The 121,896-nt window shown below is 41.7% G+C and overlaps 1 protein-coding gene across 2 annotated transcripts; it reads right to left on the bottom strand.

The window, feature by feature from the left end:
• Positions 1–1,125: 1,125 nt before the first annotated feature.
• Positions 1,126–75,933, bottom strand: TOP1 (DNA topoisomerase I). Of its 2 annotated transcripts, XM_053394063.1 has the most exons (21): positions 75,750–75,933; positions 74,743–74,767; positions 40,944–41,046; positions 31,957–32,092; positions 31,118–31,173; positions 29,025–29,111; positions 27,912–27,987; positions 27,242–27,342; positions 23,177–23,292; positions 19,376–19,497; positions 17,258–17,380; positions 16,663–16,850; positions 15,285–15,429; positions 14,677–14,820; positions 13,768–13,953; positions 12,976–13,044; positions 11,104–11,218; positions 8,764–8,891; positions 4,611–4,705; positions 3,865–4,014; positions 1,126–3,689 (listed from the first exon to the last, which is right to left on the bottom strand). In XM_053394063.1, the coding sequence occupies exons 1-21, from the start codon at positions 75,780–75,782 to the stop codon at positions 3,587–3,589; spliced, it is 2,301 nt and encodes a 766-aa protein (XP_053250038.1). In that variant the 5' UTR covers positions 75,783–75,933; the 3' UTR covers positions 1,126–3,586. The 2 variants fall into 2 exon arrangements, with proteins under 2 accessions (XP_053250038.1, XP_053250039.1); XM_053394064.1 differs by lacking the exons at positions 23,177–23,292; positions 27,242–27,342; positions 27,912–27,987; ... (4 more) ...; positions 74,743–74,767; positions 75,750–75,933 and adding an exon at positions 19,590–19,611.
• Positions 75,934–121,896: the final 45,963 nt, after the last annotated feature.

Raw genomic sequence — 121,896 nt, 5'->3', positions numbered from 1 at the left:
GTCAATAACTTCAGGCACAGAATAATCTAACACATCTGATTAAGATGGGATGCGGTTGGAGTCAGTGGGGGAGAACATGTAAAAATAGAAAACGTGTTTATAATAGGCAACATTGTTACAACTTCAGAGACATAAGGCTGTTTTCAGAGAACTTACATATTTGCTGCTCTCACCAATTTTACCACTAAAGTTAAAAAGAGGTGGGAAGGGGGATCTCCCAAAGGAGATTTTTGAAGTTATTACTGTGGGAAAGACACAGCCAGGTAGAAACCTTCGCTAAATGCTTCTAATGCAGTGGTTAGATGCAAGCTAACTGGGAAGAAATTCCCCATTAGAAACAGAGGGATGAGCACAGCACCTTGGCTAAAGCTGTTGGAGTGATGGGGAGCTGATGCACTCCAACTCCATCCATCCCTGGACATTCACTATCACTATTGAATTACCCAAATATAAACCATGTCAACTGCTCCGTTCAGTCCAAAGGTCCATGCCAGCAACTTGAGGTTGCTACTTGCATTGTATAAAGGTGCAATTCCACTTGCTAGCCCATTGGGCAATGTGATGAGTAACCACAGTGATAGAATATACTCATCATGCTGTACCAAGTGAAATCTGGCACAGCAGTGGATAAGTGTGTGAGCTGTGAAGTCACTGGCTGAGTGGCTTGAGGCAAAGTGCTATAGCCCTGTCCGGATGCCTCACAATTACAAAATGATTGAAAGAGACTTGCCCACACTTGCTGAGCTCGCCACCTCTGCTGTGCCCCTTCTATGTGTTGGGAGGAGGAAGGTTTGAGCTATATGCATGTAAATTTCCTATGTGATTTGGAACCTTTGTTGTTTGTAGGAGAACACCCCAATAAGGATTAAAATAACTTCTCATCTACAACATGGAAGTATTGACCTACCTTATCCGAATATTGTAAAGATTACTGCTAAGGAGAATATACTGAACCCTTTTATTAAAAGGCATCAAAGCAAACCAGTTCCAGTGGTCAAGAGGTGGACAGATCTCCTGTCTATAGTTTCTCCTTATACCGCCTTCATTTGTCCTAGAGAAGGCTACTCTAGGCCATTTATGAAATTCTGACTAACAAGCAAAATGATCAAACCGAGCATGCATGCATAAAAACACTTGTATAAAAAATTTATTCTGTTCACAGGGCCAGTATTTTCTTGCTATGTAAATGGAATTTGTAGGAAGGTGAGGCAGGTATACAGAATACATACGAGTCTCCTTACCTTTACCTGTTTACATTACCTGTGATTCTGAAACATTCATTTCAGTATCTGGTTTGAATGTGCAAATTTAAGATAAACCAACCTCAAAAGGGGATTTAAAAAGGCCCTAGGGGCTGCTGTCATGCCTGATTCATTTGGAGTGGCAGTGCCAAACAGCAGAAAGGTCAATGGTCCTAGAATGCAGATTAGCACCTGTAATACAGCAAATTGAGTGCTACCCAAGATCTGACAGCTATATGTGGTTAGATGTGTATGGCTAGTGTTTCCAATTATCCATACCTTTGAATATTGGTGGTTTTGAGGCTCCAATTTCTTGTGGTTTCAAGCATACCCGATTCTTGATGCAGGCCATAAGTGCCAATTTAAGAAAAGTGAACATGTGTCCTGTCTTTTGTACAAAGGCACAAGATGACATACCAGTCAACTCTGTCAAAGCAGGTTGACTAGCGTTGAGTTTATGTTGGAGAATGCCTTAGCTCTCCAAACTTTTGAAAGCAAGACACATGGAAGATGCAGTATTCTGAGGCTCTCCAAGTCAAGAAAGCAAATGGTCTGATCTCTATAAAAAGTATAGCTATAGTCATCTTGAAGAATACAGCGCTTCCTTCCTAAACAATAGTCCTTGTTTGCTTCTAGAGAAGAGTGCCAAGAACCAGCCATGAAAAAATTGTTCTGGCTGTGGATTGGAGCTAGAGGGAAATCTTCAGAACCAGGCTGCCCCTAGATAACTTGATATATATGTAGGATCCAACATGCAAGGCACTGTACAAAAATACCCAGAGAACTGGCAATCTACTATTTGGCTGCCAAAGTCTATGGTGTAGAAGGCCACATGGAATCTTGACTGTGCCTCTGGTCCACAGTTCCTCGGGCATTTCATCCTAGAGCGCCTCCACACCCCACATCCTTCCCCAAAGCATCTCCTGACAGCTATTGGCCTGCAGCCAGCCATTCAGCTCTCTGGGTACAAGAACACACAGATGCTGGCATTGCGTTAAGTTGTAGGAATTTATTTTAAATAACCTACAGTTGATTAAAAGGGGATTCATGATAAAAATAGAAGATACTTGTTGAGGAAAGACTGCGGGAAACTTGTTTTTGCACCACACTAAGCTAACAATGCCTCTAAAACTAATGGATTATAGCAAAAAAGGTTTCACATTAAAATTCTGCTTTAATTTTTTTTAAAGTTTTTGTACACAATTACAAAAGAAAAAAAATAAAAAGACCTAAGATCTTGATTATTTTTCCTTTTTTTTTTTTTTTTGGACCAAAGCTCGCTTCCCTCAAAATTTTATTGACCTGTGAAAGTTCTTTTTACACAATAAAATCTTTCAAGTAAAAGAGAGGAGGATGGAGTTTTCTTTTTTTTAAAAAAGGAGGGAGAAAAGAAAAACAACCCTGCCAAAAAAAGCAAAACAAAACCCACAAATGTGGATATTCCTGATATATATATATCTATATATATATATATTATGTACTCAGAACAAAGTATGATGGGAAAACATTTTGTTACCAATTTATTTGTACTCATAATGCATCAACCCTCCCCAGCCCATTCCTTCCTACCCCTGCAAATCTACATGATCTTTAAGATCAAGAAGAAAAAAAAGCTTAAATATTTTAAAATAATTAAAAGTAGTAAAAATTCACATTAACAAAAAAAGAAAGAAAAAGAAAATAACACTCAAGTCAGGAAGGATCTTCCCATCATGCTTTGCTTTGAAGAGATGTTGTATTTTTATTATAGGTTTTCAATACCATGATGGTGGCAAGTAAAAATGAAAACAACTGGGTGTTTCCATGATGACTGTTGTGGCCAGAGCCAGTGTGCTGAGAAGGCTTCAGTTGTGTTAAATTAATTGAAGGAGACGGGGCGGGAAATTAAGGGAATCCATTTTCTATTAAAATATAGAAGTTATTGCAAAACCCTAACTGTAAAAACACACCAATATCTCATTGGATTCTGTATACAGTAGCTAATGATTTCCAAGCTCCTCAGTGTAAGGGTGAATTTGCCTGGCAGAAGGTTAACAAATTCCCCCATCCACTTGTCCTCCCCCCTCCAGAGACAAAAACACAAACCATACAGCTAGAATTTGGGTTTCTGAAACAGGTTTAAATAAGTTGTCCATAGGACAACTGGCTCAGCAACTCTATAATATTTCCAGGCCTATCTTTTCTCAAAGATGTTGGGTATTTCATCAGACACTCGCTTTCCCCTCCCAACACCCCCCTCCCCTCCCCCAAATATAAAGGACAAGTAAGGCTCACAGTTTTATCAATCTCCCTAAAACCAGGCTATTCCCCTTCTCATTCATAAGATTCAGCCCATTAAAATCAGGTTAGAACTCAAAGTCTTCATCTGCCATGTCAATTGCCCAGGCAAATTTCTCCCGTTGGGTTTTGTTATAGATCTTCTCTATAGGTATTCCAAATTTCTTGCACCTGGAGAGAGGGGAGAGAGAGAGAGGGAGAGGAATAAAAAGGATGAACAGCAAGAGGTGTGTACAGCCAAACAACTACAAAACCCAGCAGAACCAATGCCTCTTTTCCTTTCAAAGACTGAAGCAAGACAATAGGATGGAGGCTACTCTTTCTTCCCCAACAGGCAAGAGCTTACCAGGCAACAGAAATCCTAGGATCCAGATAATTTAGTTTGGAGGTCCCCAAGGCAATCTGCTTGTTTTCCTCCCGGTCTGTAGCTTGGACCTCCAATTTCATCAGCTGTTCTGCAACCCTTTGTACTGCTTTCTTCTTACTTTCTACGGTCCTGTGAGGGGCAAGGAGATAAGACTTTTTTTCCAGGTGGGAACTATAAATGGCTTTTCTTTCTATGGGAAAGAAGAACACCCGAACAGATCTGCTAGTTGAGACCAAAGGCTAATCTAGTCCAATATTCTGTTTCCCACAGTGCTCAGCCAGATGCCTCTGGGAAGCCCATAAGCAGGCCATGAACACAACAGCCCTCTCCCTCAGTTGCTCCACAGTTATTGGTATTCAGAGGCATGTGGTCTCTGATCCTGAAGAAAGGCTGCAGCTATCATGACTAGTAGCCATTGATAGCTTTTTTCACAACAGGAATGAATTTATTGATTCTCTTTTTAAAGCAGTCTAAAAACTACATACTGTGGTAGCCACTACGTACTGTGTGATAAAGGTTTTTTTCTGACAAGTAAGGGGAGACATGGCAGAGATATATAAAATTAGGCAGGAAGTAAAGAGGTTTTTTCCTTCCCTTCATATAGTACCATCCCAGTGACAAGGTGAGCCACTTGAACAGAAATCTCATTCTGTGCAAAGCTGGTTTCCCTGAACACCATGGAGAAGTGTTTGGATACACGTGAGTGTCACAGCAATGTGACTTACTTTTTAGATTTCTCATCCCTCCGGACCTTGGCATCGGCTTTGGCGCTTTTCAGTTCTCTTTTGGCATCAGCCAGCTGTTCCTTCTTGGCATCAATCTAGGGAAGGCAAAACACAAACAGAAAGCAGGAGATGGAAGGTGTGGAGCTGACAAGCTGCAAACAGCTAATAGACTTTTGTCTCCACTGGAGTTCTAGATACCAAGGCAGCGTCTCTGTCTAACACACTTCACTGGGTGTCCAACAAGCCTTTTTTTTACCTCGACTAAAGTTTCATAGAAGAGCTGGCTGGGATTTACATTTTCAGATAGGCATGCAAGGATCAAACTTGCAGAAGTGATTACCAGGACTTTAGATACCAAACTTATGGCACCGCACTTAGAAAGGAACATTGATTCACTTACTGTGAGTGGCATAAGAAGATATCCATTTAGAGGGCTGTCTCTATTGATTTGCCCAAAGCAGAGAAAAGTGACTTGAATAATCTCCTCACCCAAGCTCCTCTGTGCAGTTTGATCCATGACTAAGCTTGAAGCAAACAGTACATCAGGCAGCCATCATGGCAGACAATGGTGTGGCAGTAGCTGTCGTCCCGTACCAGCCTAGAAAGCCCATTCATGGTATGTGAGCTATTATTTGTTTCTTAGGTTGCCACGGGAGATAGAGCAACATGGGGAGGCTAGGTGAGATCTAAGTGCAGGTTCTGAAGAAATATAAATGATCCTCTAAGGTGGAGGCTGAATGTTCTAGAGAATACTTCTTCTGAAGGAGGCCTTTACAAATGCATACAGCTCTAAATTGTAAAGCCAGGCGAGAATAAATGCAGACAACTACAGTGGTACCTCGCAAGACGAAATTAATTCGTTCCGCGAGTTTTTTCTTCTTGCGAGTTTTTTGTCTTGCGAAGCACGGTTTCCCATAGGAATGCATTGAAAATCAATCAATGCGTTCCTATGGAAACCGCCTTCAGACCAGGTCTGGGGACAGTCTGTCCCCCGGCCTCTTCTGAAGGCTGGGTGGGGGGGACAAGGGCTTTTCTTCCCACCGCCAGCCTTCAGAAGGCTGTTCTGAAGGCTGGCGGTGGGAAGAAAAGCCCTTCTCCCCACCTCCTGCCCCGCAAGCTCCGGGGACAGGAGGGCTTTGCTGCCGCCCGCCAGCATTTTAAGATCGCCCCGGGACAGCGGAGAAGTCTTTGCTCCCCCCCGCCTGCCTTCAAAAGCTGTCGGGATAGCGGAGAAACGCGCTGCGCTTCTCCGCTATCCCGGGAAGGCAGGCGGTCGGGAGCAAAGACTTTTGCCCCCCGCCGGCCTTCAGAAGAGGTCCAGGACCTCTTCTGAAGGCCGGCGGTGGGCGAAAGTCTTTGCTCCCGACCACCAGCATTTTAAAAGAGGTCCCTGGAGATTTCCCTATGGGCTTTCTTCTTGCGAAGCAAGCCCATAGGGAAATTCGTCTGGCGAAGCACCTCGAAAAACGGAAAACTCTTTCTTCTTGAGAGTTTTCCGTCTTGCGAGGCATTTGTCTTGCGAGGTACCACTGTATGTTGGTACAGCAGCATCAATAATGTCAATGTTAGTGGATTCCTGGATGCCACAGTGGCATTTGCTGTGATCTGCAGAGGAATGGGCAAATGCTGAGTTTCAAAGGCAAAGGGAGAAAAGTGTATGAAAGAAATAGAGTAAACCTGAGCCCAAAGCCAGAGAAGAGAAGGAAATGAGGAAAAAAGGTCATATTTGGGCAATGGCAGGGACTAAACTGAAGGAGGCACTAGGGTGAGGATAGCCTATACAAATATTCAAGTCACATGTTACGCCTGGGAAAATCAGGAGACACAACTCATTGGTGGGGAACCTGTGCTCCTTTAGATGCTGATGGACTCCCAGCTCCCATCAACCCCAGCCACCATGGCCAAAGTTCAGGCGTGATGGGATGGGGGAGCCTAAGTCCAGCAACATCTGGAGGCCCACATATCTCCCCCCAGGCCTAGATGGATGCTTCTCAGGCCAACCAGAGAAGACTCAAGGTTTTATCCAAGAAATATCTGATGTGTCACAAGTTCAACAGTATGCACTGTCAGACTAGAAGCCCTGGCTGGGGTGCCAAGTTTGCTTCTGTTGGCAGGAGAATCCTCTGAGCAGAGTGCCCCTCAAAAGACCCTGAGTTGCAAGTTTATTAGATTTGGGGGGGAGGGGGCTAGGGCTCAGGAAAATTTTAAGGCAAAGATTTACATGTACAATTACACAAAATAGAGCTTGCAACCCTTCAAATGAATAATGGAATTCAGGAAACAAAGTGTGCAATACAAATAGTCAATGGGTGACTGGGGAAGAAGTGCATGAAGCCATATAGATGGAACCCTCCAAATAAAATTCCCATCATCCCCACTGCCTATTTAAAGATTCAGATGCACTGTGCTAGGTCACGTCAGGAAACTTTCTCAGCCCAAGCAATAATGGGTTTGTTCTAAAGCCATGGGAACCTATGGCTTTGCAGATGCTCTTGGATGCTAACTCCCATCAGTTCCAGCCCAGCAACATCTGTAGGACCACAGGTCCCCCATCTCTGCTCTAAAGGAATGAAAAGCAGAAGCTGTATGATCTGCGGCAAACTAAGTAAGATGATCTGAAGCTGAAGGTTTGCAGCTCCACTCGCCTAAGCTGTGACTGACAGATTGTTCAGCTCAGCTAAGAATAATGGGACAGGTGAGTTGGGGGGTGGGGAGTTGAAGGCAAACAAGTCGTTATCATTCTGTCAAAGCTGTCAGTCCTAACAACTGAAGCAGCCAGGTTAGATATTATGAAAGCCAAAAAGAACACCCCACTGATTAATAAAACAGATTCAGGCTGTAAACCAACCTAACCAAAATGACCTCAGGGTTTTTGTCAGAAATAACCTGAAAAGTAAAAGGGTGGTTTAGTCAAGCAAAATATAATCATATACTCGATATAGGTAGGCTTGCAATTTTTTGGAGGAGGAAGGTGGATAATTTTGTGTTAAACCACACCATTATCCTCAAGCCATGGACATGGAATAGTTATCTGTTTGGAACTTGCTTTAAGTTCACAAGATAATGAGAAAGTCATAGCCTTTATAGAAATCTGCACAGAATACTTTAGAAAAATAAGGCCTGAGCCACACAAATAGTTCATCACACGGTAAAATAATTTTTGGATCTGACCACTTCAGACTACAGGTGGGAGAAGAGTTGCACGTTCAAGCTTTTCTCCAGGAATGTGGATACAGAAAATGAGCACATCAGAGAAACTACTACGATCGAAACTTTCTGCCTGCCTATTTAATTTTCTAAATGCAAGGAACCTGGAAAAAACATTCACTCAAATGATTTCTCCACTTGTGGGTCTCAAGTGGTACAGTCCAAATACAGCTTTGCCATGTGATTGGCAGTTTGTGCAGACAAGCTGGAAGTCTTCCCTGAGGTCAACTGGTCAAGAAGCTTTCAAATTCAACTATAAAACTTTTCTTCAGCATTGATCTTTATGATGTCTCAGAGAATCCTCAGGAAAGCTCCCAAGCATATGTATCATTAGCTTAGTCTCTTGTTCTTTAAATCAAGTTATTCCTTTCCCCAAGAGTGTCTAAATACAGGTAGGATCCAGAAAACCAGGAGCAGAATTTTGCTTGCACAAAGGGGCTTTCACACCTTCACCCTTCCTGAACAATCCGAAAAATTGTTCCTGGGAGTTGGTGGTCCCTTCTCAAGCAGAATGGGAAATGGGCCAGGAGGTTAAGGAGACTGTCCTTATTTGAAAGACATGCTTTCTGGTCATGTAAGGGACACTCTGGATTTTGTCAGTGTCCTGTGAGTAAATCAGGATGGGAAAATGCATCATAACATCAGAGAGCTGTTAGGAGCAAAAAAATAATTATGGTACGTTTTGTGACCCCGCTAGAGATGTTTTATAGATATTTCTCCTCCAGGACTAAAAGGCAACTTGCCTGGTGTGCAATTCAGTCAGAAACAGGAAGGACTTGAAGAATGATTTTCTGTAATAAAATCAAGCAGGTTTGTCTTTCTAAAAATCAGAGAAACAAGCTTCACTAGTGAAGTTAGAGGAGAGCTTGACACAGGTCAGCTAAGTAACAGAGGTAGCCAAACTAAGTCTTGGTTTGGGTTTTAACGAAAGGAAGCAGTCAGTTACCTTGCTCTGTAAATTCATCATGGATTTCTCAAAGGTCTTTGGAGGCGCCCTCTGGTGGTTGCAGAGAATAGCAACAGCTCTATTGGCACGGTTGTAAGACAGGATCTTTGCTGGGACATTATCATCCGCTAGAAAAGTTTAAAATGAACAAGTGAAATTTGCATTTCTGTATGGAAAAGTCTAGCTCTTTCTTGGATAATTTCACTTTTTCATAGAATCATAGAGTTGGAAGAGACCACAAGGGCCATCGAGTCCAACCCCCTGCCAAGCAGGAAACACCATCAGAGCACTCCTGACATATGGTTGTCAAGCCTCTGCTTAAAGACCTCCAAAGAAGGAGACTCCACCACACTCCTTGGCAGCAAATTCCACTGTCGTGGGGAAGAGAAATTAGCAGCTTGGCTCTCGGCCATCTGTAGCATGCTTATAATGGGATTGGGGGCTGTAGCTTAATAGCAAATAACATATTTTGCACGCAGAAGGTCTGAGGTTCAGCCCCCAGCATCTCTAGTTAAGGATCTCAGGCAACAGAGGGGAGAAATGGAGTTCAGAGGGATGACTGCATACAGAAAGACTTGCTCTTTTGAGGTGAGTCCACAGCTTAGTGGCAGAACATATACTTTGCATGTAAAGGACCTCAAGTTCAATCCCTGGCACCTCTGCTTAACAGAATCAGACAGCATGTGATTGGAAAGGTTTCTGCCCGAGACCATGGAGTGAGTAATACTGGGGGTAGATGCAAAGCAGATTTCTACATTCCTTATGCAGGCTTGAACACCTTAAAGTGCTATGAAAATGCTAATGATTACAACTTGTATTCTAGTGTATCAGCTCCAGTATTCAGTTTAAACCCCTTGTATTTCAATAGTTATCTATGGTCTCTGATCTAACCGTTATTTGCCTCTTGCATTCCTTCTCTGCAAGCCTGGGCATGCTGGATTTTAAAAAGGCACACCATCCATTTATATGGACAACACAAACAGAACATCTTTATCAGGCAAAGCCTTGAAGCCCAGGGTCAAGCCTGCCTTCATTGTGGACAGAACATTATCTGACTGAGGTGCATATTATAGACATCCACTGTGGTGGGAGATGGGTTATAATGGTTTTCTTGGGAACTAGGTAAAGTAAAGAGACCCCTGACCATTAGGTCCAGTCGTGGCCGACTCTGGGGTTGCGGCGCTCATCTCGCTTTATTGGCTGAGGGAGCCGGCGTACAGCTTCCAGGTCATGTGGCCAGCATGACTAAGCTGCTTCTGGCGAACCAGAGTGGTGCATGGAAACGCTGTTTACCTTCCTGCCAGAGCAGTGCCTAGTTATCTACTTGCACTTTGACATGCTTTTGAACTGCTAGGTTGGCAGGAGCAGGGACCGAGCAACGGGAGCTCACCCCGTTGCGGGGATTCGAACCGCTGACCTTCTGATCAGCAAGTCCTAGGCTCTGTGGCTTAACCCACAGCACCACCCACGTCCCTTGTCTAAGGGAACCAAATAAATCCTTGAAGGCTGTTAGAAATTTACCAAGTGTCCTGGCTAGCTGTCTTCTCTCTGGTCTGGCTAATTTAAGGCAGCCTTTGTCAACCTGATGCCATCCAGATGTTCTGTACAGCTTCCTAGAAGTTGTAGTCCAAAACATTTGGAGGGCACCAGGTTAGCAAAGGCAAGTCACAGACACCGTTCCTATTTGAAATGTTTCAATACACCTTTGAAGATCTCTTGGAAACCACAGTTGTTTTAAGAATTCTGTGGTCTCCTTTGACATTCTTCGCCACTTGGCACTGGCTGACAAGCTGCCTCTGACCTAATTCAAGGTACTGCTGGGCACATTTCAAATCCGAAATGGACTTGGAAAGGCACAGATTTCAGTTCCTTCCTCTTCAGAAGGTCAGCTAGCCACAACAGCAACTTTGGAACTTTGTTCAATGTGGTTCAAAAATAATTGCCTCTGAACAGAACATGGAACTGTGGAGAAGCCCAAGTACCGTATTTTTCGCTCTATAAGACGCACCAGACCACAAGACGCACCTAGTTTTTGGAGGAGGAAAACAAGAAAAAAAATATTCTGAATTTCAGAAGCCAGAACAGCAAGAGAGATCGCTGCGCAGCGAAAGCAGCAATCCCTCTTGCTGTTCTGGCTTCTGGGACAGCTGCGCAGCCTGCATTTGCTCCATAAGACGCACACACATTTCCCCTTACTTTTTAGGAGGGAAAAAGTGAGTCTTAGAGAGCAAAAAATACGGTAATTTCCAGCCATTGGCTCTTAAGCCTGCATTTGGATCGATGTTACAATCAACACAGAAACAGAAAAGTATGAGGTGTGCTAATCCAAAAAGTTATTACCAGTTGTGAGCTCCTTTAGCTGCTGCTGTAGCGTAATGGAGGCATTATACGTTCGAAATACCTTGGCTGTAAGTCCTTCCATAAGGTCTTGAAGATGCTTATTTAAGATGCTAGTCTAAGGGGAAGAAATAAAGGAGGCTTAAATTAATTCCAGCATTCATCAGTAGAACACCTCAACCTGTGCACCCTCCTTACTCTCGTAATTTGAGGAGATGGGAAGTAGGAGGATGAGCCTATCAGTGGCTGGTAGCCACCATGGATATGTTCTACCTCTGCTGTCCAAGGAAGTATCCCTCTGAGTACCAGTTGCTGCGAATCACAAGTGAGAAGGGCTCTGCTGCACTCAGATCCTGCATCTGGGCTTTCCATAGGCATCTGGCAGGTCACTTATGAGCTATATGACAATTCAGCAGAAGGGGCAGATACGCTAAAGATGCAACTGGGGAAAATGGTTGTGGGCATGGCATGGAAGCAGATATTACTACTACTACTACTGCAACGAAAAGGTAGAGTCTGCAGTTAGGGAGGCTGGGGTATTTTGTACAAGAAAGACACATTTCCTTTTCATGTGACACAGATACTCCAACTGAATTCCAAGAGGGACAAACTCATCTATTCAACCTAGTCTTAAACCCTTTCCATAATTTTTTTTTTTTTGGGGGGGGGTGAAAGACCACCTCCAGCCTGTGTGTCAAATTAAGCCCACCAGGTGAGCCAATTTGGTCCACATGGCCATCTTTGGCAGGTCACACCTCCTTGCCACTCCCCTGATGACACATGCGTATCAGAAGAGGCAGCTGCCAAGGAACAACTGGGAGTGCACGTTTTTTGGCAGCTTACCTTCAGCACTGTTTAAATTTGGCACTGCTGATATTGTTGCACTCAGGAGCTCTGGAATAAAACCAGATCCCTGCTGCTTTCCGAAAGGCATGGATCCACCCAATGCCATATGATGTCAGTGTGGTGAACCTTTTGGATTCCACCTCTTAGAGCAATGCATTTCTCCAACTCTTACTTAGGGACTTATGAATGCTTGGTGGGTGGGGAGATCGTGGGAAAGTGTTTCTGCCTCCATCTATATGCATTCACTGGAGCAGGAATCCCCAAACTTGGCCCTCCAGCTGTTTTGGGACTACAACTCCCTGACCACTGGTCCTATTAGCTAGGGATGATGGGAGTTGTAGTCCCAAAACAGTTGGAGGGTCGAGTTCGGGGATGCCTGGATTAGAGTGTAGATCAGAGGTGGAGCCTGTTTCCGCCCACCTGCCAGCCCCACTAGTATACTCAGTGTTCCCAGAATGAATGCCTGAAAGCGGATTTAGTGAACTGGTAAGCTGGGAATAACAATCCTCTGGCCCTCTTTGGACTACAGCCAGCTCCCATCATCTTTGGCCATGAGCCATGCTAGCTGGGGCTGATAGGAGTGGAAGCCCAAAATCCCGATGGTAAACAATGGAGCTTGTGTTACACATTTTTTATGTGTTTTCAATCTTTACAGGGCACCCTATAACAAAAAGTTCTCAGGGCAGCTTATAGGATAAACGAAAGAGGAATGCAATCAATTGTGATGCAGCACTAAAACCAAACCCCAAATTAAAATAGAGAAACAGAAACAAGCCCGCAGTACTGTATCACACATCCTTCTCTCAAACTGCTGCTACATGACAGTTTCTACGAGGGCAGATTTCAGTTCCATGAACTCTTCTGTTAAATACAAAACTGCCTGCACCATAAGCAGCCTGTTAAAAATTGCACCCTTTCCCAAGCCAGTGTAAAGGGAACCATAATCGCAGCAAGAATTCCAATTAAAAAATCCAGCCAAGGTTATCACTTATGATTAACTCTCAAGTACCAGGTATGGAAGGCACTCACATTAAGTCTATCAAAGAGGTCATCTTCAGGCTGTTTGTTTTCCATGAACAACTGAAGATTCTTAAAAACCTACAAGGCAAATGGATGGGAGAGAAGAAGACCATTACAGCATGAAAAAAAGAAACTGGATGGACATAATTCCAACTTGATGGCGGTATAACGTGCTCCTCACTAATTCACATGTCCATGCTTCCATGTACACAATGCTGAAGGAACACTGTTCTCTACTGGCCTACAGGAAGTGTGTTGGTGGATCCTGCAAACAAGGGATAGGAGTACATAGACCACTATTCATCAGTGGTGTGTGGAGGGGGGGGGGGGGAAGAAGCAACAAATATTTTCCTGACTGAATAGGCTAATAAGAATAGGCTGAAAGCACTAAGGTAGAGATGATTTTGGGGGGCGGGGAGAGCTACAGAACTTTATAAAAACAATTACCACTATGGAGACATGAAGAAAAAGAAAATTAAAGAAGGATCCATTAACCATGAAGGTTAAATAGAACCTCCTTGTTTAGATGCAGTTGGAAAGAGCATGAGACTCTTAATCTCAGGGTTGTGGGTCTTTGGGCAAAACAATTCCTGCATTGCAGGGGGTTGGACTAGATGACCCTTGTGGTCCCATCCAAATCTACATTACTATGACTCCAAGATGTGAAATATTTATGTCCAGATGGACACTGTACTTGCTCAAGGTGAGATCTAAAGACTCACCAGAAGAAAGACAATTCAGTAAGAAGACTTTTCAGACTCCCTTTCATTAAATGTTAAGTGCACAAGAAAAAATCCTTACCCTTTTCTCAACAGGGACTTTGTTGTAGTATCGTATGGAATCCTTTCCAAGGAAGTCAAATTCTACCACGTATTCCTGGCCATCCAACTCTGGATGCAAATTAATATGTTCTACACGGAGGGAGCAGCAGCCCACTGTGTCAGCCGTCTCCCCTTCCTCTTTCTCATTACCAGCTCTCAGAGCAAGCTGCAAATATGAAACAATGAAAGAGAGCAGAGAGATGTCACAAATAACACTCAAAACAGAAGGCATTTTTAACCCCATTGGTTACCCAGTGAGAAGCTGCTTCAGGATTCCTCGTGCTAAGAAGCTATCAGTTGAAACTCCAGAGCTGAGATTATACCATTTGTAAATGCAACTGAAAGAATACACTAGGCTTGGTCCCATGTTATCTATTTGCTTAGGTGACTGAGGGCCTGTCTGTGTGCTGTCCACATGCCTTAATGAGCTAACACGGGGCAATGCTTATAGATAAGTTAGTGCCAATTTTACCACTGATGTTGCAGCAAAATTCCATTTATCATTACTTGATTCCAGAATAGATCTGCCCCCTTTAGCTGCCACCTCTTAACAACATTGCAAAAAGTAGATTGTGTGTGCATGTATGTACATATGCAGAGGCGTCCCGAGGAAAGTGGGCAGAATTTTACCCGTACTCATTCAGCTCATTGTAAGCAATCACAAAAAGCAGTGCATTTGCCAAGGAAAGCTTCCCATCTCTGCTTTAGAAATATTTCTGGATTATTCAATTCCATTGGCACCTACTTCAAACATCTCTCCAGCACATTTAGTACCGTTGTGCTTAGAAGCTTATCAGTTTCAAACCAATGCTTCAACAAGTCTAGGCCGAGGAGCCCTGCCTAGGCAATAAAAAAAAAGGAAGGAACTGGAAAAGTGACAGATTCTCACTTTGTCAATGAAGTACAGCGCAACCGCCCTCTGCCGCACTTTCATCTCTTTGGACTTCCAGTCTTCTCGATAATTATTTCGAATCTTATCTACACATTTCTTCAGTCTCCGAGCAGTCTCATATTTCTGCCAGTCCTTCTCACCCTGCAGAGGCAATCACAAGGAACAACATGATGACCTGCTCCAAAGGATAAAGGCTCCAGTTTGGAGATGGAGCATATTTTAAGAACACTTTTCCAAGATTCCCTCATTGCCACCGTACAGACATTATTCGACTTGAACGTTACTGCCTATTTCAGAAGTGCCTAAGAAGTTTTAAAGACCCACTAAGCTGGTAGCAGAGTCGCAAAAAAGTTATGAAGTACTCTTTGGATCTTCCATTTAATGACACATCGATTCCTTAGGAAAGGTCAGTAGTTCAGTAGCCCTGGTTCAATTCCAGCATCTCCAAGAAGGGCTGGGAAAGACTCCCGTCTGAAATCCTGGAGAGCTGCTTGCAGTCAGTGTAGATGCTGCCGAACTAGATGGAGCAGTACAGGGCAGATTCCTATGATACAGAGCATTGGGCATGTCAGAAGTAGCTTGCAAGTTTTCAGACAAACTATCACCTTGATTCTAGAACTGGGATTCAACATGATGTACTTAATAGATCCTTGGATGTTCTCTGTCCATGACACCAACCAGGTCACCTTGTTATCATGCCGGACCTCTTTCCATTTATGTCCAGGGGGAGGGGGAGGAACTTTTGAATCTCTGTATAAGGGGGGGGGGGGGGGACAAGAACACAACAATGATTTCAAAACTGAAAAGACTACAAGCTGTGAATAACAGAAAAATACAACCAGGAAATAATTTATTCAGTTTAATTCAGATAATCAAAGCTGGAACCATTAATTGAAATGAAAGTCACAATACGAACTGTCTAGATTCGCCAGATATTTATAGGCCTCAAGCCCGGCAATCAGAAAAACCAAGTGTGTAAATGTTTGCATCAATTCTTGTATATATCTGCTTTAAGATTCTTAAAGGTTTTAAAGCAAACAAGGCTTATGCTATTCTTACAAATAAAAACTACAATCTTAAGCTTATTGGCATGTTAAAAACTACTAAGCAATTTAGACACTGTAATATTTTGAAACAGCCCTGTTGAGGTATGTTAAGAAGTCTTTCCCTCTGCAACCTTTACCCTGCACTCATGTTTCTACAAATCACTTTTGCAGAAATACCAAACTGCCTAAGCAGCTGAAATCTTACCTCACTCCATCAGCTCTCACCAACCAGTCCCACCTTCCCCAAACCTTGCTTACTGAATATAATATTTTGCTCCTTAGGCAGACCAGGCTATCAATATTCTAAGGTCTTCTGAAACTGGGCAAATTGCTCTTTCGGCTTGAAATATAAGCTACCATGTCCTGAACTACAGATCTTTTTCAACAGGTCTGACATGGTAAACATTGGGTAAGAGAGATCCCATGTTATCACAGTATACCAGGGACCAAGTTGTGATGGGGCTATACCCTCCACAATCTATTAAAGTTAAAGAGATACGACGGCGTCTGTGAGCTAGGAAACTGGTCTGAAGTGACATAAGGCAAATGATTTGTTAAAGTTAACAAAGTCTTAAGCTGAACAGCAGAATGCCTGTTTGTCTCAAAGTAAGCTACTTTGAGCTTCCCAAAGGAAAAAGGAGGGTGGAAATGCAACCACCACCATCTACTAATATTTAAAAATAAATAGATTCAAACATTTGAGTTTTGCCTGTTCACAATACTCTTTTTTTAAAGAAACAAACTAATGATTTGACAGTTGTTTGTGAACTACGGTGAAAAGTTCACAAGTGAAACTTAACGTGGTATGTACTGGACTTCAACTCTTGGGCTGCACTTATGTTAGAGAGGTTATCCGGAGTGAAAAGCCTGAACACAGCTGCTACGCATTATAACCAAAAGTCACTCCTAGCTAGTGTGTGAAATCTTCCATGCTCACTTGCTACAATTGATGATGATGTCTTCTGGCATTATCCGCCTCTTCAGCATGCCCATTTTAGGATGGTTTCCACGCCCTCTGAAGAGACCCGGAGGCTCAATCTTAAAGTTGGCAATTCTTTCCTTATGGTTATCCATGATACAATAGCCATATTCTTTTAATAACCGCTCGTTCTCCTCTTTAATTTTCTAGGGGAAAACAAAACACCCACAAAAAAGGAAAAAATTACAACACACTCCAAACCGCACTATAAATTATTCAGAACCAGAGTTACAAGAAATTCATTAGCTCCATCCAGGTTGTGCTGCAAGAGGCATTTTACAAGTACAGCAAAGCAGTGAAAGAAAGAGGTTGTGATCTTGAGAGTGTTAATAGTCACAGGCCTACTCAACACAGTTTAGAAACAACTTGAAATATCCCCAGCATTTCAACATCCCATCCTTCCACCATGACTAGCCCATCTCAACCACACTTCTCATTTATCTGAAGTCTTATCTCTGGGCCAGCCTTTAACCCCTTCCTTAATTCACCATTTATCACCCATCATATGCTTTGTTTGCACCTTGAAACAACAACAAATTCTAAATCAAGTTACCTGTTTTTCCTCCTTGGTCATCTGTTTTCTGGCTTCTGACTGGGCTTTGAAATACTGACTCATATGGTTAAAGTCACACTTGCTGAGGCTGGTGATGGTACTCTTTTCTTCATGGGTCATTTCCTGCAAAAAAGAAATCTGAATCTGTAAAAGGCTTAAAAAGGAAACTGCACTCCACCTTGTTTTCAGTAAAGTCAGTTTGGATGCTGCTATCATATATAAGATCAGTGAAGTTACAACAAGAGCTGTAAACCTATAAAAGGCCAAATGCAGAATGGAAGAACATTATGGTTTCATCTTTGAGAGTTATTAACATCTAATTAAGAAAGATAGCATCCTTCAGCAAACCATACTCAAGTGCTGAGAGATGAAACCTTATCAACATTCTACACCAAAGAAGTCTCTGAAGTTAGGGACTGTATGTCAAGTATATTCCTATAATTTCATGTTATTTCCAAGGGAGCTTGAAATCCTGATTTTAAACCCCTTTCAGAATGGGGAGCGCAGAACAGAATGGAGGGAGGGAGACAAGGAAGAATTCCAGATTGCTGTGCAGAGTCACATGCCTGGACTCGGGAAGCTCTTCTTAGCTTTCCTCTAATTATTAAATTTTTCACCAGGCATTGCCCAGGATGGATTTGATATTCGAGCTTTTTTAAAGAATGCTAAGACTCTCAGGGTGCCAAATATTGCACTTGAACAATGCTCCTGCAGGCATTGTTTATTACAGAAGTATCCCTGTCTCCTAGGAGTCCAGAGTGAAATATAGGAAGCTCTCTCAGTTTATGTGAACAATGCTGTGAGGTATCTAGGCTGAGAAATGATTTCCTCCAAGCAGCTAAAGGCAGAATATGGTACTTCTCTCCAACCATTTCATCTTCACAACAACAGTGAAAGATGGTTGAAAAACTGGTCTGATGTCATCCAATGATACTACACTAGCTAGTATACATTAGTTTGATCATACTTGTTTCATGTTACATGAACAGAAGAGAATGCAGCCAGCCTGCCAATCCTGGGTCACCTGTGACAGCCTATTTAATATGCTTCATCACTTGGCAGACTGATTTTAGGCAGGAAAGCTTTTAATAAAAGGTTCCTGGTCCACAGAGTTTAAGTAGAGTGTGCCTGTGATAAACACAGACACATTTCACTGTTTCAGATAGTTTGTGGCCATTCTAGGATAGTACTTCACACAAAGTAAAAAAATAGTAATAATCAAGCCATTTCAACTTAACCAAAGCATTAAGCAGCACTGCTATTACCAGGCAAAAGGAGCTGTCTCTTCTTCGCATGGCTGACAGCTCTTGTAGTTCCCAACTTTAGGATACAGGTACAACAATGGATACCAGACAAGATGCCTCTAGTCTAAGGCATTATTTAAGCTCCAACTGCTTAAATCTCAGCAACCATGAGCATACACAAGCATAATATAATTTTACTTGCAAAATATAGATTTATTTAAAAACCTAATTGCCTACTAGACAACACTGACTACAAACTGGGGGGCACAAAATTTCTTTGAAAAAGCAACTTATCTGTGCATTCTAAATACCCCAAAATACAAAAGCAGACTGCAAACCTCACTCATGAACCAATCAACCCTCCTGCTTAAACACTACAAGGAAATTCTCTATTTGCCAAATGGAGGAGGGTTGACTTCACATCTCTGGCTTAGATTTCTTCTCGACTCTCCTCTTGCCCACTTATAGCACAAGTAGGAATCTGCTTTCTTCGTTTCTTTCTCTTCTTCTCCATCCTGTTGTAGGAATTTCTCTCTTTTCTCAGCCAAACAAAATGTAGCAAGTCTGTTCTATTCCTCCCCAGAACATTTCATATTCTCTCTTACTCACTCACTCACTCACTCACTCAAAGTTGCACATGCAGTAATAGTGACTGGCTGTTGGGAAACGACGAAGGCAAACAGAAACAAATTTCCTGCCCTTCCTCAAGCACAGAACCCCAAGTGTTCAATGAGGAAGCAAGGAAGCAATGAGCCATCTGCTACTACCATAAAAGCAACAATTTAGCAGGTGTCCAGGCAAGTGGCAAACTACATGCCTACTTTAGCTACATAAGGAACCAAACACTCCCACCCTTCCATAACCTTGACCATACCTTTCTCCAGTCTTTGAAGAAGTTTTTCCTGAAGATGTCCTTTGTAGTGTATTCGTGATCAAGCATTTTTGCAAAGAACGTTGCTACTTCTTCTGCTTTGGGACTGAGCTTCATAACTTTACCTACAACAGAGAAGGCAATCCATGAGGAAACAGGAAAAAACGAGGTGGCATCCTACAGACGCTCAACCCCTCGACCAGCCTACTCCTCTTACCTCAGAGAGAAGGGATCCAGGAACATCCCTCCCCAGCGTTGGCCCTCTGTGAATATACAATGCACAGCCAAAATAATGACCCTACGAACAAGTTATTGAACATCCTTGTGTTTCAGGGGAAGCCAGGGGTCAGGAGGAGGAGGGCTGTAACCAAAGTCACACACTGGGCTCCAAATTTTACTACGGGCAGTGCAATTTTACTTTACATTCACTAACCTAACCCAGCATCTTTACATCAGTTAGCATGAAAATAGTGTTGGGTCTGATTCTAAGTTTTTTTCAGAAGCAAATGAAGTCAGGTACTCCAATTTTGGGTTTCTGTTTCACTTTCAAAGAGGAAGAGCACAAGAATTTTTGCTCTTTTAAAGAGGTAGACTCTGGAACTGCAAAATGACAACATACTATGCGAAATGACAACATAATAACAAGGAGAGGAGGAATTAGCTACCAAAACCAACAAGGAAATAGGCCAACAGTAGAAATAGAACATTGAAGAGGAAAAGGCTAAGTTAAGAAACACAGCCATCGCAGACCACAGGCAGAGCCAGACTGGAAGGAGGAAAAATTTCCGCTGGAGAGGAGATGAAAGGCCTTGAAGACACTGCCTGTCTAATCCAGTAGGGGGAGCTATCCCACTCAGGAATGTGCTCCAGCTCTGTCCTTAGAAAGAAGTGCAATCTCCAGCAAAGTATGGCATTAATGTTTTGAATTTATTCACTGAGTTCGATTAGCTCTCACCTCCTTCTCTGGGGATACTTAAAAAAAACACCTTTCTTATTATATCTCTGAGTCTTTTCCACCATCCCTTTTACCCAGTCACACCATCCCATTCCCACTCCCCTCAACTGTCAGTCTACAGGCATTGAGCACATTCAGGGTTTGTTTGGGGGGAGAGGGGCAGAGTTATTCCTTCTTAGTTCCTCTGCCCAAGTCTTCTTGCACTTCTGCAAACCTCAAGGGTACCCTGAGTTTGCTAACAACACCCTCCTGTGTGTGGCTTTCACTATTTCCAGATAATTTGCAACAGCATTCAGATAACTGATTTGGAATTAGAATACAGGATGATGGAATCTCTTAACTCTTCCCTGTGGATGTACAGTGAGACTCTTCTCTGACTACAGCGAATTCAATCCTATTTGTCTACAAGAGGTGAAGCAATCAAAGGATTCCCATGCATCAAAGTAGTTCAACTGTATGCTCCCACATAACAATATTGGCTTGCCTTTAGTCCTAGTGGGGCCGACCCCATTATATGCATGAAGCAAGGGATAAAGGCATCAGGCTCTCTTGGGAGAAAAAGTAATAGCTGACATGCCCATCATCAGACTGTCTTCCTCTTTATCCTGTTCTTGAGGATCATATAACTGGCACAAGAGTCCTCCATATTGGGCTGATTTTGTGCTGTGTGAGAGGACACTGGTATTTCTAACTCCACTGGCTTAAAAAGTTGTTGTTAAAAGGCTGTCTGCTTGATATACAGTGATTCGTGACTGTCCTCTTTCCCCTTGACTGAAGAATTGTAATAGAGGCTCAGCATGAAATAACTAGCTGCGCAGAAAGGCAGATTTTTCCCACAGCTCAAGGAGGAAGCAATTGCTGCATCAATGCGCTGCAGACCCAACATCTCCCCCTTTCTAACCAATGTGACTAATGTAGGCCCAGACAGTGTTAACATCACACCAGTCTTCAGTGCACCCAGAGAAGGTACTTGCCAGCATTCCACAGCAATACCAAACAGGAACAAATATTTCACTTGCCAGCAGCCTAAAGAGTTGGCATCGTTTCAGAATAATGGATTCCTGTGAAATCCAATCCAGCCACTACTTGTACTGGTATAGTTAAGGCAGACAGAGAAGGCAATATGGAGTCTTCATGATGCATAGGGTGTGCCCAGGGTGGGGGGGAAAGAGGAATTTTCCACCTAGCTTGAAGGAAGTAAACTATAGAAAAGTGCTACAGAAAACTGCTAAGAAGAGTGCTTCTGAATGTTGTAAAAGATTTATGGCCATCTGATCTATTTTGTAACATCTATTTTGGAAGATTAGGAACATAGGAATGATGTTCACTTGACATTTTGTGCTCTGATAGGGATATCAAACTCACAAAGGCACAGAGGTACAATCTGAGGTTTGTCCTTTCAAATACTCAGAAGCACAATCAATAAAGGGACTGGGTCCCTGCTTCTATCTATCTTTGAGCACGAAGGAGGTAGAAAGTGGAGAATGAAGTGTACAGTCCAAGGCCTGTGGTCTCATAATGCTAAAACAAGGTTTCACGTAATTTCTGAATGAGACCAGTAACTACATCAAGTGTTCATGTGCTATTAAGATAGTTTCTAGGATGATTTGGTAGGGAGACTGAATATAAACCATTTGGGGATTTTATACATTAGTGGCAGCTTGGTCAAACTGCATTCAACTGATTTCACTGTGATAGGGCCAGAGGTGTTTATTCCCCTGAAAATATAAATATCAAGTTAATTTAAATTGCTCACAAACTTGCTTGGGGAGATTACTTGGGCATAGATGCCATAAGCTTTCAACTAACTCATATGGGCCAATTAATCCTTCTCACATTTCATATTTTAAAGGAACTTGAAAACGTAGTTTATAATGATAGCAGCAATCTCCGGAGCCAGCATAAATAGTCATGTCAACCTCCTTTTCAGTAAATTTAATCTCTCAGACATTGGAAAGGTTCCAACAGTCATTACAGATGAGTCAGAACCAGGAAATTCAACAGGGATAGGGTGGGAAGAAGATATGGATAATCTCTGAATTGACCTTTGGTCATTGGGCAGGGACAGTATGTTAAGTGGCAATACCTTGCTCTGGAAGCAAAGGACCCTCAACCAGCTTTAGCAAGACAGAACTAGAAGTGGTCCTCAATGAGAACATGCCTTGCATTCTAACTGGAAAGATGCATGTAGGCAATGAATGCACATCAGCTGCACATGAGGAATTCTGCTGCCAAAAACAACGGTACTGGGTCAGACTTGAGAAATAAAACCACTTTAAAGGAAAATATTATTACCAGACAGCACTCACTGTCATTAAAAAAATGAAAGGGAAAAAAGCATTATCTCTGAACAACTTTCGCTATGAGAACCCACCACTGAAATACATTCCACTTTCTCAAAACAAACCTCATTTAATATAACTGGATACTTCACAAGTGTCTTCCTATGCAATTATGTATCTTTCATTCCTGCATTCACAGCTCTGGGAATGATCCAGCACTTCTGTGCAGACATCAGGGAGCACAAGGGAACACTGTATTCTGTCTCTGCACCAGTCACAGTTCACTGTCCACACAGGGATTGTCACATCACAAGCCTTGAATGGAGGAGGAGGAAAGGGAGATGGACAGACCTGTACTCAGCAGCCTCCAGAATCCAGCACTGGTTGCATGGTTGTGCAGATGTAATTCCAACCATCTCCAGAGAATATATAAACCACCAGCCGCATTTTACCAGCATGGGATGACCCTCTCTACAAGGTCTCCCAGTATGGGCTTTTTCTGCCTTATGAATGCTCATTATAAAGACACCTATTTCTCCACCAAACACTAGCCTTTTAGTAGCTTACCATCATAGTAGAATTTGACATTTTCAGGCACAGGTTCATATGGTGGTGCAAACACAGGGCCTTTGTGTTCCAAGAATTTCCACTTAATACCTTCAGGATAGCGCTCTTCCTCCCACCTTTAAAAAAAAGGGGGTGGGGGTAGGAGAGAGAAACATGTGCTCATTCAAATGCCATATGGATTCAGAATCTACAAATGGGGCATCATGAATGATAAAATTAGTCAATTCAGCAAATTCAACAATCCATCCTTTCATTTACTCCATTTACTTCTTTCATTTTTATAATGCCTTTCTGCCAAGACACTCAATATAATTTAGCATATTAGAACAGTAAATAGTACAAAATTCAGCTTCCTTGCCTCTGACTTCCCTGAGAGGATATAGGTCTTTCTTAAGAAGGCCCAGGGAAGGCTGGGGTGGGGCTGCCCCAACAGTTCTCTTAGGACTTGGTGGTTATATTCTTCCTCGCCTGGGCTTCCTCGTTTCCACCTCAGGGCACACAGGTTTTGTTTTATTTATTTACACAAACCTTCTACTATATTTTAATCTAGAAAGCCAACCCCTTGTGCTACACACATTACCCATGTCTGCATTTATCAGCCAGCACTTTCTGACCGCCTCACAAGCAAGACAATATATTCCAGGCTTTTTCACAAAGAAGCTAGCATTGTTTTTATGTCAGTTTAGATGCATGTCTTACTTGTATACACCACTTGGGGTGTTAGTAAAAGCAACAAGGAGAAGAAATCCCCAGAGTAACCTGCACTAGGGTCAGTGACCTCTCCTGTGGTCAGCAGAGGGAAATGATGATTAATGTTGCTTGAGGTACAGAAATGGCACAGGCCAAACTCATCCCCACTTAGAAGTCTGTTGGGTTGTACTGGCAGCAGGGGATGACACTTTTCTGCAATAACACTAAATCCAAACCTGAAAGGCTCAAATTCTCAGGTACTTGTCATGTCTCTACAGAAAAACCTGAAATAGGCATTTCCGGTACAGGGATTCACAACGTATCACCAGTGAGCCATATCTTTCTTCCTAGATTCACTCAGCAACTGACTTATGTGTTTAGTCTAGCTGTATTTCAAGCGGCAGAACTGAAGGTCACATAATATCTTACAGCAGAAGCAGGCACTGGATAAAGGGCGGGTAGATGCTATTTTAAAAAAGTTTTGTTTTCATTGTGTGTAGAAACATAGAGAGCGCAGAGATGCTCCTCAACTTTTTTTTACAGTGTATACTGGGCAGGAAGGGAGCGCGGAGGGGAGAGGATCTTTTAGCTTCCACTTTATTACTGTGTGGAAAGAGCTCTTAGCAACAGTTTTTAAGGTGTCTTGCAGCTATCACACACTGTGTGAAGTAGCTCCAAAAGAAATAGTGGTTGGATGGGGATACAGAAAGATCCTAAAAGATAAAAAGAAACATTGGAAGCAGCCCAAAGTATCATAAATTACCTCCATGCTAGTTTCACCAGCTCTACCACTTGGAAAGAGTTGCTATGACTTAGACCTTAGCCATTTTCACCCCTGGCTATGTGGGAATACAGAGAGACTTTATCTACCACTAGAACTAGTGCTGAGAATAATAGCTTGATTCCTCATATTACTTATCTGATAGAAGGTTGGCATTACTCCTCCAAAACCCTAAACTTTAAAACCCAACCAAACAGGTTTCTTTTAAAACAACTGGCATCTCTCCACCCCCTCAATACCCCCTGGTCTTTCACTCTGTCAGATCCGCTTGAGGTGGGGGGGGCATCACCAGCTGAATAATTACAATTTTCTGGGAGTTAATTGGACAACGTGGGCTAACAGTTTTCATTTGAAAGCAGGATCACTTCAAAAGTGTAGCTGCTGTGCTCTACAGGGTGCAAGGGTGGGAGTGGGCAATGGTAAGAACCAGCAAGAAAGCATGGATGAACAACTCTACATTAAGCTTGAGATATCTGCTTGGCCATGTGTTTGTTTCCCCCCTACAACTCTGACATTTATCAGCTGGTGTTAGGCTGCAAAACAGTGGTGGGAAGACATAGCAGCAATGGCCAATCGTGGCTCCCTAACATGTGCACATATTACAATACATTTTAAAAATATCTATTCCTTACATTTGTATTTTAAATTTTTAAGTACAGAAAAGTAAAGACAGAGTGTCCTGCATTGTAATGGGCATTGTGTTTCATGATGAAACACAGAAACAAGAAGCATAAAGCAAAGGAAAATTAAGGTGAATACCACAAGCTCTTCATCAGAACTATTTTCTATTGAAACTGCCAACAAATTCTCAATGAAAACGATCCTCGGGTTTTGAAGCCATAAAGTATGTTTAAATATCCGCTGGAATGTTTTCACTTAATCAGTTTGTTGACACAGCCTCTCTCCAAGGAGTGTATCTCGAAACACTGGGAGTTGGTTAGCCAAAAGTACAGAACTAAAGATCAAACACCAAAAAGTTATTCAAAACACACTGCTGTACGAAGTGGATTGCAATGCAATACACCATTACGAGACTGTTAGCATTGTGTCCATTTTAAGCAAAATTCAGGATCAAATCAGCCTTGATCCAGAAAAGCATGGAGGGATGCCATGCATGGAGTAAGGCCTTGAATTTTCAATCCTAGACAGTTGCTTTCACAGGCTTCTTTTAAAATTCCCTGTGGTATGAGGTAGGCTAATGCTCAGAAATGTTAGAAAAGAAAAGAAAAAGACTAGCTTTACATCCCTGCATATGCCTAAAAAAGGTTGGTTTAGTTTGTGGACTGCAGCCTGTAAGGGTTAATGTTTTGAAGGAAGGCTAAGCAGTATGTTCTTAACACAAAAGCAAGAGTCATGAAGTTTAAGGCTGATTCTCTTGCAAAAGGCATACTAGTTTAGAAGGTAAGAAAATAAGGAGAACTACAAAAAGTATTATTATGGTTCAAAGGAGGTAAGCTTTCAACTGTTAGATTTGTCAACTAAAGCTTCAGTGGATTAATTAGTAGAGTCCAACTTTAAAATTAGGTGCCAAGCTATTTTTTGCGGGGCTGAGAAATAGGAATGTTTCAAAAACCTTCCTTGGAAGTTTTCAAGCAGAAGTTGGAAGGCCATCTGTCATGGATGCTTTAGTTGAGATTCCTGCATTGCAAGGAATTCAACAAAATGACACTCAAGGTCCCTTTCCAGTTCTAAGATTCTATGATTTCACCTGTTCTAAAATGATGAGGCAGTGTTTTCTATCCCTTGATAAAAAGGTGCAGACTGAGGGGGTCCACTTGCTAGTATAATTCAAGGGACCATTGGTCTGGCTGCCTCAGCAACAGGGACACATTCCCTTAGTCTAAGCAACTGCTAACTGGAAGAACAAATGAGGATAAGAGCCCTGATACATCAGATTAAAAGCACCAGCCTGTTCCAGTCTATGGGAAACCCACAAGCAGAACCAGATTGCAGCAACACTGTTCACACTTGTGATTCCCAGCAACTGGTATAAATGAGACAGGGCTAATAGTCCTTGTTAGACTGAAGCTCTGTGAACAATAGCATCATGAATAATGAACAGTGGCTGTGAGCAAGTGTTTAAAAAATATACTTAAGTGAAGTGTAGAGGGCTTTTTGAATGAACATTTTCACTGCTCCTAACTGGCAATTTTTGCTGAGCAAATATAACTTTATGAAATCAGCAAAGTGCTAGTTGTAAACTTCACTTAATTTTTGTGATACATTTGCTGCTAGTGAAATTGATATTAACAGAAAACAAAAAACTACCGTTAAACGTTCCATCTAATACCAGATAGACATGCCACCTAATAATAAGATAAACAAAGGTTATGACTTCAGTACCTCAGGACTTCTAATAAAATGGATATTAAATGTTTGTTCCAATGATAAATCAGTTCGTTGAAAGCCAATTATTAACCTAAATAATCCTTAACTAGTTGAGAGCTCGAACTGGGGTTTTCCTTTTCCCTCTAAAATGGAAGATAATCCTGTTTGCAGCTTTGAAGTCCAACCACAAAGAGTTTTCAGTCAGCATTATTTCAGATGTAAGAGGAAGCAGCCAGCCACAGGCTGAAATATCAGAGGTGTGTTACCATTTCCATTTCTGCTCCTCTTCTTTTTTTGTTTTCTTCTTCTTCATGTCTCCTTCAGGAGGCTTCTTATCTTTGCTCTTTATTTTCTTGGGTTTGATATCCTGAAAAGAGATTTTTTTAAAGAGAGAGACGCTATACAGGGAGTAGTTTTACAAGATACTCTTACATTTTAAAACAAATAAATTTTGTAAGAAACCATTTGAAATTTGCTTCTCACAAAAATGGCCCTTGGTCTGAATCAAACTACTTATTCAGTTTCCTACCGATGGCAAGTAATTATCATCAATTAACATGCAGAGTGTATCATGGTATGACATAAATAAATTGGCAAAGTCATATACAGGAGGCAGAGAGAAGTGAAAGGGCATTATGTAGAGAAAAAAGGAGATGAGGACCACTTAGCCTAAGGATGGAGGAGGAGTTGCAACTTTGTGGCGAGCAGAGCCCAGCCACCAGTATGCTCTCTGCATGAATCTAGCCAAAAATCAGGATCTCTACATACTGATCTTAACATGTACTCTAGATCGAGACATCGTGTATTTTTTTGGTTAATGTTTTCAGATGAATGCTAAATTGGATATTCTAAGCAAAATAAAGTGTTCTTTCTCCACAGTTGTCTCCACAACCTGTTATTACCCCAGAGATTCAGAAAATATAAATTCAACCAAACCTCCTCTTCTTCCTGTTTCCGCTTCTTTGATTTTTTTATATCTTCAGTTTTGATCTTCTTGGGTTTGTAGTCGACACTGAAACAGATCCAACAATTGTAAACAAATCATTTATTTCCAGTTCCGGATTTTATTACTCTCACCCTCCACACACAAATGTTGCCGCTGTGCTGCTTATAGCCTGCATTCCAAAAGCACCAACACCCCAATTCTTGTAGCTCAGATAAAACCTGCTGCTTGACTTTAAGTTATACGTTTCCTGAAGCCCCTTCCGTAAGAACAGATACAGCTACTTTCCAGTGTCTGTAGACAAATGCCAGTTCTCTACCTGTGCTGCACACACACTGACACCATATTATACATGGCTGCTGCAGAATACTATCAAGAAATAAAATCTGCTATTTTTGTATTTGACGCAAACTGTTGCCCCTCATTTGCACTGATCGCTTTTCTTCTCTTTGCTGTTGCAGGACTGGGGGAGGGGGGAGTTTAAATTCCCTTTGCAGCAGAAGTGGGTTACACTAGTAGGACGACTGATGCTGGCCCTGACCCAGTGTGAATCCCAGGCACCTAGTGGTCCCAGATGGAATAGCGGGATCCAGATGAGCACTGTGATACACACATCAGGTCCACAGTTGCTTCCGTATTAACATCTTCCTTGCAGGATCAAGGCAATTCACTATAGAAGACAGCTGGGGTTCACAAAGCATTATTAACACTCACTATTCATTCGGTCCTTAACATTTTGTCTTACTCATTATTCTTTTGTTTTATAAAAGCATTTGTCAGCTACCTTTCAAAAGATCAAGGCCGCTTACATAAAATGAAAACAAACAAAAAACTACGCTATTAGAAAAAAAGGTAAACCCCCCAGAATGTGGTCCTCCCTCAAGGGTAATTAAAAGCATTCACTTTTCACTGAGTGGCATGATGATGTCTGAATGACAACTGATATCTGGAATGGGCAAAAGAACTTAAGCCCTTAAATCCATTGATTTCAATGGGTCTACTCTGAGTTATGACTTAGCAAGTTACTATAGTTGCTTCCTATAGACAGATCCAAATGTTCCATTATTCCCACTTTTCACTGTAGGTAATGTTCACAAGCTACTCACTCATCATCCTCTCGGGGTCTCTTTAGCGGCTTATAGTCTTCTTTGTAGTAGCCATCGTCATCCATTTCTTCCTTAATACGAGGTGGGCTAGAGAGAAAAGGAAATGAGTTATTTAGTCAAGAACATGACTACTAAGCTTCGGCTTGTAGCCCGACTTCACCTACCACTTCAACCCACGCGAGGAGAACTCTCTCATTATCCCTGCCATATTTAGAGTTGAACAGGATGTGTGACTTTCATATAGTTTCAGCTAAACTGAAAATGTAACACCATATTGCAGGGCTGGTGGGGTTCTGCCCCACCAAACCCCTCCAGATATTGGTGTCAGCAAAAAAGAAAATTAAAATAAACATGCTGGAAAGTAGATCCCAACACCCTGGTGGGGATACAAATAACTCCCCGCTTCTTAGCTGATCTGTGTATGGTTTCCTCCAAACTCTCCCCCATGACACCCTACTAGGTTTCTATATTCCTCCAGCTGTAGCATTTTGGGAAGCTCTGATTTAAATTAAGGCTGCATAGAAAAATGAGAAAAAAAATCCTACAACAATGGGACAATGTTACAAACCCTGAACACAAACTTGTAGATGTTAGCAAGTATTAAGTGTTAAAGATGTGTCAGATTCAAACTACTTGATTGTTTTTTAGTTACAACAATTCAAGTTTTAAAATTGTTTTAATAAATCTACTCTCCCCGAAATATCCACACACTGGATATTGGGATATTCCGTAATATAAATTACTAGTTCTATTTTGTTTTACCTACAGGTATGCATGGCATTTTTGTACGGTGTGGGGGGGTATTCATATTTAAAGAGAATCTGTGGCTTGCCCTTCCAGTGAAAACCATGGTGGGTCAAAGCATATAAAACGATGTAACAAAAAGTGGCTGTGTTCAAACATCACAATGACCCAGACTTCCTACCTTATCATGGTTTATCAGGGATGAGCAGCATGCTAATGCACGCTGCCTGATCTCACAGCTGGAAAAACTCAGCAGCGCTGGCAAATACACCTCTACAGTTACTGGGAACAAATGCATGCTGCTAAAGGAGCCATTTTGATGGAAGTCACTTTACAAAGATACTCAGGAGACCACATTTCAGCCACTGAAAGCTAATTTATTGAGCTGACTCTAAAAATACATTTTTTCCAAAGGCAAAAATTCTGCAGCTATTTCGCAATGAAGACTGCGTTCTGTGGAATACAAAAGATCTTAGAGCTGCAGTCTGCTTGGATGTTTCAGTGCAGTGCAAACTCCACAAAACCCAAAACACTGCAAGCAATGAGGTCACCTTCTGCGGTGCCATCTCTCTTCTAAAAAGATGTAGCCTGATCTGCTTTCCACTTCAAATATCTAACACAAATAAGATCAGCTGGTAATACAAGACAGCAGAGTAAAATACTTGTGCAAGGAATGCTAGTATTTTAAAGTACAAAGGCACTGCAGATTTTAAAGGCTGTGTTTTAAATCAATTCAGCATCGTGCATCAAAATGCAGGAGATTGCTGGAAACAGGCTGCACGATAGTGGAAAAGTCTGGTGTCAGTTCCACGAGGTATTTATGCTGAGCATAACTGCTGCTGGCTTTTTGACAAGCGGATTTTACATTCTTAAGAATGCAGTTCCTAGAAATACCAAGAGGGGTCCTTACTTTCTTCTACTGTGAATCAAGCAGTTTATATATGCTTGAATACTGTTTTAGAAACAGTGCACAGGAGGAGCAACTTTAGTTTGACCCTAAATTCCCAGTTCTTCTACCGAGCGTTTGATATTGATAGGGAACAACTTTAAAAGTCTATGTTATTTTAGAGTCTTTATCAGGGACAAGAAGGTTCTATGTCTACATTGAATTAAAAAAGAGAAGTGCATAAGAGAATCCTTTACAATCTTATTCCTGTCCATATAGCTGGACTGGTTTTTAACACAAAAAAGATTCCCCATCTTTGGTTTTAGGTTTTCTTTATGCCAACAGAAAAGAGGATCCCAGAACTCTCAGGGATCCCACTGAGAGAAATTCCACTCATCTTCTGGGTACAAGTCAAAACTAAAAATCTAACAGTCTTCTTCACACAAGGCTCCCAGCTGCATACCTGGAGAAGCCATTTTCTTTTTCCTTCTTTATTTTCACTTCACCAGATGATTTACTCTGAAAACAGAAGTGAGAGCTGGTTAGTAAGCTAAAAAAAGCACTGTCATATCTTCCCTGTGCATTCAAATGTAACTGACAAAAGACCCTTGTACCAGGAGCAAGTGCACCTCCAGCTATTCCTCAGAAACACTCTCAGCATTATTGGATCCGGCCAATCCCAAATACGTGCTCTGTCCTGCTATTTTCCTATCTATCTATCTATCTATCTATCTATCTATCTATCTAGATGTTCTCCCGAAGTTTTTCCTTTTGTCTGGCCACAACTGCAGAATTTGCTATCAACTCCTTAGCTTATTTAGACAAGGCTTCTGCTTGTACTGTTACACTGCATAATTATGCACTTTGCCCAGACATGAACAGATGGGATAGGAAAATTATGAAGGTACTGTCTGTCCCTCTTCTGTCTGTCAAGGCTGGGCTAAGGTGTGCACCTGCATCGGTGCAATGTTTGTAATATCCTGCATCAAGTAACCTACAGAATCCCTCCTCATTTGGAACACAATGTGTGCTGAAATTCAGCCTGTAGCTGCTATGAAGTTTAACATGACTTTTATTATGACAAGTTTACAACAGCCATTTAAACAGACGCGTAGTGATGTCATCTAACACCTAATGCCACAGCTCTTATACTCATAGCCTTGAGTTTCTGTTGAAACTGTATGTGGGATTTGACTTGCAAAACAGCTTAAAAATGTCAAAAATGTGAAGCTGCTCGCGTCTTTATCCACAACAAAAGCCCAGTCCAAAGCAGTGCCATTCAGCCCCACCACCATCCTGTACCTTTTCTTCCTTTCGTTTCTCCTTGTCTCTATCTTTGTGTTTGTCTTTGTGTTTGTCGTGTTTCTCTGAACTGCCATCTTTGTGTTTGGTTTTCTCCTTCTCTTTGTGTTTCTTCTCCGAGGAATCTTTGTGCTCACTGGAAGATACAAGAGTCAGTTGGGACAGGATCGGTAGCAACGACCAAGCGGATTGACACGCCAAGCCCTAGAAAATTTTCTATTAATATGAAGAATCACACAACTGTAGCAATAAGGAACATAGTAAAGTCAAGATGCCTCGGGGACACCACAGACTAATGCATTTTCGCCTGAAGGAGTTTCAACAATATATGTGCACTGTTCAGTACACCTTAAGCCCTGGACTAACATCTTGGCATTTATGCTTTTAACAGCAGACATTAACTGGAACCTTCAGTGGATTTTTCCCCCTACTGAGACGGGGTAAAAAGAAGACAAATCCTGTAGTTATAACACAAAACATCATATTTATGGCTCATATTGGTATTGATAAATTTATTAGACGAGAGAAACAGAGGCACAAAGCATTTAAGCAATGGGCTTTGGTTCACTCAATTCAGTCACTAGAAGAGCCAGAAACTGAGTTCAGGAGTGCTTTCATGTCTAGTTACATGCTCCTCCTGTTAGTGCATTTTATAAACCAATGATACTTGCGCCATATGACCTTTGCCAAGCCTCACTTCTTCCCTCTCCTCACCAGTGGCCTGTTTCACTTATGAGGGAGAGAACAAATGGAACGTATATTAAGGCTAAAAAAAAAAATGATAGGTTTTCATTACATCAGAAAGAAAATGGTATGTCTCTACAGTCATACCTCGGGATAAATATGCTTCAGGTTGAGCACTTTCGGGTTGCACTCTGCGGCGACCAGGAAGTAATGGAGTGCATTACTTCCGGGTTTCACCCCTCGCGCAGACGGTCAAAATGACTTCACGCGCATGCGCGGAAGCGGCGAAATGTTCTGTTCGGGATGCGAACAGGGCTCCGGAATGGATCCCGTTCGCATCCTGAGGTACCACTGTAATTCTATTCTAATGCCAAAATCAAAACAAAACCCAGTCTCTTTAGAAAGTGGTCCATTTCCCAATTAACTATTCAGTGGCTGCTTAGACCACAATAATCAGAATTAAACTTGTAGATTACAGAGATAAATTGTTGAAAAACCCTTGAAGATGTGGTATATCCTGCTAGGGAAAGATTTAAGGCTCATGTGTGATTACATTATATCCAGGCACATGATAAAGAAAGCAGCTCTTAGAGAACTCCAACATTGCATTTTGAGAAGTCAACTGCAGCCTTCTCCTATTACACTCATTAGGTTTCCTTACTTCATTATCCTGACCCTCTTGCCCCTCAATGACTCTGCAAGCTAAGTACTCTGGATTCCCCTTTCATTCCTCCCACTTGCTAGTGCCACTCTATTTCTTATGGTTTGATTCTTAGCTCCCACAAGCCCTTCCAATGTGACTTACTGCTTCTTGAATCTGGAAAATTCTCTGTCCCTAATGTAGAGACACATACCACAATAAAGTCAAATAAGCAACTATATTTATTACATTTTTATTCTGCCCATATCCTAATATTTTTAATGTACTTTTTCTTGGTTTTAATGAATGTATGGTATAGTTTGTTTTTTGTAAAGTTGATTTAAGTTGCCTGCGACAAGAAAAAGTATCTAATAAACTTAAATAACAACAACAATATAGAACAAGTGCATGTGCTGCCTCCCCATATTTCAGCTCACTACCACCCTGAAAAGGTTAGACTAAGCAATAGTGATCACCTCTGCTCATCAAATTAACTTGATGACCAAGTGGGGATTTGAACCTGGGTCTCCTCAGGTCTGGTTAAACACTATATAATACCAGCCTTCAGCGTCATATACCTTCTCCAAATGCCCATAAAACATTTAGTCCTTTTAAAAATGGGATGCAATTTCTTTGGATTTTTGAGTCACTTCATCATTTAAGTATTTATGACAAGAACCACTACATATAAAGAAATCATATTTACCAAATACAAAAAGTTGGAATTTCTAATACAATCTTCTGTTCCCCACAGTGGCCAACCTTTTTCGGTCCACATAATTTATTTCAACAACCCAACTTTCATAAAATGGAAAGCCCACTTGTTACAACATCTAATAAACTTAAACTGGCTAACAGTATTTTTATTTCACTTTCGTTTTATGCAATTGTGACACCCCCCGCCCGTTTCATGAAAATGATGCTGTAAAGGTTAAGTTACATAACTTCATATCTAATAATCAGGTCTGATTTTTGCTGTCTGTTTGCCTGTTGCAAAGCAAGCAGATGCTGAATTAGGAATGCCTAAATGTCATCTGCTCCTTGCTTGGAGGACAGAGAATATACTTCTTTCAATATACCCATTCATGGTTTATTGTCTAGAGAAACTTGCACATTTCATGGGTTCCCAACCTCTATCGCTTCAACAGAAAGAGAAAATAGGAAAGAGAAAAAGAAAAAGAAAAATAAAGGGGGGAAATGTACAGATGCTGTAAAGAATTAAGAGAGGATCAATACTAGCCTGGCTAAGTATGCTAGTTTATTAACCAATGTTAAGCCAGAGTTGTATGATGTAGTTTGTGTACAACAGGGAATAGGTTTAATGAAGTCAGGATTGTTGCACCGAACAGAGTGTTGATAGTGAAAAGGGAAGAGACCTCTTAAAACCATGGTTTATAAAACAATGGATAATCATCAAAACCTGGCCACTATAATGGAGGTTAATTGCTACTATGCTGTGCTCCAACAGACATGGACACCAGCAAAACGTAACAGTTTTTAATTGCAGGAACACAACAAATTTTTAGCCAGCTTTTAGTCATGGCACATTAAAGATTCTTCACATTTTTCTACTGCTAAAACATCCTCTGATCTTTTTTTCATTACTTCTACCTGGGTGTGTTAAATACAACTGACACGAATTCTTGTCACCTGCAGCACTACAATCAGTTTCCCTACTTCAGTCACAAACACATGCACCCCACAGCTATACAAATTGACAAGTAAAAAAGACAGACACAGTAAGAACTTTCCTGGTAACAAATACCTATTTAGAGAACATACACATATGAAATGTCACCACAAGCAAACTTCTCAACAGGGAAAAAAAAGAGAGATTTAATTTGCATGACAGCAAAAAATAGGAAAAAACCACCAACAAATGGTATGTGTCTCTGAAGAAAAAACTCACAGACCAGTGCAGCTTCTAATAAATGAAGGTAAGCAAATGTGTCATTTAACTTAATATCGTTTTGTAATCAGACAAGAACTATTTGGAGCACCTCACATCAAGACATAAGCCCTCATTTTAAATGCCTGTTTGTTATGAATAAGATTGGTAAACTAGCTTATGTGCCAAAATAAAAAATAAAAAATAAATAAAAAGATTGCCATCCTGTGAAAGAGAGAACATAATTCCCCCCATTTGACAGGTGGGAAATGGATGATATGGGGATGGCAACCTGGATCATACGTCAGCCTGAGATCAGGCAATACAATTGACTCAAATCTACACTGCAGTCCAGTCCTTACTTTAAAAAGCATGTTCAGCATGTGCAAACAATCTCCTGCTGGCACAGACAAAAACTGTGCACCTAACAACTAATAAGGTGGTGTTTTGCTGCCTGAGGCAAAAAGCCCCCGTTCTACATACAGAAGCCAAGGAGATTGGCAGCTGGATCTATCAGTGGTAATAGGCCAGTGTCTTCCATGGCTCTTGAGGGCAACGTGCTAATTGAGAGGATTCTGGACAGGCTGTTGGCACAAACAGCTCTATCCTCCAATACAGGGGAATGTTGTCCCTCAGCATCTACACCCGAAACAGCAACCCCACTCTGCCTAATGGTAGGGCAAGCCCTGGCTCTCCTGCGCAAGTTCTGGAATTCCTTCTTCTACCAAGGTTCAGAACAAGTAGGGAAGCTTGCAGGGCAAGTTACCGTACAAAATGTTACTTTGGCTTTTTCCAAGAAGAGAACACTGCAGCTGCATTCATTGCTTAATTCTCAACCTGGCCAACAGGCACAGACCACCATTTCGGAAAGCTTACCTTCTCTAGTAGGCAAAGCAACTGGTCCTAGTGCAGGCTTCCTCAAACTCAGCCCTCCAGATGTTTTTGGCCTACAACTCCCATGATCCCTAGCTAGCAGGACCAGTAGTCAGGGATGATGGGAATTGTAGTCTCAAAACATCTGGAGGGCAGAGGTTGGGGAAGCCTGCCCTAGTGTAACACAGTTATCTTCCCAGATGTAGGACAGCAGTGTGTTGCAGCTACTTTTACTCCTCAGCCTGGGGCAAGATGATAATGAATGGTTAGTTCCTTACCGACAGCCTCTCCTTCAACTAGATCATAGTAAAGGACACTCTGCTCCCTTCAAACATCAGCTCACAGCTTGCCACCGAAAGCTGCATTACGTAGCTTCCGCTCTGAATCATGAAGGATGGATCAAGTCTATGCACAAATCAGGTTTAGAGACTGTTGCATGAATCAGTCTTCACTCATAGCTGAGCTGGGATCACAGCTTTTATTATTTTATATTTATATCCCACCTTTCCTCCAAGTTGTTCAAGGCAGCATACCTGGTCTCCCCTCCTTCGTTTTATCCTTGAAATAAATCTATAAGGGCCTTAATAGGCTGATGTCTAATGACCTGGTTTTTAAGTGTTGCCTACAGAATTCTTATTCCAACAGAGTGCATAATACAACATGCAACTGGTGTAAAGACTGAAAATTAGAGGTGGTTCATTTTGCAGGGAGGCACTACTCCATTCTGTGGTCCACCAAAGTTGAGGACTCAGATTCAGCATAGGAATCTGAAAGGTTCTTTTGGCCAATTATGTATGGAGAAGCATGGTAGAGCTAGAAAACGATATTTTTGCTACTGTGAAGTGTTTTACTCAGTGTTTGAATCTGTTTCTGCTCCATGTTCCTTGTTTTCATAAAAGCTTTTGATTTGATTCACAGGAAGCAAAGTATTTTGATGATTTATTCTGAGATGTACTTAAAAAAAAAAAAACCTCTGCAAAAAGCACTTTACTTTATTAGAAGATTGATGCACAGCTATTCCTTCAGGAAGTGTTTCCTTCAAGTAGGCATCACTGTACTCTCTGGAAATTGCTCACAACATTAATGGCATTGCTAGAGTTAAGACTTCTTGTTTGGAGATGAACTAAACAAAAAAAACCTGCACTGAATATGACATAGAAAGCCACCGTGAGCCTAATCCTTGTGGCACTTATGTATTGTACTGACTCAAATAAATACATTTATTTCTGATTTATTATCTTGAACCAGCACAGGACTTTCAGCAAGCTATATAAAGAACCATATAGACTGCAATAAACCAAAACTGATTATAATAGTTACAGGCCCTAGATAAAATACCAGCTAAAATTCTTTCTCCAAGTTAACACTCCCACCAGCACTCCAATGAGCTGAATTACATTACAGGATGTGAGTGGCGTTGTGGTCTAAACCACTGAGCCTCCTGGGCTTGCCGATCAGAAGGTCGGTGGTTTGAATCCCTGCGACGGAGTGAGCTCCTGTTGCTCTGCCCCAGCTCCTGCCAACTTAGCAGTTCGAAAGCACACCAATGCAAGTAGCTAAATAGGTACCACTAAGACAGCAAGGTAAATGGCTTTTCCATGCACTCTGGTTTCCGTCACGGTGTTCTGTTGCACCAGAAACAGTTTACTCATGCTAGCCACATGACATGGAAAGCTGTCTGTGGACAAACACCGGCTTCCTTGGCCTGAAAGCAAGATGAGCACACCCACCATTCCCTCTGCTCCCTATTTATTTATTCTTCCCTGGCCACCTGTGCACAGCTACAATTGCAGGCTTACAAGATTTTGGGGAAGCAGTGGAAGGGCTCTGGGACACTGCCAGAGCCCTTGTACCGCCTTTACAAAGCAGAGTAAAAAACCTCACAGGAGGGGGTTGTTCCCGGCTTCATACATTTCTGTGTTTATGCGTGGACTCCCAGAACTGAAATCTCGAGTAAGATGAGAGTTACCTGAATATGATGTCCTGCAACTTTATACTCTCTACTAAGAAGCCCTACATTTTTGCTACATTTACTTTGTACACCAGCCTGCTTTCCAAGTTGCCTTTGGGCTGAAAGATATTGGATGTTGGATCCAATATGCTGAATTTAAAAGCATGAAGATTAATCCAGAAACAATAATAAATTCAAGTAAACTTGAATGTAGGCTGGGCTCCTTTGGGACGAAGGTTGCAGTATAATCGTAATAAATAAATTTTGCTCCCTTAATGGAATAACTTTATAAGTATGAAAACAGCTATAGTACCAAGGCAACCCCCACCCCACCAAAACTTCAATATGGCTAGCCCAAACACTCTGGTTTGCCCCTGATCATCTCTTACACGTCACCTTATGCAGGCCTAAACCATTCTACAGGAATTAGGCCTGTCCCTTTGGCCAGTTTTTCCACTTCCTGGATCATATTAAGTGTAATTCAGCAACCTGCCTCCCTAACATGGGTGTGTGCTAAGAATTCTATGTAAGCAGAGACACTGCTTGAGCACTGGAAGATTTGCTGCCGAGCCAAGTTTGAGGTTTTACTATTAGTATATAAAGCCTTTTATTTATACAGGTTCTAGTAATTCAACTCCTGACATAGAGTTCTGGTCTCTCTCTCTCTCTCTCTCTCTCTCTCTCTCTTTCTTTCTCTCTCCCTCCCTAGTGCAGGACTGAGCACAGGTATATTTATGAGATGAAACATGGGAGGCGTGTGATTTCAAAACACAAAAGGAGTAAGAATGGAAAAAGTGACAGAATTTCTTCACTGATTTACCATATTCCTGTTATACAAAGTGGGGAATGTGCACCTCCCCTACTTGCCCTCTCAGCATGCCTGTCCCACCTCCTCAGACATCACCAGACAACTTCTAAATATGGTACATGAATCCAACCCTAAAGCACATGGGCCAAGATTGCAAGAGCAATATCCTAGAAAAAAATCTGAATTAAATGCATGATCCAAGTTATGTAGTCAGTTCACGTTGAGCCCCCATATAGGCGATCTGCGGCATAAGAGGCAGGATACACTCATATGCTTGATCCCCTCGACACACAGGGGAGCCATCTCAGTATACACTTCCTGATTTGAAGTGCTTCAAATTGCAAATATTATGTTCTCAATGAATCTATTATAATTGTATCATGCCCATTACACAGTGCAAGCTTGGATGGGACAAGGCAATTTATTGTGTCTACTCAGAAGTAAGTACTACTGAATTGAATAAGGTAAAGGGGCACAGTGTGCCTTCAAGAAAGAGCCAAAGTACTGTGTTAGTCAGTGCAGGACATCATCATGAATAGGTAGCCAGATAAGGAATATAAGGTGATTGGTATATAAATATGTTCATTTAAAAAGCCTCTAAGGTTTAGGAAAAAGTAAAATATGAATACAATTACTAAGCAATCATACTTGAAAAGCTCTACATACCATAATTAATTTGTCTGCATATAAATTCTAACTAAGAGCTCCTCACTTGGGCAGAACTGTCACACAAGATTCATTGAATGGATAATTCATTGAATGGACACAAGTAAACACCTGTATGATGAATAAGGTGCTACAGCCTGTGGCACTGTCTAACCCTTATCCACTGTGTTCTCACTAATAATAATAATAATAATAATAATAATAATAATAATAATAATTTATTATTATTTACACCCCACCCATTTGGCTGGGTTTTTTGCTCCCCTTCTAAAGTATATATATTATCTTTTGGAAGGCTGCAATGTGATTGAGATTATAGACAAGAAACACATCGGAGTAATGAGCCAAAAGCCAAGCAGGTTTTGCATTATGCTATGCAAAAAGTCCCGTTCTAAAAAGCTGTAAACACTCCAATGTGGGTGGAGGAGAGAAGAGAGTTTCACAACAATTTAGCAACATTTGGAAGCACAAGGTGAAATACCACCCCCATTCCCTGCAAAGTGTGTTAATTAGCATTGCTGGGATTTAAGCAACCAGTAAAGTGTGCAACAGCTTAGCCAAGACATTTACAGCCTCTGCCTCCAAGGTATATGAATGTTGTAAGTTTTGGAGCTATGTTGGCTAAGAAATATCTCCCATCTATCACAAATTGGAAAATGAAATGGTTTATTAAAATATATTCAAGTTTAGAAAAAAGCACAAAAGGGATCAAGGTGTTTAACTTGTTAAAAGGTTAAATTTGTGTAACTGTTTAGGTACAAAATAAGGCTATGTGAATGAAAGGGAGGGCAATCATATATACCATAGAATGGCAGCCCCATCATTTGATATCTGGAAGCTATTCACAGGTTTTAACCTCAGTAACATTAACTTACATGTAACTTGGTTAACCCCCAAACAGTAAAAAAATAGCTGTCTTGAATTTACCATTTCAAGTGTCACTTTATGACTTGAGAAGATTATTAAAACAAGAGTTCCAATGAGAATGGCCACCAATTTATGTGGAGACCTTTGAAGTAGGGAAAGGAAGCCAAGTACCAAAGGACTGCTATGCCTATCAAGAGCAAGCACTATTGGCTTTAATTTGTGGTGAACTACCTTGCATCTCCTGCAAAGTTAAAGAGTATGTGAACAAAAGTGACTAAAGCAGGCTTCTTGGCTTGCCCAATACTTAGGCCAGCCAATGAACTTATTGGCATAGTAGACACAATATTATCTGACCAACAACAACCTGACTGGCCAATCTCTGAGACTGCATCATATCCACATCTCCCCCAACTATGGCTGGAAACAGCTGAGAAGTATGCCAATAGCCCAGTCAGATGGGATCACATGAAGCAAGTGCAATGCGTGCCACCTCCCCACTAGCCAGCTGACAAGCACTCTGACTGTAATCTTGCAACCCCGTTCACATGTTTCCAGGCCTAGTTTTGCATGTCAGGACAACAAACCTGCTGACAACAACCAGCAATCTCACCTGTTACTGTGCTTAGATTTCTCTCGATCTTTGTCTTTGTCCTTCTTGTGCTCTTTGTGTCTGTGTTCCCGGTCTTTGTGTTTATCTTTATGTTTGTGAGAATCTGAAAGCAAGAGAACAGAGAAATGAATTAGGAAATCGCTGAGAAGCTATGACAATTTCTAGTAAGCAGCTTTGTATTGGCTGCCACAAATATGCAACCTAAACATCCCAGTAGCAGTGATGTACATCACTTCACTATATGTATGAAACTGGCATCAGGCAAACCCATGTGCATCCTCTACTGCAGGGGTCCTCAACTTTTGGGGGGGGGGGCAATGGGCCTTGGCAAGTGCCAAGAGAAGGGTTTTTAAAATAGTTTTTAATGCTGTAACCTGCCCTGGGACTTTTTGATGAAAGGCAGGAAATGAAATGAAATAAACAAATAGTCTGAGGACCTCACCCTACATGACTGTTTCTCTCTGCTTCTCTCTGAAAATAAGCCCAAATCTATTGTTATTATGTTCCCTGACATTTTACAGACGGGCACCTCTCCTCTCCTGGGAGAGACAAGTTAGTATTTCTGGTGCATGGAAAGTGACAAAAAAGTACAGGGGGAAAAGGTTTAAATGAAGTGTGCAGGTTCATCCATGTACCAACCTGTGGAAAAAACTAGCAAAGGAGCAACACAGTACAGTGGACGCTCAGGTTGCGAAAGTGATCCGTGCGGGAGGCACGTTCGCAACCCGCAGCGTTCACAACTCGCAGCGCCGCGTCTGCGCCAAAACCCAGAAGTAACCTGTTCCGGTACTTCCAGCTTTGGCACGGTGCACAACCCAAAAACACGCAACCTGAAGTGTCTGTAACCCGAGGTATGACTGTACTCAGGACTTCCCTACTCAAGTAGATAAACCATATTGCCCCCAAGCGTAAAACCTTGCAAATATTAAAGGTGTTTTGGTGTCCTGTTCTCTTCCACATGACATTTAAAATAATTGGTGCTCCCTCCCTCCGCTACATACAAACACGAACACACAGCACCGCACAACAGATTATGTATTTTCTGCTTACTGCACAAGAAAAGTATTGTCTTTTTCTAGCCCACACAGACATGCAGCTAAAACAATTAATTTTTAATTTGGGGGAATGACGAAACTTAGACGGGTCTTTGGGCTGCAAAAAAAATAAAAAATAAAATGAAATTCTTGGGTGTTCATATGTAACCTATGTGCTACAGGTTACCAACTTCTTATAGAAAACGCAGAAAGGACCACTAGTAAAACTGGCACGGAAGGAAAAATGTCTAGACTGGAAGCACTCCTAACTGGAAGTTAGCCCCTGAATCTAACCAATTATTTGATCAACTGCCTTTTACACATTGGATACTCAATATCAAGTTAACAAACAGTTCAATGGAGATTTTGATTGGAACATTTGATTCAAATTACCTAGAAATTCTACTTATTAAGCAACTTTCTAAATGCAAGCAGTTTTATTTCTCCTAATACATGTTTCCTCCATAGCTGTTTGGAAAGCATCTCAATTTACTGGATCAACAAGTGATGCAGTGACTATTTCCTAATGCCACTGAGGACCCGGCTAAAGGGAAGGTCCTCAAAATATTTCCATCTAGACTTGGTTCAACGTTATAGGCAAGCCAAGTTCACCTATGGTCTGTTTACTTACAAGGTATGCCCAGATAAGTATCCTTAACAATTTGGTTGGTAATTCCACCTTAAATGTCATAGTTATAATGTACAAGCAATAGGAAAACAAAACAAATTTTAGGGAAACAAGTCATGGTTTGATGGACTGTGGGGAAACCTGTACTTAACTTGTGGTTTAACAAACCATGGCTGAGCATTATGTGCATACAGGGTTTTTCTTAAAACCAGCAGCCATGATATTCAGTGGTGAAGTATGGGAATAGAGGACTTTGCATATTGTGCAGTTGTCCCTTCTGTTTTTCTAGTGTTGTTCTTTTCAGCTTCACCCTACTTTGTCCCAGGTCTAATCTCACAACAAAAAGCAGTAAACAAAAATGAAACGTTTGTGACATTTGACTAGGCTTAAGCTAAGGTCTGATAGTTACTGGACAGACTAAAATTGTTAATTTTGCATCAAGAGAAGACTAAATGCTTTCTTCACAGATGGAATATAACACAAAGTAGATAACCTTTCTTGGCCTTAGGGCCACATTTAATCTTGGCTAACACATCAAGTGCTACATACCAGAGGCGGGTGAAAGTGGGTTTGGCCACTGTGAGAGCCTTGTGACTATGCATGATTTCAAAGCTGCAATTGTAATAGAGTAGCCTTTCAAACCACCATAATTCTACAGGCAAAAACAGACAAACTACTTTGGCTTAATAGACATCAGATTATCTTGGTTCACCGTAGCACAAAGTTATACAAACAGTTTCCATCAGGAAGGAAAACTAGATTATAACAGTTACTAAAGATCTTTAAAGCAACTTGCTTCAGTGAAAGCAATTATCTGGGAGCCTAACTGTAGAGCCAGCAATAAACTGTGTTTAATGGAAGTCATGTAAACAAATTATTAGAGGAATCTCTTCAGACAGTTGCCTACATAAGCATAATGGAAAGTACAAGACCAATAAACAGCAAGGAGGAAGCGAATAGGAAAAGAATGTGAAAAAGAGAAAGGCTTGTGAAAATCTGAGATGTTTGGATTACAACTTGATGTGAAATACTTGACAGGAAATATAGTATATACAGTAAAGTTTACAACCAACGTTTGGATTATGGGGTCAGTAGGCGCACACTCTTTATCCACATCATACATAGGGCTGAAAGTGTATTCTGCCATACAAACCGAGGCCCTCACAACTGATCAGACTCCATAATAGAGTGTTGACATCATCTAGTAGTAATTTTGAGTTAGGCTAGACTGCTTGTACTACACTGCATACAAATATGTACATTTACATGTTATATACACACAGAGGTGAATCACTCACTTAAAAGTGGAATGACTCACCTTGAAATCAATTTCCACCCTTCATTTATTGTAGAAATCATTGCCATTTTTACCATACCTAGATTAAATTTGATACAACCACTTGAAGCAATAAGAGTATAGGTGGGGGTTAAATTCTTCTCCCTTTTGTAATATCAAATACAATGTAAAATGTGGAGAAAATGACCACCACCCGTCACAGGTCTCAGTGAATCCTGTTTTCCCTGAGCAAAAAGTAAAACATGTCCTTCTCTTGACCTATATTCCAAAGTGCAATAGAAACAGGTAAGACACCCTGGAAACCTTTATTTCAACATTTTAAAATAAATAAAAATGAAGCACATAGAGATACACAAATATGCAATTTATGCATTCTGTACAGACAGCACAATCAAATGATTGTATAATAAATGGGGAAATGGAAAGTAAAAGGAAGTTAAGCAAGCTGAAAATTATTGTAAAGACTCGGGTGGGCGGGAGGGGGGACATATGAAGCAAATGCTACCAGTGAACACTTTTCAGAAAACCTTTTTGCAATTCCAAGCAAAGACCCCAAGCACTTCCTTCTTCCAGCTCTTTCTTATAATTGTTTTACTGGCCCAGTGCCCTATTAGGTATTAGAAACACTCATAGCATATTTTGAGAGAATTCCGACACCTGTCATTAGAAAGTCTACGAAGGGAAACCATTTATGCTTATTTACAAAGATAAAAATCACTCTTGAGATCTAGAGATTTTGAACTCAGATTGGATTCGAAGGTATTTTGTAAAATGGGGAGAGGGATTAATGGAATTATGTGAACAAAGTTGAACTGAAGCTATAGGTTTGTAGGCAGTAGCATTGCCCTCAAAAATTTTATTTCATTTTATTGTAGTTTAGTGTAGAAAATAAACTGAGCACCTATTCCCGCAGAATTACACACTACACTGTACTTCACCACCTTGTAATTTCATAATGATCTCTCCAGAACAAAGAGTCAATTTTGCTAGTTTATTCTGGAAGCATTTGACCTTCTGTAATTTCACTTCATTGTTTCAAGGTTCCAAACTCCTGGCCGCCAGCACTATCTGGGGACACACTTCATTTCCTCTAAATGTTAGCCACACATTTGCAAGAGTTTTAATCTGAAATATAAAGGCAGGAATTGCTGCTTTTATGGTAGTTGTCATATGCATGATCTCCATGTTAAAACTACTAAAGTACCTCTCAAGGCAATCTGATTCTTTTAGTAATCTTTGACACCCCTCCCCAGACAGAAACTAGTGGCTTAGGAATCCCATCAATGGAATATCCAAGGGCTGCAGTATCCAAAGCCACAAAAGTGCCATTTCCTAATCCTTGTAAGCATTCAAATGTTAATAATTGTAATAAGTGTGAAGATTTTTTCACACAGGCACAGTTCAGATGCCAACAGGCCTGGTGCTTGAATTCCAACAGATTGACCTCACCCCCAAAGGTGCACTCCTCCATTGTCTCCCAAGACAGATGGATGCCAACAATGAAGTTTAGATGCCACACAGGTTGCAAAACCATAGCTGAATGATCACTAGTGGAGCAAAGGCTTACACCCTCCCTTGAAGCTCTGCCCATGCAAAGTTCATCATCCTTTCTTGTATTAATTATGCTTTAGAGCTACACTTGAACTGGCATAAATAAAAGTTACCATAGCCTTTAAACCAGAGACTGAAAGCACTCTCGGAAACTTTAAACAAATCTCTGGTTTAAAGGATAACTATGGTTACACCAGTTCAGAAATAACTCTAAACAAAAAGGAGAGGACTAAGGAATTAATACGGGGAGAATTAGGGAAGGAGTGAAGAGTATGGGACTGTAGGGTTCTTATTACTGTGGTTCTGACTTTACTACTGAATAGTTCCTAGATCCCACAGCCACCACTGTCACTACTCTGCCATATTACTGACTCAGAGGAGGTCATTCACTCCAAGGAATACTGGTTATGGGAGCAGTCAAAAGGAATGGGCAAAAGTAAAAGTATATTACTTTCCCCAATTATCACCTGCATGTTCTCATGCATAACATGGCAAAGGACAACAATGGTAGTGCTGAACAATTTAAAACAGACAAGGGTGGCTTTGGGAATGTGTCAAATTGTAATAACAACCTGCATGCTCCCATGATCTGTCACCCCCCACTCCGCAAAAAAAAACCCCATATACCCAGAAACATGCAATCAGAAAATTCAGGGAAGAAGATATATGCTAAATATGTTCCATCAAGCCCTTCATATGAAGATCAATGATTTTATCAATGCATTTTAAAAATAATAATAATAGAGGACTTAGATAGGAATTCTGAATTAAAATCTGCTGTAGACTAAATTACTCAGTGCAGATGATCTTTCTAAACAATTGAGAATGTGCCAGAGACTCATTTATTCCCTCTTCTATTCTTACACCTTTATTTTCTGTTCAGTGTTCAAAATAGTTTGCTGCAACAACTTGGCAACCCTAATCACTTTCTTAAACAGAATCAGAAAAAAACTAATTCTAATTCATGTTTGTTTGTTTTTTTGCAGGGGATGGGGAGAAGTACTAATCATAGTTTGCTAATTTGGACACCTAACTAGAAGTAGTGTGAGACTAACCTTATAAGTCTAAAAAGCAACTAGCCTAAGAGGCTAGTAGCAGGTGTTTCCATGATAGATTCCCCTCCTCCACAGTCAGGATGGAAAACAGGCTACAAGCTAAGCATTTGGTTTTTTACTCACCTACCATGCTCCTAATTTATTCTCTCTCAAACTTACTTGCCTGCCTATAAAGTGCAAATAACAGCAACTAGCTCAAGATGAGGCACTGCAATTAATTTGACATCATCACATCAATGTTCTCTTTAGTAAGTATTCAAAGTGCAATTTGAACGTAAAATAAAAGCAAATTCCCAGAGGTATTGTGGCTTAGGAAATGTAAGACTGCAGTGACGTTTGTAAACCCAACAGGGATAAGACTGTAACGTAGAAAAATGGGAAGAGCTATCAATGACGACACTGAAGAAGTCTTGACCTTTGTTGAAAGACTTGTACAGAGAGAACAGTAGCCAAACCCAATTGGATGTATTTTTAAACAAATTTTGCTGGATTCCAATATATATAGAGAGAGGGGGGGGGGAGAGAGAGTGTGTTATATATAAGTAAATTTAGGAAACTGCATGGAAATCAATGGGATTGCCCTCATTTACTTGTGAGGCTAAGGAAGGCGCATATGGGTTTGCCAGTTTCCCTCCCTCGTGCCTTAAGAGGATGTGGTGGAAAAGATCAGCTCTATATTGATTTTTCCCATTAACTTGTAGCACTGCCATGGATTTCTCACAATGTAGAAAAGACAACCCTTTGACAGAGGAGCACTAAAACATACAGCAAGAGATGTTCTGCACCCAGCTTATTATGCTAATATAGATGTACTTCTCATATAATACCAAAGTTCTATGTTATAGGCTAGAAATATTTTTAAGCTAGTTCCTGCAACCTGCCACTGCAATACTATACAAAAGCTCTGTAATCTATCTTCCAAGTTCTCATAGCTTACATAAACTACAACTGTGTAATGCAACTATTCACAAAAGAGTTTTCTGTTTGAATTGCAAGACTTTCTACATGGCTCTTTTATTTTAAAAAATCCAATAATTTCACTGATAAAAGTAGGCAAGATTATTTACACACATATTACAACCATCACTGAATGGTAGAAGAGTCCCTGGAGCAAGCCTTCACATATTTCACATATTTTTCCCCTGCCTTGAGTGCTGTCAGGAGAAAATATGGGGTATAAATAAATAAAATAATAATAATACTTCAGCCAAATGGAGGTATTTGACAACTGTCATACAAAACAGTGGTGCCAGTACTGAACTTGGCAAATGCTTTCAATCCCTGGTAGTGCAGCACAAATTGCTTTGTGAGGCACTGCTACTGCTGCAGATTACTGGCAAGCATCTTCTTAATGTACTCAGGAGCTGCCTGGCAACTTGTGTTTATCTACAGAGGCCTTGTTGTGGGCTTCTTCTCCCCAATCAGGAATTCCAATGAGACCAATATGATATTGCAAAACCTAGTGAATACAAAGCAACAGCCAATTTTAATGGGACCCAACGCTCAGGTGTCATTAATACTTGCTAATAATTCTCCCGGAGAGGACTGTATGTTGGAACTTTATTTAACAACACAGATTTAAGAGTGCTTTGAGCACTTAGAAAGAGTGCTATATAAATACTAAATTCTTATTGTCTTATTGTCTATAATCACCCTTCAACCTTCTTTTCTTGAAGGCCTCAGCAGGTAAGTAAATAATAAATAATAAATAATAAATAATAAATAATAAATAATAATAGTAATAGTAATAGTAATAATAATAATAATTTATTTATACCCCACCCATATATCGGAATGTTAAGGAGGAGGAAGTGCCACAGACCTTTCCCCTACAAAGAAAGACGTTTGTAGGCTGGAAGTCCACTTGGAGTCCAACTTATCACTGGCTTCTGTAGCTAGGAGTGTTTATGCCCAGTTCAAGCTCTGTCATCAGCTGTAATTGTTCCTAGATTGGAATAGCCTTACCTGAGTTGTCCATGCTCCTGTATAGACTAATGTAAAACACTATTATGTGGGGTTGCCCTTAAAGACAGTACCAAGTACCGAAAAGAACAACTTCCCCAATATCAACCATCTCAGATCTTATAATGGGCAAGTGAGGCCCTGTTGGTGCCACCATCACTGGATCAGAAGCCCATCTAGTTCAACATCCTGTTCTCACACTGGCTAACCAGATGCCTTTAAGAAGCCTACAACCAAGATGAAGTGTAACAACCCTCCTTCTGCTTATGATTCCCAACAACTATATACAGAGGCTTACTGTCTCTTATAGTGAAAGTAGCCATTTACATCCAAATCCCAAAGAAGGGAAGTGCCAAAGAATGCTCCAACTACCGCACAATTGCGCTCATTTCACACGCTAGCAAGGTTATGCTTAAAATTCTACAAGGCAGGCTTAAGCAGTATGTGGACCGAGAACTCCCAGAAGTGCAAGCTGGATTTCGAAGGGGCAGAGGAACCAGAGACCAAATTGCAAACATGCGCTGGATTATGGAGAAAGCTAGAGAGTTCCAGAAAGACATCTACTTCTGCTTCATTGACTATGCAAAAGCCTTTGATTGGGTCGACCACAGCAAACTATGGCAAGTTCTTAAAGAAATGGAGTGCCTGATCACCTCATCTGTCTCCTGAGAAATCTCTATGTAGGACAAGAAGCTACAGTTAGAACTGGATATGGAACAACTGATTGGTTCAAAATTGGGAAAGGAGTACGGCAAGGCTGTATATTGTCTCCCTGCTTATTTAACTTGTATGCAGAATTCATCATGCGAAAGGCTCGGCTGGATGAATCCCAAACCGGAATTAAGATTGCCAGAAGAAATATCAACAACCTCAGATATGCAGATGACACAACCTTGATGGCAGAAAGTGAGGAGGAATTAAAGAACCTTATAATGAGGGTGAAAGAGGAGAGCGCAAAATATGGGCTGAAGCTCAACATCAAAAAAACGAAGATCATGGCCACTGGGTCCATCACCTCCTGACAAATAGAAGGGGAAGAAATGGAGGCAGTGAGAGATTTTACTTTCTTGGGCTCCATGATCACTGCAGATGGTGACAGCAGTCACGAAATTATAAGACGCCTGCTCCTTGGGAGAAAGGCGATGGCAAACCTAGACAGCATCTTAAAAAGCAGAGACATCACCTTACCAACAAAGGTCCGTATAGTTAAAGCCATGGTTTTCCCAGTAGTGATGTATGGAAGTGAGAGCTGGACCATAAAGAAGGCTGATCACCGAAGAATTGATGCTTTTGAATTATGGTGCTGGAGGAGACTCTTGAGAGTCCCATGGACTGCAAGAAGATCAAACGTATCCATTCTTAAGGAAATCAGCCCTGACTGCTCACTGGAAGGACAGATCCTGAAGCTGAGGCTCCTGTACTTTGGCCACCTCATGAGAAGACTCCCTGGAAAAGACCCTGATGTTGGGAAAGATTGAGGGCACAAGAAGAAGGGGACGACAAAGGACGAGATGGTTGGACAGCGTTCTCGAAGCTACAAACATGAGTCTGACCAAACTGCGGGAGGCAGTGGAAGATAGGAGTGCCTGGCGTGCTGTGGTCCATGGGGTCACGAAGAGTCGGTCACGACTAAACGACTAAATAACAACAACAAGCCATTTAAGAAAGTGTCATTAAAGACCAGCTACAATTGAATTCTTTTTAATATGCACTGCTGCACCCTAGTGGAGCAGTTGGTTATCATCAACAGAGATTTATGCGTGGGGAGGGGACGGACGGACTATACACTAGTGAATGTATGAAGTGAATTTAATTTTAGTGAAAGCAACAGCCCTATTTTCTGGCTTACAGAAAGGGAGGTGGTAAATATTCTGAGGTCTAGAATACTTTTTGATTAGAAAACAGGAACCCAGATAACTTGGAGAAATAGATTCAATTTCCGAGGCTAGTAACATCTTAAGCAAGTGCTGCCCAGCATTACAGTGCAATTATTTAGCAATCTAAGAAAAGCAATTTAATCATGTCAGTTGCATCACTGCCTGAATCAGCTATATCCTGGGAAGAAAGAGGCAGAGGAAGTAAAATACTGATTTTCACTAAAGTAGACCTCACTTCACACTAGAATCTATCTTGCATCTTAAGTGTAAATAAAGGGCAAGCAGATGTTCAAACATCAAACAGAAATTTATGTCAGAAAGCATAATTCCAATATCAAAAATCTCAAGGAATATATTGCATTACAGTTATGGTTTGTACTTTTTAACTCTCAGAAAACCTGTGGGAGTTCAAAACATGCACACCAGCTTTCATCCAGATAACGGTCTTCAAGAGAGACTGAAAACAGGTGTAGAGACCAAGGTAGTATCCAAACTTCAAATGCAGAAACAAACTAGAATACTTCTGTTATGGTGAAAGTAAAATATCACTTTAGAGAAGAATCTAAATATTGCCCTTGAAGCTTAAATTTGTTTTACTCTGAATTGTTTTATTTTATGTTTTAATGTGTTGTAAATCGCTTTGATTTTTTTCTTTAACATATAAAGTGGTAATGCAATGAAATTAATAATAACATTTATATTTCCAGTCCAAATGGACTGTTGAGCAATTAAAGCCCTAAATGGCCTCGGTCCTGTATACCTGAAGGAGCGTCTCCACCCCCATTGTTCAGCCACTGATGTCCAGCGCCGAGGGCCTTCTGGCGGTTCCCTCATTGCGAGAAGTGGGGTTACAGGGAACCAGACAGAGGGGCTTCTTGGTAGTGGGGCCCACCCTGTGGAACGCCCTCCCATCAGATGTCAAGGAAATAAGCAGCTATCCTATTTTTAAAAGACATCCGAAGGCAGCCTGTTTAGGGAAGTTTTTAATATTTAATGCGGTATTGTTTTTAACACTTGATTGGGAGCCGCCTAGAGTGGCTGGGGAAACCCAACCAGATGGGCGGGGTAATAATAATAATAATAATAATAATAATAATAATAATAATAGTGACTGGTCCTCATTTCAAATAATGGCTTGTGCTGGACTAGTTCTCTACTCACCTGTGAGGCTGAAGAGAACAACCGCAGGACCACAGAGGCTGTGTAAAATGTGGTGGTGTATGTATACACATCCTAGACTTCTTCCACAAATAGTTCCTGCATTTGCAGTTGCACACTTAAGAGTACCAAACATGCCTCTCATTTGTTGCCAATAGGACTCTGAGTCAAACTAACACAAAACAAATTACAATGTATCTGCTTATTACCAAAACCTCAATATGCATGCCTTTTTATTATTGAAGAAAGTTTAGTAACAAAAGGGAATGTCAACATTTCTCTCTGCCTCAGTTTCTCTCCCTCTTGAAACCTCATAACTTGATGACTCTCAAACAAGTGAACTCCTTTGATTAGAGGTGGTGTTTTTTTAAATGATATTTATTAGAATTTCAAAAAAGATTACAGAAGTAAAAAAAAATAGAAAAACGAAACAAAAGATACAAAATACAGAAAAATAAAAACAGTTAAAAGTAAATCCATCTTTCAATATCTTGCCTTTCATTCACTTATTTCCCTGACCTCCTCACACCTCTTTTTTGTATTCCAGTTCAAATGTTTACTTCAGCAAATCCTTTCCCTCTTTGTTTTTATCTTAATTCTTTATCTTAATATATTATAACTTTACATTTTCACCTGTTAACCATCCATTTTTACATACTCTTTTTTAACATTGCTGCTAAAAACCACTTAATTTCATTCCGACATCATTTTAACATTCTTTAATTTTACAATGTTTCTGTAAATAATCTTTAAATTTCTTCCAATCTTCTTCCACCGACTCTTCTCCCTGGTCTCGGATTCTGCCAGTCATTTCCGCCAATTCCATATAGTCTATCACCTTCATCTGCCATTCTTCCAGGGTGGGTAGATCTTGTGTCTCTTTGATTAGAGGTGTTAGCAGGTGACATGCAAATACTATTTGTAGAATTTGATGCAAGATAGGCAGCCTGCACAGGTTGAGCTGTTACTTTAACTGCAGCCATCAAACAATGAATTTTCATCTGTGAATTGAACTCGTCTCTGAGACGACTGAACAGGACAAGGACACAAATCTGTGCAGGTAACTTGCAACTTACACACATTTAACTCGTACACATTCAGGTTTACACATTTGGCAAAAATTGTTAAAAAAATTAAAAAGGAGGCAGAAAGGGGGGCATCCAGGGGAAAAACTTAGGCAATCTCACCCACCAATGAATCAACTGTGTTTTGACTATACATGATTTTGGCTTTAGCACTATTCCCTGGAAACATCAGGAAGAACTTTCTGACAGTAAGAGCTTTTCAACAGAGGAACAGACTCCCATGTATATGATCTAGCTGATATTCCTGCATTGCAGGAGGTTGGACAAGATGACTCTCAGTGTCCCTTCCAACTCTGCAATTCTATGATTCTATGAAACATAAACCCAGCGTTAAGAGCCATACGCACCTGGTAAAAGCAATATTAGCAGCCAGTGGATCATCTGCATTTTCCCAACAAGCACAAGCTATTGCTTTTTCCCTTGTGCAGATTCCAATGTTCATCCTTCACAGTCAACTCCTGCTCAAGTGCTAACTCCTGTGTCAGATGCACTTGGACTTTGATTCAGGTTCAATACACACACACCAGAATGCATGCAGCCATTCTAACCAAGTTCTCTTGTGTCTACAAGCTCTTAAATGCCATGGTAAAGAAAGCTAGTAGTAGGAAGTGTTTTGCTGTCAGCAACAGTTTGTAGCAAGGTGGATTGTGATGCTGATCACACCATTTACTAGGAGCAATTTCAACAATCTACTTAAATCCTTTCACAGGCATTAGAAAGTGAAACCTTAATGGGCTTCTTAGCAGTTCTTTCCAGGGCCAAGATCAAGCACAAGACTAGCGCAGCTGAAAGAAAAATGCTCTGACATTAAACAAAGCAATAGTAATTGAGCTTTCTAAATAACACTAATGTGTTAGTCTCAGCTCAGTTCAACATGCAATCTTTACTGAATGCAAAACAATGCTTTAATGCTTTCCCCTCCACATTTTAAGAAGTGGCTTAATTTTTTTAAATCTTCCTGGGAAGAGGAATCTTTCCTAATCTTTGAAAACCTTAAAATGGCTATGTTGGCCATTAAGCAAAAAAGTAACAAATCCATACGAGGACAACACCTTTATTAGATCTAACAAAATTCCACAAAATAGTGCACATAGAAGTTTCAAGTTCCCAAACCCCTTTCATGAGGTGATAGTAAGAGCTATCTTACTATCTTACCTGACAGTAAGAGCTGTTCGACAGTGGAATTTGCTGCCAAGGAGTGTGGTGGAGTCTCCTTCTTTGGAGGTCTTTAAGCAGAGGCTTGACAACCATATGTCAGGAGTGCTCTGATGGTGTTTCCTGCTTGGCAGGGGGTTGGACTCGATGGCCCTTGTGGTCTCTTCCAACTCTATGATTCTATGATTCTATATGCTTTTACCCATCCTGGGTGGCCAGGGTGCCACCTGAAACCTGCAAAACACCTGAAGGGGCCCCTCCTCCAACATTCTGTCTTAAGGTTTTTAGGAGATACAGGCACAGATGTCTCAAACAACCTTTTTTCCTCTGCTCCAGCCCCTTGCTCTTCTTTACCCAGAGCAGAAAAGGCAGTCTCTGCAAAGGAGAAAGAGGAGGACAGCAATGCCAATGCAGGGATGCAGCAGGCAGCTTCTGCTGTGGATACTTGGGACTCAAAGGAACCTTTAATTATGGAACATATTTTCTTGATCCTATACAGTTTGTCATTAATCTGTTCTACAAATTTCATGTTGTAACTACACTGATCATGGGGGGGGGGGCAGAGAACCACATTCAATAGATTCATCAGTCAACAAATAAATCTACTGCACCCTATAGAAGCAACTTTACTATACAGAGGAATTTTAAAAGCAAACATTTCAATCTATACTGCATTGCTTCCGAGAGCAGGAAAAGACAACTGAGACCACTTCACAAGCAGTATGCCTCACACTGGTGATGATCCCGTTATCTGCTGGTTTCATGCAGACTGTCCTTACAAATGGTTGCTGAGTTTTATAAAACACACAGAGGAATACACTGGATATGCACAACTCAAAAAGCTTTTTGATTCATTGCTTTCTCCACAGGACACCAGCATTTGCTGGATACCAAGAAGGACAGCTTGCTAGAGAATGAACACAGCTTAATAATATTATCAAGTATTTATATAGCACTTCTGAGCGTTCAAAAGCACATAATGTTATCTAATTCTTAAAAAAAAAACCTATAAACTACTCAAGTATTACTGTCCCCATACTACAGATGGCAAGGGTGGGAGGATACCAAGGCTGAGAGAGAGAGGAATTTGCCTAAGCCCAATTGAGCACCTAAATGCCACAAATGAAGGTAACAAAATTCCAAACATTCTCTTCCATGGAAAAGCAGCTTCTACAGAAACAGATGAGCAAGTGGGTTGAGAAAGGGATAATAAGCAGGAAGGGAGGGCTCAATCCTTCCCTGTGCCACCCACCCAAGCATTCCAAGCATGTTTACGTGGTAAATGAATGCTTGGAACCAGTGCTTTCATTTTCCACAGAAAATGTCCCATTTTATAAGTTCACTAACCAGGTTCCACTTGTAAATATGTATTAGTCAAACTTGGCTATTTCAAAGTTGTTAGCTTTGTTTAGTAAATATAAGTAAATTAAACATGCTAATTAGTTCATTCTCCAGGACATCAGAAAACTTTCCAGTGCAAACTGATACGTTTCTAATTCAAATTACCCTGATTTACATAAGAATGTTTTTAAAGAAAATTCACATTACTGTCTCAAACTCCCTGGAAGAAGAAGCAACCTGTGAGGAAAGGCTTACATTGGGAAAGTGAGTCAGGGAAAGTGTTGAGCCACTTCTCCATTTCAGACAGCCAACCAGCTGAAGCCATTTCCCCCCACTTCAATAGAGCCAATAGGCCTCTGATACACACATTTGTTTCCACAATGTAGTTTGGGCATTGGTGAGTTTATAAGGTGGGCTTCACAGCAAAGTCTATCATTATTACTTTACACCAGCTCTTACCAATACAGATTTGGAAGCCGAGGAGCAGAGTTGTTATTAACTCTGCTCTAGTCCCATGCCACTCTACTCAACTTTTGTGGGGTTGTCTAAATTAGAAACGAAGCCTACTGGGAGAGTTGGCTCTCACATGTTCTGTAGATCACAAATAAGTATCGTAAAAACTCAAACAAATTGGCAAGGACCACTGCAATAAATGGAGCAGCAGTTTCTCTAAGTAGAGCACTGTTATACCTCCCCTTCAAGAGGGGCAGACTGTTCAGTTCTCCAGCACTGTGAGTTAAGGCACTTAATGTTTGAAAGCTACACACTTCGTTATGGCATAAAGAGATGCCTTTGTGTGTACTTGTTAAGTAAATCCTTATGTTCTAAGCTTTCTTGGAAATACATGTAACAATGGTGTGATTTATTGCATTAAAAGGTTTTTTAAAAGATAACCAATTATTTTTAAATATACAGTGCTACCACCAAAGAATTATCACTGCAATGTTTCTGTTTTGTTTGCATTTCAAGAAATTAAGTGTTGCTAAGAGGACAGCAGCAGGATGAACAAGATGATACATTGCCTCCCACTGCCCTGGGATGAAATATGTTATAGAAAAGTTTGCCAAGTTCTCAGAGTGCATTCAGCCCTAGGACTGCCAGATCCTTGAATTGAGAGATTCATCCCATAATTAGGTTGCTAAGGTAGGGTGAAAGGGTGCAGGTTTTCCACTGGTCCCTTTTTCCAGATCTCTTTCCTGCCTGCTTTACAACAGCAGGGATAACCTTGACTTTATCCTGCAACAACTGAGGAGGCTGGGTGGGATTTCCAGCAGCCCCAGCCTCTTCTGTTTCCTCCAATTATTGCAAGAGACAACTATACTCTCAAGGTACAAAACTGACAAAACAGGTATGTGACATGATTAAGAGAAATTTTTGAGTCACTACGAATAAACATTAGTCACTAGCCCTCTTCTGGCATTCAGCTCAACATGCAAGAGCAAAAAGTGTGTAGTGGGATAGCGGCTTGAATGTCAACCTTGTCTGCGATGCCTGAAGATAGTCCCATGCTACTCACCCTTTACATGTTTGGTCTGAAGTTCTGAAGGGGGCTTACAAGCATGTTTGTCTGAATGTGCTTACAAGCATCCTTGCAGTCAAAAACACTGATAAATGATCAGGACACTGGGGACGGGGCAACATATACACTCTACAGTTTTGACCCCAGGTGACCAGGCTGGAAACAAGAAGACTACAAATTTTAGTTAATGCTATTGTTCTGCAGCTAAAACATATTTCTCACTTTCTTGGTTTCTAGGAGAGATGCACGTGTCATAATATGCATAAACGTGGAAGAGCCATCCCTTGTGTAAGAGAAGTGGGGAAATTGCCTCTTAAGGTGTTTGCCGTCTGCAATTTATCTTTCAACAGGTATGTCTATATAATGATCATCACCATCTTTAACCAGTGGCATCTATTTTAGTACTGAAAATGTGGTGAACTTTTAGCCCATGAGCTAATCTTAGCCCATTAGGGAGTCCAATTTGGCCTTCAAAACCATTTCCCTCAAACCACACCCACTCATCAGCTGGCATCACCAGTGACATCAGCTGTTGAGCAGGAGGAAAAGGTTTAATGCTGCATTGGTTGTGTGCCCTGTTCCCAGTAGGGAACAGGATACGTATGGTCAAGGGAGCAGGATTTAATCCCTTATCAACCGATGAGGAGGGATTAAAGCCTTTTGCAAAAGTACTGTTTGAAGCAGCTCGTGCTTTTCTTTAAGCAAGTGGGTGAGCGAACAGTAGAACAGTCTCTCTCACACACCCCACTGCCACCTGCTAACTTAAAGAAGTGCAAACTGCTTCAAGCTGCACTTTTAGGTAGCCCCCACAACCCACAATTGCCTAAAATGGGAGCAAGCAGTTTCTCTTAAAGGCTTTGCAAGTATCACCACAATTCCCTTTTAAACATCTCAGATTGGGGGCTTAAAGGGAAAGCGAGGGGCAAGGAGACTTGCAAAGCCGCAACAGGAATTTTTGGCAGGTGGATAGCCGCTTCCACCAGTAGAGTGTTGACAATAATTTTTCACCAGTTTTAAAATCTGTTAGTTTGTTATATTGAAGCACATCTGCAGGTGTGGCAGTGGATGTGCTGGACCATTGTCTTGCAGGTGGCAGCATAAGAACAGGCCTTTTCTGCAGCAGCTCCCTGATTGTGGAATGCTCTTCCCAGGGAGGTGCGGCTGATGCCTTCATTATATACCTTTCAGTGCCAGGCAAAAACATTCCTCCTCAACTAGGCCCTTAGTTAATTAACATCCTATACCCTTTTACACGTGTTTGTGGGTGGGGGAGTTATGTTTTGTTCTTATTATGTATTTTGTGTTTTTATCTTGTATTTTTATGCTGTGAACTGCCCTGAAATCTACGGATGAAAGGTGCTTTACAAATTTAATTAATTAATTAATTAATAAAAACCCCCACCCCACCCCTAAAGCAGATGGCAACAGAGAATCTGGAGGGGAAGGAAGCACATTCAATGTATGAAAACAGATACTGTATGCATGAAGATGCACATTCATGCTGTCTCTGAAGTTTATTTGCAAAGTTTGTAGACACAAGCACTTCTTCAACATTGACATGTATTGACTGCAGAAGGTTAATTCCACAGTCTGAGCCACTACACCACACCGCTTTCAGTGTACAGATATTTACACATAAAAAGGATTATGAACTTTCTAGGTTTTGAAGTCTAGATTTGAGAGGTCAGTCAATCCTCACTAAGCCTTGTATCTGCATTCAGCATGCAGGAAAGAAGTTAGAGCCACAGGATCCCTGTGTATGATTATACAAGAACTGAAAGGCCAAGTAAGCTTCTAACTCATCCAGGAATACCTCTATAAAAACTGGATCTACTGTTTTATACTGACTAATATTTATTTTCCCATACATAACACACTAATCAGGAGTGTTCACTGATAAATCAACACTTACTGACAGTAAAGGCAAGTAAAATAAAGCAGAAAATAGTTTTGGTTCACCTATAATAGAGCAAATAAATGAAAGTGAAATTTACAATATGAATTTCATTTTAACAAGCTTAAACTACTCTTGCATATTGTTGGATATAGCTATTCTACAAATATAGCTATTCTACAAACCTGAATTTCAGATACGTGGAATATAATGAAAGGAAAAGCTCAAAAAGACCCAAAGTACAAAGTGAAGTGAAGATGGGATACTTTCCATTCTACCCCTAGGCCTCAGAACAGAGGTGAGGTGTTGAACCATTTCCACTCCTCCTCCCCACATGCACACATGATATATATGTCTAGCAGGTGATGCAGAAACAGCATGGATAGGGAACCCATGGCCTCCACAAGTTGCTGCACTCCAAGCAATCCCAGCCAGCAATGACTGCTAGAAGGCCAAAGGTTCCCTATCTTCACCCTGCAGGATACCTCATAACATGTTGGACTCTCCTTTATTAGATGTTTTTAAGCAGAGGCTGGATAGCCACCTCTCAGGGATTCAGGTCTATTGGATTTCCTGAAGTGGCAGACAGCATGGATGCTGCGGCTGCTTTGATGTTCCTTTGAACTCTGGATTCTATAACATCAGACTATGGGAGGGGGCATAGCTTAGAGCAAGTCCCAGCCATCTCCAGTCAAAAGATCAGGTTATGCAGACAGTCCCGAGTACATTTTGAAACTACTCAGAGACACCACCTCCTCCTTATTAAGTCTTCCTGCATGCTTCAAAAGTGGCCATTTGTTAATAGGCTGACCTAATGTAATACCAGATTATGAAATCCTGCATACAGTTACTTGAACAAAGTCCCATTGTGTTCAATTCGGTTGACTTCCAGGTAAGCCTGCACATGACTGCAGTCTTGAATGTGAGATTTCTCTCTCTTAGCCAACATTCCATGGCTACTGAGTCCTCACTGGGCTACCTCTCCCATTTTAGCATTATTTTCTCCCTAAAGACTTAATGTACTTCTGAAAACCTTGTCTGTATCTCCCTCACATGTGTTAAGTGCTGCTGTTTAGGCTACATAGAAGCGGGTACTCAACACTATATATAATTATTATATACAGCATAAACAACCCTATCAATATTACATTTAACAAATGAGCAGATCCCCAATCCTGCCTTTCAAGAGAAGCACAATTCTCCCCATTTTGCACAAATTGCTTGTATTATAAAGTCTAATACCACCACCACATGGAGATCTCCAGGTTGTTCATGCTTAAAACTTCTAAGAATTTATAAAATTACCACATCTTGAAATGAGCTTTTCTAGACACGTTATAACTGGTACATGCCCAATTCCAGTTTTTCCACTATACTAGTCTAATGAGTTTATTACTGAATCATCAATGTGTAGTTTTAAAAATGTTCCACATGGACACTAGTCAGGCTACTAAACTGTGAAGCATTCAAACAATTCCAAGGCTAGTAAGCATTACTCTGGCCACAATTCTTACCCTTAGTTATTCTGAACAGGCAACACTGCAAAAGCAAAAAAAACTACCACCACATAAGAAAGTGCTTTATGCAGAGTCAGAACACTGGTCCATTTTGCTCATTCTTGTCTACACTGACTGGTAGTGGTTCTCCAAGGTTTCAGACAGGGAACATTACCAGCCATACCTGGAGATGCCAAAGATTAAACCTGGGGTCTTCTGCATGCAAAAAAGATGCTCTCTCATTGAGCTGCAGCCATTCTTTCATTAACAACAAAGGGGTGAAGGAGATTCTTGGATGAATCAAAAATGTAATTGCCCCAAAGCAGAATATTTTAAGAGCATTTGCCATGCTTATTAACTAGACTTGTTATTGAAAAAATAGCAAGTAACCCACTACACAGAACAGGAAAAAAGAGAAACTACCTGTCCTGTCCTGTCCTGTCCTCCTGAGCAACTGATCCAGCATACCCTAGTTATGTACAAGACTACTTCTGACAGACATTACAAATTTATTACTTTTTTGTGCCTTGCATTTATCTCCTGCCTTTCTTCCTAGGAATTTTACAGCAGCATATCTCATTCTCTTACTCATCCACATCTTAATCTCATGACAACTCTGCAAGGTAGGTTAGCTTAAAAGACAGGGACATGCCCAAGGAAACCCAGTGAGCTTCACAGCAAAATGGGGATTTAACCCCAAGTCTCCCTAGGCCCATTTAGTTAGCCTGTTTAAATTCTATTGACATCAATCTGATTTAGACCATTGATGTGAGGTTCTGCACATGAAAGTGTGAAGCAGCACAGTTTGACTGGTATTGTATCCATTTCATTTCTCAAACAATGCATTCTTAAGGGGTGTGTTGAATTGGACAGTAGAAAAAATTACATCACAGCAAGTTTGCAATAGGATTTTCTATACTTTTGCATCATCACATCTTACTTTTACTTGTAAAACACATGTTAGAAATGCAAGTAATGAAAGCTTAGTGATATTCAGTATTTCTTTAGCTGCCATTTAAAAATTAACAAATCCCTGGAAAAATATCCCTGGAATTATACAAGCTGCATTTACTGCACAACCTATCCTAAAGCCAATGTATGTTTGTCCATCATATCTGAACAGCCTCTCTCTAGAACAAGGAACTGCAACCTCAGAGGAAACCAAACAGCTGTTTCAACAAGTTTTGGCTGTTGTTCAAATACTGAAATGTAAGCTCTGACCAGGAATGCATATCCGTCAATGAAGAGCCCAATTTAAGCCATGCCAATTTCTTGTAGGGAAAGAAGTAGTGAGCTTAAAGTGACATATCAAATTTGAGAAAGAATTGCTGTTCACTAGTATAGAAAGATATAAAATAAATGGCAAGTCCATACATTAGGTTTTCAACCAATGTGTCTCTACACGTTACTTTTATGCCTCAAATCCTGAGACTGTCGGATTTTGTCCACCTGCTCACTTCTGAGACAAATTATGATCAATATGTTTGAATGGGTTGCTGTTCATAGTCCTCTTCAGAACTAACCCTTAAAGAGGGGAATGGGGAGACACCAGCTGACCCCACCACCTGTCAGGAATACTGTGTATTTATGCCAACAGATCAATAAATCATATGAACAGTTGCATCTTGCACTGTAGATTCTGCCTTGAACAGGGGGTTGAGCTAGATGACCTCCAAGATCCCATCCAACTCGACAGCTGTACCACACATTGTCACCAAGTTCACTTAATTCAACAAAATCTGCTGAAGAGGGCGCTTGTGCCTTTTTCATAGAAAAAGAAGCACATCATATAGGCAGCTTTCCTCAGCATCAGCGAAAACCTACAAAGCTGGTTTATCAATGGTTCTTGAGTTCCTGCTCTGCATCAGTGGGACAAACGGGTTTATCATGAAAATAAATTCATGGTATACTGATGTTCTAGGCTTTAATTTTCATTGTATGTCACTTTGGGAGCAAGGTATACACAGAACATGAAAGCAATATAAATAGATAAATATCTATGCTTACCTTTCTACAGATGCTACCCCCACGCCAGGGTGCCGCAGTGTTAGGCCTTCCAATGCACAAACCTTTCCATATTACAAATTTTAGGCTCCAGAATGAGCTCTAGGAGTGCTCCCACACATTACTATTATAAAGGGAAATAGAACCTCACCTGGTAACATTTCCATCTCTTCAGTTTCTTATATGAGAACACCATCTAGACATTAACAGTACAAGGAAAACTAAAAATTATAGGACTCCTTCAAAATGACAAATCATTTTGAATGATTTTAACTGATTTTATATCTAGAGCTTTTTGTATTTTTACTGTTGCTACGATAACTGCTTTTGTTTCTGATGTTTTTGATCTGTTTTATATTTGTTTTATGGTTCTCTTTTGTAGGCTATCTTGGAAATCTAGATTAATAAAATTACATTTTTTCAAAAGACGACTAGTCATTTTCACCATGCAATGCTACAAAACCCGTGCTCTCCCAGAGAATTCTCTGTATGCTCCAATGCACATATGACACTCCACTGCAAATGACTGTGCATGAGGATCAGTTCCAAAGGAAAGCCACTGCAGGAGCTCTGTTCATACAGGAGATTCTGGTTTTTCATCAAGTAACTTGCATTAGTAAAACTTAAGAATTGTTTCTGCCATAGGTTTCTGGTGCTTTGTTAATATGGCTGCTTACAAAAGCAGGACTAGAGTTAAATTCCTACATGGATACAGTGGTATCTTGGTTTGCAACCGTTTTGGATTACAATCACGTCAAACCCGGAAGTGCTTCCCCTTTTTTGGATTACAACCAATTTTTTTTTTGGGGGGGGAGACCCCATTGGCGAAAGCACGCCTTGGGTTACAACCTGTTTTGGTTTACAACTGGACCTCCGGAACGGATTATGGTTGTAAACCAAGGTACCACTGTATAGGGAAATACAACTAGCTTTACTTTTGGTTTTGCAAACAGCAGTCAACTTAAAAGAAGCTGATTAACAACCAGAACAGATTCCAGGCAGTGTTGGCAAAACAATTTTTAAAACCATTTTATCCACATTGCAGAGTCTAAAGTCTTTTTCTCACTTGTTATTTCCAACCTCTGATTCAACAACCTTCTGCTGGTGAGATTCCCAACTATTCTATGGAAACTACTTAAGATGCTAAACTATATCAAGAACCAGTGATTGAGAGGTGGAGAAAATGACATAAAATGGGAAGAATTGGAGGATGCAGAGCTATTGTCTACTGAACCTGATAAAGTCCATTGATTTTAAATACGAACATTATTGGATTTAACTATTTTAATGAAAGGAGAAAAGTACAAGGAATATCATACAGCCAAGAGTAATTATATTTAGCATAATGGTTAGATCAGGCACCCCCAAACTCGCTCCCCAGATGTTTTGGGACTACAATTCCCATCCCTGTTAGCTAGGGATGATGGGAGTTGTAATCCCAAAACATCTGGAGGGCAGAGTTTGAGGGTGCCTGGGTTAGATCTTTCTAGTTCTTTAATAGCTAATGTCCTCTAATTCAACTGGTGGGTGTGGATTATGGCATGATCTAAGGCATAACAACAAGCCTACCACGAAACCATTATAATGGTGTCTGAAGAAGTTGAAGGCTCCTCCTCTAACTCTAAGAAGATAAGTGGGGGGGGGGGGGAAGCCAGCAACATGTCTTTAGCTAGGGCAATTCAAGTACACAGGTATCTCTTGGAAAGGGAGATCAGGTGTGATCTAGCAAGACATGTGATACACCTAAGTGAGATGCTTTGAGTGAGGCTGCAAGTACACTCTCTTTTCCTTGAGGCAGGAACTGGTCTATATTTAGTCATCTAGTAGCTCAAATCTGCGCAACACAGCAAATCTCTGGCAAATAATTTTAACAGCTTTGTAGCCTTAACAAGCATTCAATGTCATGACGACAGAAATGTTCACACACCTCAATAAGGAACCGCAGACAACTTCTTTCTTAGGAATTTGCTATTTAAAGAGAAAAGGTTGATTATATTCTCAAGGGCATGAATTAGGGAAATGAATTGCCTTGTCCTCTCATGAAAACAACGTACTATGCTGCAGAGACTGACAGACTGACAAGTTTATATTTTTTTAGTATTTGCAATACTGTTTTCTACCAGATGTACGTATCCATATAATTTTAACTAGATGAGCAAATGCTTTCCTTTGACAGGTGCTATGCAGTTCTGTAATGGTGGCCCCTCTTGCCTGTAGTCAAGCTTGTGCCCCAACATGTGCTAACTCTAGTGAACACGCAACTCCAGATTTTCATCCTGCCCAATTGTTTTCTGGTCAACAAATTACTAGGCCCTAAATGGGCAAATATCTGCAGGAGCGCCTCCTCTACTACCAGTTGAGGGGACAAAGGAAGAGCATTATCTGTTGTAGGGTCCCGACTCTGGAATTATCTCCCACTAAAGGTACCTTCCTTCCTGCAGTGCCCCACCTCACCACCATTACTGGTTTTGATGTCAAATGAAGACATTTTTATTTACCCAGTCTTTGGCAGTTTGATAATGAAATGTTTAATTCTTTGCAGCAATACATGAGTCACTGTTTTGATGATATTCTACTTTAAAAACAAGGGTTGTATTCAATGTTGCACTAAGTAGTTCTGCTTGCACATAGTTTATGTTTGCACAACAGAACCTTGTCTGCTTCCCTTCCTCTGTGCAACCTCTTAATCTGTACTAGGGGTTACCCCAATCCTCTGGAGCAGATCTGGGGAGGGTGTGGAACAAACACAGGGATAGGAGGGGGGGAGTCCTACTGTGCTAGTGGTAACCCTTGCACTGACGGGATGAGTTAGTAGAATACTACTCTGCGTCTGCTTATTTTTTCTATTTTGCTTTTACATTTGAGACTTTTTGAATGAAGGGCTATTCACAAGTGCTCTACATTAATAATAAAACCATCTTTTCAGGGAATTATTTCTGATACCACTTTTTTGCTCACCTCTCAAACTATGCAAGAGCTAATTACTTTTGGAAATAAAGCTATCAAGTCTCATGGAAATAAATGCATCAAATCCAGGCCCCAACAAGGGTCTCTAAATCATATTCCTTTGGCGAATACACAGATTATGCATGTTTGGTTCAAGTTTCTCCATAGCTACATGCAGCTGTACATAAACAGTCCAAACATCTGTGACCAAAAATAAAAAAGATTCACTACACCATGCATGCGCTCCAATATATACACCATTTCAATATATACACTGTGCTTACAAGCCTATCAAAGGGGGAGGGGGAAGAAGGGAAAAGAAATGCAGATACTCAGAGATTACAACTTAAAAGGCTTAAAAGTAGGTGGTTCCTGGAGTATACATTCTTCACAAGGGCATAGGGCAACTTGGCCTTTATCTAAGGAGTGTTTTGAGGAGACAAAATATTTTCACTGCATGTTTGTGATAAAGCTTTTAGAAGTTTCTGAAAGCCTCCTTACTGCCTCTTTGCTGTTTTGTGCTCCCTTGCATACCTTATCTTTGCTCTTTCATTTCCATCTGATGGGAAACCCTGACGCTGACATTTCACCAAACAGCACAAACTTTGCTTACTTGTTTCTCTGGGGTATCAGAACCACAAAGATTGTTCTCTTTACTCCACTACTCAATATATTCATAAAACCAAAAAGGTCTAGTTTTCAAAACAGCAAATATTGGATGTGAGCATTCTAGAGTACAAGTGGGGTTTTTTAAGTAGGTCCATTGCGATCAGGGGAGCCTCATTAGTGGAATTATGTGAATTTTCCAAGATCTTGAAAAAGGTTGCTTTATATGTTTTGTTTTTAAGTGTATTTAAGTGCATTTCTTCTAAAACTGCTTTGTATACTTGCCAATATCATATCTGAAGTGCATACGCATCTTCAAGTTCATTTGTCAAAACATGCAAGTTGGGCCAGCTGCAGCTCCCTGCATCATGTGTCACTGGTGCATCTTATTTGTCACCTTGTACAGAGGCTGAAAACATGTTTGTTTCAAAAGGCACATAAAGCAGGTCTGCAACAAGCACCCATTTAAATTGTGTTGCATTAAGTGACCCTCAAAATGACACAAAGAAAATTGAATGAGTTATAGAATTATGGGAGTGAAATGGGCTCTCATTTGTTAGGCAAAGGCCTGTTTCACACATTACACAGTAATAGACCTGGGTTTATAACCAAATGTGCCCTCAGTCAAGGGTTGTAGCCTCTCCTAGTTCTTTGATGAGTAAGCCTACAAGATGCACATATTTTCAAGCACCACTTGTCATACTTGCACTTTACATTATCTAGTGTACAATGTGTATCTAGACAAACTTCTAATTTTGTCGAGACTCAAAATCTGTGAAACATTTAGTAATAAAATCAGAAGGTATCATGTTAATATAAATACAAAACACACAGTTCATGCATTACATTTCTATGTGTAAATCTGAGAGAAACACCCAATGCCTTGCCAAAGTTCAAAAAGTTGCTGGAAGGGAACCAGAACCAGGATACTTTAAATCACTATAAGTGTAGATACATTATAGAACTCTTACGATAAGTTATTTCTAGGGCATTGTCTAGGTGGGAGTCACAGAAGTGCAACACCACCATTATAATGTAACATAAGAGGCAGCCAAAGTTACACGTTTTGAAGAAGTTTGGTAACTGCTCAGACCTTCCAGATCCTACCAAGTCCAGATGAATCCACTGGTTGAAAATTACCCATATCCAACAGACCACACATTCCCAACACAAATCATCAAGGATATGAGGAAGGAGCATTTTCTGTCATTAATTCTGACTACCCAATTGTAAACAGTTTATCAGTCCATTCTTGCCTTTGGAAAATTTACAACAACGAAAAAGAAAAACCACTATTCCCACCAAGCTGCAACCCTACACATGCTACCTTGGGAATTAAATTTCACCCAACTAACTGAAATGATGATGAACTACAGCAATAGTTCCCACAACTGGAAGTCCATGAACCCCAGGAGGGCTGCATAACCCACCCAGGGGTCCATGGCTCCATTCACATAAAAACAACTATCACAGAAATGAACCCCTATACTACAGTATTATTATTTAAATGTATTACCCACTCTTCTACATTAAAAACAGTGTAAAACAACTTCTAGGTTGTATGTATCTTAATGAGGACAAGACACATTTCAACACTTACATAGCTAAATATCCCAACTAATCATCATGCCAAAAGAAAATTATGCTAGCTATGCTGCTGTTCCTGTCAAATCAAGTAGAATTAAAGTGTCATGATCTGAATGTGCAATTTAAAGCTCTCTTTAAGATATATGTAGAACTCCATAAGAGATGGGGAGGGAGAGAAAAGATATATAACACTATAAAGATATTCATTTTTCATGACATAGGCTGTGAGAACCCTACTAAGGCAGCAGATTTAAAGTCTGTTAAGACAACAGTTTCAGCCAAATTTGTAAAATGAATGAAAAAGACCTGTGCTGACCTTCATAAGACTTTCTTTTCAAAATACAAAACAGCTCTTCTCTTAGGAGCTTATGCTCTCATTAAAAAACAACTAAGAAGAGAGTGATGCAGATGCCAAAACACTATAATTCACACGGTCTGGTTTGCACAATTATTCTGCAAAGAAATTAATAGAACAGTTAACATGAATTACATGTCAAGTACATATTGTAATTTACACACTTCATGCTGACAGTGCAACTAGGAAAATGAACAAAATCCAGTGGGCTACCCCCCAAAATGCCTGAAGATATAAACGTACTCTTTGCTCTTATGCAAATACTTGAATGTAGCTTTGTTTGAGCTAAAGATGGCTCTTGAAAGCTGTGTAAATTCTGATTTACTGTTTAGACTGCAATCTCCCTTGCGGGGTTTGGCCACTGAGATATTTATGTTCAGTTAGTTCCTCATTGACCCATTATAGTTGTGCATTTCTAAAAGTTTATCATTGAACAGTTGAAATTAACATATGTTCTGATCTCACAAATATGGATTAAAGGGGGGGAACTGTTCTTATCACTAGCTGGCTGACTGCAGCTTACATCAAATCATGAGTCACTATGAAATGGCCTTGTATCACCTAAACACACTAGTCAGTAGTGGAAAGAAAGCTTGGAAGTGAGGGAAAGGGGAGATGAAATGTTACCTGTTAACAGCCATTATTTCCTCGAGGTGCTGCTTTGGCACCACTTTTGTTTATTTACTAAGCCCATTACATCTTTCTTTGCTGTGTGATCCCAGTCAATCAGGGATCATGTAAAGAACATGACACTGCAGCATCAAATAGCCAATCAGATTTGGCTTCATGGCAACTTTATTGAGGGAAAACCAAGCCATGACCTTGCACTTTCTTTCTTTGGGGGGTGGGGAGAGAAGAGAGAGATCACACTAACATTGCCAAGGCAACCAAACTAGTGCTGATGGTTTCACTGCCTGCTAGTGCTGAATGACTTGCAATACTTACAATTCACTAGCTGGGGCAGGGTGCAGATGGCACCAAATCATCCCAATCAAGGTACTGCCCCAACTGGTTAACTATACATAGCAGTAAACATCATCCTAAAACCATTTGCTCCATCCATCAGATGATCTCAGCCCACCTCAGTGAAAAATGCTACTTCCTCTCTATAAAGCAAAACAGAAAATACAGCAGAGAACCACTCACATGACTTTAAAAATACTTTCCCTTTTGATGATGAAGAGGCAAAAGTACTTGTGGACATACACATGCATGACCCTGCATTAAATAATACAAAATGTTATTCCTTAATAAGCCCTCTCAATAAGTAGGCAGGCATAGTAGTTTTCAGTGGAGCAGTAGGTCAAACTGAACCAAACAAAAACTTGAGCATGCTTTCAGCAGCCACTGACCAGGAAGAAGCACTACCCAGTTAGCCAGAAGCACAAGAAGGACTGTGCACCAACATTTTTTATAGATGGAACAATAGCAGAAGAAGGCAGATGAGCAAGGACTTATCTCCAAAATTGTACTGCATCTGAAGCACCTTCAAAGTTCAGCAGACCTGCAAAGATGAGTGCCCGCACGCTGGGGGAGGAGAGGGAATTATACCATAGTGGAACTGATTTGTGGATTCATACATTAATAAGCAATACATGAAGGCAACAAGATTCTGGAGGAGAGTGTTTATCGTCCTTCTGTACCATTCACAATGATTCTATTAATTTTGCTTATGCATGGCTCCAATTTCTAGAAGTGACCAAGTGTCAATGACTATGGTCAATGATATCAAAAGACACTAAGAGATCAAGTAATAGGACACATCAACAACAGTTACTCAACAAATGTGAGACTCTTGGAAGCAAGCTGTACTCCCACAGCCCATCACAATTATTTACTGAGGATGAGGAGCACATTTCTGAGCCAACCTGAGTGTAATCAGTTCACTAAAGATATGTCATCATTTGCAATGCAGAGCACAGAACTTTTTATAAACCTGTTAGATAATACCACACAGTAGGAGCTACAACTACTGCAGTACAGTGGTACCTCAGGTTAAGTACTTAATTCGTTCCGGAGGTCCGTTCTTAACCTGAAACTGTTCTTAACCTGAAGACCACTTTAGCTAATGGGGCCTCTTGCTGCTGCCGCACCGCCAGAGTACGATTTCTGTTCTTATCTTGAAGCAAAATTCTTAACCTGAAGCACTATTTCTGGGTTAGCGAAGTCTGTAACCTGAAGCGTATGTAATCCAAGGTACCACTGTAATACTATTGTAAACAAGTACATAATATCAAAGCCCAGATTTTCTTCAGTGTAAGGGCATGAAAATCTGACACTCAGTTTCAAAACCAATGCTTGCAGCTGCATAAGCTGCTGTTTGACATGCAAGTTCTGTATGGTCTTGTTGAGTGCTATTAATGCTACATTTTGAAACTAATAGCACTATGGAAGAAATGGGAATGACTGAAGAACGATTGGGTTCTCTTTAAACATGGTACACAAATATTTACTTCAGAAAATGAAGGAAAATGTGTGGACAGTATCTCATTGAACTGTACAAGATAATGAGAATGTATATACAATTCATAATCAGCTCAAGTAAATCATATCAAAGTTACCCAACAACATGAAATAATGCAAACTTCTATCTCATCTTTGGAAAACTTTTTCAACAGGGAACTCAGACCAGAGAAGTTGCAACACTAGCCAGAATTAATAATAAAAAATGCTAATTCGGGCTACTGCCAAGCATTCAGCCAATGAGCTCTACAACAACTACCAAAGATCTTCAAGATCTTCAATATTTTTACTCACTTAGACTGCAGATTAAGCTTATCCACAATTTAAATGTGAAGAACTGAGGCAAAGAACTTAAGCAGCTTGCCAAAGATCACATGCTAATTCATCTGCAAAGACAGATAAAAGGAAACTAAGGAGACCACACCACACCTAGAGAGAGGGGAAGATCAGAATTGCAAACCCTATTATTCTTGAGTTTATTTGGCTTACCATACCTGGAGTTCACAGATCATATTAGAAAGGAACAGGTTTCCCAATAATTGGCTGATACAGGAAAATAAGAACAAGCTGACATTTCCCAAAGTCATTTGTTTCCTGGCAACATTAAACAGACACTTGCTACCAGAACCATAGCCCTTGGAGGTTGATTGACTAAACTAATCTATGTGATCTTTTAGAATTTAAGTTTCTCCTTTTTTATTTAGCTATTGTTTACTACAAATCCCTAGTTCAAATAGCTTAAAACTTAATAAGCTATTTCATGCATCTAGTAGATTCTGCCATTTGTAAATGCTATTAGACTTGAATATTTAAAAGTCATTCTTCTACTTATTATGCCGTTTAGCATTTTGAGCAATAGAGTTGAACCAAAATTGTCATATAGAAACATTTTGTGGTGTTACTGCAGATTCTATTAAGACTCAAAACTTATTTCTGAGGAAGCAAATGTACTTTGGTGAGAAGTTCCCATCTAAGAAGCCAGAGGTTTGTAAAGTTGTCCTGAAGCCTACATAATATATTTCATTGCTATTCCACAGATGTAGGCCTCTAATCTCTTTTACTACCAATATACATTCTCACATTGACCAAAACAAAAACTTACTCAATGATATATTTTACTGAAGATTTGTTATGCAAGCCTGCCAGGGGATGTTGAAAGCAAAATCATATTCTACATGCTACAAAAAGTTTATTGTAAGGCACCAGGGTTTTTGTTTCTTAGTAATTACCCATCATAGCTAAAAATCTTTACTTGTATAAAAAGAAAACAGCTATGTTTTGCATTGTCTAACATACACACTTTTTGGTAGTGGTGGGAGAACTAGCAAGTTGAAACAGATTTTAAGTCTTCAGTACAGACACAACATCGTTCACACAATTTTCCTCTGCCAAGCATACAAATTCGTATTGAGAGCCTCAAACCCATAGAACTGTTGGAAAATATATCACAGAAGTTCATTTCTTCATTAAACTAAGTTGCTTTCAGAAGCATGCAACGTGTTCATTTCTGTATCAGAGAAATATTACATGAGTTCAATCCTCCAAGTTATCAAGTCTTGGGATAAAATACAGCTACAAGATGACTAACAGGTCTGCATAAAGGGGGGGGGGGAGCAAAGCCTGATGTAAAAAAATAAAAGTGAATATTGTAACTGAAAACTTTTTTAAAAAAAATTAAAAGAACATTTTCTTAAAAGCAGCATGGGATTGCTAGTTCTGGTTACACTTTATGCTGCAATTTCTAGATGGTTTACCCTGGAAAATTATTTTCCATCATGGGCAGATTCAAAAATCTGCAAAAGCACATGGTTACAACCCTATCTGAGCTGTACCATGCACCAGGCAGTTGGGTGAATGACATCTGAATGCACCCTCTGAATGTCAAAGAGAAGAGTACATGTAAACTAACCTTAACTGTGGCATGTTAATTTTCTATGTGGAAAGTGGTGGTGGTTGTTCTGATGAGAGCATACCAGCATGTACTACTACTGCTGCTGCATTCCGAAATAGTAAGCCATGGGATATACTTTACCTGAATGGTTAAACTGGCTCTTTGAATTGGCCCTATTCAATTGCTGCATGTAGTTCAGGAGAATTATTTTGAAAATTATGAACAGGAGACCCTTCTACACATGGTGCTTAAGATAGTGCTTATAGATGGTGCTTAAGAAAGCACAGGAAAAATAAAAGAAAGTCACAAGTTTGTAGAAAATAAAGTACCAAAATGAAGCATAAAGCATATTTATTCTACAGAAGTACCTAAGCAGATGTTTACAAGGACAATCTGGTTAGGATAGGTATTGATACTTAACTGTCCATGGCATGCCAAACTTATGCTTGACAGCACCCAAACCATACTAATGCATGAATTTAGTTCTATTCACAGGAAACAATACTATGCATTAAACCAGTAGTGTTCACTGGGTGTCTCCCATCAACTTGAGAATTTCTACTATTTTTTCCTTAGCTTTTGAGATCTAAAACAGTTCACACATGGTGGCACAGCTGTACATTACCCCAAACTGGCTGCCTTCATCAAATACATATGGTCATGACATACTCAATAAACAGAGATATGTAGTTTTGATCAGTGCCTTTAAATAAATATGAATAGACAATAACAGTTCACTATTCTGTTTAAACACCTTTTCACCTTTTTAGAACTGTGTGCTTGAAGCTACACGAATGGAAGATCTGGGAGAAAAGAGGAACTAGCAAACTTTGTTAACTACAGTATAAAGACATCTATTGAACTAAAGAGGCTTTGTATGGGGTTAATTCTATGTCTTCTCCACTGCTTTACTTAGAATAAAAATGGATATTTAGGACTCTAACTTCAACATTCTGACTCAGAAGTCAGGAACACAATAGTGTAAGTAAAAAAAGGACATGAAGGCAAGTACAGTCTTAGTGGCAAGGTCAAAAAGGATGTGACTATTGACACTGTTATTTCTTGAAGAATAATCAAGAGCCTGTGGCTGATTGCAATGAAATAACAACTAAAGAAAGGCTGGAGTCAACAAAAGGGGAGAAAAGCCATCCTCCAAAGCCATCTTCATACTTTACTTAGTCAGTGATAAACATTACTTGTTTGTGAAATAATAAATACCCAGGCTAGGAAAATGTTTCTAATTCCCAAGTATAAGACTGAAAATATTAGATACCACCACTATGTTAAGACAGCATTTAAGTTTTAGGTGCCCAAGTTAACCAGACACTTGAGATAGACCTGCTCAGTACACACTTCAAAAAGAAGTCAGAATAGGGCAAGAAGCCAAAAGATTCAACACAATTACAGGTATATTGTGATTCAAACCCAAACCCCATCTTCAGCACAGTCTTAACACTGAACTGCTAACCCCTATAGAATACAACCACTGATATTTTTATTTTATGTATTTGTATTAGTCAGTGGATGGCCATTATAGAGTGGTAAAAATATTAGTGTTTATTTCTTAGCAGTTGGGGAGATTCTGCACATTTTGTACATTTCTGAAAAATCTAAAGGTCTTAGCAGAAATATTTCAACATACAGGGAGAAATACCTGCATTACATCAACACATATTCTTAATCATAGATGACTTCATACTCCTTATACAGGAGCAGAAATTCAGAAGATAGAGAACCTGCTGTCAATCCAGTATGCAAACATGCTACGCAGAACACTGCAATGTTTCATGAAAGCAAGACAGCCAGTATCATAAAGCCCCCAGGAGTTAAAAGCCAAGGTGAAATCACCTTTCAAAAGGTGGGAGAAGCAATCTTGGCATTATCTGACAGATATGCCATTCCAACTCTACATCCCCTTCCCCCAGAACCTATTTTCTCCTTTTAAAAGAAGAGGAAAGCTATGCAACAGTGACAAAGGCATATATAGCAGAATCATAACCCACCCACACAACAGATTTTTTTAATTAAAAAAACCTCTCAATATATCCATCATCTATAGCTTTTATAAACTGAACACAAACATACACCATCAGCTACCAAACTTTAGCAAAGTGATACCGAATACAATTCTAGAACTGCCTGTGCTGTTTTATTTTTGCTTGTTTTTAAAATCCAGAAATAAAATCCCTGTTCCTGCATCCAGGTCTTAAAATATGCTGTGTATTCAAATGGATGGAGAATCAGTTTAAGAGCAACATGTTGCAACCACCTTTCTACAGGGGAAGGTTTTGAAAGAAACAGAACTGGGGGAGGAGAAAAAGAGGACGAGATGGGAATAAAAAGGCAGCGAGGAAACTAAACCAAGCTTTGAAAGAACAAAACAAAAGCAAGCAAACAAAAATGACGGTTTTCCCTTTTCGGGGAGAATATTTGGAGCTAGGGTGGTGATTATATCGCATGTTTTCACTGCAGGAGGCTTCTCATGGGCAGCTCGAGGGAGGAGGAAAAGGAGAAAGAGACACACACAGGGAAGAGACAGAAAAAGAAAATGGCGCAGAGACTAAGTCCCGACCGTCGACAAGGCGACTTTCCAGGGGGGAATCGGAGCCCAAGAGGGCCTCCGAAAAACCAAACGAGACCGGATTTGGGGTCTCCACTGCCCTCACTACCGAGAAATGGGGTCGGATGGGCTGAGGGCCCTATGATTTCCGAGTATTAGGAAGCTCGATGGGAACAATGGGGCCGATGAGCGAGGAGACGGGACTTAGTCTCTGGGACGCCATGTCTGTCCTTTACCATCCTCAGCGATACAAGAGAAGGGGAAAGAGAGGGAGAAAGGAGAGAAAGCAGGGCAAATCCTACCCACTCCCCAGTACAGAGGGACAAGGCACTCACCATTCGCTCGGAAATCTGGATCGATCTATGGGGGGGAAAGGAAAGAGGAAAAATACATATATATTTTTTACGAAAACAGGACCTGGGTATGGTTTTATCACACACGCGTTTTTGCCCTGTTCAAGGCAAAACACGAGCCGAGCTGAGGAATCAACCCGGTGGCCCTTAAAAACTGATTCAGGGTTACCCTTAGCAAAAGCGAGGGGGCCAAATAGAGATCCCCCCTCACTTTCCCCACCCCACCAAAGTTTTCCCATCCTATTTTAATTGCCTTCTTTTTCCTCGTGCGTGGCTCAGTATTCCCAGTAGGATTTTTCCTCAACCTTCCCGCACCGCCGTCCCCCCCTCATTTAAGGGCCCTACGTGCCCTCTAAGCGCTAGGGGAGAAAACGAGAATGAGGAGGGGGCCCCCAAATTTTCCCTCCCCCAAACTCCCCCTTCTTTCTGGAAGGAGTTGGGGAAGATGCGGGTTCAGAGAAATGACGAGGGTGGGGGGGGTAGGAGATGATTGATTATAGACACAGTGTCTACAGGAAATTTGAAGGAAGCCCTGCGAGAGATTAAGGTGTGACTCTCCGCAGGCAAAAGGGGTCACCCCTCAAAGGGGTCTGATGGGATGCGACGGTTTGGGGGAGCAGAGAGAGAGAGAGAGAATAAGGTGAAAGGCCTAACTACGATTAAAAGGCCGCAGCCAAATAATTCCGGTAGGAACTGAAAGCAATGAGGCTCTCTCCCTCAGAGAAAAGAAGCCCCCCCCAAAAAACCCTCTTTATTTAGCGCCCCTCCACTATTATTAAGAAGGGAAATACCTGCTTTTGAGGAAGCTGAGGCAAAAAACACCTTCCCGATATTTATGGGAAGGGGCTAAGTTATGAGGGTGAAGGGTTCTTTCCCCTACACCTGAAGGGGGGGGTATCCTAATTTTTCCCCTCCAAAGGAACTTTAGGCCTCGGTCTCCATCCACTTCCCCTTAAGTACTGTAAGAGTAGGAGCCCCCCGCCCCTTACCTGGGAGTCGTTGTGCAGCTGATCCCCACTCATGCCTGTAAAGCAAGGGCGGGGGCGGGAAGGGGTAAGCCTCTCAAGAGAGCTTGGGGAGCAGGCAAAGTCTTGAGGCCGAAGGGAGAACGCAGCCCCCTCAAACAGCACAGTCAGTTGTGTAACAGACTAAGTCCTCGTTTCCCTTTACTGCGCAGGCGCCGCGACTTTTAAACCGAGGGGAGGGGCTTAGCGAACAGCGGGAGGAGGGAGGGCAAGTTCGGAGGAGAGAACGCCTTCGTTAACATGGCCCAACCCTTCCGCTGCCTCTCCTCCAATCAGCAGGCGCCGTGACTGAGATTTGCATGCTAGCCACGCCCACCACCTCTTGGTTGGACTCGCCTCCCCGCCCCGGCTACACTTTGTGCCTGATTTGGCCACGCCTCTTCCTTCTCCACCGTTTACGAAAAATGCCGGTTGCTCCCCCCTCCCCCTCGCGCGTCTCTTCCTTCCTCCCATCTTCAAAACGCCGGGTTCTATTTACATATCCGGTCACGCCCCTTCCTCCGGCACCAATGAGGCGGCACGAGGCGGGCTCGCCTTATTAACATATACAGAGGCGAGTTCTCCCCGCTGAGAGAAAGGTACTTTTTCCGCAGCACGTTGTGCAAGACCCATGGACGCAGTGCGCCTGCGTGCCCTTTCAGCCTCCCCTTCCAATGGGGGGGGCTTTCTATTAAAAACTCACCTCATCTAACCCTCACCCAGTTCTGGACACCTGTTAGCCGGTATGTAAGGTGGAGGAGCCCTACGTCGTAGCCAGACCGCTTCTCAGACGTCTCAATGCTGAATTATACCTGCAAAATATCTTTTGCAAAATTTCTTCTGTCCTCTGTTGTGAACCACATTTTTTTCTCCCCCTCCCCCTTTTAGGCCCTTTCTATGAGCCGATTACTATGGTTTGTTTTATTATTGTTCCTGTTTTGTTGATGTATTTTGTGTTCTTATCTTGTATTTTTATGCTGTCAACCGCTCTGATTTCTTGACATGAAGGGTGGTATTCAAATTTAATAATAATAATAATAATAATAATAATAATAATAATAATAATAGTAATATGGCCATATCCCTACGTTTCTTTTAAAGCACACTTAGAACAATTTAAAGCACTCTTATAACCACTTGGCTTCCCCAAGAGAATTCTGGGACCTGTGCTGAGAGTTGCCAGAAGTCCCCTATTCCCCTCACAAAGTGTTACAATTCCCAGAGAGGCTTAACAACCTCTTCCCAGAGAATTGAAGCTTTGTGAGGGGAATGCATGCTTAACAAACTATGGTTTGCTTTGGGGGAAACCATTACTGCCAAAGAGGTCTGCTAGTGCTTCACTAGTTTTGTGCATGTGGCCTGTACTTTAGAACAGTGTGCACAGACAGCTCAATTAGTCACAGGGGCTAACTGAAGAGATTGGGAAACTTTAGCTATGGTTTTTCTGCATCATTGGCTGACCAGCTCTTGCTCCAACTCTAACAATCCTAAACCATTTGAGCACATTAACAAGTCAATATGCAAGAGGTATGTATTGGAGAGAAAGTGCTGTACCAGTACAGAGATCAAATACTCTTTCCACAATTTTAGAAGCTTTTTAAAGTATAGAATCAGAAGATTCTGTGAAGTAGGATAGCTCTTTTAAAAAACACTATATTTGCCTAGCACAGCAGGATGACTGGCATTATCTAAGGGCACATATACACCATACATTCCAAGCATTATTATATCACCGACATTGATGCCAAAATCCAGCACTGCCTGAACTCTGCGAGTGCGGCTTTCTCCTGATTGAAGTGCAGAGTGTTTGAGGACTGGGACATTCTCAGGGAAACAAAAATGCTTGTTTACAAAGCCATTGTACTACCAACATTACTGTATGGTTCTGAAACATGGACCACTTATAAATGCCAACTCCTCGAAAGATTCCATCAATGGTGTCTCCGAAAAATTTTACACATCACTTGGGAAGACAGGTGAACTAAGACCAGTGTACTAGAAGAAGCAAAGCTGACCAGTGTTGAAGCAATGATTCTTCAACATCAACTTTGTTGGACTGGTCATGTGTGGATGCCTGATTATCGTCTTCCCAAGCAACTACTCTGTTCCAAACTTAAAAATGGAAAGCGTAATGCTGGTGGTCAACAAAAGAGGTCTAAAGACTGTCTCAAGGCAATTTTTAAAAAATGTACTATAAACACCAACAATTGCCTGTGAGTGCTCCAGTTGGAGAACAGCCTTTACCAAAGGTGTCATGGGCTTTGAGGACACTCGAACTCAGGACGCAAGGGAGAAACGTGCTAAGAGGAAGGCACGCTTGGCAAATCCACACCATGATCAACTCTCACCCAGAAACGTATGTCCCCACTGTGGAAGGACGTGTGGCTCCAGAATTAGCCTCCACAGTCACTTAAAGACTCATTGTTAAAACCGTGTTTATGGAAGACAATCTTACTCGGCTACGAGTGATCGCCAAAGAAGAAGAAGCTGTGAGTTAGGAAACCCCTAATCCCCTCCCAGAGCTACAGTTCCCAGAGTGGTTTAACAACCAGTCCCTCCTCATGGAGAATTGTGGAATTGTGGCTGTGGGAGGGGACTAAGGGTCTCCTAACAACTGTCAGCACCCTTAGCAAACCACTTTTCCCAGGGTGCTGAGTGGTATCATAGTGCTTTAAAACTTTCTTCCCTTCTTCTTTGGCGATCACTCGTAGTCGTAGCCGAGTAAGATTGTCTTCCATAAACACGGTTTTAACAATGAGTCTGTAAGTGACTGTGGAGGCCAATTCTGGATCCGCACATCCTTCCACAGTAGGGAAATAGGTTTCCGGGCAAAAGTTGTTCACGGTGAGGGTTTGCCAAATGTGCCTTCCTCTTAGCTCATTTCTCCTTTTCACCCAGAGTTCGTGTTTCTTCAAAGTCCATGACACCTTTGGTAAAGGCTGTTCTCCGACTGGAGCGTTCACAGGCCAGTGTTACCGAATTATCAATGCTTATAGTATACTACATTTTTTTAGATTTGCCTTGAGAGCGTCTTTCAACCTCTTTTGTTGTCCAGCAGTATTTCACTTTCCATTCTTAAGTTGGGAATAGAGTAGTTGCTTTGGAAAACAATAATCAGGCATCCGAACAACATGACCAGTCCAACGATATTGAAGAATCATTGCTTCGACATCAGTTATCTTTGCTTCTTCCAGTACATTGACATTAGTTCGCCTGTCTTCCCAAGTTAAGTGTAATTTTTTTCCAGAGACACTGTTGATGGAATCTTTTGAGGAGCTGGAGATGGCGTTTATAAGTGGTCCATGTTTCACAAGCGTACAGTAAAGTTGTTAGTACGATAGCTTTGTAAACAAGCATTTTGGTTTCCCTGTGAATGTCCTGGTCCTTAAACACTCGACGCTTCAGTTGGAAGAAAGCTGCACTCGCAGAGCTCAGGCGATGCTGGATTTCGGCATCAATGTCAGTCCTTGGGGAAAGATAACTGCCCAGGTAGGAGAAGTGATTGATATTTTCCAACATTACACCATTAAGTTGGATTTGTGATGCTGCAGAGGGGTTGTTTCGTGCTTGTTGGTGCAGCACTTTGTTTTTTTTGGCTATTGAGTGATAGGCCAAGCTTTCCGTAAGCTTCTGCGAAGATATTTAGGATGGTTTGGAGGTTATCCTCTGAGGGTGCACACACTACATTGCCATCAACATCATAGTACTTTAAATATATGGTGTGAATGTGGCCTTAGTTGCCTCCTTGGGCTTTAAATGGGCAACAAAAGACAACTGAGCTTGCTGCAAACGGATGTAAAAAGGCAGTGTTGGGAAGCTTGCTCTCTAACATTAATTCATTAATCAATCTAATAATTGTTATTCACCTTAGGGTTCAGGGTTTTATTACATATATATCACACATTTCATCCAAGAAGCTTAGGTTGGCATACACAACAAGATAGGTTAGGCTAAGAGATGGTTGCTGTCCTGGTGAGCTTCATGACTGAGAGGAGATTTGAACTCTTGTCTCCCGGGTCCTAGTCCAACTACTAAACCACACTGACACTAGTCCTCCTGCAACCAACGTACATCTCCTGACCTGTGAGGAAGAGGAAGAGGGTGAAGTAGGCAGGCAAAGAGAAATTCAGGCCTGCTCCAGCCAGACAGTCCCCTCCCTGCCGCCTGCTCAACTTTAAATGAAATATCATTTGTTTTAGTCCTTTAACATTGTAAACTGCATTGGGTGCCTTTGGAATATAAAGTCAATGAATAAGTAATTAATAAACAGAATACCTTAGCTGTCGAAGGCCAGAGTAGAGAGTTGTGTCTTCCAGCAAAGGTTGTGCAATGACAATCCTAGATGCATATCTGTGGGGAGGGAGTTCTACAATTTAGGGGCTGCCACAAAGAAAGCCCTCTCCCAAGCCACCAGTCTCTGCGCTTCTGAGGGTGGAGAAATTATCATATTCTGCTCGCTGATGGCATTGTCTATAGTTACGTATTGTATCTAAAATTTTACGTGGTTGATTTTTGGGGTTGGGTGTTTCTTTAAGGTGTTTATATACAACTTTTCAGGTGGGCCTTACAATACAGTTCACATAGGATTACTTCCTATAGGATCAGCATGAACAATTGACAAAAGGAAAATTACACATTTACAATGCATTCCCCCCCCCCCACAGAGATGTCTGATGGAGCTTACTCCCAGGTAAGTGTGTGTAAAATTGCAGCTTATCTGTGTAAACAGCAGGATGCCATGCACAGAAATAAGTTCTGCTGATTTCAGCTCATTTTACTTCCATGTAAACATGCGTAAGATCACTGCTCATGTAAAGCTGAGTTAGCAATAGTATCTGAATTCATTCACTTGCTCCTTGACAGTTTAACATTGTAAACACCTCGAGTTATATACTTCTCTTCTATTTGTATAAAGCCCTAGGCACAGTTTACAGCATTGTATAAATAATAGCAATATCTATACTGTAAACTGCTTGCTTCCCATTGTGTTATTTTCAGAACACTTCTTCTAAAATGTGACACATAATCTGAGCTGGTTTTTTCCACTCCATTTCTCTGATTTTATGCCAGAGCAGCTCTGCTGAAGTCAACTGTGCAGTGTTTAGCGCAAAAGTATTGTTAACACAGCAGAACAGGAGCCTCTCTGATTTCTGGTAATCCAGTTTTGAAAATTCTCTATCATCTATGATGGAGGCTCATCACAATAGAGCATTTGTTCACAGAAAGGCCCAGCTTGCTGCAAAATGGCACACTAGGCACTACTAGTGTTGGATGTATTAGAGACATTGTGGAATGACTGAATATGGAAGACCATATTCTGAAGACTTGCAGAGCTCTGGCCCACATTTCTTTATCTCCTTACATTCACAGAGAAAGTGACACGTTTCCGAGCACAATTCAAAGTGTTGGTGCTGACCTTTAAAGCCCTAAACGGCTTTGGTCCAGTATACCTGAAGGAGCGTCTCCGCCCCCATCGTTCTGCCCGGACACTGAGGTCCAGCGCCAAGGGCCTTCTGGCGGTTCCCTCACTGCAAGAAGCCAAGTTACAGGGAACCAGGCAGAGGGCCTTCTTGGTAGTGACATCCACCCTGTGGAACGCCCTCCAATCAGATGTCAAAGGGAAGAACAACTACCAGACTTTTAGAAGACATCTGAAGGCAGCCCTGCTTAGGGAAGCTTTTAATGTTTAACAGACCACCGTATTTTAACACTTTGTTGGAAGCCGCCCAGAGTGGCTGGGGAAACCCAGCCAGATGGGCGGGGTAAAAATAAGTAATTATTATTATTATTATTATTATTATTATTATTATTATTATTATTATTATTTATTTTGTCTGTGAGGGAGAGAGCATGGCTATGTTCGTTGGTCCTGGCCCCTTCATTGCATCTCTGATGGTCCTGCCCCCATCATCCATATTGTTTGAGGAATGGTCTGAAGGGAGACCACAGTATACATATAAGCTCCCCACTGCCTAATGGGTGGGCTGGGTTGAAACCAAATATGGCAAAGAGCAGACAGTTTCCAGTGCAGAACAGATGGGTAGACCTAATGGTGAGCTGAAAGAGCTGGTAGGTCTTCAGCAGGAAATATGGAGGCATAGTGAGAGAGCTTCTGCAGAAGCAATGAGACCAGGTCCCCATTTTAACAGCACGGCTGCAATGCTGCAAGGCTTAAGGAGACTATTGGAAGACAGCAGCATTCAGGTGGATTCATAATGGCCCCAGACAACATGGTGTGCACAGTCATTTGCTTCTTGTGTAGTGCCATCGGTCAGAGTTTAAAATATTCTTCACAACTGTGAGCATTTATTTAATTTCATGTGATGCCTTTGAGTTTAAAATCTCCCAGGGCAGCTCGCAGTGGTATAACCCACACTCTTTTTCATCCTTTGTGGAGAGGGTAAATGTTTTGTGCTGTTTCAGATTACCTTTTCTTTGGTTGAACGTTTTTGGCTATTTTATTTATATTTGTAATTCTGTACTGAATTTCTTAGGGATCTTGTATTTGATTATTGTGGATCACTTTGGGATGCCTCTATGTCTGTGGAGCAATAAACTAGCTCAGTCGGTAGAGCGTGAGACTGTTAATCTCAAAGTCATAGGTACAAGCAAAAGATTCCTGCATTGCAGGAGGTTGGACTAGATGACCCTTGCAGTCCCTTCCAATTCTATGATAAACTAAACTAAACTAAACTAAAAGAAGAAGAAGAAGAGTTTGGATTTGATATCCCGCTTTATCACTACCCGAAGGCGTCTCAAAGCGGCTAACAATCTCCTTTCCCTTCCTCCCCCACAACAAACACTCTGTGAGGTGAGTGGGGCTGAGAGACTTCAGAGAAGTGTGACTGGCCCAAGGTCACCCAGCAGCTGCATGTGGAGGAAGTGGAGACACAAACCCGGTTCACCAGATTACGAGACTACCACTACACCACACTGGCTCACAAAACTACTACTAAGTTCCTTTTTACCTGTTAACTCATTCTGAATTAAGAGTGTTTCTAGTAATTATTTTTTAAAAATAAATAATACTAAAAATAATTTTTAGAACAACTTACACACTGTTTGGTGCCTGCATGTTTCTTCATAACAAAGTTCAACTGTGTGAGAGAGAAGGAGAGAGAGAGAGAGAGAGAGAGAGAGAGAGAGAGAGAGCGCACTCTTTTATACCCTTCAGGTGCCGGCACACAGTGGCTTTTAGTAGACTTTATCTCAGCATCATTATGTTACAGATGTTTAGACTTGGGCTCGGAGAATCATTTCTTGCTTTAGGCTATCTAGTGAATTACGGCCTGGGTGTCACAGATCCAAGGTGTCCTTTCATGAGAATTACTTGACGTAATGTTAAACGGCAACTAAGTGCAGGTACACAGTATCAGCACGTACAAAGATCAGTGGCTTCTACGCAATGAATGGCTATAATTATGAGCCATAGGCCAATAAAGACTTTTAATCATGAAGTACAGAAAAGAATTGCCATAGACGTGCTGCAAGAAAAACAACATGTGGTTTCTCTCAAGATTAATGTGAGGTGTTATCTCTAATGTTAATGACGGCAGAGTAATTTTTTAAAAAATGATTTTTTGTTTGTTTTGATTATTCTTTGTCCTGTTTGTATTTTGAAAATTTATAAATAAATAAAAAAACATAAAAGATAAAAATAAATTTCCCTGATTTTTTAATGCACGCAGTTATTTGTTTGCTATGCTGCTTGTGGAAACAGGAACTGTTGTACAAATAAATTATTACAATTATTATTATTTCTCCAAATGCCCAGTGCCACATTAGTGTCGTGTGCATAACATGGCCTACAACATGAACATGTGAAGGAGGGCAGTAGCAGGATCATGCCAAATAGTCCTATTCCCTTCCAATCCCCATTGCATTCAATCGGAGACAGATTGAGGGGAGCGAGACTGGTTCAGTCACACTAGGTGTGGAGCCTTGGGGGTGCTGCAACTATAATGTAGAATGGAAGGCAAGAGGTGGGGGCGCACTGAATTTTGGTGTCACGCAGGGTGCCACTGAAATTTGAGACCCCATGGTCTGCCGCTGATTCAACTGACTTCATTTGAAGAATCTACCTGCATGCATGTGAGGAGGTTGTGTGATCTGTGTGGAGGTTGTGTCTAACCCCATTCCCTATTTGTGTCCAATATGAAAATGCCATATGAACAGAGCAATTGCTCTTCCTCCATGATTGGACAAGCATATGTACCATATTTCATTAAATATGGAGAAGTGAGCATCATGTCTGGTAGCATCATCATCATCATCATCATCATCATGTTTCGTATACATGATGTTACAGAACTCTCATTTCATTCATTCTTGCAGTACCTTTATGACTGAGAGTGATTTGCCCAGGGCCTAGGGTGGCCACTCAACCTATGCATCACCAGAATAAAAATGAAAGAAAAGAGGGCACAGGTTTCCATGAAATCTGTATATGCTGATTTATATGGTAACACAGTGGTACCTCGGTTTAGGGACGCGGGTGGCGCTGTGGGTTAAACCACAGAGCCTAGGACTTGCCGATCATAAGGTCGGTGGTTTGAATCCCCACAACAGGGTAAGCTCCTGTTGCTCAGTCCCTGCTCCTGCCAATCTAGCAGTTTGAAAGCATGTCAAAGTGCAAGTAGATAAATAGGTACCGCTCCGGCGGGAAGGTAAACGGCGTTTCTGTGCACTGCTCTGGTTCGCCAGAAGTGGCTTAGTCATGCTGGCCACATGTCCCGGAAGCTGTACACTGGCTCCCTTGGTCAATAAAGTGAGATGAGCACCGCAACCCCAGAGTCGGCCATGACTGGACCTAATGGTCAGGGGTCCCTTTACCTTTACTTTACCTCGGTTTAAGAACAGCCCTGTTTATGGATTATTTGGTATATGAACTCTGCAAAACTGGAAGTAATGTTCTGGTTAGCGAACTTTACCTCGGTCTAAGAACGGAAGCTGAACAGTGGAAGGGCACCGGCGGCTGGAGGCCTCATTAGGGAAAGTGCACCTCAGTTTAAGAACGGATTTAGTTTAAGAATGGACTTCCAGAATGGATTAAGTTCGTAAATTGAGATACCACTGTATATAGGTGCAAATGGGGGGGGGGGAGGAGAGAATGCTATAATTTAAATAGAAACATATTTCACCATACTGGGGAAGGGTGTGACCAAGTGATCTGTGTGTCTACTCAGCCAGCTTTCTAGGTGCTTAGTGTACATCAGTGGCATAGTGTGGATTGCCAGTGCCCGGGGCAAGGCAAGTATTGTGTCCACTAATCTGTGGACTGTTAGCACTCACTGAGTCCCTTCCACCAGTATATAAGTTATAGTTATAGAAGTCTATTAACCCCCGTTTCAGTTTGCCTCACAATCCAGGCTCATATCTGACTCGGTGCCATGGGGGGGGGGGAAGTGTGGTTTTATCGTTATAGGACACCCCAAGATATCGATGTTCCAGCTAAACTGGCTATTTCAATTACAAAGATCAGCAGAGAAGATAATAGTCTAGTGTGATTATGACTGCTTACATGCCAAGACTGCTAATGCCCATTAAGATAAAAGAGGACATCCACACATCATATTTCTATAGCATTTCTGCCTTTGCTGACTCAACAAGGCAGCAGTGTAGCATGCTCATTTAATTAAGTCCAGGTGATAGCTTTGGGGGGAAAGGGGGAGGGAATGAAATCATAAATATAGTCCCACCTCAAAACTCACCTTTTCCAGGAACCCTTTGGAACAGATTATACCCTATTGTAACTAAGCAAGAGTGCATGTAATTGAAATAATTGCACATTTCCCTGCAATTTACCCATGCCTCCCTCCCTCCCTCCCTCCCTCTCTCTCTCTCTCTCTCTCTCCTTCTCCCCCCTCTCTTGTTTTCTGTGTCTATTTTAAGATTGCAATCCCCTTGGGTAGGAACCAGTAATACTTGTATGTTTGTATATAATTATAAAAGTGAATTTATATAGTGAAAAATCCACTGCGATAGGGAGATCGGGATTTTTTTTTACTTGCTTACATTTAAGATTTGGGGCCCCCTCCCCCAAAAATGTGGGTGACCTTTTCAGCCCAAGTGCCACCATGGACAACCTTCTGGAGTCACATGCCAGTGGGGGGCAGGCCCAGAGGCAAAAGTGGGTGGAGCATTGGAGCTTACTACTGTACATCCCTACTGCATTCCAGCAGCAAAGTTGCTACTTACAGGCTCTCCACCCTGGAAGGAAGGGCTGTAGTGTAGAGGTAGCGCATCTGCTTTGGATGCACAAGGTCCCAGGTTCCATCCCTGGCATCTCCAGGTAGGACTGGGAGAGATTCCTGCCTGAAACCCTGGAGAGCCACCAGGTCAATGTAGGCAATTCTAAACCAGGTGGGCCAATGGTCTGACTCAGTTGAAGGCACTTTCCTATGTTCTCCCTTTAGGTTCTGATGTTAGGGCTTCAATAGCAAATAACCTAGACCCCGTAGGCTTGCATGGGTGTGTATGTGCATGCATTCTTAGTGTCAGGAGTCAGGAGTAGATCAGCAATGAAAACACCAGTGTCAGTGAAGTGAACTCTAAGAAATAATAATAATAATAATAATAATAATAATAATAATAATAATATTTATACCCCGCCCATCTGGCTAGGTTTCCCCAGCCACTCTGGGCAGCTCCCAATCGCATATTAAAAACACAATACAGCACTAAATATTAAAAACTTCCCTAAACAGGGCTGCCTTCAGATGCCTTTTAAAAGTAGGATAGTTGCTTATTGCCTTGACAGGTGCCACTACCCAGAAGGCCCTCTGACTGGTTCCCTGTAACCTCACTTCTCGCAGTGAGGGAACCGCCAGAAGGCCCTCGGCGCAGGCCTAGTGATCACAGCAAGGAGGTCTTTTGCCCCAATGAGGCAGTTGCGAGGACAGCAGGTCCCTGCTTTCCTACCACTTTCTTAGGCTCCTCCCTGAGTTCCTTCCCCAGCAGCCTAAGGCTCCGCCCTCTTGTCTCTTGTTGCTCCGCCCTCTTCATTTCTGTGTGTTCTCTGGGATCAGGGGGAAGGGGAGCTGGCCGCAGCAGGAGGGGGAGGCTCCCTGGATTCTTCAGCAGACTGCCTCCACCTTGCCTCTTGACCCACCTCTGTTTCTGCCTCTGAGTCTGGACCACTCTCTGCCCAGCCCCTTTCTGCTCACTAAACCCTGTTGCCTCTTCAGCTTCCAACACCTCCTCCTCCTAGTCTGCTCCTGCTTCTCCCTCTGAACACTCATCATCGTCCCACCAACCAATCCCCTGGCTCTGAGTCTTCTTCTCCTGGGGGTTCCCTTGGGGTCTCCCCAGCTGGTGCCTCACACCACTCCTCTGCAACCAGCCAGTGCATGACACTTAGGCAGTAAGCGTTTATTGCAGGAGAGAGGAGCAATCGCTCTGGAATAATCTGAGGATTAAATCCTTTGTCAACTTCAGCATGGCGCCAGCTATCCTAACCGTGTTTACAGCATGCCGCCTTTGCTACAACTAGTAAGTAAGGTAGCCATGCAGTCCAACCCTTTGATAGCCCCATGCTTCACAGCAATTCTCAAAGGCCATCTTTTAATTACTGAGCCGCAGTCTAATATTACGCAATTACAAGTTTGAGAGTACTAGCTAATATTGGCAAGGCTATACCAAACCTGTTGCAACAGCAGGCTAGCATCCCTTTCTGTGAGGATGACTCACAAAGAAGAAATGACTTTAAACATGGGAAGGGTGAAAACAAGAGCCACTGATGTGTCCTCACTGAATTAAGCAGCATTTCATTAGGCCACATAAATCCCTCCCAGGTATTTTATAGCAAACTGGGTAGCACAATTGTTGTCTAATAGGTGCAAATATCTTGGTATAATGGCTAGAACATCCAACTATGACTTGGGAGACTTAGGTTCAAACCCCTGCCAGTGACTGCCAGCTTAACGTACCTCACAAGGTTGTTGTGAAAATAAAGTGTGGGGTGGAGGGAAGAACCCTATACAGTGGTACCTTGGGTTACATATGCTTCAGGTTACATACACTTCAGGTTACAGACTCCAGTAACCCAGAAATAGTGCTTAAGGTTAAGAACTTTGCTTCAGGATGAGAACAGAAATTGTGCTCTGGCGGCGCGGCGGCAGCAGGAGGCTCCATTAGCTAAAGTGGTGCTTCAGGTTAAGAACAGTTTCAGGTTAAGTACAGACCTCCGGAACGAATTAAGTACTTAACCTGAGGTACCACTGTATACCAAGCTTGAGGTCTGCAGAGGAAAGGCACAATCGAATGGGATGGATGCATGGATGGATGGATGGATAGATAAATAAATAAATAAATAAATAAATAAATAAATAAATAAATAAATAGGAATGCTTAATTAGGCCTTCTGTATGTTGTTTCTTAGGAAGACATTTCTCAAAGTGAGAACAAGAAATTAAAAGTACTATTTCCCCCTAATATACACTTTTGTGTAATGCAGGTTTTGCCTGAAAACACACGTTTTTGCAAGCAATTTCCCCTAATATAATGCATGTTATAAACAGTTTTCACGAATATTTGCGTTTTTAGGCACACTTTCCCCTAATATACACATTTTTGCACATGCAACTTTGTTGGAGATCTGGCTCACAAAATCTGGAGATGTGCAAATTTTGATGATTGTTGTGTATTGTTTCACATATTGTTTCAAAAGGTGTCAATAAGTAGGTTTGGATTAAAATCAAAATCCTACCTGAACCAAATTACTCCTTTATCCCTAGGAATGGGATTTGGCTTACTTGGACAAAATATTACATTTTTTGTTTCCTTCGTATCAGGTGGCATTAGGAAGCAGCAGTAGCGCTGAAATAAGGCACAGAACAGGAAGCACCAAAATAAATAATTAGTTCCTCTCGCAAGATTTAGAGCAGGGGCAGGGAACCTCGGTCCCAGCGGCTGAATATGGCTGTTCTCTATCCTGGCCTCCAGACCAATTTATTTAGCCCTAGGCCAAGAACTGGGAACCTCAGATCCAGTGGGCAATTGTTGCTGGACCCAAAGAGCTGGTTTTGACCTTTAAAGCTCTGTATGACTTGGAACCACTATACCTAAAGGACTGCCTTTCCCCTTATAAATCTGCCCAGAGCCTGAAATCTGTATCTGAGATCATTATGCATCAGACTTCTGTAACTTCAAGCTGAACTTGGTGAATTTGGAGTGGAGACTTACCTTTAATCATTGTTCCTTGCTTGTTAATTTCAATGGCAAAATGCATTTTCACCCATCTCATCACACAGATGCTGTCCAGATGACGTTTGTTTTGTTTGTCATAAAGTAATCGGCACTTTTAAATCAGAGTGACTGGCGTTCTAATTCAGCACTCACAAATGGTGAAGTGTGGAAGCTCACTAAGGAAAAAGGAGGGAAATTCATGTAGAAAAGAAACACCATGTAGAAAAGATGATCCCCAATAACTGACCCCCAATAACACAAATCAACTGACCAATTCTTGTTACGGTCTCCCAGTCCAAGCCCAATATCTGAGATCAGTTGTTACAGTGTCAGACTAGGGCCTGGGATGCGAAGGTTGAAATTCCTGCTCAGCCATGAAGCTCACAGGTTGGAATTAGGTCGGACATTGTCTCTCAGCCTAACCAACCTCACAGGGTTGTTGTGAAGGTGAAATGGGGAAGGGTGAACTATGTAGGTGAACTTGAGCTTGAAAATGTACATTAAATCTGAACTAATTTTAAGATGTATCTTAATTAATTGATTGCCTGTTTTTATGTTCTTTGTATACTGTGTTAGTTTTATGATGTTAGCCGCCCTGAACCCAGCTCCGGCTGGGGAGGGCGGGGTACAAATAAAATGTTGTTGTTGTTGTTGTTGTTAAAAGTGCCAGGCAGGAATCTGCCCTTTAACGGCAACTATTTGCATCTCATTGGGGAGGCTAGCTTACTTATGCTGTTAGAATCACTGCTCTTGTACTGTTAGGGCTACCACCTGAGTTTCTGAGAGTCTCTGAATTAACATCTGTCAATTTCACTTCTCCTTTTCAGTCAGTTTCATTTAATCTGATGGGCTTGCACAGCCTTCTGCAACCTGGTGCCCCCTAGCTGTTTTGAACTACAGGTCCTACCAGCCTCAACCAGCATGTGCTACACTTGATCTTAGCCAAAAGGCCGAGAAGCGATCAGCCTCAACCAGCATGTGGTGGCTGGGGTTGATGTGGGGTGTAGTCCAAAACAGAGGGCACCAGGTTGGCAAAGACTGGGCTAGCATAATGTCCTTTGACACTGCCAAATACATTGTTTCAAATATAAAAAACTGGGTAGGATTCACATTTCTAAAAAAGGAGAGATGAAGAATCTAAAGCTGCCTAGAAACTACAACTTCTTGAAACCCCTAATACCAGATGTGTGTGGGCTGGAGGGAGTTATTCAGCAAGGAGAGAAGGAAGGAAGGAAGGAAGGAAGGAAGGAAGGAAGGAAGGAAGGAGAGAAATACACACTTTTTACACATTCAAGGATGATATTATTATTATTATTATTATTATTATTATTATTATTATTATTATGGCACATCTTCCAAAGCAGAGTCCTGGCATTCATACCAGTCCAGATGGCAACTCTAGAAATGGGTTTCCAAAATTAATGGTTTGGGAAAGATAGCTCTTCTCGTCTATTAGGCCTCTGACACCCTGCCTAGAAACATAATTCATCTGAATCCATTTGGTGGGGATTAAGAAAGAGAGTGCAGAAATAAGAAACTTCAGGGTGCACCTGCATCAGCACAACCAGACGCCTTCATCTACCCCAGCTGCAATAAAACATCTCTCTTCTGCATTAGCCTCCACAGCCACAGTAGGCGCTGTAACTCTCCAATGGTCTGACCACACCTGAAGATGCACTTTTCCATTGCCTCCTGAGACAAATGAATGCTGAGAGAGAGAGAGAGAGAGAGAGAGAGAGAGAGAGAGAAACTCAAGAGCTGATAGTACAAAACTAGTATTGCTTTATTGTTGCTGATCTAACAATCTCAAAGGTTATTGATTAGTTATACGGTAGTTATATAGTAAGCATGCAAAGTACACACATTTAACTTGTGTGTGTTCAGCTTTACATGCTTGACAAAATAATTTATTTATTTTTTAATGGGGGCAGGAAGGGGCAGGCACCTAGGGGAAAAGACTTTGGCCATCCTACCCACCACTGAACCCAATGTGTTTTGACTATACCTGATTTTGGCTTTAGGCATGATCCCTGGAATATAACCTCTGCATAAGTTGCAGACTTACTATACAATACAGCAACAATGTTTTTGAAGCACAATCCAATGCAGACATCGCACAGAGTTCAATCAGAGCTACTTTCAAGAAAACATACATATTCATTTTGGGAATATGGAATTTAAAATGTGGGCAGTCGCTCAGAGAACTCCATACCTTACCTTCTCCAATGTTCCATATTTGGACTGACCTAGGACTAGGGTCCCCTTCATGGATCACTGCCTTGCCATGGCGAAGGGGGTTGAATAACTCAGAGAAGCTATGAACTATGCCGAGCAGGGCACCCAAGATAAACAGGTCATAGTGGAGAGTTTTGACTAAATGTGATCCACCTGGAGGAGGAACCGGCAAGTCACTCTAGTATCCCTGCCAAGAAAACTCCATGGGCAAAGACAACAGGCATATAAAAGTTATGACGCTTGAAGATGAGCCCCTCAGGTCGGAAGGCGTCCAACATGCTAGTGAGGAAGAGCGGAGGACAAGTACAAGTAGATTCAGAGCTGATGAAGCGGCTGGGCCAAAACGAAAAGGACGCTCAGTTGCGGATATGCCTGGAAGCGAAAGGAAAGTCCAATGCTGTAAAGAAAAATATTGCATAGGACCAGCATGAGTTTGACCAAACGGCGGGAGGCAGTGGAGGACAGAAGTGCCTGGTGTGCTCTGGTCCATGGGGTCATGAAGAGTCGGACACGATTAAACGACTAAACAACAGCAACAACAACAACAGGACTAGGGTAGGACACATTCACCTCATACATTTAAAGCCCTCCTATACCACTTTTAACAGCTATGGCTTGTTAGGAGTGGTTAGGGAGACCCCTTACAGAGCTACAATTCCCAGCACCCTTAAACTACAGTTCCCGGGAAACTTCATGAGGCACCATGATGGTTAAAGTGGTATAACAGTGTTTAAAATGTACGGTGTGGATGTGACAATAGATTACTGCTCCATTCTTCTTCACGCAGTGCAGCTTGCCTTGGGTAGTTTTCACTGGCACTCTTGGGAACTAATAGAGGGGAATTTTGATTCATGGATTGTTTGCCTCCCAGGAGGTTAGCATGGGATGGTGGTGGCTTTAAAATATAAAGGAAGTTTGCCCTCAGTAGAGACATTGGCTTGACTCACATATCTAACCCCTATCCAGAAAAGCTGTTTTGTTGAGGCTAAAATGGTTTACATTCCTCATCTAAGTAGGGTAGCTACTACACTCCATTCCTTGTTCACCTACAGAATGCAGCAAGGGACACTTGACTCCTCAGCTAGGTCCTCCAAGCCCTGTGTCATATGTTTGAGGACAAAACTGTTCATCTGTGGTGTTTTACTGCCATTGAGCTCGCCAAACCGAACAATTTCTAGTCGTTTGTCAGGGAGCACTGACATCACGGCCATGTGCTTTGATTTTTGATGAGCAAATTTATGCCAATATAGATGCAAACGGCTCTCCTGACAAGTTATCAACACAGCGACATGTCACAACCTCCAGCGAACACAATGGAAAGGCTCCCACTGACTTCAGAGGGCAGTGGATCAAAATCATGGCATGCTCTGGACCTCTTGCCATGAAATATAGAGCGATCGCTGATGCTTGCTGAAATTCAAATTCTCGGCTAGGAGAGGCTTCAGCCAGGCTGTAAAAATGAGGCAAGGAGGAGCTAGAATGGCTGTATAAACCTTCAAAACAAAAGAAAACAGAATAGACATCAGTTTGATTGTATTTCAGCCATCAGCCAAAACAAAAAAGCAACAGATTGAAATAAGGGCAAAACCAATTAATAAAAGCAGACAACAAAGATTAAGCCAAGCCATTTGTGACAGAAGCATGTTAAGCATTCTAAGAGGACCTATCATATATCCTTGAAACAAGTACTTAAGTAATTGAGCTTGTAATCGGATAGTGCTCAAAAATAAGCACCCAAATTACCACTGACATGTAAATCAAAAACAGTTTGCGGCTGTCAGAATGATCTCCTTGTGTGTGTAGCAATAATTTCCAATATAGGAAAAACTTACAATAAGACTGCAGCATATCCTCCAACATTTCTCCGATGAAAATAGGGACGTCCCATTCCATAATGATAATTTTACTATTTATACCCCACACATCTTACTGGGTTGCCCCAGCCACTCTGGGCAGCTTCCACCACATATAAAAACATAATAAAATAAGAAACATTTTTTTAAAAAACCTTCCCTATATAGGATTGCCTTCAGATGGCTTGGCGGTTGGATAACTCCATACCATCCAACAATTCTCCAATGAAAATAAGGAAATCCTAAGGGAAAGTGGGACATTCCAGGATCAAATCAGAAACCAGGATGGCTTCTCTAAATCAGGGATGTCCTTGGAAAATAGGGACACTTGGAGGGTCTGCTATAGGCACATAGCGAACACTCCACTTGGCTTTATAGGCTCTACTGACTGCATGCCACTGCCCAATCCATATGCCTTTTAGAATAAGGGTTAGTAATCACAGATAGCTTTCTCCTCTGTGAATTTGTCTAATCCTCTTCTAAAGCCATCCAAGTTGGTCACCCTCACTGCCTCCTGTGGGAGACATATACGCCATAGTTTAAGCTGTAGGCTGTGGGAAGAAATACTTTGTTTTCTTGTTTGGAAGGTTGCCCAGAAGGAATGTGGCCCTCAGTATGGGGGGGAAAAAGGTTCCTTACTCCTGGCATAGACAATAGTGCACTAGACAGAACAATGGCATGTGTGCTCGCATGTATTCAGATATTTCACAGGGGGCCATAGCTCAGTGATAGACCACATGCCTAGCATGCAGAAGGTCTCCAGATCAGCCTCTGCTACATTCACTTACACCAAATTTGGAGAGCTGCTGCCTAGCCCGGTAGATGGACCAACCACCTGACTGAACAAAAGGCAGCCTTATGTGTTCGTAGTCTCCACTCGTCTAAGTAAACAGGGGCTCCACGCATATGCCGAAGCTGCTCTCTTTAAAGTCTTCCATCCATATCTTAATCCAGGGCAGCCGCCTTGATTTAATTCCCAGCCGTCTGGGGAAGGCCTGGACTTGTTGCTGAAACAGGGGAGACTCTCTGGCAAGTGATTTGTTAAATGGAAGCACTAGCCTGAATACAGATGCGAGGAGTGGCAAGGAGAATGGCTTGCAGTCGGCTGGATTTATTGCCCGTGCTTCATCACCACCTTGGGAGGTGCACGTTCTAAACCTCTCTGGTCCCGGAGAAATCTCTCTGTGTTTCTGAGCAGCGTGTGAGCCTGACGTTGCCTCTCCCCCGCTTCCAAACGATGGATTTAATCGTTCAGCTCCCAGACTTTTCTCCACTCGTCCATTGTTCCTTTTATGAGGTCAACGGCACACCCCTCCCCCCCCCGCTTTCAACATCCAGCTAATTCTATGCACAACGCCCAAACCACCAACCAGCCCCCTTTATGCCACTCAGACTGTGCACTGGGTAGCAGGGGAATGACCCTAACCTTTGAGCTCAAGGAGCGGAGGGGAGGTGGGGGGGGGGAGGCTGCAGCGTGCAGTCTGCTCTGTGTATGAATGTGTGGCAGGTTATTAATATTCATCAGGAATGAAAACTAGCTGGTGGAAGAAGATCGGGATAAATAGGTGTATTTATGTGAAGGCCAGACTGTGGGCTTTAGCTGGCATCCCACAGACCACTTAGGGAATTTCGGTCGTAATCCTTCCTTGCCTCTCCATGAAAATCAGGAAGAAGGTCGTCGATGTTAAGCAGCCGCTCCAGGGTATAACACTAATAAGTAAATCCAATTCCATGGGCAGAAGGCTAAGGAGTTTGGATAGATTTGTCTGGCCTCCCACACAGCTTCTTCCTATGCCTGTTTCTGTCAACCAACAAATTCTTGCAAACCAGAGGATGACAGCATCGCTACACCTCTAAGTATGGCTAGGGGACAAATTCAATTTAGTTGGCATTTAAAAGCAAACTTACGGAATCCACACTTTTCAGAACAATACATGAGCCAAAACACAGCTCTCCTTCAAAATTCACACTTCTCTGAATTTTGTCTCCAGCCAAGTAAAGTGTACAAAAATGCATATACTGGGATAAAGTGTGCATATAATTGCATATGTAACTGAAAATAGCATACATTATAATGCATTATATTTTGCTTTGCAAAAGTGTGTATTTGCATATAAAAAGGTGTACATGTTGAAAGAAATGCTGTTAAAATTTCATGAAGTCATTGAAAGAAATGCATTTGCAAACTGATTTGGAAATGTGGAAAACTAAGCTTAAGGCTGGAAAAATGAGAAACTGAGGAAAACTGAAGCTGACAGATTTACCCATTCCTGCCTCTGACTTTGGAAGCACCTAAAGAAGGGGAAACTCGGGGTTAACTTTGAACCTATTCAAAATGAAAATGGTGGGTTGCTAATTTGAACTCTGACCAAAGCACTCTCTCACTTGGCATGCATTTCTCAAATGCAGCAAGAGAATGAGCACTTGCACTCTGCAAAAAACAAACCCTCATGGCCAAGTTTACTGAAGTGAAAGTCCCTGGATCTGGTCGATTGCTGTCTGTACATTTCCCCTTCCTCCTACATAAATGAGATATGTTCCAGATTTCCTTCTAGAGTCATCTCTATGCATGCAGACTTGGAGAGGTACATCTCATTATATTCGGTGGGACTTTTTCCAAAGCAAGTGTGCAGACAATCTAGACCTGCTTGCTAGATACAGTGGTACCTTGGTTCCTAAACTTAATCCATTCCAGAAGTCAGTTCCAAAACCAAAGCGTTCCAAAACCAAGACATGCTTTCCCATAGAAAGTAATGCAAAACGAATTAATCCGTCCCAGACTTTTAAAAACAAGCCCCCAAACAGCAATTTAACATGATTTTTACTATCTAATGAGACCATTGATCCATAAAATGAAAGCAATAATCAATGTACTGTAGTATAAAATAAATAAGCCTGTATTGTAGATGATAAAAATTAAAATTGATTTTTTTTCTTCCCTGCACTGATGATAGTCATTGTTTGGATGGGGGACTTTTATCCCTTTCCGCAGTCATGCAATCAATCAATCAATCAGTAGCTCAACTGGGTTCCACACAGTCACAAAAACGAATTAACCGAAAAAGCCTCAAAAACAAAAACGCAAAATAAATAGCAAAAACAAAAGCACCAAACTTAATCCATTCCGGAAGTCCGTTTGACTTCCGGAATGTTCAAAAACCAAGGCACAGCTTCTGATTGGTGCAGGTGCCCCGGAAACAATAGCCGACAACTGTATCGGATGTTTGGCTTCCAAAAATCGTTCGAAAACTGGAACACTTACTTCCGGCTTTTTGGAGTTTGAGAACCAAAGCGTTTGAGAATCAAGGTAGCACTGTAAAGAGCAACACTGACTGAAGTCTTACTGCATTCAGTGGGACACACTTCCTAGCAAGTGTGTTCAGATTGCAACCTAAATTCTGCAGTATTTCAGAGCAATTAAAATCTTTTAAAAATATAATAAAGAATTATATTTTTCCCCACCATGCATTTCTCTAGGGGTGTCCCAGACATTTTGCTGCCTGGGGTGAAGGACAAGATGGCACTCTTTCATCCCACGTATGGAATCTGACTGGGCTGGCAGCTGAATTTTATTTTGACACCAGCAATGAGACAGCACCCTCCAGTGCATTCCATCAACAGGGTAGCTGAGAAGGTATAGAACAAGCTAGCTTAGGGAACTGGGGGAGAATGGATGAAGGACTGTTGCCGCCCACCAGAATTTGCCACCTGAGGCAGCTGCCTCACTTTGCCTAATGGTAGGGCCGGGCCTGCATGTTCCCAATCAAAATCATGCCTCCCCAGCTGCTGTTTTTAAACCGTGCCCCCCCAATACCCACCTTGAAGGGCAAACAGATGAGGAGGGGACTTTTAATCAGAAAAACAACTCAGGATAAAGAGTTATCCATTCCACTGCAGTGGGAGAATGAATGGAGGTGCAAGCCAAAATTCAACAGGAGCAGATTTTCCTGAAATGGAGATGGGGTATGGGAAAGGCTGCACCTGGTGAATTTCTGTCTGCTAGGCAGCTCTTAAGAGCACAAGCAATAAGGTAAGCCTACCGATAAATGGAAAACGGCTTCTCTTCAGCTATTTACATTAATGCTGCATAACTATGACTTCCCCCCACTTTTTATAGATGAGAGAGAGAGAGATAGGCCTTGTTTGCTGAAGAATCAGTAAAATTCTGTCTTTCTCAGTGGGAGGCTTGGAGATTCTGAAGCCAGCTCTATATTGACACATCTCCACAGATTGTCACCAGCTGACAGATGGCTTCGGAGACAAATGAGAAGAATCTCACCCTGCCATCCCTCTTGTTTGTACTCAGCTTGATTGTTCATAATGCAGCTCTAGAGGTTTTCAGCAAAAAGAAGAAGAAGAAGAAAGACAGTAAAATCTCAAATCCTCCCTCAAATGGCTCCAAGTTAATAATAAAAACATGTTTAGAACTGATGCAGCTCCTTCAGCACCCTCAAAGCTCTTCATGTATATTAAGGCTATGTACACACCACACGTTCAAAACACAGTTATAGCACACCACTTCCCCTAGAGAATCCTGGGAACTGTCTACCCCTCACAGGGCTGCAATTTTCGGTGCTTTAAACAAACTACAATTCCCTGGATTCTTGGGGGTGGGGAGAAAGCTTGAAATGTGCTTTAAATGTAGGGTGAGCACGTAGCCAAAATCTATAGGAGTCTCATGCATACTTACCAGAGAGTAAGCCCCATTTCATTCAGTGGGACATCTTTACAAATACAGTGGTACCTCGGGTTACAGATGCTTCAGGTTACAGACGCTTCAGGTTACAGACTCCACTAACCCAGAAATAGTACCTCAGGTTAAGAACAGAAATCGTGCTCCGGCGGCGCGGCAGCAGCAGGAGGCCCCATTAGCTAAAGTGGTACCTCAGGTTAAGAACAGTTTCAGCTTAAGAACGGACCTCCAGAACGAATTAAGTTCTTAACCCGAGGTACCACTGTAAACATGTATGGCAGGGGTGGGGAACCCTTTTTCGGTCTAGGCGAGGACCCCATTCCTTTCTGGGCACTCTTTGAGGGGGGCACATGCCAAAAGTAGGTGGGGGCCACAGGCAAACATGGGTGGAGCAACAGCTGTGAATTTTACACACATTCCTACATCATGGAGAGCATTTCGAAGAGCTTTGATGGCACACAGCAGTGTACCCTCCAACATTTCTATGATGAAAATAGGGACACCCTAAGGAAAAGCAGGATATTCCAGGATCAAATCAGAAACTGGGATGGCTTCTGTAAATCTGGGACTGTTCCTGGAAAATAGGGACATTTGGAGGGTTAGCGAACCAATTAAACACTTTGCTAGTGTGCAGCAAGCTTTCTCCACTGATGGTAGTTCTCTAAGTGCTAGGCCACAATCTCTGGTCTAGAAGGAAGAATTGATTCCAGCTCCGAAACCCTAAATAGCAGCTCCCCGGACAGTTCTTGCCCAGTCATCACCACCACCAGTGATGAAGCGGGTGATGCCCGGAGGACTGGCTAAAGGCGACCACTCTTTTTCCTTGATTATCCTGCCGCCAGTTTGAAAAGGTGAGTCATACTTTTAAGTCAATCAACTACTCACTTAATATGAAAGGGGCAGAAAATGGAATTGCATCTTAAGAAACCGGCTGGTGAAAATCAGACTCGCTTTTTCAAGTGACAATTTGTTAGCACTTAGGTAATGCTAAGTTAATCAACAGTTGTCAGATGATTTGTCTACAACTGGAAATAACTTATAGGAAATGACTTGTAGGAAATAACTTACTCCTTTTCCATGTGCATAAGGGAAATATTCTGCATTGTGTGAAATTTACACTCACTGTAAGGACTTCATGCATGAAGTGGCATTGGATCTGACTGCTGAAATTTAGAAGTTGCTCACTGATGCTCACACTGGCCAAGGATGGAAGATTCTGTTGTTAAAATAGTGTTCATAGGTTTATAGACTGACAGTTCAGCTTAACCATTGTATAAACCTATATCAATATACTTGCTTCTAATGTGGAGTATAAACCAGATTTTTATACTAAATATACTTCAAGCATGTTCAAAGTGCAGTGGTGGTGGTGGCTTGGTGGAAATATGCAAATATGCCTATTGGTCCAACACTGTTTAGCTGCTTGGTTTGCTCCAACAATAGAAAACCACCTGAAATGGAAGCCCTTAGAAAAACCACTGTACTAAGCTGCATTTATTATCTTTGAAAGCAAACCATATATATCTATATCTATATCTATCTATCTATCTATCTATCTATCATCTATCTAAAACTTTGTGAAATACTTTTACATCTTAATAATTTTGCTTTTGTGCACAGATTTCAGCATGGAGACAACAATGTGGATCCTATTTCAATATCTACAGTGCTTTAAAAAAAAAGAATATAAAGGCTTACATTTTGAAAACATATGGAGCTGAGTGACTTTCTCCTCAAGATGCGTGTTGTGCTCAGGTTGTGCTTCTGAAATTGGACTCTGCTTGCGGGCATGTCATTGGCCACCATGAGACTAGATGGGCCTTTGGCCTGTTCCAACCTTTGTCTGCTCCTATGTTCTTCTGACTGTGGCTACCTAGGAAAGAGATCCCTTGTGGAACGCTGAGTGAGAACATCCTGTTCTTACCAGGCCTCCGTGCATTTATAGCTGCGGCATGGAACATTTTCTAAGTGACAAGTGAACACTTGTAACCACCTTCTCTCTGCCACTGCCACAGAACACGACATCCAACTGCAGTTGACAACTGGCCAGAATTTAGTGAGTCAGCCAGAAAACGAGCATGTAAAGCCTAAAGATGTGTGTGCACACTCTTTCCACGTCTACGATGCAGTTTTAAAAAGAAAGAAAGAAAAGGAGACCTTGTATCCTTCAGATAATGGCACACACATGATGAAAAGCGCTGTTCTTAACACTGATTTTTCAAGAGTGGAAAGAGAAAACACACTGGACGTATAGTACTTAGAAGCCCCTTTTGCCCTTAGATCCTTTTGGAAGCATAAACAGAATATTCGCTTTGCCTAGGTGCCCAGGAAGCCAGCACTCCGCACACACTGCCAGAAGGCTTCTGTCGGAGGTGCCCTTAAAATTCACAACAAAAGCTGCCAAGGCGTCCAATTTAACAGACTGCTAAACGGGTTGGCGTCAATTGATTGCTTGGGAAGCAAGAGACATCTAGTGGGCAAACGTGTTAACTGCAATGAAACAGCCAAAAAAGTTCCACGGTTATGGAAAGAGAGTTAACATTGAAAGAGGGCCGAAATATTGAGAGCCACAAGCCACTCTGCTTCAAACCTCTCCTTTCAACATGTGAGGGGGCCAGGGGTCATGAACAACAGGGGAGGTGAGAGGATAGGCAGTTAGGAACAGTCTCTGGCAAAACAGGAGCAGTTGGAGCATATTAAACTCACCAAGCTTTAACACTGCAGATTTAATTTTGCCCTGTGATTATTCACTAGGGCTGGCAACACCAAAAATGCGGCGACTGGTGGTGACTTTCAGAGGATCTGCTCTCACTGTCCAGAATGTCTGAGGTTATCTTACATTTTGCATGCTTGAAACTTTTCAAATTAATTTTCCAAGCAAAACTGAGGCTTCTCAGAGTTATTGATTTGTTTTGTTCTTGTTATGTATTTTGTGTTTTTATCTTGTATTTTTCTGCTGCGAACTGCCCTGAAATCTATGAATGAAAGGTGGGTTTTCCAATATAATTAATTAATTAATTAATTATTAATATAAAAAAACCCCACCCCCTAAAGCCGATGGCAACAGAGAACCTGGAGGGGAAGGAAGCACAGTCAGCGTATGAAATCAGATATGGTATGCATGAAGGTGCACATTCATGCTGTCTCTGAAGTTTACAGTGGTACCTCGGGTGAAGTACTTAATTCGTTCTGGAGGTCCGTTCTTAACCTGAAACTGTTCTTAACCTGAAGCACCACTTTAGCTAATGGGGCCTCCTGCTGCCGCTGCCGCCGCGCCACCGGAGCACGATTTCTGTTCTCATCCTGAAGCAAAGTTCTTAACCCGAGGTACTATTTCTGGGTGAGCGGAGTCTGTAACCTGAAGCGTCTGTAACCCGAGGTACCACTGTACATGGATGAAGACTGCAAATGTATTAGGTTGCTTTTACATGAAGGGAATTTTTATTTTTTTATTTTTTATTTGGTTTATATCAAGATTGTCACCATGCTTGCAATAATTAACCGGTATCTTTCAAAAATCTGTCTAATCATATTGTCTCTGTTAGGGATGTCATCATAGTAAATTTCCAGACTTGACCCAACCTTTCCCTAATCGTGGGAGATTCTACTGACCTCTGTATGGAAGCAACATGGATTTTTCCTCCTGTTATTGAATTAGAACCTGGCATTCTTATTCAACAGAGTGATCGCTGTGATCCTACAAAACAGGGTCATAAAGACTGTGGTGTCTTTATGATATATGGTTTATTTACACCAGGCATAGGCAAACTCGGCCCTCCAGATGTTCTGGGACTACAACTCCCATTATCCCTGACCACTGGTCCTGTTAGCTAGGGATGATGGGAGTTGTAGTCCCAAAACATCTGGAGGGCCGAGTTTGCCTATGCCTGATTTACACATATATGCAGCCTGAGCCTACAGTGGAATAGTTCACAATATTAACACCCAAAAAGGGTCCTGTTTTCCCCATAGCTGCAGCATCAGATTCAAATAGAAATAAAACATTGTTCTCAAACTTTGCTCTGACTCTCTTGTCAGCTCGCTGCTTTTCTTATAGGTCACATCACTGCAAAACTCTACTCCAAACTCTGGCGTTGTTTGTTGAGGGAGGGGATTGAAGGAGTCTGGCACACAGCTTGACACACCAAATTCATCCCCAAAGTTCCAGGTTTGATTCTTGGCATTTCTAGTTATTCTTTTAAAGGGCCAGGTAGCCACGATGGGAAAAGTCCCCTGCCAGAGATCTAGGAGAGCTGATGCCCATCATCGAATAACAAAATTGTAGAGTTGGAAGGTACCTTGGAAGTCATCTAGTCCAATCTCCTCAATGCAAATATCTTGCAGCTATGGCATCCCTGAGAGATGGCCACCCTGCTGTTGTCTGGCAAAGGACAACTCACCACATCCCAAGGGAGTCTGTTCCACAGCTCTCTTCATTAGGAGGTTTCTCTTTATTTTTGCTAGCAAAAATGACGCAAAAAATTAGATACCAAAAAGGTACAAAGTTTATTGACGACTGGAAAAAATTTATAACATACATTGAAGGAAATTTCAGAAATTTAAAAATCACAGTAGGTGTAACATAAAACTTGCGACGTGTAAATTATTAACAATGAAACTGCAAAAAGGAAGATTTAGCAAGAAGCCCGAAATCGGGAAAGAGGGAGGTCAACATGTGTATATAGGGGTGATATTAATAAGATGATGTAAACAAAGAAAGATAGTAATGGAAATTTATATTAGTTTATGTTGTTTATTTATGTTTGTTTTTATTTTTGGTTTGTCAAATTAAAATCAATAAAAAGTTTTTTTTTTTTTTTAAAAAAGGAGGTTTCTCTTTATGCAGGATGAGGAACTTGTGGTCTTCCATCATGGATGGATGTACCATTGGGGAATCATTGTAACAAAACAGAATTTCAAACTGACCATCACATGTTGGGCATGTGTCTGAAGTAGCCATACCCAACGTGGTGGCCAATTTGCTATAAATAGAGCTTGCCCCTATGTGTCCATTCTCAATTCTTTGTTTCTAGGTTTTTCTGAGCATAGCAGTCTTTAGGCTTGTTCACACATAGCACTGAACACAGGTACAATGGTACCTCTGGATGTGAACAGGATCCGTTCCAGAGCCCCGTTCGCATCATGAGCAGAACTCAACCCATGTCTTTGCGTCTGCGTGTGTGCGGCTCCTGATTCGCCACGTCTGCGCATGTGCATGACATCATTCTGAGCGTCTGCGCATGCGTGAGCGGCGAAACCCGGAAGTAACCCATTCCGTTACTTCCGGGTCACCGTGGGACGCAACCTGAAACCGTTCAACCTGAAGCGACTTTAACCCGAGGTATGACTGTACAAGCTACACGTTTGTGTGAAAGGGTGTACAGTTGTTGATCTGTTCAGTTCAACTATTGTGTACACAGACTGTACACTTGGTATATGTGAATAACAGTAGAAGTATACAACTCAATTATTTGTGTACACATTATTTGTAGACATTTTCAATGTAGCATGTGTCTCTTTCTGTAGTGTGTTTATTAGGGCTGAGCACGCCATGTGGTCCCAATCCACCACTCGTCTCACACCCTGTTTCAACGTATAGTTAAAATAAGATTTAAGAATATTGTCGGGAGAGGGTGGGTTCATGATTGGATTCTCTTGCTTACACAAGTGAGAGGATGCAATTCTGTGCAGTGCTGCTCTTCCACGAGCAGCTTCCTTGCATGTAAGCGACGCCACTCCTGAAGAAGCAGCACTGCTCAGGATCATATCCTCTCACTTATCAGCTGCTAATCAGGAGGACCCAATCATGCGTGGCACTGCTTCAGTGTGGCACTGATCCACAGACCCAAAGAAACGCCTGTGCAAGTGGTTTGATGGAGGGATACTAAAGAAGGATGTCAAAAACACCCGAAGAAAGTGCAAACTTACAACACAGCCTGCAGAGTCTTGCTGCTGTTACAGACTCAGGACGGACACTGGAACAGCAAGCATTTGTCATGACTTGTCCACACCCGGGGAAACACTGATGCATTACCTATACAAAAAAACAGCATACGTCAGTTGGGCCAGTACCTCCCATCTGTTCACCTGGCTGATGAAGGCAAAGGTAGCAGGCCTCCAAGTCTTACAGATAGCTCCCTTCCCTAGGCCAATAACCAGAATAGCATGACATCAAAGCAAGCACATAAACATAGGTGAGCTCATTCTGGCAGCAGCTACCAATTCGTCCCGGGGTTGACTACGAAGATGGCGTTTACAGGCCTTCCAGAACATTTTCACTGGTTTTTTTTTATAAGATATTTATTAAGATTTTATAAACAGACAAAAGTTACAAAAAAACCCCACAAGAAATAAGAACAATACAAGAATACAAATAAAAAATACAAAATACATAAAAAATAAATGATAAATAAAAGAGCACAATTAAAAACAAATCAATCTTTTCATATCTTAAGTTTCATTTACATATTTTCCTGACCTCCTCACGCCTCCCTTTTTTTGTATTCCAGTTTACATAGTTAATTCAGCAAATCTTTACCCTCTTTGTTTTTATCTTAATTATATATCTTAACATATTGAACTTCATATTTTCATCTAATTATCAATCCTTTTTTACATATTCTTTTAACTTTGTTACTAAAGCCATCTCATTTCAATCCTACATCATTTTAACATTCATTAATTTTACAATGTTTCTGCAAATAGTCTTTAAATTTCTTCCAATCTTCTTCCACCAACTCTTCTCCCTGGTCTCGGATTCTGCCAGTCATTTCCGCCAATTCCATATAGTCTATCACTTTCATCTGCTATTCTTCCAAGGTGGGTAGATCTTGTGTCTTCCAATACTTCGCGATAAGTATTCTTGCTGCTGCTGTTGCATACATAAAGAAAGTTCTGTCCTTCTTTGGCACCAATTGGCCGACCATGCCCAGGAGAAAGGCCAGAACATTTTCACTGTTTGGTTCTGCACAGGGGGCAGGAAGGAGGAGATGCTTGGCAGGAAGATGGAGAGACCTAGCATCTTTCTTCCACAAAGATGCAGCTGCCCAACAGGTCCCTCCTTCTTGCAGTTTCTCCTTCTAGCTCATGCCTCCCTCTTTATCCTGCCTGATGCCTGCCCCCTGACAGCCCTAAATGGCCTTGGGCAGCTCAACCCAACCTGTAGTGACCCAGGGCTGTCTCAGAGTGACTCAAATGAGGCCTAGACCTGCCTGAATAGGCCTGATTTGGCTGGCAGTTAGGGCCTAAGCTGAAACCCTTGTGTTTATTGGTTTCTAGTTATGCAAATAGATATGAGATGGGTCCAATGGTTGCCAGTGTCTTTTGGCGACTCCTGAAAGCATGGGAAACCAGTCATTCCACCCCTGCCCTGGGAGTACCTGGGGGATCTTTTTCCATCAATGACCTGAAAGGCTACTAGCTCCCCCAAAACAGCCTACTACCTTTTACTCAACCCCATCACTCTATATCTACAGAGGTTTATTATTATTATTATCATGCCCTCAAAATGGTTCAAGTAGAGATTTGGACAAGCTGTCAGACAGAGTCACGGACACATGGGACACTTTAAATAGACAACTGTATATGAAAGTCATTTGCATTTCTGTTAAGCTGGGGAAAAATCTATCTGGCTTCTCCTTTGGTAACCATCCACCTTGCAAAGATGTCCCTGTGACTCTCCCTTAAATCTGTCAGCCACTAAATATCTTGCAGATTAAATTCTTTCTGGGCAGCCCTTGCCTTCCCTCTCTCCATCATCACAATGTCCTCTGACAACACTATCATTCTCCTTAAGTGTGTATTATAGATGCTATATAAAAATAAAATGTGTCTTTACTGATGATACAAAATTCCAGTCTTAAAACGTAATTGATGACAATGCTGTAAATCGTGAACAGCCAGCATTGCTTTTTTTTGCTAACTCATGAGAAAAATCCATGGTTCAGAAATCTTGCCGATGGGGTTATTAGCTACGATCATTCTCCTGAAAACTGTGCGGTGAATTTTTCTTTCCTTAACTTGCTTGCTCGTAGTTATTGCTTTATTAATTATTTCCCCAGCCATCTGTATTATATTTCCAGCTGCCTTTTTGGGTGATCTGAAGTCACAAACGGCTCTGTTCCCTTACTCTAAACCTCACACTCCTCTTTTTCATTTGATCTTAAGGTGTGATTGTTTGGTGCTTCAGCGACCTTCTTACTGCATCAACTCACCCATTGAGCAACTTCTGCTTCTCTGCCAGGTGATCCTAGGCGTGACAGAGGATGCTGTTAACACACCCATTTCATGCAGGATGTGGCCACAGCTGTTGGCCCTCACCTTTGCTCTGTAGAATTTGAGGTATGGCGCACCCACAATACCTTTAAAGCACAATCTTTTGCTTAAAGAATTCTGGGCACTGCCGTTTACCCCTCACAGAGTTCAGTTTCCCGACGACGCTTAACAAACATCAGTGCCCAGAATTTTTTGAGCAAAACACTGTTCTTTGAAGGCTTAGTGTGCGCACAACTTGGCAGTCCTCCCTAGAGCGCACCCACACTTCTCTGTGAGCTATGATGGCTTGCTTTTTAATGTGTTGAATTCAGCAAAGTCACTGCATGAGCAGAATGACTTCTGTCCATGCAACAGAACTTTATTCTATTGTCAGTTATGCTCTTTTAAAGCTGATTTTTATATTTGACTTTCTTTAGTATTGTTTTCTTTTGAAATGGTTAAGATTTTTTGTTTGTTAACTTTGTGGCATCAAATGTGCCTTCTGTTGTCGACCTCCTTTGTAATGTTTTATTTTACAATTTTTAAGGCAATAGTTTGGTTTCCTGTTAATTATGTTGCTTTGAATGTATACTTTATATCTGACTTTCTTCAAATAGTCAAATAGCCAAAAATGACTTTCTTCAGTAGTGTTTTATGATGGATTGTCTTATTTGATGTTTAATGTGTTTTAAACAGCTTTGAGATTTCCCACCCTTGAAAATATAAAGCAGTATCAAAATGAAATAAACGACAGCAACAACTTTCTCTCTTTCCACCTCCCCCACCCCCAGTATGCCCCACCAAAGTTGAGAAAAACCTCTAGAACAGATTGGGGAGGGTATGCAGGTGTGCACAGAGGGATGAGAGGGAAGGAAAAATTATGTTGCACAAGTGGAAGTTGCTCTGCTCCCGCAGTAACTTTGCTGGATTCAACACAAAAAGGATTATGTGACTGAATGGAGGTCAGGGATAGCTCAGTGGGTAGAGCATAGGATTCTTAATCTCAGGGTTCAAACCCCACCTTGGGCAAAAGGTTCCTGCATTGCAGGGGATTGGGGTCTCTTCCAACTCTACAGTTCTATGATTCTATTGTTGTTCAGGAGCCAGGGCAGCCAAAAGTGCAATCTCCTTGATTCAGAGACACTGTCGGTACTATATAATGGGAGAGAAGCACAAGGAGGTAGATTCGGTGGTGCAGTGTGTCAGTGTGCCTGGCTGTTAGCCAGAAGGTTGGTTGTTCGATTCTACCCAGGATGGCTGTGGGCAGAATTCCTGCATCGCAGGGGGTTGGACTAGATGATCCTTGGGGTTCCTTCCAACTCTATGATTCTGTGATTACCAACACACAGTAATAGCCACGGGGAGCTGGGCAGCATACCAGTACAAATAATGCGATCTCTATAAAATAATCTGGGGTGTTATGGGCTGGTCTTGAGATAAGCACCTTGCTAGTCATCCTAGTATGTTGCTCAACTAAGAACTCAGGTGAGCAAGGTTTGGTAGGGCAGGTTCCAGTTCTTCAAGGTAATAGGCATTAAGTTTCCCTACTTGTTTTGGGCCCTCAAGATTAACCACAATCAACCTTCCTGTGAAATAGGATGCGGGACTAGATGAGCCCAGCCATCCCACACACATTCCATGTACTTTTGCACCATTATTATTATTATTATTATTATTATTATTATTATTATTATTCCGCCCTATACCCGGAGGTCTTAGGGCGGTTCACAGAAAAGATCACAATATATAAAATCGAAATAAAAATAATAACCCAATAACACCCTTCTCCAAAGAGCAACATATATGATGTCAATCAGATTAACCAAAGGCCTGGTTAAAAAGGAACATTTTTACCTGGTGCCTAAAAGTGTATAATGAAGGTGCCAGGTGAACTTCCCTGGGGAAGGCATTCCACAGATGGGGAGCCACTGCAGAGAAGGCCCGTTCTCGTGTTGCCACCATCCAGACCTCTTGAGGAGGAGGCACACGAAGGAGGGCCTCAGAAGATGATCTCAGGGTCCGGGTAGGTTCATATGGAAAGAGGCAGTCCTTGAGGTATTGCGTTCCTGAGCCATGTAAAGCTTTATAGGTCAAAACCAGCACTTTGAATTGGGTCCAGAAACTAATTGGTAGCCAGTGCAGTTGCACCAGGATAGGTGTAATATGCTCAAACCGTCTTGCTCTGGTGAGCAACCTGGCCTCTGAATTCTGCAGTAGCTGAAGTTTCCGAACCGTCTCCGGAGGCAGCCCTACATATAACACATTGCAGTAATCTAACCTTGAAGTTACCAGAGCATAAACAACAGTAGTTAGGCTATCCCTGTTCAGATAAGGGCGTAGCTGGGCAACCAGCCGAAGCTGATGGAAGGCACTCCGGGCCACTGGGGCCACCTGAGCCTCGAACAACAGCAAAGGATCCAGGAGTATCCCCCAGGCTATGAACCTGCTCCTTCAGGGGAAGTGTAACTCCATCAAGAGCAGGCAACCTCCCTGCCATCTGGTCTAGGGAACCACCCAGTAACAGGGACTCAGTCTTATCTGGATTGTTGTTGTTGTTTCTTGTTATTCTTTATTTAATATATTTAATAGTGTCCTTAATCGGAAGATCACAGGGTGGTTTACAATATACAGTGGTACCTTGGTTCTCATACTTAATCTGTCCCGGAAGTCTGTTCCAAAACCAAAGCGTTCCAAAACCAAGGTGCGCTTTCCCATAGAAAGTAATGCAAAATGGATTAATCTATTCCAGACTTTTAAAAACAGCCCCTAAAAGAGCAATTTGACATGAATTTTACTATCTAATGAGACCATTTATCCATAAAATGAAAGCAATAAACAATGTACTGCAGTCACACAGTCAATCAATCAGTAGCTGAACTGGGTTCCACACAGTCACAAAAACACAAAATAAATAGCAAAAACAGACAGACCTCAGCGTAACACTCAAAATGGAAGTGTGGCACTCAAATTGGAAGCATAACACTCAAAACGGAGCATGTTTGGCTTCCGAAAAACGTCTGCAAACTGTCCAGGTTTGCAGTGCTCGGGTTCCAAATTGTTCAAGTACCAAGGCATTTCAGAACCAAGGTACTACTGTAAAACCGCAAAATACATATTGTAATAGCAAACCGAAACTACAACACCCCACACTAAATGGGCAGCTACACACAAACATGGAGATCCAAACCACACCTTACATATTGGGCAGTATCTAACTAACGTGTCCCATCAGTGCCAGGATTTGCACTTGCAAAATGGAACTTACCTTCTCTCCTCCCCCTGAACCCCCCTTAATCTGTTCTATGGGTTCCCCCAACTCTCCAGAGCAGATTGCGGGAGAGTGCAGGGTGCACAAAGATGCAGGCAGTTCTGCTGCGCAAGCTTAAATGCTTGCACTGATGGGACACATTAGTTGCATGCCATATATACTGAATGCAATCCACATGTAGATCCCAGTCTTGAAATCTGGAAGAAGCAGCTGAAACCCCAAGTGCAGTCAGGGGGAACCTGTGGCCTTCCAGCTATTGTTGGGCTCCATGTCTCAGCCACACCAGCCAGCATGGCCAACGGGTAAGGATCATGGGAGATGTAGTCCAGCAATGTCTGAAGAGTCACAAGTTCCCTACCTCTGATTTAGTCCAACCTTCCCCTATCTGGTGCCCTTTAGAGGTTTCTGGACTACAATTCCCATCACCTCATACCATTGGCCTTGTTGACTGGGGCCAACGGGAGTTGTAGTCCCAAACATCTGGAGGGCACCAGGTTGGGGACGGAAGGTATACACTAATAATGATTTCAATTGCTTTCCCAGTATCTCACCAAAAGAGAAAATAGCAACTATATGAAGACAATATTATTCCAAGGATAGATACATAGGAATGGTACGAGTATATAGAAATAAACTTAGCACAGATAGAAAAAGGACAATAAACTGGAATTTTCCTGGAACATATCATGAAATTCTTTTGCACAAAGCAGGTAGATTTTTATTATTTAGCCAATTGGGATGTAGCAGGACAAAAAAGCAGAGCTGAGTCACAAATGATGCTTTTACATGTAGATTTTTTAATTGTAATTTGTATTTGATTTTTACATGAGCATATTTTGTTTTCCTGTTAATTGTGCTGCTTTAAAATGTGGACCATTTTGTATTTGCGGTTTTTTTTAATTGGAATGAATTTTCATTTAATTTTGAAAATGTTAGAATATTTAGGAAGTTCTGCTTGAAGTTTGTAGACAGGTTGTAAACAGCATAGTGATTTGGGGTTGCAGCCAATGCTAGTTCTACCCAGAGCAGGCAAACTAAAATTAATGAACCTAAATTAGTCATGTCCATCAACTTCAGCTGGCATTATATACAACCCATGTTCCGAAACATATAAATGCTTTGAATAAACAGATAAATTTGGGATGCGTTGGAAAAGAAGTTTGAGTGCCATCTTGTGGTAAAACAATGAACCAAACCCATCAGATATATTTTGCATACATTATTATTATTATTATTATTATTATTATTAGTCTGCTTGTCCCAGAAAAGAAGATACATGAAATAAGGATACATCTTTTACTGAGTTTCACAGAGTTCTTCTGCATTCCTCTTGAAGATGAACTATTTGAACTTCAAATCTTTGCACACCTGCTTCAGAGAAGTTGCTCCAATTCAAGCGATGGTGTTGTCTTCCCTTTACAACACACACATTGCCTGCTTTGGGTTTGAATGACACCACTGTGCATCGGTTATTGGAATGGCAGCATGCTGCATGCAGAAAACCAAGTACAATGTGTTGAAACCACATGGTAAGCCAAGAGATCAACATTTCAGCATCTCTGTGCTATATTTCCATTGCCATTAACATCTGCACAAAGCCTGTCCTTCATGTACATTAAACTATATTTCTAAAGGCATTTCTTTTTGGCTCTAAAAAGAGCCCCCCCCAAGCAGGTTTCTGTTCTATGGCTCCATCTGCACTGTACATCTCACAATTGGCCCAATGCATGACTGTGGTGAAGAAGAAGAAGAAGAAGAAGAAGAAGAAGAAGAAGAAGAAGAAGAAGAAGAAGTAGAAGAGGAGGTGTTTGGATTTGATATCCCGCTTTATCACTACCCTAAGGAGTCTCAAAGCGGCTAAAATTCTCCTTTCCCTTCCTCCCCCACAACAAACACTCTGTGAGGGGAGTGGGGCTGAGAGACTTCAAAGAAGTGTGACTGGCCCAAGGTCACCCAGCAGCTGCATGTGGAGGAGCGGAGACGCGAACCCGATTCACCAGATTACAAGTCCACTGCTCTTAACCACTACACCACAATGGCTCTCGAAGGGCTGTTGTTGCATGATAGACTATCTGCCTTGCATGCAGAATGTCCCAGGTTCAATCCTTGGCATCCCCAGAAGATATATTTTTTTAGAGTTCCCTGTGAAAAGGGATTGAGTGTTAAACCTCTCTGGAAACAGTAGCTTTGTGAGGGAAACAGGGGTCTCTTAACAACCCTCAGCAACCTTAACAAACTACAGTTCCCAGAATTCTTTGGGGGGAAGTTATGACTGTTTAAAGTGGTATTATAGTGCCACTATAAGGTGAATGCACCCCAAGTTCTTCTAGCCTGGATGTTGTCACCAGCTCTGGTCCTGGGTTTGATCTGTGGAGAAGAGTGCTCCAGGGGAAGGGCAGCTCTTCATCAAGGGCAGGACAGCTAGCTAGCCTGGGCTATGGTGCTTGAGCAAGTTTCAGAACTGGTGTTTGAGCTTGCTTTCCCCTCCTCCCTCCCATTCCATTTTCCCTCATATGCTGCATCTTTTTAGATCGTGATCCCGAGGGCAGGGCCTGTCGTAGAACTGATTTGTATAAGCCACTCAAAGAGCCTTTTGGGCAAAAGGGTGAGGTATAAATACTGTAGATAAATTATATAGATACACACGCACACACGGCTTCTTTTGGGAGGGTGACAGTGAGATGCATAGCATCTCAGTTCTCATGGATGGCTACTTCCAGTCAGCAGCTGATGAGGCAATCCATTCATGTGGGGAATCAAAAGGTTGATGGGTATAGCGATGGTCACATCACTCCCCTGTGTAGTGCTAGCTATAAACTGGCATTCTTTATGCATAATTACCAGCCTGATGGGGTGGGCATATATAGTTGGCTGCCTTCAGAAGGAAAAGTGGAGGGGGGGGGGGAGAGTTAGAAGGAGGAGAACTTTTCAGCAGGTGGCGCTGTTGTTCTTTATAACACCAATAACAACAAAAAGGACGCTTCAATTCTGCCTCTTCAAAGATGGCTTCTTGGTATGTTGATAAATAGCTCCCAAGTTGTCAGGTTCTGTGATTTAGGCTCCTCCAACTAGTGAGAATGTAGAGTTTTCTCAAAAACTTATGAAAAGAGAGAAAGATGAAGGTCTGCATTTTCTTTTCCCCTCTTAACAATCTTGGTTTGGGATGTGAGAACCGTTCGGTTCATCTTTAACTTGTCACTTCTTAGGAACCCCTGGCTCTTTCTTGATCTGATCTGGATCTGATCATCCCTTCAGTGTTGTTCGCAGTCAGGGCAAATAATTCTTCCCACACAGTGGGCTATGTTTAACTCCCAAGGCCACATTCACACCATACTTATAAAGCACCACGACACCACTTTAAACTGTCATGGCTTTCCGTTAAAGAATTCTGAGAGTTGTAGTTTGTTAAGGATGCTGACAGTTGTTAGGAGACGCCATTCCCCTCACAGAGCTAGAGTTTCAGAACAGATGAACAATCAAACCCTTTTCATAGGGAACTCTGGAAACTGTAGCTCTGGGAAGGGAACAGGAGTCTCTCAACAACTTGAACCAACCACAGCCCCCCCAAATTCCCTGCCACATCCCAATGGCAACCATGTGTCATGTCCAGTTTCCCCTCTATAATATCAGACCCTCCAAGTGTCCCTATTTTCCAGGAATGTCCCTGATTTAGAGAAACTGTCCCATTTTCTGATTTGATCCTGGAACATTCCACTTTTCCTTAAAAGGTAAAGGGACCCCTGACCATTAGGTCCAATCACGAATGACTCTGGGGTTGCGGCACTCATTTTGCTTTATTGGCCGTGGGAGCCGGTGTACAGCTTCTGGGTCATGTGGCCAGCATGACTAAGCCACTTCTGGCGAACCAGAGCAGCGCACGGAAACACCGTTTACCTTCCCGCCGGAGCGGTACCTATTTATCTACTTGCACTTTGATGTGTTTTCCAACTGCTAGGTTGGCAGGAGCAGGGACCAAGCAACAGGAGCTTACCCGGTCATGGGGATTTGAACCACCGACCTTCTGATAGGCAAGCCCTAGGCTCTGTGGTTTAGACCACAGCCGCACCCACTTAGGATGTCCCTATTTCCCTTGGAGAAATGTTGGAGGCTATGGTGGGATGTCCCTATTTTTTACTGGAGAAATGTTGGAGGGTATGAAGTTATCTGACCCCCCGAGCCGTCTGAAGGCAATCCTTTATAAGGAAAGGTGTTTATATATATATATATATATAAAAGATGTTTAATATTTAATGATGTTTTTATATATATTAGAAGCTGCCCAGAGAGGCTGAGACAACTCAGTAAGATGTGTGGGGTATAAATAGTAAAATTATTATTATGGACTGGGATATCCCTATTTTTATTGAAGAAATGTTGGAGGGTATGTCATATCTATTGTGACTCCCCTGCTCCTTGATGTTCCGCATTTCCATACTATCCACTATCAGAAGTCAATAGCTTGGAAAGGATGCCCTGATGTCAGGACACCTGGCTGGAAGGAGAGGGAGATACTAGACACACACAACTGCTGTTTTCAATGAAAGCACACTTCTAATAAAACCCAGGTATTCTAAATCTAGATACACTTTAGATAAATGAGTGGGATTGCAGGGGCAAGCATTCATCTATGCCCTCCATGCATTCATCATGCCTCATGTGCAGAGAGTATGCTCTTCTATCTTTGGCGATCACTCATAGCCGAGTAAGATTGTCTTCCATAAACATGGTTTTAACAATGAGTCCGTAAGTGACTATAGACTGGATCCACATGTCCTTCCACAGAGGGGACATTGGTTTTGGGCAGGAGTTGATCACGGTGTGGATTTGCCAAGCGTGTCTTCCTCTTAGCATGTTTCTTCCTTGCGTCCTGAGTTTGAGTGTCTTCAAAGCCCATGACACCTTTGGTAAAGGTGTTCTCCAGTTGGAGTGCCCACAGGCAAGTGTTTCCCAGTTGTCAGTGTTTATACTCCATTTTTAAAGATTTGCCTTGAGACAGTCTTTAAACCTCTTTTGTTGACCACTAGCATGACGCTTTCCATTTTTAAGTTTGGAATAGAGTAGTTGCTTTGGAAGACGATAATCAGGCATCTGCACAACATGATCAGTCCAGTGAAGTTGATGTTGAGGAATCATTGATGATCTTTGCTTCTTCCAGTACACTGGTCTTAGTTTGCCTGTATTCCCAAGTGATGTGTAAAATTTTTCGGAGACACCGTTGATGGAATCTTTCAAGGATTTGGAGATGGCGTTTATAAGTGGTCCATGTTTCACAAGCATACAGTAAGATTGGTAGTACAATAGCTTTGTAAACAAGCATTTTGGTTTCCCTGCAAATGTCCTGGTCCTCTAACACTCTGCACTTCAATCAGAAGAAAGCCGCACTCACAGAGCTCAGGTGAACTCACATACATAAAGGGTTTTCATGTGCTCCCTTCCTTGACCACACAGACAGGAGCCACCTGTGCCCAAATATACATGTGCAAGCTTCATGCACGAGGGGATGCTGAATGCTCATGAGGTCTCATTTATTTATATTTATTGCATTTATATCCCACCATGAGGAGCTCAAGGTAGTGTACTTAGTTGTTCTCCTCTTCAGTTAACCCCACAACAACCCTTTGAGGAAGGTTAGGTGGAGAGGCAGTGCCTGGCTCAAGGTCACTCAGTGAGCTTGACCACTCACGGTTGAATGGAGATTTGAACCCAGATCCTTATCCAGTACCCTAACCACTACACCACACTGAGTCTCTTTGCGGGGGGTTTGGGGCTGTGATTCTACTTTCCCCTCTGTGTATTTAGATTGCTAGCACAGTGTTCTATTAAATAACCCTCACAATTTCAGCTACGTGCCTGTCTGTTTCTTTCGTGAGGCAGAAGTGTACCTTTGTAGTTTTGAAATGAAACACTTTAAAGGCTGCTCACCCATCCTTCTTGAATATCCACAACAATCTGATACAGACGCCTAAAGAGGACAACTGACACCATATAAAGCTATAGCAGGAGACTGGCATGGTGGCAGTCTAATCAGCTGAGCAGGGATGTAGCCAGTATACTAAATGCTTATGGAACGCAGGTAATTGAATACCTTTGGACCCTTTGGCTTAAGAGGAAATTAAGTCACACTTCTGGTTTGGAGCCACTCAGACTATGCCATACAATTTTAAAGCACCCAGCACAATAGTTCTCAATGACTTTCCTTAGAAACCACCCTAGGTCCTAGCTGTAAGATTCTGGAACAAAATTAATACAGCAGTTGAGAGGATCAGGGGCTTACAATTACATTGAGAACCATTAATCTTCTTGTTAACTTATTTAAGGGATATACCATTTAACTATCATGAATTAATTTCATACATGGGTTACTGCTGCATGAGTGTGCTATGCAAAAAAGAAAGAAAGAAAAAAGAGAGAATATTGTCCATCCCATTATGCAATTGTGTCAAAAATGACAAGTTATACCAGAGTGAGAGGAGCGAGGCAAAGATATAACAATTTTGTTCAGATTGGACTTCCTTTGTTAATTACTGGCAGTTTCACAGTTCTACAGTTGTGAGACTCAAAGTTTAATTTACTGTAAAAATATTGCTATAGATGCATGTTTATCTTGTACAATTTGTGTATTTTGTTTCTTTTTATATTGAAAAAGTTGTCCATGTTAGTATGTTGCTGTTGTTTATAAAAAAGGAACACTCCTAGGTCCCAGGACTTAAATCAGAATATTAGTCCAGCTCCTTTCCCTTTAGACCTGTAGCTCAGTTCTGGGCAACACAGTTTAAGAAGGATATTGACAAGCAGAAATGTGTGCAGAGGAGGGCAACCAAGATGATAAAGGGCTTGGAAACGAAGCCTGATGAGGAACAGTTGAGGGAGGTGGGTATGTTTAGCCTGGAGAAGAGAAGATTGAGAGATGAGATGATAGTCATCTTCAAATATCTGAAGGCTGTCACATGGAAGAGGCAGCAAACTTGTTTCCTGCTGCTCCAGAGGGTAAGGCCCAAACCAAGAGATTTAAATAATGAGAGAAGAGATTCTGAATAAAAATTAAGAAGATCATCAGAAACATTTCCAATTGCATGGATCATGTCCCTGGTAAATTGCTGCCCTTATTTGTGCCCCAGTGTTTGACTTTAGGGGATGCTTTGTTAAAACTCTGCTCATGGGAGATGCTGGATTTGCCACTTTTCAAATTTCATCGCATGTGTGTTAGTGCACAAGCAGGAATGAGAAGTAATATGCAGACTTACCATTTCACACGGTGGCAAGCAGGGGTGTCAACTTGAACAAAATATTGGGGGGGGGCAGGTAAGCCCCCCCCGCACAATCAGTCACATGGCATGGTGCACCTACACCATTAGAATGGCAGTGCCCATTAACTTGGGCAGGGGTGGCCCTCTCAGATATTTTATTCGGGGAGCTGAAGTCTCCTTGGCCTCTAGAAGTTGGCTCCTATGTTGGCAAGAGTACACCTTGTACTGTTAATAACAGTGAGCAGGCCAATAATGTTTTCTTAGACTATATTAAATCTAAAGTACAAATACCTTCTTGGTTTTAAAACAGGTAAATGAAATACCATAACTTCCAACAACGTGTAACAGGGCAGAGGTGTGTGTATTTGTGTATGTGGGCCAGACAGTGGTTCTTGGAGTGAACATAGAGATGTTACAAGCGGGTCCTTGTTTTCATTTGGGAAAAGTTGGAAGATATGCAATATTCTGCCTCTCTGCCCTGAAGCACCTCTTTCATGACAGAGAGTGAAAAGGGAAAGGAGAATAGTTACGGTAACCATTCCACAGATCAATCTTTGGGGGTTTCTTATGGAAACTCTTTCCACCAAGCACATTTCACCCTACTTGAGTATGCTTCACATAAGGCTCTTATAGCACTTTAATTACACTTGTTCCTTAGGGTTCCTTCTCCCTCTCTCCATGACAAACAGAAGTGATGTTTAACTTATAGTAAGGACATGGAGTGTGTGGATCTGGTTCCCTCAGCCTATTGTACACATCCAGTGCTCTACCCAAATCTTCTTCTGGCTCTGCCCATCACTTGCCTGTGGCCTGCAAAAAGTTCCCTGCATGGCAGTGTGGCCCTAGAGCTGAAAAAAACTTCCCACTCCCACCCAACACACTTTGTGACCCTATGCTGAATGCCTGAACCAGACAGAGGACCTTCTCAGTAGTGGCACCCACCCTGTGGAACGCCCTCCCACCAGATGTCAAGGAGATAAATAACTACACAACTTTTAGAAGACATCTGAAGGCAGCCCCATATATGGAAGCTTTTAATGTTTGATATTTTATTTATGGTTTTTTTTAATCTGTGGGAAGCTGCCCAGAGTGGCTGGGGCAACCCATTCTGATGGGCATGGTAATCATCATCATCATCGTCCTCCTGGGGAGGCTCACTTGGCACCTTCTTTGTTACATATCTTTAGGTGTCAGGCAAAAACATTCCTCTTCTTCCTGGCTAATTAAACAATCAATGGCCTTTTAAACTATGTGGGTGGTGCTGTGGGTTAAACCACAGAGCCTAGGACTTGCTGATCAGAAGGTCGGTGGTTCGAATCCCCGCGATGGGGTGAGCTCCCGTTGCTCGGTCCCCGCTCCTGCCAATCTAGCAGTTCGAAAGCACATCAAAGTGCAAGTAGATAAATAGGTACCGCTCCGGCGGGAAGGTAAAACGCAGTTCCGTGTGCTGCTCTGGTTCACCAGAAGCGGCTTAGTCATGCTGGTCACATGACCCGGAAGCTGTACGCTGGCTCCCTCGGCCAATAAAGCAAGATGAGCGCCGCAACCCCAGAGTCGGTCACGACTAGACCTAATGGTCAGGGGTCCCTTTACCCTTTACTTTTATAACAATATTGCCTTTGTTTGTCATTATGGTATGCATTTTTTTGTTTTTATATTGTAAACTGCCCTGTGATCTTCGGATGAAAGGTGATAAATAAATTTTAAAAATAATAATGATGAACAGGGCGATTCTCTAGTTCCGATCTTAGACGATACTTTTGAATACATGAGTGTACAGTTTTTTCCTGAGCTGTCCTTTTCTCCTTGAGAATTACATGATTAGGCATAGTTATTTAATAGAGTCGCATCAAAATGCCTTTGAGCTAGACAAGGTGACTGACCACATATATTTGTGCCGCTAGGGGACATCTAGAAGTGTGCTTAGGCCAGTTTGCTGGATTGCAAACTTTATAAAGATATTTTGATGGATGGATGGAAGCTGAAACTAAGGCAAGATTTGGGGGCTCTGAAGGTTACTTTTGTACCTTTGTTTTTCTGTCAATCAACACGTACTTTACGGGACAGTAGAGAGTGGGTAGCATCATCCAGACAAGTGAAAACATTTTAAAATCCAGCTACTTTCAGTGGGAGAGTTAAAGCAGGGGTAGGCAACCTAAGGCCCGGGGGCCGGATGCTGCCCAATCACCTTCTCAATCCGGCCCACAGACGGTCCAGGAATCAGTGTGTTTTTACATGAGTAGAATGTATCCTTTTATTTAAAATGCATCTCTGGGTTATTTGTGGGGCATAGGAATTCGTTCATTCCCCCCCCCCCAAAAAAATATAGTCCGACCCACCATATGGTCTGAGGGACGGTGGACCAGCCCACAGCTGAAAAAGGTTGCTGACCCCTGAGTTAAAGTATATGCTCAGTCTTCCTGCTAAAATCAAAGGAACTTAAATGTGCTCAACTCAGCTCATGTTCAGCCTTTTGGACTAAGGGCACAGCTTGAACAGATGGTGGAAGACCTGTGATGCAAGAGTAGTTCTAAGCAAAAATACATAGAATCACAAAATTGTAGAGTTGTGAGGGACCCTGAGGACCATCTAGTCCAGCCTTCTGCAGTACAGGAATATGCAGCTATCCCATTCGGGGATCGAACCTGCAACCTTGGCAATTATCAGCATTACACTCTAACCAACTACTGGCTGCAGTTGTCAACAGAACGCTATGAGTGATGTATGAGGAGAAGAGAGGATGATGGTGGAAGCACTGCATGGTGCAGTTGTTAAAGTGTTGGATTAGGACCTGGGAGACATGAATTCAAATCTCCACACAGCCTATGAAGCTCAGTGAGTGAGCTTTGTCCAAGTGTTAGCTCTCACCCCACACTGTTATTGAGATGATAAAATGAGAAGGTGAAGCTGTAGGTGGTCCCTTGAGCTCATTTGAGGAGAGGCAGGATATACGTAATAAGGATACAGTTTGTCTGTGCACCCCCCTTTTTTTAAAGGACCAGTTTTAAAGAATTTTTTCTTTTTCTTTTAAAATAATAGGGTGATACAGTGGTGCATCGCAAGACGAAATTAATCCGTTCCGCGAGTCTTTTCGTCCTGCGGTTTTCTCGTCTTGCGAAGCACGGCTATTAGCGGCTTAGCGAATTCATCTTGCGGAACGACTCAAAAACCAGAAAACTCTTTCGTCTTGCGCGTTTTTCGTCTTGCGAGGCGTTCGTCTTGCGAGGTACCACTGTATCTGATCTATTATACTCAGAGGACACTTAAGGAACTTGATGGACCTGAATTGCATAAATCCTTTTATTTCAATAGGTGAGTATGAGTAACATTGGATCACACCCATGGTTAATTCTATATTATATTATATATATATATATAATATGGATGTCAGTGACCATTTCAAAACACTCCAAATTTCTAAAGCACTCCCCCCTCAAAAAGTGTTCACTTTTTCCAAAATGAAGTGGAAAGTTTTCTAAACTATGTTAGGAGCAAATAAGCTAAATTTGGTAGTTTCAGCCATTTCTGGGGGCAGGGGTTGGGGTTGGGGAACTAGGCTGTTAATAGAAGGTATGCCCACCCTATATGGAATCTGTGGCTGAATTCCTTGACACAACATACAGTAAACTGTGAAAGAGAGAGATATATTCATTCTGTCTCTTGAATTCCTGACAAACAAAGCCATCTGGTTGCCTTAATCAAGGCAGCATATTATGGGCAGGTCCTCTGACTAAGTATTAAACATACTGTACAGTGGCATTATTTATGACTTGGACCACTACTATATCACTCTATTATCCATACTTATAGAAAAAGACCCACTGTAAGTATAATTAGTTAATAAATCACCATGAGTGATAAACAGAATGATGGATGCAGGTTTCAGCTGATCACTTTTTTATTAAGGAGAGATAAATCAGCATCATATTGTTGCCGTAAACCTCTCAAATTGGTCAAAAATCCAGCGTGCCAAAATGCAGCAAGGGAGGGTGATTAACGTGTCAATTGTGCAGCAACAAATTGTTCCCGATAATTGATATCAATCAATCCTTTTAATTTCGCCACAGTCTAATGGGTGTCATACGTCATGCCTCTCTTCCTTCGCCTGCAAGCCGGCGCCTTTTGTTTCGGTCTTCCTTGGAACCGTCAGAAAGTGCTCTTTCCGCACAGCCCAAATTAGTCCTATGTTTGATTAGCAGAAGGCGAGCCAGGAAGCTGGTTCTTGCTACATGTAATGCTGGGGTAAAATGGTGATTGGTTGTCTAGGGAAGTCCTCTCCATTTTGTGGTGTTTCTGCTGCAGCTTCTGGGTTCTGCATGACTTTTTGTGTGTTCACCGTGAGTTCAAAGGTCTGCTCCCCGATATATTTGCAATGAGTTTGCCTTGTGTTTTCCTACAATGTATAGTTATGGTTACATTTTTATGTAACAGGAGACTTGCCCTTACAGGACAGTGGGACTGTTTCCCTCGGGAGGTGATGGACTCTCCTTCCTTGGAGCAGAGGTTGGATGGCCATCTGTCATGGATGCTTGAATTGAGATTCCTGTATCACAGGACATTGGACCAGATTGACCCTCAGGGTCCCTTCCAACTCTACAATTCTATGACCCGTCCCTATTAGAATTCCTGCTCCATGATTGCAGTCATGGGAATTTTGTCTTTCACATGAAGGTATATGTTTTGACCCCACAGAGTGGGAAGTGGCGGAGACAGGATGTTTGTGTTACTGTGTTCCATGAAGTGGGACTATTGTCTTTTGTTCTTTTTCTCTTTGCTGCCTGATGCTGGAGAGAGAAGGAGCCATGTTGCAGTGCTCCATGTATGTTTATATGTAAATAAAGTAGATTAGCCAAAATGCTGTGCTGCTAAGGTCTGTCACGCGCACGATGCGTAAACTCTGCAGATCCCCAAGTGTGCTGGTGTCGGTTGGCACCGATTGCTGTGATGTTTGGGCAGAAGAAAGCTTTTGAAGCTCCCGAACGATCGACCAAGAGGGATGGAACATGCCAGTCGGGCATGTGTCTCTGCCAGGGTCCTACTCGAGTGTAGTCTCAACTCCTGACAGTCCCACCCACCTTCAGTCAAGAAAAAGACCCAAATAATTCTCAAGCATAGGCACGGAAATCAAGTGACACACTCCCATTCCAAGTAACACACTTCCAGCAGTATCAGTTGGGAGCCAATGAAACTGGTACAGCTCAGGCAGAAGACCCAAAGTTGGCACCAGAGCCAATGACAAGCACAGAGTTTGGTGAGGGTGGTGCACCATTCATTCTAATGGACCAGCCTCCATTGGCTTCTATTATGAAAGCACAAACATGAACCAAAGTAACAAGGAAGAAGAAGGAGGAACCTGTTTCATCGAAACCTAACACCCTTCCAACAATCACCCACTGCC

The sequence above is a fragment of the Podarcis raffonei genome, chromosome 6 (genome assembly GCF_027172205.1).
Source record: "Podarcis raffonei isolate rPodRaf1 chromosome 6, rPodRaf1.pri, whole genome shotgun sequence".
Classification (NCBI taxonomy): domain Eukaryota; kingdom Metazoa; phylum Chordata; class Lepidosauria; order Squamata; family Lacertidae; genus Podarcis; species Podarcis raffonei.
Note: the sequence above shows the minus strand (reverse complement) of the source record. Positions and strands in the feature narration are given on the sequence as shown.

Excerpts from the sequence above, each read along its gene's own strand:
- TOP1 (XM_053394063.1), bottom strand. The coding sequence starts at position 75,782 with ATGAGTGGGGATCAGCTGCACAACGACTCCCAG. Across the intron at positions 31,174-31,956 it reads AGAAACGAAAGGAAGAAAAG|AGTAAATCATCTGGTGAAGT; the intron begins GTACAGGATGGT and ends TTCTGTTTTCAG. Across the intron at positions 11,219-12,975 it reads ACCTCTTTGATAGACTTAAT|ACTAGCATCTTAAATAAGCA; the intron begins GTGAGTGCCTTC and ends TCTTCCCCTTAG.